The following is a 142,965-nucleotide window of genomic DNA, read 5'->3' as shown; positions in this document are numbered from 1 at the left end:
GTTGGGCCGAATGGCCCGTTTCTGTGTTGCAAATACTATTAACATTTCAAGTTAGATTGCATGGTACAAGTTGAATATAAAACAGCATGACGGAATCCAACTGGTAACATCGTTTACCCTTCGGGTTTGCGGGGCAATGACCCTGCATTCTTTAACTTTGTCTCCCCAGTTAAATACTACTTGGGGAAAAATCCCAAGATGTAGACGCCCAGTGTGAAGATGAGGAGCCCAGCCCAGAATGGGAAGGTCCCGGCACGTTAGCCAATCGCAGCTGAGGTGCAAGTCGATATACTGCAGTTAACTTCAGCCTCCCTTGAGCAAAGACGAGCCAGGGATCCGGACCACTATCTTGTGACCCTGCTGTAAAGCACGTGTGTGCGCGATGTGCTGAGGACATGATCGGGCTCTACTGTGATGCGATGCCTCCCACATTTAAATAGCCTGTACACACTCATCGCATTAACACACAAAGGAAGGTCGTTTGAGCGAGGGAGCAGGAGACGGTCAGTGCCTGCAGAACAGCGTGCAATATGGATAATGCTGGCTGAGCCGGGGGTGGCGGGTAGGAGGAACTGATTTATTGCTCATTGGATCTGGTGGGAGGGGCTCTTTACAGCGTATTTACAGCACAGAAACAAGCCGTTTGGCACAACGGGTCCATGCTGTGTTTGTACTCCGCAACAGTCTCCTCCCATCCCTCTCATCTCACCCCAGCAACATATCATAGAAACATAGAAAATAGGTGTAGGAGTAGGTCATTCGGCCCTTCTAGCCTGCACTGCCATTCAGTGAGTTCATGGCTGAACATGCAACTTCAGTCCTGCTCCATTCCTGCTTTCTCGCCATACCCCTTGATCCCACTCGTAACTCCTTTTTGAATATATTTAGTGAATTGGCCTCAACAACTTTCTGTGGTAGAGAATTCCACAGGTTCACCACTCTCTGGGTGAAGAAGTTTCTCCTCATCTCGGTCCTAAATGGCTTACCCCTTACCCTTAGACTGTGACCCCTGGTTCTGGACTTCCCCAACATTGGGAACATTCTTCCTGCATCTAACCTGTCTAAACCCGTCAGAATTTTAAACGTTTCTATGCGATCCCCTCTCATTCTTCTGAACTCCAGTGAATACAAGCCCAGTTGATCCAGTCTTTCTTGATAGGTCAGTCCCGCCATCCCGGGAATCAGTCTGGTGAACCTTCGCTGCACTCCCTCAATAGCAAGAATGTCCTTCCTCAAGTTAGGAGACCAAAACTGTACACAATATTCAAGGTGTGGCCTCACCAAGGCCCTGTACAACTGTAGTAACACATCCCTGCCCCTGTACTCAAATCCCCTCGCTATGAAGGCCAACACGCCATTTTCTTTCTTAACCGCCTGCTGTACCTGCATGCCAACCTTCAATGATTGATGTACCATGACACCCAGGTCTCGTTGCACCTCCCTTTTTCCTAATCTGTCACCATTCAGATAATAGTCTGTCTCTCTGTTTTTACCACCAAAGTGGATAACCTCACATTTATCCACATTATACTTCATCTGCCATGCATTTGCCCACTCACCTAACCTATCCAAGTCACTCTGCAGCCTCATAGCATTCTCCTCGCAGCTCACACTGCCACCCAACTTGGTGTCATCCGCAAATTTGGGGATACTACATTTAGTCCCCTCGTCTAAATCATTAATGTACAGTGTAAACAGCTGGGGCCCCAGCGCAGAACCTTGCGGTACCCCACTAGTCACTGCCTGCCATTCTGAAAAGTACCCATTTACTCCTACTCGTTGCTTCCTGTCTGCCAACCAGTTCTCAATCCACGTCAGCACACTACCCCCAATCCCATGTGCTTTAACTTTGCACATTAATCTCTTGTGTGGGACCTTGTCGAAAGCCTTCTGAAAGTCCAAATACACCACATCAACTGGTTCTCCCTTGTCCACTCTACTGGAAACATCCTCAAAAAATTCCAGAAGATTTGTCAAGCATGGTTTCCCTTTCACAAATCCATGCTGACTTGGACCTATCCTGTCACCTCTTTCCAAATGCGCTGCTATGACATCCTTAATAATTGATTCCATCATTTTACCCACTACCGATGTCAGGCTGACCGGTCTATAATTCCCTGTTTTCTCTCTCCCTCCTTTTTTAAAAAGTGGGGTTACATTGGCTACCCTCCACTCCATAGGAACTGATCCAGAGTCAATGGAATGTTGGAAAATGACTGTCAATGCATCCGCTATTTCCAAGGCCACCTCTTTAAGTACTCTGGGATGCAGTCCATCAGGCCCTGGGGATTTATCGGCCTTCAATCCCATCAATTTCCCCAACACAATTTCCCAACTAATAAGGATTTCCCTCAGTTCCTCCTTCTTACTAGACCCTCTGACCCCTTTTATATCCGGAAGGTTGTTTGTGTCCTCCTCAGTGAATACCGAACCAAAGTACTTGTTCAATTGGTCTGCCATTTCTTTGTTCCCAGTTATGACTTCCCCTGATTCTGACTGCAGGGGACCTACGTTTGTCTTTACTAACCTTTTTCTCTTTACATATCTATAGAGGATGTAGTTCATCCATGTGGTCTCTAAATGTCTGCCATTGCCCATCCACTGTCAACCCCTTAAGCATCATTCGGCAATCTATCCTAGCCAATTCACGCCTCACACCTTCAAAGTTACCCTTCTTTAAGTTCTGGACCATGGTCTCTGAATTAACTGTTTCATTCTCCATCCTAATGTAGAATTCCACCATATTATGGTCACTCTTCCCCAAAGGGCCTTGCACAACGAGATTCCTAATTAATCCTCTCTCATTACACAACACTCAGTCTAAGATGGCTCCCCCCCCCCCCCCCTCCCCCCAGTTGGTTCCTCAACATATTGGTCTAGAAAACCATCCCTTATGCACTCCAGGAAATCCTCCTCCACCGTATTGTTTCCAGTTTGGTTAGCTATATCCTTCTATTCCTTTCTTCCTCACACGCTTATCTAGCTTTAATTCATCTTAAATGCATCGATACTATTCACCTCAACCACTCCCTGTGGCAGTGAGTTCCACATTCTCGCCACTCTCTGGGTAGAGAAGTTTCTCCTGAATTCCCCATCGCATTTATTGGTGACTATCATATTTTTGGCCCCTCGTTCTGGTCTCTCCCCACCCCCCGTGAGTGGAAATACCGTTGTAACAATGGGGGTGAGTTGTTGGGGTTAACGAGCCCAGGCAGATTTACAGCCGTCTCCCCCTTGTGCTCCGGCAGGAAATCGAACGTCGGCGCGCCATGATGAGGCAGCGGGCTCAGGAAAGAGAGAACGAGGAGATGGAGCTACTGGAACTGGAGGACGAAGGCAGGTCTGGGGAGGAGTCGGAGGAGGAGTCGGAGTACGAGGAATATACGGACAGCGAGGACGAGACTGAACCCAGGCTAAAGCCTGTCTTCATCAGAAGGTATGATTCATCTGTAAAGCTGGCTCACCCACAGCCTTTCTCGTGAGTGACTTGCAAAGTCGGGAGAGTGGAAACAATCTGCAGTGTCTGAACACGCAGCACAACACCACCCTAACATTACCAGCACTCGGGATAAAATTGGCAATCTCGCTCACCCACAGGCTGGCTGGTGCCAAAATAGAAACCTTGTCAATCGAGTGTAGTGAGAGACGCTCTTCTGGGAATGAAGCGAAGACATTTTGAGTAGCGTAGAGGGAGATTGACTCTATTCAGCTGTGCTGTACCTGCCCTGGGAGTGTTTGATGGGACAGTGTAGAGAGGGAGCTTTACGCTGTATCTAACCCGTGCTGTACCCGCCCTGGGAGTGTTTGATGGGACAGTGTAGAGAAGGAGCTTTACGCTGTATCTAACCCGTGCTGTACCCGCCCTGGGAGTGTTTGATGGGACAGTGTAGAGAGGGAGCTTTACGCTGTATCTAACCCGTGCTGTACCCGCCCTGGGAGTGTTTGATGCTGACACCGGGAGTCTAAAGTGGAAAATTTTCCATTCCTAACCCAACATACTTCATCTTGATGAGCACATAGGATCTTTTTTTTAAACTAGCCTCTGAGCTGTGCCGTACCGCGTGCTCGGTATATTCAGTGCAGACCTGTAAGCTGCGGGCCCAGGGACATTGGCAGGCAATTTCCCAAGAGTTGTAATTGGAAGTTATTGAATCTGTTTGATGTCATTTGAGGTGTTTGCTGTTGTTTTCCCCTAGGCAACACAGCAGCTGTGCGCTGGGACTGGCTCCCAGACATCTCCGAGCAGTGCTCCGAGCTGACAGATCCTGCAGTGACCAGCTGCCGCAGGTCTTATCTTTACCTCTGACCCCCTGCTCGCTAGTTTGTGCAGGGAGGTGCTGTTGATTGGGAGCTCAGCAGTTGTGGGGAGACTGAAAGGGAGGGGTTGTCATCTGTGCCCTGCTGTGTTTTTTGTACTCGTTCATGGCCAGCATTTATTGCCCATCCCTAATTGCCCCTTGAGAATCGCTGCAGTCCGTGTGGCGAAGGTGCTCCCACAGTGCTGTCAGGGAGGGGGTTCCAGGATTGTGACCCAGTGACGATAAAGGAACGGCCGATATATTTCCCAGTCAGGTTGGTGTGTAACTTGGACGGGAACGTGGAGGTGTTGGTGTTCCTTTGCGCCTTCTGCCCTTGTCCTTCTAGGCGGTAGAGGTCGCGGGTTTGGGAGGCGCCGTAGAAGAAGCCTTGGCAAGTTGCTGCAGTGCATCTTGTCGATGAGCTAGCCTGTTGGCCAGCTGATAATTAAATGCATTAGAGGCTTTTTAATTGGACGGATGGCTCCTCTCGAGGCCCAGCTGGTCACGGCAATGGGATCCGACCAAGGCGACCTTGGGTTCGGTACCTGACCTGTGTTGGATTAGCTGGTCACAGTTGGAAGCAGTAAGAGCACCAGTGGTTGTAGTTCCTGTTGTCAGCGGTAGCTCAGTGTGTAGCACTCTCTCACCTCTGAGACACAAGGTCGTGGGTTCAAGTCCCACCCCAAAGGCTTGAGCCCATGATCCAGGTTGACACTCCAGTGTAGTGCTGAGGGAGTGCTGCACTGTTGGAGATGGCGTGTTTCGGATCAGATGTTAAACCGAGGCCCCATCTGCCCTCTCAGACGATAAAGATGCCATGGCCAATATTTCGAAGAAGATGAAAGGAGTTCTCCCTGGGGCCAATATTTATCCCTCAGCCAACATCCCTAAAACAGATTATCTTGTCATTATCACATTGCTGTTTGTGGGAGCTTGCTGTGTGCAATTGGCTGTTACGTTTACCACATTACAACAATGACTGCACTGCAAAAGTACTTAATTGGCTGTAAAGTGCTTTGAGGCATCCTGAAGTCATGATGGGAGCTATATTCCTTTCATCTGATGTTTGTACCATGAGCCCGTGTGCAGGTCCCTTGACTAACTCCAGCGTCTGACTTTCCCCAGGAAGGACCGAGTTACTGTGCAGGAACGTGAGGCTGAGGCTGTCAAGCAGAAGGAGCTGGACCAAGAGGCAAAGCGCTTGAGCGAGGAGCAGCGCAAGTACACATTGAAGGTAGCGATTGCAGTCTGCAGGGCGCAGCGCTTCACTGCTGTGTGTGTGGGACCCAGTCCTCCTGCACCCATTCCAGCACAGGTCCCTGGATAGGGATCAGGAGTGGGCGCACTGGCTGCTTTCACCCACTCTCCCAGCTCGGGGGCACTGCAGGGATTTTTTTTTTGAACAGGCAGTGGGGTGATTTGTGGGGAATGGGAGGGGAAGTTCGATAGTTCGATTTTGGTGGGGGTGTGGGTTGAGCAGACTGGGGGATGGGGAACAGACTGGGGGATGGGGCTGGGGCGGTGGGGGAGAAAAGAGTAGGCCTGGGGGTGGGGGGAAGAGTAGGGGTGGGGGAGGGCAGTTGGGGGGGGGGGGAGATGAGGGGGTGGGTGTGGGAGAGGGCAGGGGGGGGGGGGGGGAGATGAGTAGGGGTGGGTGTGGGGGAGTGCAGGGGTACGGGGTTGGATAGAGCAGTATGCGGGACGGGGCAGTGGGGTGGGGGGGGGATGGATAGAGCAGTATGCGGGACGGGGCAGTGGGGTGGGGGGGGGGGGGATGGATAGAGCAGTATGCGGGACGGGGCAGTGGGGTGGGGGGGGGGGGGGGGATGGATAGAGCAGTATGCGGGACGGGGCAGTGGGGTGGGGGGGGGGGGGGGGAATGGATAGAGCAGTATGCGGGACGGGGCAGTGGGGTGGGGGGGGGGGGGATGGATAGAGCAGTATGCGGGACGGGGCAGTGGGGTGGGGGGGATGGATAGAGCAGTATGCGGGACGGGGCAGTGGGGTGGGGGGGGATGGATAGAGCAGTATGCGGGACGGGGCAGTGGGTGTGGGGGATGGATAGAGCAGTATGCAGGACGGGGCAGTGGGGTGGGGGGGGGGGCGATGGATAGAGCAGTATGCAGGACGGGGCTGTGGGGTGGGGTGGGGATGGATAGAGCAGTATGCGGGACGGGGCAGTGGGGTGGGGGGGGATGGATAGAGCAGAATGCGGGACGGGGCTGTGGGTGTGGGGGGTGGATAGAGCAGTATGCAGGACGGGGCAGTGGGGTGGGGGGGGGGAGATGAGGGGGAGGGCAGTGGGGGGGGCGGGAGATGAGTAGGGGTGGGTGTGGGGGAGTGCAGGGGTGCGGGGTTGGATAGAGCAGTATGCGGGACGGGGCAGTGGGGTGGGGGGGGGGATGGATAGAGCAGTATGCGGGACGGGGCTGTGGGGTGTGGGGGGATGGATAGAGCAGTATGCGGGACGGGGCAGTGGGGTGGGGGGGGATGGATAGAGCAGAATGCGGGACGGGGCTGTGGGTGTGGGGGGTGGATAGAGCAGTATGCAGGACGGGGCAGTGGGGTGGGGGGGGGGAGATGAGGGGGAGGGCAGTGGGGGGGTCGGGAGATGAGTAGGGGTGGGTGTGGGGGAGTGCAGGGGTGCGGGGTTGGATAGAGCAGTATGCGGGACGGGGCAGTGGGGTGGGGGGGGGGATGGATAGAGCAGTATGCGGGACGGGGCAGTGAGGTGGGGGGGGGGATGGATAGAGCAGTATGCGGGACGGGGCAGTGGGGTGGGGGGGGATGGATAGAGCAGTATGCGGGACGGGGCGGCGAGAGCAGTACCGGTGGTTCCATGGTACATGAGCAGTATTTTTCAGATTGTGGAGGAGGAGGCCAGACGGGAGATCGAGGAGTCGAGGAGAACACTGTCCGCTCTCGACGCACTGAACACCGATGACGAGAACGATGAAGAGGAGTACGAGTCGTGGAAAGTGCGGGAACTTAAACGCATCAAACGGGACCGAGAGGAGCGGGAGTCGTGAGTACTTGTGCTATCTGTGTTTCATCTGTCCCTACTGTATTTAATCACAAGTATACCAGTTCTTCATAAAGGCTGCACCCCCACGCCCCGCAGAAAAATAATCAGTTGGCATATAAGCCACATACCCAACTCATTTTTTTGCTGAAAGGCTACCCTATTTACAAGTTAGAGCATTTCTGAGTAGTGTACGTCTACATGAGTCAGTATGGTACTCTGCTCAGTGTGCGACCTATATACGAGTCAATACAGTAATTCGGACTCTGAGTAAACTTAATCTCGCTTTCCCTCTCTCTATCTGACTGCGTGGATGAGGTGATTATTTATCATTGTGAAAGTTCTTGTCTTGTTTGATGGTCTCCCCGTTTTGCAGCATGGAGAAAGAAAAGGCTGAGATTGACCGGATGCATAATCTGACGGAGGAGGAGAGGCGAGCGGAGCTTCGAGCCAACAGCAAAGCCATCACCAACAAGGCCAACAAAGGAAAATACAAGTTCCTGCAGAAATACTACCACAGAGGCGCCTTCTTCATGGTGAGTGAGGCCGACACAAAACACAAACTCCAATATTTTGGGGTTCCCTGGTGGCTCAGTTGGCAGATGCACCAGCCCATGTTCACACTCCTGGTCACGATAGGTACGTGGGGTCAGGATTGGGCATCCGCTGTGATGCCTTCCACAGTGGGATAGTCCGCTGCCTGGTATCACCCAAAAGTAATGGTCACTCGGACGAGTTACAGAAAGGCTACCAATGCCTGTGGAAGCAGGCCCCAGTGAGAGGCAACACCTTTGGGAGATGGAGAGGACAGCCCTGATCTCCTGAGGGGTGCTCGAGCAAGGGCTGATTCCTGCATACACTGGGCCATCGAGGGAGTTTGATGTGCTTTTTGTTATAAAACTATGTTTAGTCTGTCCTGAGAATACACTACTCGTTAATCGGTGTGAACCCCGCCATGTAGTGTGTCAGACTGAGTGACCCTCTTGTTTCCCGTTTAACAGGATGAAGAAGAGGATCTGTACAAACGGGACTTCAGTTCTCCGACGCTGGAGGACCATTTCAACAAGACCATCCTGCCCAAAGTCATGCAGGTACTGTGCCCCGGGGTCACCAGAGGTCATGTGCCCAACAGGTGCTGCTCAACAAACATCTGCCTAGCAGTGGCACGGATAAACGGGCGCCTCCGAGCACTCGGCAGGGTGGAATAAAGGCTGCGTGCTCCTCGCAGAGGAAAGGGATAATGCAAAAGGTGGGGTGGGGGAGCCTGTGGCAATAGAAAGTTAAGACTTTCATTTCTACAGTGTCTTTCACGACCTCCGAACACCCCAAAGCCTTACAGCCAGTGAAGTATTTTTGAAGTGTTGTCAAACTCCCACAAAGAGCATTGTGATAATGACCAGATAATTTGTTTTACTGATGTTGATTGAGGGATAAATAATGGCCGAGGACACACAGGATAACACCCCTGCTCTACTTTGAAATAGTGCCATGAGATCTTTGATGTTCACCTGAGAGAGCAGACGGGGCCTCCAACAGTGCAGTGCTCCCTCAGCGCTGAAAATTTACACAGCGAGTTGTTGTGATCTGGAACACTCTGCCTGAAATGGCGGTGGAAGCAGATTCAATAGTAACTTTCAAAAGAGAATTGGATAAATACTTGAAAAGGAAAATGTGCCGGGCTATGGGGAAAGAGATGGGGAAGTGGGACTAATTGGATAACTTTTTCACAGAGTCGGCACAGGCACGATGGGCCGAATGGCGGCCTCCTCTGCTGTGAGATTCTATGACCAATGTGCTGCATATTCCCAGCACTTTCCTTTTGCCTAAAATTAGCCTTGCTGCTGTTTGAACGGAAGTGGTTACCTGTTTAAACTGAATGTGGGTTTTATTTCATTCTCCACCAGGTCAAAAACTTTGGCCGTTCAGGCCGGACCAAATACACTCACTTGGTCGACCAAGATACCACCTCATTCGACTCGGCCTGGGCACAGGAATCGGCCCAGAACAGCAAGTTCTTCAAGCAGCGAGCGGCCGGCGTTCGCGATGTCTTCGAGCGGCCCTCGGCCAAGAAGAGGAAGACCACGTAATGGCGAGGGCGAGTTCCAGCCGCACAGACTGCGTGCTTCACGGCCAGCGTCGGAGCTCTCGCACCATGAACCTTACCGCCTCCGTTTCCAGCTGCGCGCGGAGTTTAAAGACTTTGTAAAACTCTTTATGTTTTCCCCCGATGAAAATGCTGTTCATCTGTAATTTAAACCTGTTTTCTAAAGAAAAACATATTTTCTGAAGTGTTTACATCTGTGTAATTGTGTATCCTCTTCCCTTCTGGTTATTGCCGAGTAAGATAAAAACCACAAGTTAGCAAATTTATAATCTCCTGCCTTCATTATCAGGGAATGGGCTGCAGACACTCTCCTGAGGAAGGGACATTATGTTCTGGGAGCAACATGGTGTAACCCTGCACATTGTACAGTGAATTAGTACCTGGGATTCGATCCACCCCTCCCTTCAACAATGCATAGAAATTATAACACAAAAACATCAAAGAATCAAGAAAGTTTATCAGAGTGAGTTGTTGTGATCTGGAATGCGGTGCCTGAAAGGGCGATGGACTTTCAAAAGGAAATTGGGTCAGATGCAATTAAGGGGAAGGTAGATAAACAAATGAGGGAGAAAGGAATAGGACATTTTGATGGGGTTAGATGAAGAGGGGTGGGAGGAGACTTATGTGGGGCAGAAACACCGGCATGGACCAGATGGTCCGAATGGCCTGCTTCTCTACTGTAAATATTTGAAAAGGAAAAATTTGCAGGGCTGTGGGGGACAGAGCATAGGACTCTGGGACTAATTGGATAGCTCTTTCAAAGCTGGTGCAGGTACGATGGGCCGAATGGCCTCCTGTGCTGTACAGTGCTGTTATTGTTATAGGCCTGATATTTCAATAGTTCTGATGTTGCCAGCACCTGGCCAGATTTGTGCTGTTGTGTGGCTGAGATGAAAGGCATGCCATCTCCTGCAGGTGTAGGGAGCTTGGGTGTAACTTATGATGGGGAAGGCAATCTAGACATTGCATCAGCATTACTGTGATCAGCTAATCGTCTGTATTCAATATCATATGTATATGCTGACAAAATAAAAGCCCATCTCTGCAGCTAATGTTGGAACTGGGGACTTTGGATGGAGGATTGCTGTCGGGCTTATGGTCCGTAACGAGAGTAAACTTAGGACCATACAAGTGTTTGTGGAACTTCTTGACCCCAAAAATTAATGCCAAAGCTTCCCTTTCGATTTGCACATAATTATGCTCACTGGCAGTGAGAGTGCGTGAAGCAAAAGCAATTGGTCTCTCCTCTCCACTACGTAATACATGAGACTCCATACGGAGAGGCATCACATGCTAGCTTGATCTCCTGAGATACTTCATAGTTAACTAACATAGTGCTCTCTACCAAGTTGCTTTTACACTCCTTGAATGCTGTATCGCATTCTTTTGACCATTTCCAATGGACCTGTTTTTACAATAGTTCATTCAGTGTATGTAATACTGTAGCCAAATTTGGTCGGAATTTCCCATAATAGTTCAAAAGACCCAAAAATGATCGAAGTTCAGTGACATTCTTGGGAGTGGGTGCATTTCTGATTGTATCCAGTTTTTCCTTGGTTGGATGTAAACCATCTTTGTCTACTCTGTACCCTAAGTACTCCACGGAGTTTTGAAATAACTCACACTTGCGAGCAGCCACTCTTACTTTGTGCTTCCCCAGCAGTTTGAGGACTTAATTCAATATATTAGGAATTTGCCTATTTGGTGCTGAAATTAGTATGTCATCTAAATAACATACTACCCCTTCAATACCTTGCAAAATCTGGATCATTACTCCTTGGACTATGGCAGGGGCGGAAGACACTCCAAATGGTAGCCTATTAAATTGACAAAGGCCCAGATGAGTATAGGCAACCATGACTTGGACTCGTCATCTAGTTCAAGCTGTAAATAGGCATTCATAAGATTCAACTTTGAAAAAATCTGTCAGTGTTGTGAACAAATCATCTATATTTGGCAATGTATTGGGGACATTACCCTCTCGAACTTGGTTTACGGTTACTTTATAATCACCACACAATCTTACCTTACCATCGGATTTAGGTACAACAACAATGGGTGTAGTCCAATTACATCGATCTATTTTAGAAATAATGTTCTCAGTCTCTAGTCTTTTGAGTTCTTGCTCAACTATCTCCTTGAGTGCATATGGTACGGAACATGGCTTGCAGTAAACTGATCTAGCATCCTTCTATACCCTGACACTTGAAGCCTTGGATCGGACTGCCCGTTTCGCAGAACACCGTCGGATAATTCTTGGTGAATCATTCTTTGATGCAAATCTTGTTTCAACACGAAAAATCTTACTCCAATCCAGTTTTAGTGATCCTAACCAATTTCTTCCTACTATGGCAGGCTTGTCTCCTGCCACTACTATTAGAGGCAAGCTCTGAACTTGATCCTTGTATTTCACCAGTACGGTGAAACAACCTACCACCGGAATGTTCTCTCCCGAGTAGCCTAGCAGCTCTATCTTGGCTTTCTCCAATGGGAAATCCCGCAATTTGTCGAGGTATAGCGACTCCGGTACTACACTCACGGATGCACCAGTATCGATTTCCATGGGTATCTTGAATCCCGCAACATCTATGTGGATTATGATACTTTTTGAATCGCTGTCCATTGACCTCGTGCTCCTGATGACGTTTAGCTCTAACATCTCCTCGTCCTGTTGTTCTTCCATGCTATGTAGTCTCTGGGGATTTCTACTCATAGCTTTGAAAGCTAGTTTACCCTTCAGTCGGCATGACTTCGCAAGATTACAGTTTTCCTGCAGAATAAACACTCTGCCTTCACATATGGACAAATATGAGCAATGTGTTGTCCCAGGCACCGATAGCAGGATGTCAATGCTCTGTTCCCATTTCCAGTTTCTGAGACTTTGGGGCCCCACCGCCTTTTACTTTGAACCTGCAGATGATTCACCTTGGCTGTCTGATAACGAAAATTAGTATGAAATTCTTGGGAATATTGGTCAGCCATGCTCATCGGCCTAGCTGTCTGACAAGCTAAATCAAAAGTCAAGTTAGGCGTTGTCAATAACTTCTGATTGCATCATTTTTCATCCCACAAACAAAGCGGTCTCGCAATGCTCGGTTCCGAAAGTCTCCGAAATGACATTGAATAGATAGCTTTTTTAATGCTACAATGTACTCTGATATTTTCTTCGGCTTTCTGATTTCGTATTCCGAAACAATAATTTTTAGCAATTTCGAACGGAACGGGGCTCTAATGTTGTTCTAACTTAGTTAGAATCTGTTTTAGTATTGTATTCTTTGGCTTGTCGGGCACAAGCAAATTTATCAGCGTTTCATACAATTCTGGCCCGGCCTCAGTTAAGAATATAGCTCTTTTTCGTTCCAACTTCGCCCGGTTATTGTCTTCATTACCGGGGATTTCGATTATATTATTTGCAGTGAAAAACATTTCTAGCCGATCCACATACGCTCTGAAACTTTCTCGGTCGCATTGCAATTCCCCCAAATACCCTATAACTCCCATAGGGGCAGCCATTTTGACTCTGGCAGTTTAACAAAGTGTGCTCGTAATTTACCTCGGATTTGTAGCTGTTTTCAAAAACAGAGAAGCTCTCAAAGTCTCTCTGTCGGCTGGCTGAATCCTTCACCCACAAAAATTTCAGCTTTGTATTATCCAATTACATCCCATTCTCGCCGCCAAATGTGATAGTTTCAGCGAGCACACTAACACATAACCTGTAAGATGGCTGCAGGTTTCGGAGGTGGTCAGGTGACCTGCTCTTTATTAAACAGCACTAGCTGCAGTAACACAGGCGTCCACAGTGTGGAGCTACAGACATTACAATAAGTCAAACCCTTTCATCTCAGGAATCAACCTAGTGAACCTTCTCTGAACAGCCTCCAATGCAAGTGTATCCCTCCTTAAATACAGAGACCAAAACTGTACGCATTACTCCAGATGTGGCCTCACCCTGTACAGTTGTAGCAGGACTTCTCTGTTTTTATACTCTATCCCCCTTGCAATAAAGGCTAACATTCCATTTGCCTTCCTGATTACCTGCTGTACCTGCATACTAACGCTTTGTGTTTCATGCATAAGGACCCCTAGGTCCCTGTGTACTGCAGCATTTTGTAATTTTTCTCCATTTAAATAATAATTTGCTTTTTTATTTTTTCTGCAAAGTGGATAACCTTTTTCCCACATTATACTCCATTTTCCACATTTTTGCCCATTCACTTAGCCTGTCTATATCCTTTTGCAGATTTTGTGTGTCCTCCTCACAACTTGCTTTCCCACCCATCTTTGTATCATCAGCAAACTTGGCTACGTTACACTCTGTCCCTTCATCCAAATCATTAATATAGATTGTAAATAGTTGAGGCCCCAGCACCGATCCTTGCGGCACCCCACTAGTTACTGTTTGCCAACTGGAAAACGACCCATTTATCCCGACTCTCTGTTTTCTGTTAGTTAGCCAATCCTCTGTGCATGCCAATATATTACCCCCAGTCTCGTGAGCTTTTATCTTGTGCAGTAACCTTTTATATGGCACCTTATTGAATGCCTTCTGGAAATCCAAGTACATCACATCCACTCTGCCCACCCACTTAATCCCCTCCCACAGCCCGTGTACACTCTCCCCTATCATGGACTCTCCCCACACATTTAATCTCCTCTCACAGCCCACGTATACCCTAACCCTCCAATCTCTTTCCCATTTACCCTGCTCCTTTTGAGCGAATCAATGCAGCCTCATTTAACGATCTTTTCTCCCCACATCCTCATTGTGTTGCGATCAAGGCACATTACGCTGTCTCCTACTCTAACTTTTTCTTTCTTAGGAACTCCTCACTTCCCTCAGTCCTCCATCCTCCACCCCCGCCCCCCCTCCACAATCCACATCCTTATCAATCGCGTGCTGTAACCACCGGTTCGATGCATCTTGTCTTTCTGGTCTTTTCAACTTTAGTGGTGTTCTCACTGGGATTTTCCTCAGATTTTTCATCTGAGTCTCTCAGTAAAAATATTGGTTTAGTTTCTCCAGAATGGCGGTTTTGCTTCCTGTTGTGGAATCATGTGTTTGAAGTGTGTCCTGTGATTTACAGAACACCCAGAGCGAGATTGAGAAAATGAAGTCAAATTATCGGCAGCAAGCCAAGGAAATGAGCTCAGCAAAGCGAATGTTTCAGGAGGCCAGTAAAGGTGAGTGTGACAGGCAGAGGTGGAGGAAAGATCACAGAGAGCCAAGCAGGTAAACACTGCACGGGGAACACACAGGTAGATCATTCACATCTTGGGACTCTGCACAGGGAACTCACAATTAAACACCATGGGACCTCATCATAGTCAGTCCCTCGTATCGAGGATGACTTGCTTCCACGCCAAAAAAGGATGAGTTCACAGGTGTTTCAATGAAGGACCCAATATTCCAGGTCCTGAACTACATCCTGAAGGATGGAAGATGCCTGTGCATGGATTTTTTTAATGTGTGGTGGCCGTTGCACACCAGCCACCACATGGGTTTGACAGAGCTAGGGCTTGGTCCAGTGGCAAGGGTTAACCAAGACGACTGGAGACCAGCTCTGCTGCACGGACCCAGTGCACACACACATCACAGTGTGGGCTGGCCCGTGCTGCCCCTGGGCCCCGGCCCCGAACTCACGCCTCCCCTGGGCCGCGATCACATCCCTCTACAGTCTCTCACCGCTCCTTCGCCCCAACCTCGCCGCTCCTGCTGTATCTGCCCATGCTCCAATCACTGACCTAGACCTTGATGACGCCACTTTTCGCTGATGTCGCCCTGCTGGATCACTGCACTGGGAACTGACCAGTAGGTGTTCAAGGTCTGGAAGGACAATACCCAGGAACATTTTACACTAGGGTCATGAAACTAGTGTTAAAGCACAGTAGCTTAAAATGTCCATTTTGTCAGTGATCAAAATTTGGATCCATTTGTTTTTATTTTAATCTGTCTGGTGCAGCCATGCTTATTAGTTCATGAAATATTGGGGATTTCTAATGGGGAAGATGCTTGGATCCTCACAAGAAATAGGAGCAGGTGTAGGTCATATGGCCCCTCAAGCCTGCTCCGCCATTCAATAAAAGATCATTGTTTATCTTCGACTTCAACTCCTTTCCTGCACTATCCCCATATCCTTTGGTTCTCTTAGTATCCAAAATCTATCGATCTCTGCCTTGAGTATACTCAATGACTCAGCATCCACAGCCCTCCAGGGTAGAGAATTCCAAAGATTCACAACTCTCTGAATGAAGAAATTCCTCCTCATCTCCAGTCTTAAGTGGCCGACCCTTTATCCTGAGGCTGTGATGCCTAGTTCTAGACTCTCCAGCCAGGGGGACACATCCAGATGAGGAAAGCCAATTGGCCAATCTCATTCATTCAGGAAAAACTCTCTACCCTTTCACATCTCAGCATCCAATTGCTTCAGAAATGTTTCCAGAGTTTTTTGTTTTCACTCAATCTGGAAAACTGTCATTTGCTGGTCACTCTCGAAAGAACTTTCTGAAACCAGTCTTGATAATAATTATTGTCTCCTTGTCCTAGTCCCACAATTTAATTTAAATCTTGCAGATAAACCTTTTCCATCACATTTGCCTGGGTGGAAATAACATAAGAAATAGGAGCAGGAATTGGCCATTCGGCCCCTCGAGCCTGCTCCACCATTCAATGGCTGATCTGATCTTGGGCTCAGCTCCACTTCCTCGCCCGATCCCATAACCCTTACATAAAAACATAGAAAATAGGTGCAGGAGTAGGCCATTCGGCCCTTCGAGTCTGCACCACCATTCAATGAGTTCATGGCTGATCATTCACCTCAGTACCCCTTTCTTGCTTTCTCTCCATACCCCTTGACTCCCTAACCCAGCCTCCTGACACTATGGTCCAATTGGCTTTGCTCCCCTGGCTGGGACCAGGAGCCAGTCTCAATCAAGGAATGGCCAATTGAGACTCGAGTTCCTTGGCTCCTCTGGGTCAGCCGATGTACGTGGTGACGTACGTCCCGCCGCAGCGGGGTGTATGCGGTGACGCAGTTTCCGGCGGGTGGGTGTACGCGCAGGCGTGAGTTCCGGCAGCGCGGCGCGGCGCGGCGCGGCGATGGCAGAGGCTGATGGCGACCTGGATCTGGAGAGCGAGGAGGCGGAACGGCCGGCCGAGAAACCCCGCAAACACGACAGCGGCGCGGCGGACCTGGAGCGGGTGACCGACTATGCGGAGGAGAAGGAGATCCTGAGCTCGGACCTGGAGACGGTGCGGCCCCAGGGGTGGCAGTGTGGGGGAGGCCCGAAGGGGCAGGAGCATGGTGGCCTTGATTGTGAAGGAAGAGAATAATGAGGGTGTTGTAGAAGGCTGAGGAAGGCTCACTGCCATTGTGCAGGGTTTGTGCAGGGGGGAATGGGGGTGAAGGGAAGGGGAGAATAAGGGGGAGGTTGTGGAAGGAGGAGGAAAAGGGATGGGGGATTTTGGCTTTTATTGCAAAGTGGGGGCTGGAGTACAAGGCTGAGTACAATTGTACACATGATTGTAGAGGGGAAGGGGGAGGATGGTGAAGGAGGGTATCAAGGGAGAGGTTGGAGGGTGTGGATGGGGATGGTGGGGAGAAGGAGAATGAGGGATCAGCAATGATCTAATTGAATGGTGGAACAGGCTCGAGGGGCCGAATGGCCATCTCCTGTAAAGGTCTGAGCGGTGTTGGGATAGAGAATGAGGTAAGAGGGTCTGATGGCAGAGGGGAGATGTCCAGGAGGAATGAGAGAGGGGAGATGTAGAATGAAGGGGGGAAGGTGGGAGAGTATGGAGGGAGGGGATGGGGAAAGGGAGAGGGGAATGTGGAGTGGGGGTGGGGAGAGAGATAAAGGGGAAGGGATAGTGACGGGCAGGGAGCTAAATGGTGATGAGTGGGTAAAGGAGGGTATATTGGGAGACAGAGGAGGAGAGGGGAAAGTGGGATGGTATGGAAGGAATAGAATTGGATAAAGAAAGACTTGCATTTATATAGTGCCTTTCATAACCTCAACATGTCTCAAAGTGCTTTATAGCCAATGAAGTACTTTTGAAGTATAGTCACTTGTAATGTAGGAAAGGGGTGTTGGGATGAAGGGTGAGTGGGAAGGTGGGAGAGTATGATAACGGTGGGGATAGGGTGGTGGGGAGATGGATGCAAGGGTGGCGAATGACGGGGGAGGGTATGGTGGTGATGAGGGGAGGTGGGATTATTTTGCGGCAGTGAGCGTGGATTGAGATCTCTGTGTTTTTGTCCCCAGGCAATGTCCGTTATTGGAGACAGGCGATCCCGGGAACAGAAAGCCAAACAAGAAAGGTCTGAATCTCCAGCTGACTCTGTGCAGGTTGTGCTGCGCCGCAAATAACTTGTGCTGAGGTCACCGGGGAGCGCAGCACTTTCACCTTTCAGTCCGGCTCCTGCCACAAACCTCAGCCCTTGGTTCCACCTCCCTCCACAGCCGCTCGCTCGGGCTGAAGCTGATCGGCTCAGCCTCAGCGCAGTTGATTTCCACCCCAAACACCGACTGCCTCCAACCTCCCCCCCCCCCCCCAGCTCAATCCCACCACCGTCGCGTTTTCGTGATCTCCCTGTCCCTCGCATTCCGAGCTCTCTCCTACCCTCGGCTCCTTCACCGCCTGCTTCCTGTTCCCTAACAGCCCCCGGCCCCTGCTGACTCCCAAAGCTTCAGAGCATCGATTTCAATAGCCTCATCGTTGTTTACAGATCTCTCCAAGGCCTTGCCCCAACCAACCTCTGAACCCCTGTAGTTTTACCTCCTAGATCGTGTTTGAATCTGGCCTCCATCTCACCGTCAATGGTAGAACTTCAGCCATTATGGTCTTGCACTCAGGAACTCCTTGCCACACTAACATGCCCACCCACCCACCCCTCCCCCCCCCCCCCCCCTCATTGGAGTATTGTGTACAGTTTTGGTCTCCTTACCTAAGGAAGAATATACTTGCCATTGAGGGAGTGCAATGAAGGTTCACCAGATTGATTCCTGTGATGGGGGGATTGTCCTGTGAGTTTGTTCATTTAGGACTGAGATGAGAAAGTTCTTCACTTAGAGGCTGATGAATCTTTGGAATTCTCTGCCCCAGAGGGCTGTGGAGGCTCAGTCACCTGAGTATATTCAAGACAGGTCGATACATTTTTGGATATTAAGGGAATCCAGGGATATGAGGACAGTGCAGGTATGTGAGTTGAACTGGAAGATCAGCCATGATCTTATTAAATGGCAGAGCAGGCACGAGGGGCCGAATGGTCAACTCCTGCTCCTAATTCTTATGTTCTTATGCCCCACATGATCAAAAGCGCCCTCAAAACTCATCCACTTCCCCTGACTGAATTTCCTGACCCAGCCCTTGGGATATCTCGCTGTTACAAGTATTTAAAACCTTTTTTCCCATCACTTGGGATATGATCCCAGAGGTGAAAGCACATCATTGCGGTAAACTGTGCCTTGCATAACTGAGCCTGGTAAAGAACTGGGAATGATTTATTTTCCTCTGATCTGCAGGGAGAAGGAGCTGGCAAAAGTGATCATCAAGAAGGAAGATGTCGAACTCATTGTAAGTCATGTTTGCAACCATACGAAGCATTTCTTTGCGAATCAAGGCAGCTTTAACTCTTAGCTCCCCAACATGCTACCGAGCCATATCAAACATAGGAGATTCCTGCTCTCTGAGGTCCCTTTGGGTTGGGCAAAAAAATAATCCTCTGTCAGCGCTGTCCATTCATAATAAAAATAGCTGAGGTTCCTGCTCAGTACTCACTCTCTGGGCACACAAAGGCTCCTGCAAGAGTCAGAGCTTTCAACAGAGCAAATGCATTTAAGGGGAAGCTGGATAAACATGAGTGAAAAAGGAATAGAAGGATATGCTGATGGGGTGAGATGAAGAGGGGTGGGAAGAGGCTTGTGTGGAGCATAAACACCGGCATGGACCCGTTAGTCCGAATAGCCTGTTTCTGTGCTGTACATTCTACGTAAATGTATAAAGCATTTTTTGCAGTTGGGCGTGTACTCAGTTCGTTGCGTATCCCAGGGTTTGGGGTGTTGGCTGTGTTACCCAGGGATCGTGCATTCACACCCAGTCCTAATGATTCACATTGATAGCTGGGGATCAGAACAAAATCGCTCATCTGTTCTTGTGTGCACTCGCGCGTCAGGAGGTCGTGGGTTCATGCACCACTCCAGGACTTGAGCCCATGTCTAGACTAACCTTTTCACTGCAGTACTGAGGGACTGATGATTTCTTAGAGATGCTGACTTTCGTGTACAACATTAAACTGCCGATTCAGGTGGATGTTAAGAATCCATGACACGCAGGGAGATTCCACTCTTTCAGCCAGTACCTGCTAAACAACTTAACTGGTCATTCATCCCATTGCTGTTTCTGGAGCAGAGTGGCTGCAGGGTTTGCCTAAATAGCAATCTGTGCATGCCAATATTCAGTTAATTAAAAAGGTGTGCACTGTTTTGAGGTGTTAAAAGCATTAGATAAACACAGGGATTTCTTAGCTTTATAGAATCCAATAAAACAGGAGTCCATTCAGCCCATCGTGCCTGTGCCGTCTCTTTGAAAGAGTTATCTAGCTGGGCCCACTCCCCCCTGCTCTTTCCTCACAGCCCTGCAAATTTTTTCCAATTCCCTTTTGAAAGTTGTTATTGAATCTGTTATGTATGTAAACATTGTAACTGTGTAAGACTTGTCACCAGAGGGCGCAACTGTTGGAGGCCCAAGGGTCACCTGCACACCTCGTGCAAGAGAGTATAAAAGGTTGTCTGCCATGCTGCTTAGGCACTCTGGAGTTGTATTAAAGATACTAAGGTCACATCAGTTTTATCTCACAGTACTCAGTCTTGTGGAGTTCTTCCATACTTAACAGAATCTGCTTCAATCACCTGATCGTAACAACTCACTGCGTTTTTAAAAAAATGTCTCCGCGTAACATGTCAAGGTCAAGCCTCTGATGGTGAGGGGCACCCAGATGGAAATCACCTTCACAAAGATTTATTTTCAACTTTTATTTTTCTATCACAGATGAATGAGATGGAGATTCCTCGAAGTGCAGCAGAGCGTGGTCTCCGGGAGCATCTGGGAAATGTCGTCGAAGCCTTGATTGCTCTTACTGACTGAAGCCATCGAGTGTTCCTTGGGACTGTCTCGGAGATGTTCGGGGGGAGCAGGGGGGTGGGGGCGGGAGAAGGAAAGCAGGAAAGCTAAGAGACTGGGGGCAAGACGTGAGTAGGATGGGACCTGGGCAGGCGTGTCTGTTTAACGCTGCCTGCTGTTTGGGGGTAGGATTGGGGCGGTCTCCGTGAAACGAATGCTTTGCTTGTGCAAGAGTTTCTCGTTGTGCCCCAGCGATGAATCCTGAAGATGGGCACAGCCTTCCAAACGGAAAAGATTGAAAGGACTCAGAACTTGAAACAATAAAATCCAAGCTCACTGACTCAAACCTGGCCTCGCTGTGTAACTTTGGGGTGTTTGCAGTGTGGGGAGGAAGGTTTCCATGGCGATGTTGAGTGTAACGCAGACCTGCCTGCGGTGACCGCTCCACACCAGTCTTTCCTTGTACACAAAATCACTGGGGATGGGGACAGTCGTTTTGCTCATCTAAAACCAGCCTCCGATCACCATTCCATCACCCAACCATTTGATTCCAGCGTTCCCCCTCCCCTACCCTCAGTCCAGTCCGTGTATTATAAGAAATAGGAGCAGGAGTCGGCCCTACAGCCCATCGAGCCTGCTCCGCCATTCAATAAGACCATGGCTGATCTTTGACCTCATCTCCACTTTCCCGCCCGATCTTCAAATCCCTCGATTCTCCTAGACTCCAAAAATCTATCTTTCTCAGCCTTGAATATACTCAGAGACTCAGCATCCACAGCCCTCTGGGGCAGAGAATTCCAAAGATTCACCACCCTCTGAGTGAAGAAATTCTTCCTTATCTCAGTCCTAAATGGCCGACCCCTTATCCTGAGACTATGCCCCCTGGTTCTAGACTCCCCAGCCAGGGGAAGCAATCTCAGCATCTACCCTGTCAATCCTCTTCAGAATATTTTATGTTTCAATGAGATCACCTCTCATTCTTCTAAACTCCAGAGAGTATAGGCCCATTCTACACAGTCTCTCATCACAAGACAACCCTCTCATTCCAGGAATCAATCTTGTGAACCTCCATTGCACCGCCTCCAAGGCAAGTATATCCTTCCTTAGATAAGGAGACAAAAACTGCACAGTACTCCAGGTGTGGTCTCACCAAAGCCCTGTAGAATAGTAGCAAGACTTCCTTAGTCTTATACTCCAACCCCCTTGCAATAAAGGACAACGTGCCATTTGCCTTATTATTTGCTGTACCTGCATGCGAGCTTTCTGTTTCTTGAACAAATACACCCAAATCTCTGAACACCAATATTTAAAAGTTTCTCACCATTTAAAAAATATTCAGTTTTTCTATTCTTTCTGCCAAAGTGAATAACCTCACATTTCCCCACATTATACTCCATTTGACACTTTACTGCCCACTCCCTTAGTCTAACTATATCCTTTGCAGATGCTTTGTGTTCTCACACCTCTCTGTGAAGGATTCCCTGATATCAGTTCTAAATTTGCCTATTAGCAGTTTGAAACCGTGACTCCTGGTTAATCTCTTAACAATTTAATGTAAGATTCTGGGTTCTCCTTTTCCACTTCACTGTTTATTTTATACATTTATTAAAGTCGCCTCCTATTCAGGCTGGTTTCTCTGGTTTTCGAACATTCTACCCTATGTAAATTTTGAGATGATCTAAAACTTGGCTGCTCGTGTCCTAACTCGCACCGAGTCCCGTTCACCCATCACCCCTGTGCTCACTGCCCCGTGTCCTAACTCGCACCGAGTCCCGCTCACCCATCACCCCTGTGCTCGCTGACCTACATTGGCTCCTGGTTAAGCAACGCCTCAATTTCAAAATTCTCATCCTGGTTTACAAATCCCTCCATGGCCCCGACCCTATCTCTGTAATCTCCTCCAGGCCCAGACCCCCCTGAGATGTCTGTGTCCTCTAATTCTGCCCTCTTGAGCATCCCTGATAATAATCGCTCAACCATCAGTGGCCATGCCTTGAGCTGCCTGGGCCCCAAGCTCTGGAATTCCCTCCCAAAACCTCTCCGCCTCTCTACCTCTCTTTCCTCTTTCAAGACGTTCCTTAAAACCTACCTCATTGACCAAGCTTTCGGTTATCTGCCATAATTTCTTTTCTGGCTCGGTGTCAAATTTATTTTTTGTCTTGTAACACTCCTGTGAAGCGCTTTCAGACGTTTTACTACGTTAAAGGTGCTATATTAATACAAGTTTTTGTGACTTGGTCTGTCAAATACTAAGGATCAGTCCCATGGCTCCTCTCGACACTGCGTCTAGAGCTTGAATATTTTCCTTGTCAGAAGTGGGCGCCTCAAGTGGATAAGGCCATAAAAAAGCTGATGGAACACTGGGTTTTGTGGCGAGAGGTAGAGTACAAAAGTCGGGCTGTCATGAGGAATCTATATATTAAAAAAACTTGCATTTCTGTAGCACCTTTCATGACCACTGGACGTCCCAAAGCGCTTTACAGCCAATGAAGTACTTTTGAAGTGTAGTCACTTGTAATTTAGGAAACGCGGCAGTCAATTTGCGCACAGCAAGCTCCCACAAACAGCAATGTGATAATGACCTGATAATGTTTTTTTCAGTGATGTTGATTAAGGGATAAATATTAATAATATAAAACCTCAGTAAGGCCACAACTGGAGTATTGTGCATTAGAGAGGGTACGATGCAGGGTCGGTGGGCTGAGGAATTTTCCAATTATGATGAAAGAAAATTAGAACAGAGGGAAGTGATTTGATCGAAGTGTTTAAAATTAGGAGATGGAAATACACTGTTTCTAGTGATCAAGGGTTCTAGGACAAGGGGAGCGAGGTACAAGATGAAAGGTAAAGACCGAGGACAGAGAGCAGGAAAAACATCCTTCACAGAAGTTCGAGAGGCTGTGGCATGCATTACTGGAGTTAGTGATTGAAGCAGAGCCTGTCAACATTTAAGAGATGTCCACTGGTTGTGAAAGGTGCTATATAAATGCAAGTCTTTCAATCATAGATATGTGTGCATATCCATTTGCAATTCCTCAGATAATAAAGTAGTCCATGCCTGCATGCAGCAAGACCTGGACAACATCCAGAATTGTACTGATAATTGGCCATTAACATTTGTGCCACACAAGTGCCAAGCAATGACTATCTACAACAAGTGAGAGTCTAACCACCTCCCCATGACATTCAATAACATTACCATTGCTAAATCTCCCACCATTAACATCCTGGGGGTCACCATTGACCAGAAACCCAACTGGACCATAAATGCCTACAAGAGCAAGTCAGAGACTGGGTATTCTGCAGCAAGAGACTCAACTACTGACTCCCCACAACTTCTCCACCAGCTACAAGGCACAAGTCAGGAATGTGATGGTATACTCTCCACTTGCCTGGATGAGTGCAGCTCCAACAACACTCAAGAAGCTTGATACCATCCAGGACAAAGCAGCCCGCTTGATTGGTAGCCCATCCACCACCTTCAACTTTCACTCCCTCCACCACTGGCGCACCGTGGCTGCAGTGTGCACCAACTACAAGATGCACTGCAGCAACTCGCCAAGGCTTCTTCTGCAGCACCTCCCAAACCCCCGACCTCTACGGCCTAGAAGGAGAAGGCGCATGGGACGTTCCTTCATTGTCGCTCGGTCAAAATGCTGGAACTCCCTCCCTAACAGCACTGTGGGAGCACCTTCACCACACAGACTGCAGTGGTTCAAGAAGGCGGCTCACCACCACCTTCTCAAAGGCAGTGAGGGATGAGCAATAAATGCCGGCCTTACCAATGACCCCAGAGATACTGAGAATGAATTTTAAAAAGATAGATTGCCTTGTCTAAGTCATAGATGGGACCCCTTGTGCATGCGGTTTTAAAATGGAGTTGTCCAGAAAATTTCCTGTCCAGGCGTGAGACAGACTGGGGGAGGAGGGGCCAGACAGACTGGGGGAGGAGGGGCCCAGACAGACGGGGGGGGAGGGGCAAGTAAGACCAGGGGCAGAACGACGTGATTTGAGGATCGATTCCTCCCATGTGTTGTCTATTAATCAGCCTCCAGGTCACGGCTGCAGTGAGGGTTTTAAGGTGTTTGTTCCAAGGTCTATTTCCATCCGTTAATCGGGTTTAAAGAGCCTCAAAGGATTTGCAGATAATCACTTTTTAATGCTGGTTTGGCATAGTTTGACATTCCAGCTGAAAGATCAGGATGTGTCCACATCACATCTTCACTGACCACAAACGCGTCCAGCCAGAAAACCTTTCCATCGAAAGTTGCGTCTCGTTAACCGGAGTTTGAAGTCTAATTTGAAAAGATTGTGGATTTTGCGGTGCTTCACTGCAGCATGCTGTTGGCATTCCCGCGACTGCATGTCCCGTTACCGAGGAGTCAGGGGCTTGTTCGAGGTGCGTTCGACCTGTGGGTGCCCTGATCTCGGGCCGCTCCAGCCTGTGGAGGAATGTGTGAGCGCAGTGTCCGAGCGCAGGTGAGGACCTCGGGCTGGATGGTGCGCTCGGAGGGGAGCAGCTTCATGGAGCAGTTGGGTGAAATGACCCATAGTGCGGGTCAGCACCGAGATTGGAGAGAGGAGGGAGGAGGAGATCGGGTACAAAGGGTTAGGAGGAACAAGGGTCAGAGGATGGTGACGAGACCATAATCTTGGAAAACAATGGGCTAGAGTCAGAGACGCTGAGAAGTGTAGAGGATCATCATAGGCAGTCCCTCGGAGACTTGCTTCCACTCTAAAAACGAGTTTTTAGGTGACTGTACAGTCCAATATGGGAATTACGGTCTGTCACAGGTGGGGCAGACTGTAGTTGAAGGAAAGGGTGGGTGGGACTGGTTTGCCGCACGCTCCTACCACAGCCTGTGCTTGTTTTCTGCATGCTCTTGGCGACGAGACTCGAGGTGCTCAGCGCCCTCCCGGATGCGCTTTCTCCACTTAGGGCGGTCTTTGGCCAGGGACTCCCAGGTGTCGGTGGGGATGTTGCATTTTTTTACAAGAAACAGAGGGACCTCGGAGTGCATGTCCACAGATCCCTGAAGGTAGCAGGACAGGTAGATAAGGTGGTTAAGAGGGCATTCGGGATACTTTCCTTTATTAGCTGAGGCATAGAATACAAGAGCAGGGAGGTCATGCTTGAACTGTATAAAACACTTAGTTAGGCCACAGCTGGGGTACTGCGTGCAGTTCTGGTCACCACGTTACAGGAAAGATATGATTGTACTAGAGAGGGTACAAAGAAGATTTACGAGGGTGTTGCCAGGACTGGAGAATTTTAGCTACGAGGAAAGATTGGATAGGCTGGGGTTGTTTTCTTTGGAACAGAGGAGGCTGAGGGGAGATTTAATAGAGGTGTATAAAATTATGAGGTGCCTAGAGTGGATAGGAAGGACCTATTTCCTTTAGCAGAGGGATCAATAACCAGGGGGCATAGATTTAAAGTCATTGGTAGAAGGATTAGAGGGAAGTTGAGGAGAACCTTTTTCACCCAGAGGGCGGTGGGGGTCTGGAACTCACTGCCTGAAAGGGTGGTAGAGGCAGAAACCTTCATCACATTTAAAAAGTACTTGGATGTGCACTTGAAGTGCCGTAACCTACAGGGCTACGGACCGAGAGCTGGAAAGTGGGATTAAGCTGGATAGCTCCTTGCCGGCCGGTGCGGACATGATGGGCCAAAATGGCCTCCTTCTGTGCTGTAAATTTCTATGATTTTATGGTGCGATGAGTCTGGATTTCAATACAGTGAGGGAGAAGGGAGTGTAAGTAGGATGAGGGATTTGGAGCTTAGGGGGAACAAGTGAGGAATGTTCCAGAGGAGCTAATAATGGAATTGACAAATGGTCAAAATGAGAGTTACCATGGAGAGAGGGTGTGTACTGGTGCACAGCTCCCCCAGCACCAGCCACTCCCTAATATCTCATCTAAATAAGTGTCAGAGAGACACCTATAATAGCTGGCATCCCAGATAAACCCAATCCCGTTGCCAGGCAACCATGCATGCAAGCCTTTTCCAGCTGCGGTCACTGGACACTGACCATGAGTGGAAATCCTGTCCCTAACATCCGTGGAGAGTGACCGTATGTACTGCTCGGGGCTGTGTCCTGGTCTCTGAGGTTCAGGGTCACACTGAGTTCTGCTGTCACCCATAACATTTTTAGCTTTCTCTGTGTTTAGCCCATAATCCAAGCTGACACTCACAGTGCAGTACTGAGGGAGCGCCACATTTTCAGAGGGGCAGTACTGAGGGAGCTCTGCACTGTCGGAGGGACAGTACTGAGGGAGAGCCGCACTGTCGGAGGGGTAGTACTGAGGGAACGCCGCACTGTCGGAGGGGCAGTACTGAGGGAGCGCTGCACTGTCGGAGGGGCAGTACTGAGGGAGCGCCGCAGTGTCGGAGGGGCAGTACTGAGGGAGTGCCACATTGTCAGAGGGGCAGTACTGAGGGAGCGCTGCATTGTCGGAGGTGCCATCTTTCGGATGAGACATTAAACCGAGGCCCTATCTAACCTCCCAGGTGGACGTAAAAGATTCTATGGCACTATTTCGAAGAAGAGCAGGGGAGTTCTCCTCGGTGTCCTGGCCAATATTTGTCCTTCAATCATCATCACTAAAAACAAATTATTTGGTCATTATTATATTACTGTTTGTGGGAGCTTGCTGTGCGCAAGTTGACTGCCGCGTTTCCCACATTACAACAGAGACTGCACTCCAAAAGTACTTCATTGGCTGTAAAGCACTTTGGGACGTCCAGTGGTTCTGGTCTCCATGCTACAAAAAGTGGCACTGGAGAAGGTGCAAAAAAAAAAGATTTACAAGGATGATACCAGAACTGAGAGGTTATAACTGTCAAGAAAGATTGAACAGGCTGAGGCTCTTTTTTCTAGAGGAGAAAGCTGAGGACCTGATGGAGTCTTTAAAATGATGAAGGGGTATGCTGTGGTAGGCGTAGAGAAGATATTTCCACTTGTTTCCCCAGAACAAGGGGCCATCAATATAAGATAGTCACTAATAAACCCAATAGGGAATTCAGGAAAAGCTTCTTTACCCAGAGAGTGGTGAGAATGTGGAACTCACTCCCACAGGGAGGGGTTGAGGCGAATAGCAATAACATTTAAGGGGAAACTGGATAAACACATGAGGGAGAAAGGAATAGAAGGTTATGCTGATAGGGTGAGATAAAGAGGGGTGGGAGGAGGATTGTGTGGAGCATAAACACCGGCACAGACCCGTTGGGCTGAATGGCCTGTTTCTGTGCTGTAAATACTGTGTACTTCTGTGTAACTTCTTAATTTCTTTGTAGAGTCTCTAGTTTATGACAGTGACAATTCTTTCGTTAACGTCGGCTGGTTCACTCCATCTGGTGGCTGAATGGGATAGTGTGTCTTCCAGCGCAGGCAGACAGACTGAAAGGCCCAGCTTCAATCACTGAGTGAGCTGGTCCCAGCCAATGCAGCATTAGGGCGCTGCGGTGTTAGGGGCAGCGCCCCAGGGCGAGGGAGGGGCGTTTGCTGTGGTTCTCGCTCCAGCATGTGGGGTGAGGTAGGAACACACCACACCGGGGTCCATCGATGCTCAAATAGTCTTTCCAGCATTTGCTGTCTCATCCCACAGAGGAAGGTACACAACTCGAGTTATCAGTGGCCACGGAAACTGTGCCCCAGTGAGAGTCAGCACCTTCAGGAACTGTACACCAGGGAGAGTCAGCACCTTCAGGAACTGTACCCTGGGGAGAGTCAGCACCTTCAGGAACTGTACTCCAGGGAGAGTCAGCACCTTCAGGAACTGTACCCTGGGGAGAGTCAGCACCTTCAGGAACTGTACCCCAGTGAGAGTCAGCACCTTCAGGAACTGTACCCCAGTGAGTCAGCACCTTCAGGAACTGTATCCCAAGGAGAGTCAGCACCTTCAGGAACTGTACTCCAGGGAGAGTCAGCACCTTCAGGGACTGTACCCCAGGGAGAGTCAGCACCTTCAGGGACTGTACCCCAGGGAGAGTCAGCACCTTCAGGAACTGTACCTCGGGGAGAGTCAGCACCTTCAGGGACTGTACCCCAGGGCGAGTCATTGTCTTTAGGAACTGTATCCCAGTGAGAGTCAGCACCTTCAGGAACTATACCTCGGGGAGAGTCAGCACCTTCAGGGACTGTACCTCAGAGAGTCAGCACCTTCAGGAACTGTACCCTAGAGAGAGTCAGCACCTTCAGGAACTGTACCCCAGGGAGAGTCAGCACCTTCTGGGACTGTACCTCAGGGAGAGTCAGCACCTTCAGGAACTGTACCCCAATGAGAGTCAGCACCTTCAGGGACTGTACCCCAGGGAGAGTCAGCACCTTCAGGAACTTTACCCCAGGGAGAGTCAGCACCTTCAGGAACTGTACCCCAGGGAGTGTCAGCACCTTCAGCAACTGTACCCCAGGGAGAGTCAGCACCTTCAGGGACTGTACCCCATTGAGAGGCAACACCTTCAGGAGAGAAGAAAATAAGTGATTGAGCTAGCTGAATTCATTGTAGATGTAAAAACATCCCTCACAGTGCAGAATGAAATTGGATTAACATTAATCCACTCTAATCTATGCATTTACTGCCCTGGTGTGTGAGAAACAGATGGCTGGTTCCAAGTCGGAGCAGGCTCTAATCTCACTGCGTTTACAGACTCGGATTAACATTACTACAATATCTAAATGCTTTGTAACCCCATTTCCTCCCCAGCTCTCCCGAAGGAAAAAGACTTGCACTTCTTTAGCGCCTTTCACAACCACCGAATGTCTCAAAGCGCTTTACATCAATGAAGTACTTTTGAAGTGTAATGTCTGTTGTAATGTAGGAAATGCAGCAGCCAATTTGCACACAGCAAGCTTCCAGAAACAGCACTGTGATAATGACCAGATAATCTGTTTTTGTAATGTTGATTGAGGGATAAATATTGGCCAGGACACCAGGGATACCTTCCCTGCTCTTGTCATGTGATTTTTATGTCCACCTGAGAGACCAGACAGGGTCTCCATTTAACCTCTCATCCAGAAGATGGCACCTCCAACAGTGCAGCACTCCCTCAGTACTGCACTGGAGTGTCAGCCTCAATTTTTTTTTGTACTCAAGTCCCTGGAGTGGGACTTGAATCCATAACTTTCAGACTCAGAGTCGAGAGTGCTACCCACTGAGCCATAGCTCAAACTCTTTGTTAGTTGTCTCTCTCTATGGGGTTCAATTCCACAGGCCCCGACCGACACCCCTCTTTCCTCATAGTTAAAATAAAATGCTTGAACTGTATAAACCATTAGTTCGACCACAGCTGGAGTACTGCATGCAGTTCTGGTCACCACATTACAGAAAAGATGTGTTTGCACTAGAGAGGGTACAGAGGAGACTTACGAGGATATTGCTTGGACTGGAGAATTTTAGCTTTGAGGAAAGATTGGATAGGCTGGGGTTGTTTTCTTTGGAACAGAGGAGGCAGAGGGGAGATTTAATAGAGGTCTATAAAATTATGAGGGGCCCAGATAGAGTGGATAGGAAGGACCTATTTCCCTTAGCAGAGAGGTCAATAACCAGGGGGCATAGATTGAAAGTAATTGGTAAAAGGATTAGAGAGGAGTTGAGGAGAAACCCTCATCAGCCAGTACAGACACGATGAGCCACATGGCTTCATCCTGTGCCGTAAGTTTCTATCATTCTATGATTCTAAGATCTTGAGCTCATTTCAGCACAAAATGAGCAAACTCACTCAGTGAGCCCAGGGGAGACTTGGATATGGAAAGTATTGCACTGGTCATGTTAGAGAAACTTTCCTGAGGTAGAGGCTGAGGCACAATGTTAGGACAGTGTAGAGGGAGCTTTACTCTGTATCTAACCCGTGCTGTACCTGCCCTGGGAGTGTTTGATGGGACAGTGTAGAGGGGGCTTTACTCTGTATCTAACCCCCTGTACCTGCCCTGGGAGTGTTTGATGGGACAGTGTAGGGGGAGCTTTACTCTGTATCTAACCCGTGCTGTACCTGCCCTGGGAGTGTTTGATGGGACAGTGTAGAGGGGGCTTTACTCTGTATCTAACCCGTGCTGTACCTGCCCTGGGAGTGTTTGATGGGACAGTGTAGAGGGGGCTTTACTCTGTATCTAACCCCCTGTACCTGCCCTGGGAGTGTTTGATGGGACAGTGTAGAGGGAGCTTTACTCTGTATCTAACCCCATGCTGTACCTGCACTGGGAGTGTTTGATGGGACAGTGTAGAGGGAGCTTTATTCTGTATCTAACCCCCTGTACCTGCACTGGGAGTGTTTGATGGGACAGTGTAGAGGGAGCTTTATTCTGTATCTAACCCCATGCTGTACCTGCCCTGGGAGTGTTTGGTGCTGACTGGCAACAACATTACTGTGAAAGAGTGTAGAGTGCAGTGATAGGCTGTACATTTGAGGGAGCGTTTCCTGGCTGACCATTGCATGGTGTATCCTGTAACCTGCTGTCCCGTTCGTTTCTGCCCCAGATCTGCTGCTGCTGCGGCCCGTCTCCCTGCTCACTGTGCTGCTCCTTTATCCCGGGTATTAAGGTGTCGTCGGGGACCCGGCTGATGTACACGCTGTATCACATCGTCAGCTCCACAGGCTGCTGCTTGATGCTGTCCAGAACCGTGGCAGAATCAGTGAGGGAGAGCGTAAGTACAAAACCAGAGCTCACAGTGAACTAAAACCTCCGTGTACCGTATCTATCAGCGTGTCTCCACTAACATCCTTCCATGGCCTCGCCCCACTGTAATGTATGCATCTGTGAGTATGCTCACAGGTTTGTAGCTGGGAATGCAACTTCCGTTCGATAGCTCAGTTGGTAGAGCGGAGGATTGTAATGGAATACGAAGAAAAATCATCCTTAGGTCGCTGGTTCAATTCTCGTGGCCTTCCGTGAGAGGTGGGTGCCGGATGGACTGGAGCGCATTGTCACCCCCAGCAACCTAATTTGATTTGATATGTTTTAAAGTTTAATTTGTTTTAATTGCCGGGTTTTTAGTGTCCCCCTCCCCTTTTATAGGGGGCACTTGTAAATTACGGTTTTAGAGCCCAAAAAAAAACACCAAAAAAATCTACAAAAATATTTTAAAAAACAAAAAAAAAGGGCCTTACAAAATGTTTGGAGTGTCCCCCAGATCGGGGGGCACGATTTAATGTTTAAGATTTAATGTTTATTGTTTTCTCCAAAGAGTTGTGCAGCTGTTCACTTGAAAAAAATATGATTTTAGTGCCCAAAAACCCCCCAAAAAAACAAAAAAAATACAAAAAAAACAAAAAAAAAACACAAAAAAGGGCCTTGAAAAATGTTTGGAGTGTCCCCCAGATCAGGGGGCACTTGATTTAATGTTTACTTTTTCTCCCAAAAAGAGTTGTAGCTGGGAGTGGCTTAGCCAGTCACATGATGTTCACAAGACTCAATAAAACCCTAGCCAGTTAGGTTTGGGGGATCCATGATGAGGCAGGTGGTTGTGAGTGTTGTGTATCTGTAAAGCATGCACTCCCATGTTCCGCCACCAGGGAGCGCATCCCCTGAAATCCCAAGGGACCCCAGCATCCCTTGGGAGCACTGTATATAAACCGGCCCTTAAGGCCTGTTCCTCACTCTGGAGTGTCTCAATAAAGACTGAGGTCACTGTTACTTTAACCTCCCTGTGTGCAGTCTCATCTGTGTTGGGAACACAATAAATGGCGACGAGTATACGAATCCAACGCAAAGATGCAGCAAACTGTGGGCATCCTGGAGAAGTTCTCGGAGAGTGAGGACTGGGAAGCCTATGTCGAACGGCTAGACCAGTACTTTGTAGCCAACGAGCTGGACGGAGAAGGAAACGCTGCAAAAAAGAGAGTGGTCCTCCTCACGATCTGCGGGGCACCGGCCTACAGCCTCATGAAGAATCTTCTGGCTCCGGTGAAACCCACAGATTAGTCGTATGAAGAGCTGTGTACACTGGTTCGGGAGCATCTTAACGCGAGAGTGTGCTGATGGCGAGGCATCGGTTCTACACGTGCCAGTGATCTGAAGGTCAGAAAGTGGTGAGCTACGTCGCCGATCTAAGGCGACTTGCAGGACAATGTGAGTTTGATGGCTACCTGGAGCAGATGCTCAGAGACTTTTTTGTACTGGGCATTGGCCACAAGACCATCCTACAAAAACTTTTGACTGTAGAGACACCGACCCTCAGTAAGGCCATTGCGATAGCACAGGCGTTTATGTCCACCAGTGATAACACCAAACAAATCTCTCAGCACAAAGTGCTGGCAATGTTCATAAATTAACTGGAACTGTGTTTGCGAGCAGAAATGTCCAGGGCAGAAACCACGAGTCTGCAACTGCCAGCAGGCCTCAGGTGACCCAGATGACTGAGTCCGCAACAAAGGATGAATGCAAGGCAATTCACACCTTGTTGGCGTTGTGGAGGCTTCCATTCAGCCTATCCATGCCGCTTCAAAGGGTATGTTTGCAAGAGCTGTGGAACAATGGGGCACCTCCAACGAGCTTGCAGACGAGCTGTAAGCTCTGCAAAACCTGCTAACCACCACGTGGCAGAGGAAGATCAGTCCATGGTGGATCAAAGCAATTTCGAGCCTCAGAGAGAGGAGGCAGATGCTGAAGTACACGGGGTGCACACATTTTCGACGAAATGTCCACCTATAATGCCAAATGTAAAATTGAATGGCTTACCCGTAGCCATGGAACTGGACACTGGCGCTAGCCAATCCATCATGAGTAAAAAGATGTTTGAGAGACTGTGGTGCAACAAGGCATTCAGACCAGCCCTGAACCCCATCCACACGAAACTGAGAACGTACACCAAAGAGCTCTTCACTATCCTGGGCAGCGCCATGGTCAAGGTCACCTACGAGGGCACGGTGCACGAACTGCCACTCTAGATTGTCCCGGGCGATGGCCCCACACTTCTTGGAAGGAGCCGGCTGGGCAAAATCCGCTGGAACTAGGAAGACATCCGAGCGCTATCACATGTCGATGAGGCCTCATGTACCCAGGTTCTGAACAAATTTCCTTCCCTTTTTGAGCCAGGCATTGGAAACTTTTCCGGGGTGAAGGTGCGGATCCACTTGGTCCCAGAGGCACGACCCATTCACCACAAGGCGCGAGCAGTATCTCACATGATGAGGGAGAGAGTGGAAATCGAGCTGGACAGGCTGCAATGCGAGGGCATCATCTCCCCAGTGGAATTCATCGAGTGGGCCAGCCCGATTGTTCCAGTACTCAAAAGTGATGGCATGGTCAGGATTTGCAGCGATTATAAAGTAACTATTAATCGTTTCTCGCTACAGAAGCAATACCCGCTACCTAAGGCAGACGATCTATTTGCGATGCTGTCAACAGGCAAGACGTTCACCAAGCTCGACCTGACTTCGGCCTACATGCCGCAGGAGCTGGAGGAGTCTTCGAAGGGCCTCACCTACATCAACACGCATAAGGGCCTGATCATCTACAACAAATGCCCGTTTGGAATTCGGTCGGCTGCTGCCATCTTCCAGAGAAACATGGAGAGCCTACTCAACTCGGTACCACGCACGGTGGTTTTTCAGGATGACATATTGGTCACGGGTCGGGACACCGTTGAGCACCTACAAAACCTGGAGGAGGTCCTCCAGCGACTGGATCGCTTAGGGCTGCGGCTGAAGAGGTTGAAATGACAACAGAAGTGGAGTTTTTCGGGAGAAAGATCGCGGCGAATTGCATTCGGCCCACAGACGCCAAGACAGAGGCTATCAGGAACGCGCCCAGGCCACAGATGGTCATGGAGCTGTGGTCGTTCCTGGGACTCCTCAACTATTTTGGTAACTTCCTACCGGGGTTAAGCACCCTCTTAGAGCTCCTATGTGTGTTATTGCGTAAAGGTGAGAACTGGGTATGGGGAAAAAAAACATGTAATTGCTTTTGAGAAAGCCAGAAACATTTTATGCTCCAACAAGCTGCTTGTATTGTATAACCCGTGTAAAAGACTTGTGCTAGCATGTGATGCGTCGTCTTACGGAGTCGCATATTACAACAAGCTAACATTGCGGGGAAGTTGCAACCTGCCGCCTATGCTTCCAGGAGCTTGTCTAAGGCCGAGAGGGCCTACAGCATGATTGAGAAAGAGGCATTAGTGTGTGTGTTCGGGGTAAAGAAAATGCATCAGTACCTGTTTGGCCTCAAATTTGAGCTGGAAACCGATCGCTAGTCCCTCATATCCCTGTTCGCTGAAAACAAGGGGATAAATACTAATGCCTCAGCCCGCATACAAAGGTGGGCACTCGCTCTATCAGCGTATAACTATACCATCCGCCACAGGCCAGGCACCGAGAACTGTGCGGATGCTCTCAGTTGGCTACAATTGCCCACCACAGGAGTGGAAATGGCGCAGCCTGCAAACTTGTTGATGGTGGCGCAGTCCGCAGACTTGTTGATGGTCATGGAAGTTTGAAAATGATAAATCACCTGTCACAGCCCGCCAGATTAGGACTTGGACCAGCCAAGATCCTCTGCTGTCCCAAGTAAAAAACTGTGTACTGCATGGGAACTGGGCCAGCATCCCCGTTGAAATGCAAGAGCTAATCAAGCCGTTCCAGCGACGAAAGGACGAGCTGTCCATTCAAGCAGACGGCCTGTTGTGGGGTAACCGCGTAGTGCTACCCAAAAAGTGCAGGGAGACATTAATCTCGGATCTCCACAGCACACACCCGGGTGTAGTAATGATGAAAGCGATAGCCAGATCCCACAGGTGGTGGCCCGGTATCAACTGACTTAAGAGTCCTGTGTACGGCAATGCAGCGTGTGTGCTCAGTTGAGCAACACGCCCAGAGAGGCACCACTAAGTTTGTGGTCCTGGCCCTCCAGACCATGGTCGAGGATCCATGTCGACTATGTGGGCCCGTTTCTCGGTAAAATATTCCTGGTGGTGGTGGTGGATGCTTTTTCAAAATGGATTGAATGTGAAATAATGTCGGGAAGCACCGCCACCACCACCATTGAAAGCCTGAGGGCCATGTTTGTCACCCACGGCCTGCCTGACATACTGATCAGTGACAACGGGCCATGTTTCACCAGTGACGAATTTAAAGAATTCATGACCCGCAATGGGATCAAACATGTCACCTCGGCCCCGTTTAAACCAGTCTCCAATGGACAGGCAAAGCGGGCAGTACAAATAATCAAACAGAGCCTTAAACGAGTCATAGAAGGTTCACTCCAAACCCGCCTGGCCCAAGTACTGCTCAGCTACCGCACGAGACCCCACGTGCTCACAGGTATGCCCCCGGCTGAGCTACTCATGAAAAGGACACTTAAAACCAGACTCTCACTGGTTCACCCCAACCTGCATGATCAGGTAGAGAGCAGGCGGCAGCAACAAAATGTAAACGATGGTCGCGCCACTGTGTCACGGGAAATTGATCTGAATGACCCTTTGTATGTGCTAAACTATGGACATGGTCCCAAGTGGATCGCGGGCACGGTGATAGCTAAAGAAGGGAGTAGGGTGTTTGTAGTCAAACTAGACAATGGACAAATTTGCAGAAAGCACCTGGACCAAACGAGGCTACGGTTCACAGACTGCCCTGAACAACCCACAGCAGATACCACCTTTTTCGAGCCCACAACACACACCTAAAGGATCAACCAGGAAATTGAACCCATCACGCCCAACAACCCAGCAAGGCCAGGCTCACCCAGCAGCCCTGCAGGGCCAACAACACCCAGCCCAGCGAGGGCACAGCCAACACACCAGAACACATTTGTACCAAGGCAGTCCACCAGGGAAAGAAAGGCTCCTGACCGCCTCACCTTATAAATAGCTTTCACTTTGACTTTGGGGGGCGGGGGGAGTGATGTTGTGTATCTGTAAAGCATGCAGTCCCATGTTCCGCCACTAGGGAGCGCATCCCCTGAAGTCCCTATATAAGCCGGCCCCTAAGGCCTGTTCCTCACTCTGGAGTGTCTTAATAAAGACTGAGGTCACTGTTACTTTAACCTCCCTGTGTGCAGTCTCAGCTGTGTTAGGAACACAGCAGTGAGCCTAGTGGATGAACTGGTAATGTGTAGTGTGATTGTTAAACATTTGCTAATAAACCAACTAGTTCTTAATAGCAATGTGTTGCTATGAATTCATAAGCAAAGAACCCATGAAGCAAATACATGACACACTCTCTATCTCTGTAATCTCCTCCAGCCCCACAACCCTCCGAGATCTCTGCACTCCTCCAATTCTACCTTCTTGAGCATCCCCGATTTCCAAAGCTCCACCATTCAGCTGCCTGGGCCCCAAGCTCTGGAATTCCCTCCTAAACCTCTCCACCTCTCTCCTCCTTTAAGACGCTCCTTAAAATCCACCTCTTTGACCAAGTCACCTGCCTTAATGTCTCACATGATGACAAGTTCCTGTGGAGCCTATGTGTTTGTGATGTTGTAAAGAATGTATCACAGTTTTACTATGTTAAAGGTGCTATATAAATACAAGTTGTTGTTTAAGGGCCACAATTCCAGTCCATGTCTTGGTCAAGTTCCACTCTGGGAACAATCCACTGTTGAGGGGGAGCTGCCCCCACCTTTCCCCCACATGGTGAGCTCCTGGTCTTGCTCAGGCCGCTGTGGTCAGCTACCATGTGGGGGTCGAGCCCTGATCACAGGGACTGAAAACTACAGGCCCCAATGGTTCCCTTTAGATAATGCCTCTCACTGGGAATAATATCCCTCCAGTAACAGTCCTTCACCTCCTTGTGCTGAAGAACAAGAAAAGGAGCGTGTACACGGGCTGTGGGAGGAGATTCAATGGGTGGGGAGAGTCCATGATAGGGGAGAGAGTCTAAGCTGCAGTGAGAGCCTTTCCAAATGGAGTTGTTTGCTGGGGATACAGTAACAGGGTGAACCGCTGGATGTCTATCATGGCCGGGTTTGCTTCGGCTGAGTTCCTGGTCTCTACTCAAAGCATTTGACTATTTTCCCTTCTGTTTTAGGTGCCTTTCTTTGGAATGTTCTGTGAGCAGCTGCAGCCTGGCTCCGACTGTGACATGTTGATCGGATACTCAGCCGTTTACAGGGTCTGCTTCGGAACGGCCTGCTTCTACCTGTTGCTGTGTGTGTTCCTGCTCAACGTCAAGTCCAGCCGAGATTCCAGGGCTCTGATTCACAACGGGTAACTGGAGTACGAGAAGCCTAAACTTGGTGCAAAGTCACATGACCAATCAACGCACTGACCAATCACCGCACACACACTGACCAATCACTGCACCGACCAATCAACGCACTGACCAATCAATGCATAAACACTGACCAATTAACTCACTGACCAATCAATGCACAAACACTGACCAATCAACTCACTAACTAATCAACTCACTGACCAATCAGCACATTGACATGGACCAATCAATGCACACTGACCAATCAACACACTGACCATTCAATGCACCCATGCTGATTCCTATTGGTTGTGAGTCCACAGCATTAAATTGAACCTAATTCGCCTGTGTCCCACTGAAAGGGCCAGAGATCGACAGGGACCAACACCAAGAACCTGAACTGTCAGCCAGGGGTTGAGGCACAAGTTTGGGGATTTCCACTTCCTCAGATGTTCCTCGTGCCCTCAGGGGGCGGGTACATGGAATGCTGCTACTGTGCTCTTTCCCAGTGTTTCTCGCTCACTGTGTTCTGTCCGTTTCTCATTCACTGTGCTCTGTCCCAGTGTTTCTCGCTCACTGTGTTCTGTCTCAGTGTTTCTCGCAGATTTCACTCTGTCCGTTTCTCAGTCACTGTGTTGCTCTCTTTCCCCAGGTTCTGGTTTCTGAAGTTCCTGATCCTAGTCGGGATTTCTGCTGCAGCCTTTTTCATTCCGGATGAATCATTCCTTCATGGTGAGTGCAGTTTAAAAAAAAGGATTCCCTCAATTTTCTCCCCTGCACCGCCCCATGTTGGGGAAGGGATTCGAGAGGCTGCAGCCTCCAGTACCTCAGCCTAGTGGCTCCGCTGCACATGAGACAGTGAGTGGAAACAGGATATTCGACCATGGGGTGCTTTACAGGTCAATCTGATCCATTCTACGCCTGATATCCACACACACACAGCAAGTGTCGCTGGATAGTGATCAGGAGCAGGAATTCCGGCTGATCTCCCTCTCCCTAAGCTCAGGGACATTGTCCTCACCTGTGAACATGTGATTCAGCACAGACCCCGGCTGGAAACCAGGACCTTCCTGGGCTTCCCGACCACCCCAAACGGTGGGACTTCCATTTCCCCAATTTAAATGTTGCTTGGATTCGAACCCCCCGGTTTCTTGTTTCATTTCACCCATCAGAATTCCAGAACATTCTTCCAGACTTGATTATATCCCAGTCATCATTGAATCATACAATACAAAAGGAGGCCGTTCGGCCCATCGAGTCTGCACTGGCTCTTTTGGAGAGTAATAGCCCACCCGAAAGCCCCCTCGCCAAACATAGAAATTTACAACGCAGAAGGAGGCCATTTCGGCCCATCGTGTCACCGGAACAAAGAGCCTTATTCAGCAGCCCTGAAGGTTACATATAAATCTACGAACAATGAAGGAAAGGCAAAGAGCACCCAGCCCAAACAGTCCGCCTCACACAACTGCAACACCCCTTATACTGAAACATTCACCCCAACCAGAGCCAAGGCAAAAAACAAAAAGGGCCACTGAATATAAAGGGGCTGCAGGAGGGGTCAAAACTAAAAATCATGGTTTAAAAACTAGGATTAAAACACTCTACCTAAATGCACGCAGCATTCGAAATAAAGTAAATGAGTTGTCGGCACAAATCATTACAAGTGGCCATTACAGAAACGTGTGGCCAAGACTGGGAATTAAACATACAGGGGTATCTGACAATTCAGAAAGATAGACAAGAAGGGAAAGGAAGTGGGGTAGCTCTGTTAATAAAGGATGATATCAGGGCAGTTGTGAGAGACGATATTGGCTCTAATGAACAAAATGTTGAATCATTGTGGGTGCAGATTAGAGATAGTAAGGGGAAAAAGTCACTTGTGGGCGTAGTTTATAGGCCCCCAAATAATAACTTCACGGTGGGGCTGGCAATAATCAAGGGAATAATGGAGGCATGTGAAAAAGGAACGGCAGTAGTCATGGGGGATCTTAACCTACATATCGATTGGTCAAATCAAATCGCACGGGGTAGCCTGGAGGAGGAATTCATAGAATGCATATGGGATTGTTTCTTAGAACAGTATGTTACAGAACCTACAAGGGAGCAAGCTATCTTAGATCTGGTCTTGTGTAATGAGACAAGAAAAATAAACGATCTCCTAGTAAAAGATCCTCTCGGAATGAGTGATCACAGTATGGTTGAATTTGTAATACAGATTGAGGGTGAGGAAGTTGTGTCAGAAACGAGCGTACTATGCTTAAACAAAGGGGACTACAATGGGATGAGAGCAGAGTTGGCTAAAGTAGACTGGAAACACAGACTAAACGGTGGCACAATTGAGGAACAGTGGAGGACTTTTAAGGAGCTCTTTCATAGTGCACAACAAAAATATATTCCAGTGAAAAAGGGCGGTAAGAGAAGGGATAACCAGCCGTGGCTAATCAAGGAAATAAAGGAGAGTATCAAATTAAAGACCAATGCGTATAAGGTGGCCAAGGTTAGTGGGAAACTAGAAGATTGGGAAAATTTTAAACCACAGCAAAGAATGACTAAAAAAGCAATAAAGAAAGGAAAGATAGATTACGAAGTAAACTTGCGCAAAACATAAAAACAGATAGTAAAAGCTTTTACCGATTATATAAAACGGAAAAGAGTGACTAAAGTAAATGTTGGTCCCTTAGAAGATGAGAAGGGGGATTTAATAATGGGAAATGTGGAAATGGCTGAGACCTTAAACAATTATTTTGCTTCGGTCTTCACAGTGGAAGACACAAAAGCCATGCCAAAAATTGCTGGTCACAGGAATGTGGGAAGGGAGGACCTTGAGACAATCACTATCACTAGGGGGGTAGTGCTGGACAGGCTAATGGGACTCAAGGTAGACAAGTCCCCTGGTCCTGATGAAATGCATCCCAGGGTATTAAAAGAGATGGCGGAAGTTATAGCAGATGCATTCGTTATAATCTACCAAAATTCTCTGGACTCTGGGGAGGTACCAGTGGATTGGAAAGCAGCTAATGTAACGCCTCTGTTTAAAAATGGGGGCAGACAAAAGGCAGGTAACTATAGGCCGGTTAGTTTAACATCTGTAGTGGGGAAAATGCTTGAAACTATCATTAAGGAAGAAATAGCGGGACATCTAGATAGGAATAGTGCAATCAAGCAGACCCAGTATGGATTCCTGAAGGGGAAATCATGTTTAACTAATTTACTGGAATTCTTTGAGGATATAACGAGCATGGTGGATAGAGGTGTACCGATGGATGTGGTGTATTTAGATTTCCAAAAGGCATTCAACAAGGTGCCACACAAAAGGTTACTGCAGAAGATAAAGGTACGCGGAGTCAGAGGAAATGTATTAGCATGGATAGAGAATTGGCTGGCGAACAGAAAGCAGAGAGTCGGGATAAATGGGTCCTTTTCGGGTTGGAAATCGGTGGTTCGTGGTGTGCCACAGGGATCGGTGCTGGGACCGCAACTGTTTACAATATACATAGATGACCTGGAAGAGGGGACAGAGTGTAGTGTAACAAAATTTGCAGATAACACAAAGATTAGTGGGAAAGCGGGTTGTGTAGAGGACACAGAGAGGCTGCAAAGAGATTTGGATAGGTTAAGCGAATGGGCTAAGGTTTGGCAGATGGAATACAATGTCGGAAAGTGTGAGGTCATCCACCTTGGGGAAAAAAAACAGTAAAAGGGAATATTATTTGAATGGGGAGAAATTACAACATGCTGAGTTGCAGAGGGACCTGGGGGTCCTTGTGCATGAAACTCTTTTTGGAGTTTATCTGCAAAACAAAAAAACATTAAACCGTGCCACCCGACCTGGGTGACACACCAGACATTTACAAGGCCCTTTTTTCCTTTTTTTGGTTTTTTTGTGTTTTTCTTTTTTTTTGGGCACTAAAATCACAATTTTTCCAGTGCCCCCTATAAAAGGGGAGGGGGACACTAAAAGCACCGGCAATTAAAACAAATTAAACTTTAAAACGTAAAATCAAATTAAAATTTGGTTGCCGGGCGTGATGATGCACTCCAGTCCCTCCGGTGCCCACCTCTCGCGGAAGGCCGCGAGCGTACCGGTGGACACCGCGTGCTCCATCTCCAAGGACACCCTGGACCGGATGTAAGAGCGGAAGAGAGACAGGCAGTCAGGTTGAACGACCCCCTCGACCGCCTGCTGCCTGGACCGGCTGATGGCACCCTTGGCCGTGCCCAGGAGCAGTCCTAGGAGGAGGCCTTCGGACCTACCCGCTCCCCTCCGCACAGGGTGCCCAAAGATCAGGAGAGTGGGACTGAAGTGCAGCCAGAATTTCAGGAGCAGCCCCTTCAAATAATAAAACAGGGGCTGCAACCTCGTGCATTCCATAAAAACATGGAACACGGACTCTTCCAGACTGCAGAAATTGCAGGCGGCCTGGGAGTCCGTGAACCGGCTTAAAAATTTGTTGCACGGCACTGCTCCGTGCACCACCCTCCAGGCCAAGTCCCCGATGAATAGTGGGAGGACCCCTGCGTAGAGTGCCCTCCATCGGGGACCCCCGCCTCCTCCGGACGGCAAGATGGTACGCCATGGCGTGTCCGGACGGCCGGCGAGGATGGCAAAGTTGAGAGTGTGCAGGAGCAGCCCGTACAGGAAACCCCTCCGCGCGGAACTGAAAGGCACGGAGGGGATTTCCCCGAGGCGGCTCAAGTTGTGAGGCGCCGGCCCCCGAGGGAGGTTCCGGGGTTTGGCGCCGATGAGGAATTCCGTCCGGACGGAGGTCAGTTCGGACGGGATCTCCCCACGTGCTTGAGCCTCCTCGATGCACCTAACGGGGTCAGGGCCCAGAGCTGATTTTAGCGACTCGATGGCATCGGCGTGGCGGACGTTGGCAGAATTTAGGCGCCGCGCCAGCGTGTCTGGCGCCATCCAGCCCGCTCCTCCGCCATCGAGCAGGTCCCTGACCCTGGTCACCTCACCAGCCACAGCCCTCTCTTCCGACCGCCACATAAAACCTCGGTCGTGGAGGTACGGATTCCCGAGCAGCGGCTCCTGCAGGACGGCCGCCACTCCAGCCGGCGGAGAGCTGCGCTTGGTGGAGACTTTGTTCCAGACCCTGATGAGTTCCTTGTAAAAGACAGGCAGCTCCCGGAGGGCGGTCCTGACACCCCCCCAAGTTCACAAACAGGAGCTGCGTGTCATAATTGAGGTCGCGCTGCTGGCGGAAGAAATACGTCGCCAGAGCACACCACCTAGGAGGGGGCTCGACGTAAAAGTATCTCTGCAGGGTCTGAAGACGGAAAGTCGCGAGCTGGGCGCTGACGCACACCAACGACTGACCGCCCTCCTCAAGCGGGAGACTCAAGACCGCAGCAGAGACCCAGTGCTTCCTGTTGTTCCAGAAGAAGTCCACCAGCTTCTTCTGTATCTTGGCGACAAACGCAGGGGGAGGGGTCAAAGTGACCAGCCGGTACCACAACATTGCGGCCACCAGCTGGTTTATGACTAGCGCTCGACCCCTGTAGGACAGCACTCGGAGCAGTCCTGTCCAGCGCCCTAGGCGAGCGGCGACCTTGGCCTCCAGCTCCTGCCAGTTCGCCGGCCAGGCTCCCTCGTCGGGGCTAAGGTAGACTCCCAGATAGAGGAGATGGGTCGTGCTCCAGGCAAAAGGCCTGAGCTCCTCCGGCAGGGAGTCCACCCGCCACTGACCCACCAGGAGTCCGGAACATTTCTCCCAGTTGATCCTGGCGGAGGACGCGGCCGAGTAAATCTCCTGGCACTCACGCATCCTCCGCAGGTCAGCGGGATCCTCTACCGCGTGGAGCACGTCATCGGCGTAAGCCGAGAGGACGACCTCCACGCCCGGCCCTTGCAGAGCCAGTCCCGTCAACCTCGTCTGCAAGAGGCGCAGGAAAGGCTCCACGCAAACGGCGTATAACTGGCCGGACATGGGGCATCCCTGGCGCACCCCTCTCCTAAAGCGAAGGGGCGCCGTCAAGGACCCGTTAACCTTAATCAGACACTCCGCGGCGGCGTACAAAAGTCGGATCCGGGCGACGAAATGCGTCCCGAACCCGAAAGCGCGCAGAGTTCCGAGCAGATAGTCGTGATCCACCCTGTCGAACGCCTTCTCTTGGTCAAGGGATAGGAAGGCGACCGACAGACCAGCCTCCTGGGAACAATGGATGAGGTCCCGGACCAGATGGATGTTATCGTGGATTGTCCGGCCCGGGACCGTGTAGGACTGGTCGGGGTGGATCATGTGGTCCAGCACGGCACCAAGGCGAGCAGACATCGCCCTGGCGAAGATTTTGTAGTCCGTGCTGAGGAGGGAGACCGGGCGCCAGTTCTTAAGGAGGCGGAGATCGCCCTTCTTAGGCAGCAGGACGATGACTGCCCTGCGCCAAGAGAGGGGCATCTCCCCGGTCGCCAGACTTTCCCCCAGGACCCGCGCGTAGTCGCTCCCCAGGACGTCCCAGAACGCCCTGTGGAACTCCACGGTCAGGCCGTCCAGCCCCGGGGATTTTCCCCTCGAGAGCCGGTCGAGGGCACCGGTCAGCTCCGCCAGGCTTAGCGGAGCTTCCAGATTTTCGGCGCCCTCCGGGCTGACCTTCGGCAGGTCCTCCCACAAAACTCTACGCGCTTCCTCGCTGGACGGATCCGGAGAGAACAGAGCCCCGTAATATTCACAGGCCCTGTTGTTGACGCCCTCCGGATCCGAGACGAGAGAGCCGTCGTCGGCCAGCAGCGTCAAGAGCTGCTTACGGACACTCTGCCTTTTTTCCAGCGAGTAGAAGAAGGGGGAGCCGTGGTCCAGATCCCGCAGGAACCGGATCCGCGACCTCACGAACGCGCCTCGGGACCCGACGAGCTGCAGGTCCTTCAGCGCGGCCTTCTTCGCTTCGTACACCGTCCGCGGGGCCGGGTCCTGGACGACTTGACCGAGACGGGCTTCCAGGTCGAGCACCTCTTTTTCTAGGCGCCCGACTCTGGCCGCCCGCCTCTTGGTCGACCCCCTCGCGTACTCTTGACAGAAGACGCGGACGTGAGCCTTGCCCACGTCCCACCATAGCCTCAAGGAGGGGAAGCCCCCCTGCTTCCTTCTCCAGTCGGACCAGAATCGACGGAACGAGTCCTGGAACCGCACGTCCTCCAGCAGCCGGTTGTTAAAGTGCCAGTACGCGGACCCCGTCCTCGCGCGGAGCGAAGCGAGCTCCGCCCACACCAGGTGGTGGTCCGAACATGGCACCGGCCGCATGGAGGCCGCTGGGACGCAGGAAACGTACGCCCGAGACACGTAAAGGCGGTCGACTCTGGACCATCCTACTCCAGGCCTCACCCAAGTAAAGGCGCTGGAGTCGGGGTGGAGATTTCGCCAGACGTCCACCAAGTCGAAGGACCCGACCAGGTCCCTCAACTTCTCCATCGCCGTCATGCACTGCGGGGCACCGGAGCGGTCCCTCGCCTCGAGGGTGCAGTTAAAATCCCCCCCGAGGACAATGCAGTCGCCGACGTCGACGGAGCCAAGAAGAGCGGACACCTCTTCAAAAAAGCGCGTTTGCTGCGGGCCGGGCTGAGGGGCGTACACGTTCACGAGATGGAGCGGCACGTCCCCCAGGCGAACCGTTACGTGCAGCAAGCGGCCTGGCACGGGCTCCTCGACCCCCAAGATCTCCGGCTGAAAATGCGGGCCCAGCAAGATGGCCACCCCACTAGAAATGGCGGTGAGGTGGCTCATGCGGACCTCTCCTTGCCATTCCAGGAGCCACGTGGCTTCGTCTCCCGGAACGGTGTGGGTTTCTTGCAGGAAGCACACCGCATATTTCCCCTCCCGCAGGAGCGAAAAATTGTCAAATCTACGGCGTGCCCCTCTGCCGCCGTTGATGTTGAGGCTGGCTATGGTTATCTTCATGGCAAAAGCATAGTGCAACCTCTACCTTAACCTATTGTGGGGGGGGGAGGGGAGTATTTTGTTGAACTCCACTCCCTCCGCAGCCCAGCGAGGAGTCCCTCGAGCTCGCGCAGCTCAAGGTGTTGCGCCTTTGTCAAGGGCCCGCCCGCGGCCAAGGTTTTAATGGCGGCGCGGACGGACCCCTTGATCAGCTCTGGCTCGGACCATTTTTCCAGGGCCAGTCGGGCTTGGTTGCAGCGACCCCGGCTCTGGGCCAAAAAGTCCCGGAGTTCCTTTGCAGGAATGAGGATGGTCTCGGCGGCGGCCGCGAGCAGATCCACCACCTCGCTGGCGGTGGTCTCTAGATTTTCACCCGCGTCCCCCACCGAGTCCCCGTCCTCCTCCGGGAGGTGGCCGCCAGCAGCCGGCCCATCGACCGCACAAGGTACGGCAAATGACCCGGCCGCTCCAACCGGCCCTGGCTCTGCCCCGATCCCACCCCCAGGATCGTCGGCAGAGGAGTCCCCACTGGGCTCTTTTAAAAATGGTGCTGGGTCAGGAAATGACAGCGGAAGGGGTTCCCCCTCCGCCCGAGGAACCGGGGAACAAGGAGAGACCCGGCCATAGGAAATCCCCAGGCTCCCCAAGTGCTCCAGCTCCAAAGCAAGGGGCGAGGGTGGGTGTTCCTCCCCCTCCCCGCTGCCACCCCCCGGCCCAGCATCTGCAGTGTCATAAAAATCATTCGTTTCATTTTCTGCCAGGTCGAGCGACTCCCGGGGGAAGTTGGGTATTGGCTGGGCGGGCTCAGGTTCGGCCTTTTCGGCCACGCCCGCCTCAGTCCCCGGGACGCCCGGCCCGGCGGCAATGCATTCCTCCGCGGTCCCCACGCCCCCCACGACAGGCAGATCTTCCACGCCATCCCCGGGAGGCAGAGGCTGGGCAGCCTCGACTGTCTCACCCTCCCCGGGGACAGACTCCTCCCGCCTACGGCGCTGCTTGGGGGCGCTGGTGGGGGACGCGGGACACGCGGCGGGCACCGACTCCTCCGCGGAGGGATGTTGTTCCCCCTCCGCCTCAACGGAGCGGCGCCTCCTTTTGTTGCTGGAGGTGTGCTGAGGCAGGGAGACCTCCATGTCTGCCGAGGCCTCCCGCTCCGCCCCCCCCCTTTTCCTTTTCTTGCCCGCGCCCGGGCCCCTCTGCGGTGTTGTTCAAGGGCTCAGGCACGGGCTCAGGGCACCCCGCGCTCGCCGGTGGCTGGGTTGGGCCGAGCGTGGTGGTCAATCTTTCTGGCGCACTGAGGGGACCCGCCTCTAGATGTTTCTCCTTGTTCCGCGCCTTCTTTCCGTTCGGACGCTCTCCCTCCCCCCCGCCGGAGGCCCTGAAAACAAAGGCCTCCGACGATGCCATCGCACCTTTGGCACGCGGACGCAACTAGGGGGAGGGGTGGCGGCGGCGCCAGCCTTGGCCGCCTTCGGTGGTTTGGCGGCCTTGGAGGCGGGGCAGTTCTTACGAACATGCTCCACCTCCCTACAGGCATGGCACCGCACGCCGTCCGACGTCCAGAAGACGCGGTAGGCAGTCCCCTCGTGCACCACATTAAAACTACCCTCCGTCGTGTCCTCCCGCGCCAGCCGGACAAAGAGCTGGCGGCGGAAGGAGAACACGTGGCGCAGGCTGTTCTCCCTGAGGCCGAGCGGTATGGGGTTGATCCCCGACCTTACCTCCCCCAGTTGGTGTAGGTGAGGGAGGAGGAGCTCAGCGGGAACAAAGGGCGGGACGTTCGACACAATGACCCTCTGCGCGGTGGCCTCGAGAGGATCCACCGGCATGAACGTCCCGCCCACCGTGAGCCCCTTTTCGAGGGCCAGGGACACCGCTCGCTCCGACCCCAGGAAGAACACAGCCTTCCCAGTCATCTTGGAGGCTGCGACAATGGCCGAGGGGCCGACTACCCCAGCCATCGCCCGCACGCACTCCTCGATGCTCATTGTGGGGTGAGTGTAGCTCTTGACCCCGTGTTTTTTTGTAATAAGTCTGAATGGTGGCAGGGCAGCGGGTGGCGCAGGAGGTGCCGTGGAAGCGGTTGCCACCTGCGCATATGTCTTCGCTGGCCCTGCCGCCGGCGTGGATGGGGTCGCCATCACGGGGTCCCTTTAAGGGCTACACCCACCCCAAAGTCACAGGCCTTAATGGTCTTAATTGGCCTCTTATAGTAAGACTGAGCAGAGGAGCTCTTAACGAGGCACACCTCTCCCCTAGTTGGCAATTGGGGAGGGGCCTTGCTCCCTCTGCTCAGTTGTCTCAATTGTTCTGTTTTTTTTTTAAATTAGGAGGAAGGGGTCTCAGAGAGAGAGGGGAGAGACAGAGAGAGAGAGATAGAGAGAGGGGGGTGGGAAGGGGGGGGAACTGCGAGGGCAGGTCTCCCCTCGCAGCTGTGGGTGGATGCAATCCCCAGATGGCAAAAATCAAATAGTCTTTGGGGTGGTCTTCGGGTGAGGGGAGAAGACGTCTTCACCTGGGCAGCTAGAGCCACCAGGCACACACTCCTAACGATGTTAATAGGGTGATTAAGAAAAATCTTCAGCCTGGTAGCTCCAGCTATCCCAGGCTAGGCAAATGTGGGGGGGGGTTCAATTGTGTGTGGGGCCTAGCTGTAAGCAAGGCCTCCACACACACACACCCCCCGCGATGTTCCGGCCCTCAGTGGTCTTCTTTCCTCCCCCCACCGATATAACAAAGTCTTTTTGGGAAATGCACCCACACCCACCTGTAGAAGATGTAGAGTCTCCCTCCTTCCACACTGGATGCTGTTGGTCTTTCCCCCTCTCTCCAACTCTTTGTAGAATGTTAAGGTGGTGAAAGTTTTCTGCTTTTTCCTCCTCTCCCTCTGGGTGAAAGTTGGTGGTGAAGCCCCTTCCTTCCTTCTCTTCCTGGGCTGGTCTCAGGGCTCACTCCAGGCCTTCCAGGCAGGAGCTAAAGTTGGTAGCTCCTCTCCTCACTGCAGCACAGCTCCAACTGTGCAGGACACGCCTCCACTGCTCTACGATTGGTTCCTTGTGCATGAAACTCTTTTTGGATCCTTACAGAAGGATAGTTTGCAGGTGAAGCAGGTAATCAGGAAGGCAAATGGAATGTTGGCCTTCATTGCGAGAGTACAAAAGCAGGGAGGTCCTACTGCAACTGTATAGGATATTGGTGAGGCCACACCTTGAGTACTGTGTGCAGTTTTGGTCACCTTACTTAAGGAAGGATATACTGGCTTTGGAGGGGGTACAGAGACGATTCACTAGGCTGATTCCGGAGATGAGGGGGTTACCTTATGATGATAGATTGAGTAGACTGGGTCTTTACTCGTTGGAGTTCAGAAGGATGAGGGGTGATCTTATAGAAACATTTAAAATAATGAAAGGGATAGACAAGATAGAGGCAGAGAGGTTGTTTCCACTGGTCGGGGAGACTAGAACTAGGGGGCACAGCCTCAAAATACGGGGGAGCCAATTTAAAACCGAGTTGAGAAGGAATTTCTTCTCCCAGAGGGTTGTGAATCTGTGGAATTCTCTGCCCAAGGAAGCAGTTGAGGCTAGCTCATTGAATGTATTCAAGTCACAGATAGATAGATTTTTAACCAATAAGGGAATTAAGGGTTACGGGGAGCGGGCGGGTAAGTGGAGCTTAGTCCACGGCCAGATCAGCCATGATCTTGTTGAATGGCGGAGCAGGCTCGAGGGGCTAGATGGCCTACTCCTGTTCCTAATTCTTATGTTCTTATGTTACATAGAAACATAGAAAATAGGTGCAGGAGCAGGCCATTCAGCCCTTCTAGCCTGCACCGCCATTCAATGAGTTCATGGCTGAACATGAAACTTCAGTACCCCCTTCCTGCTTTCTCGCCATAACCCTTGATCCCCCGAGTAGTAAGGACTTCATCTAACTCCCTTTTGAATATATTTAGTGAATTGGCCTGAACTACTTTCTGTGGTAGAGAATTCCACAGGTTCACCACTCTCTGGGTGAAGAAGTTTCTCCTCATCTCAGTCCTAAATGGCTTACCCCTTATCCTCAGACTGTGACCCCTGGTTCTGGACTTCCCCAACATTGGGAACATTCTTCCTGCATCTAACCTGTCTAAACCCGTCAGAATTTCAAACGTTTCCATGAGGTCCCCTCATTCTTCTGAACTCCAGTGAATACAAGCCCAGTTGATCCAGTCTTTCTTGATAGGTCAGTCCCACCATCCCGGGAATCAGTCTGGTGAATCTTCGCTGCACTCCCTCAATAGCAAGAACGTCCTTCCTCAAGTTAGGAGACCAAAACTGTACACAATACTCCAGGTGTGGCCTCACCAAGGCCCTGTACAACTGTAGCAACACCTCCCTGCCCCTGTACTCAAATCCCCTCGCTATGAAGGCCAACATGCCATTTGCTTTCTTAACCGCCTGCTGTACCTGCATGCCAACCTTCAATGACTGATGTACCATGACACCCAGGTCTCGTTGCACCTTCCCTTTTCCTAATCTGTCACCATTCAGATAATAGTCTGTCTCTCTGTTTTTACCACCAAAGTGGATAACCTCACATTTATCCACATTATACTTCATCTGCCATGCATTTGCCCACTCACTTAACCTATCCAAGTCACTCTGCAGCCTAATAGCATCCTCCTCGCAGCTCACACTGCCACCCAACTTAGTGTCATCCGCAAATTTGGAGATACTGCATTTAATCCCCTCGTCTAAATCATTAATGTACAATGTTGAAGTGATCTCCTGGGAGAGGCAAAAACCAAATAAAAACCCAGGCCTCGTCGAAGCTCCATTTATTTCCCTACCTCCCTGCCAGGCTATGGATCTCCTCCTCTGCTGTTCTAACCCTCCTTATTTCACAGTGAGAACTGGTGGTATTAATTTGCCCCTTTCTTTTTGGACAAGATTGAGCAGGGATAAAAAAGAATTGATTAAATGGTGTGGTTTCTTATTGTGTGGTAACTATCTGCAGTTTAAATGGTCGTGTGTTTTTAATATGCATTGGAGGAGGCTCGTGTGGAACATAAACACCAGCATGGACCTGTTGGGCCAATTGGTTAGTTTCTGTGCTGTAAATTCTGCATTATATTGGATTTTAAACCTGCAAGTCGCTGTCATGGCAGCTGACAACCACCAGATGGCAGGAAAGTGCCACAAACTCAACCAGTTTGTCTCCAAACTCCTTTCACCTGAAGCTGCTGACCTGCTCCCTGGGGTACAGTACCATAGCTCAGACCAGAGGAATCAATACCTCACCCGCCCACCTGCCCTCACCTATAATGATTTCTGTAACGAGGGCACTGGGCTGGAGAAAGTAACTGGCCAAAACTAATCTGCACCAGCAACATCACAGTGAGCGAGTGGTCAATCTGTGGATCAGGATCCCTAGGGAGAAGGTGGAAGCGGTTCGTTTTGATTCATTACTATGTAAATTAATGAGATTTCTTTCAAAAAATAACATTTGGGGACGCAGTATGTGAGACGTGACGTGTCAGGAGTGTAGTGAGCCCGGGAGGAACAGGGGACTTTGGCCCTCTGGTTCCCAAAGCTCTCCCCAATGGGGGTTTTTCTCACCTCGTATCTGGGTCTGTTGTAGACTCATTGATAGAGACTGATTGCTCTGATTGGTCAACATCTCCAATAGCAAGAAAAAGAAAGTGCATTGCTATAGCGCCTTTCACGACCACAGAATGTCCCGAAGTGCTTAGTCGCCAAGTATCGCTGGATCATGTGAACTCGACGGACCTCGGTCTTTTTCTCATGTAACAATTCCTGCAGGCTTCTTGCTTTGTTCTTTTCCAACTAATATTTTTCTTTTTCCTTCTGTCTCCCCTCCCGTGTCTCGTGCGGTTGCCATGGGATACACAGTTTGGCGGTATGTTGGTCTGACGGGGGCGATCCTCTTCATCTTGATGCAGCTCTCCCTCATCTCTGTCTTTGCCCACTTCTGGAACAAGAACTGGTGAGTTTTCCTCTCAGCTTAGCGACTAAAGTCCTTTCAGCCAATCGGTCTTTTAGGGTACTGAGCCCCACGGACCAGTAAGATCCCTGATTCAGCTCCAGGTTTGTGCTGAGTTTGCTGATCTTAGTTGGGCTCAGTGCTCCCGGGGTTAGGCCAGCTCAAGGTCACCAGGCAGTAACCCCGGCAGGAAGGGCTGGTGTGTAGAGGTCATCGACAACAACAACTTGTATTTATATAGCGCCTTTAACATAGTAAAACTTCCAAAGGCGCTTCACAGGAGCAATTGTCAAACAAAATTTGACACTGAGCCACATAAGAAGTTATCACAGGTGACCAAAAGCTTGGCCAAAGAGGTAGGTTTTAAGGAGCGTCTTAAATGAGCGAGAGGCAGAGAGGTTTAGGGAGGGAATTCCAGAGCTTAGGGCCCAGGCAGCTGAAGGCACGGCCGCCAATGGTGGAGCGATTATAATCAGGGATCCTTAAGGGGCCAGAATTGGAGAAGTGCAGACATCTCGGGGAGGGGGGGATTGACAGTATCTGACTTGGTTGTGATGCTCTCTGGGAGCTTTACTCTGTATCTAACCCGTGCTGTACATGCCCTGGGAGTGTTTGATGGAACAATGTAGGGGGAGCTTTACTCTGTATCTAACCTGTGCTGTACCTGCCCTGGGAGTGTTTGATGGGACAGTGTAGAGGGAGCTTTACTCTGTATCTAACCCCGTGCTGTACCTGCCTTGGGAGTGTTTGATGGGACAATGTAGGGGGAGCTTTACTCTGTATCAAACCCCATGCTGTACCTGCCCTGGGAGTGTTTGATGGGACAGTGTAGATGGAGCTTTACTCTGTATCTAACCCCGTGCTGTACCTGTCCTGGGAGTGTTTGATGGGATAGTGTAGAGGGAGCTTTACTCTGTATCTAACCCCGTGCTGTACCCGCCCTGGGAGTGTTTGATGGGACAGTGTAGAGGGAGCTTTACTCTGCATCTAACCCCTTGCTGTACATGCCCTGGGAGAGTGTAATGGGACAGTGTAGAGGGAGCTTTACTCTGTATCTAACCCCCTGTACCTGCTCTGGGAGTGGGATAATTCTGGATGAATGACTGAGATAGCCGCATGACTTTTCACATCCGTGTCAATCTCAGGTTAGGAGAGGAGAAAACTGGAAGCAAGAATGAGCTGGGGTTGAGCCGTGAGTTGTGGTAGTTTGAGATGTTGTTGGCCACTCGTGGCTCCCATTGTGTTTCTCCGACAGGATGACGGGAGCGGCGGATGGGAAGTGCTGGAATCTTGCTGTGCTGGCTGCTACCCTGGTCTTCTACATCGTCGCCGTGACCGCGTTCTCTCTGATGTACAAGTTCTACACCCACCCAGCCGGCTGTCTCATCAACAAAGCTCTCCTGATCCTGAACGTCAGCCTCTGCTTCTTGGTCTCCTTCTTATCTGGCACTCCATGTGTGCAGCAGAGTAAGCAACACAACAACTTGTATTTCTATCGCGCCTTTAATGTAGTAAAACGTCCCAAGATGCTTCGCAGGAGTGTAATCAGACAAAATAAGACACCAAACTATGTAAGGACATATTAGCACACCTTGGTCAAAGACGTAGGTTTTAAAGAACATCTTAAAGGAGGAAAGTGAAGTATAGAGGTTTAAGGAGGGAATTCCAGAGATAAGGGCCCAGGCAGCTGAAGGCATGGCCACCAATGGTGAAGTGAAGAGGAGGAAAGCAGAATGATCCCTGCTGGAAAGTGGCACGCATGTGTGCACCTTGTGCGAATGTTCATGTGTGTATGCACCCGTGAGTCTGCTCACAGGTCTGTAGAGCTGTTGAGTTGGGAGTGGCTTAGCCAGTCACGTGATGTTCACAAGACTCAGTAAAACCCCAGCTAGTTGGGTTCGGGAGATCCACGATGGGGCAGGTGGTTGTGAGCCTGGTGTATGAACTGGTGATGTGTAGTGTGATTGTTAAACCTTTGCTAATAAACCAACTAGTTTTTAATTGCAATGTGTTGCTATGAATTCTTAAGCAAAGAATCCATGAAGCAAATATATTAGTGTCTGTGTATACACACGTGTGCGTAGAGCGGACGAAGGGTGTATTCAGGACTGCGCTCAGCTATGATGCCGACCCCAGCGGGAATATCCTGCTGACACTCGCCGTGCAGGCTTGTGAAGAATAGAGATGATGTGGGTTTATGGATTAGAAACTGGACTGAAATAACTTCGGTCGAGCTGCTGTGCGCAGTTTTAAGATGTTCTTTGCACTATGCGTAGGTGTAGGATTTTAATCCCCATGATGATGTGTTTTAATTTACTGATTTACTGTTTTATGATTACACTTGACTTTCAGGCACTAGAATCTGATTAAATAATAATCTCTGTCCATTGTTCAAATAACAGCACACTAGATCAGAGGGGCCAGTGTCTGTGGTACTCATCTCCGAATGAGATTTCGCACCTTAGGGTGACAATAGAGGAAAACTGGGATGTTAATAATATTAAACGGGCTGAGTGTAATTTCCCCAGAGTCTGGTTCTCCTCGCGAGACATGCTGAATCTTTTCCCTTTGATTTCAGGGCAGCCACACAGCAGTTTGCTTCAAGCCTCCATCATCAGCTGTTATGTCATGTACCTGACGTTCTCCGCACTGTCCAGCCGCCCCCCCGAGACAGGTCAGTACATAGCAAGATCCCGCATGGCCGAAGGACAGGCAGGCTCGGGAATGTCCAGTCCCGACTGTCGACGATACGCCCAGTCCTAGCGCTCCTCGAGGGTCTCGATCATAGAAACATAGAAAATAGGTGCAGGAGTAGGCCATTCGGCCCTTCGAGCCTGCACCGCCATTCAATAAGATCATGGCTGATCATTCCTTCAGTACCCCTTTCCTGCTTTCTCTCTATACCCCTTGATCCCCTTAACCGTAAGGACCATATCTAACTCTTGAATATATCCAATGAACTGGCATCAACAACTCTCTGTGGCAGGGAATTCCACAGGTCAACAACTCTCAGTGAAGAAGTTTCTCTTCATCTCAGTCCTAAATGGCCTACTCTTTCTGGACTTCCCCAACATCGAGAACATTCTTCCCGCATCTAACCTGTCCAGTCCCGTCAGGATCTCATATGTTTCTATGAGATCCACTCTCATCCTTCTAAATGCCAGTGAATAAAGGCCCAGTTGATCCAGTCTCTCCTCATATGACAGCCCAGCCATCCCTGGAATCAGTCTGGTGAACCTTCGCTGCACTCCCTCAATAGCAAGAATGTCCTTCCTCAGACTAGGAGACCAAAACTGAATACAATATTCCAGGTGAGGCCTCACTAAGGCCCGTTACAACTGCAGTAAGACCTCCCTGCTCCTATATTCAAATCCCCTAGCTATGAAGGCCAACATACCATTTGCCTTCTTTACCGCCTGCTGTACCTGTATGCCCACTTTCAGTGACTGATGAACCATGACACCCAGGTATCGTTGCACCTCCCCTTTTTCTAGTCTGCCGCCATTCAGATAATATTCTGCCTTCGTGTTTTTGCCCCCAAAATGGATAACCTCACATTTATCCACATTATACTGCATCTGCCATGTATTTGTCCAAGTCACCCTGCAGCCTCTTAGCATCCTCCTCACAGCTCACACCGCCACCCAGTTTCGTGTCATCCGCAAACTTGGACATATTACACTCTATTCCTTCATCTAAATCGTTAATGTGTATTGTAAAGAGCTGGGGTCCCAGCACTGAGCCCTGCGGCACCCCACTAGTAACTGCCTGCCATTCTGAAAAGGACCCGTTTAGCCCAACTCTCTGCTTCCTGTCTGCCAACCAGTTCTCTATCCATGTCAGTACATTACCCCCAATACCATGCGCTTTGATTTTGTACACCAATCTCTTGTGCGGGACCTTGTCAAAAGCCTTTTGAAAGTCCAAATACACCACATCCACTGGTTTCCCTTGTCCACTCTACTAGTTACATCCTCAAAAAATTCCAGAAGATTCGTCAAGCATGATTTCCCTTTCATAAATCCTGACTCGGTCTGATCCTGTCACTGCTTTCCAAATGCGCTGCTATTTCATCCTTAATGATTGATTCCAACATTTTCCCCACTACTGATGTCAGGCTAACCGGTCTATAATTACCCGCTTTCTCTCTCCCTCCTTTTTTAAAAAGTGGCGTTACATTAGCTACCCTCCAGTCCATAGAAACTGATCCAGAGTCGATAGATTGTTGGAAAATGATCACTAATGCATCCACTATTTCTAGGGCCACTTCCTTAAGTACTCTGGGTTGCAGACTATCATGACCCGGGAATTTATCGGCATTTAATCCCATCAATTTCCCGAACACAGTTTCCCGCCTAATAAGGATATCTTTCAGTTCCTCATTCTCACTAGACCCACTGTCCCCTAGTACATTTGGAAGGTTATTTGTATCTTCCTTTGTGAAGACAGAACCAAAATATTGGTTCAATTAGTCTGCCATTTCTTTGTTCCCCATTATAAATGCACCTGAATCCGACTGCAAGGGACCTACGTTTGTCTTTCCTAATCTTTTTCTCTTCACATATTTATAGAAGCTTTTGCAGTCAGTTTTTATGTTCCCTGCAAGCATCCTCTCATACTCTATTTTCCCTTTCTTAATTAAACTCTTAGTCCTCCTCTGTTGAATTCTAAATTTCTCCCAGTCCTCAGGTTTGTTGCTTTTTCTAGCCAATTTATATGCCTCTTCCTTGGTTTTAACACTATCCTTAATTTCCCTTGTTAGCCATGGTTGAGCCACCTTCCCAGTTTTATTTTTACTCCAGACAGGGATGTACAATTGCTGAAGTTCATCCATGTGATCTTTAAATGTTTGCCATTGCTTTTCCACCGTCAACCCTTTAAGTATCCTCTGCCATTCTATTCTAGCCAATTCACACCTCATACCGTCGAAGTTACCTTTCCTTAAGTTCAGGATCCTAGTTTCCGAATTAACTTTGTCACTCTCCATCTTAATAAGGAATTCTACCATATTATGGTCACTTTTCCCCAAAGGGCCTCGCACAACAAGATTGCTAATTAGTCCCTTCTTATTACACATCACCCAGTCTAGGATGGCCAGCTCCTTGGTTGGTTCCTCGACATATTGGTCTAGAAAACCATCCCTAATACACTCCAGGAAATCCTCCTCCCACCGCATTGCTACCAGTTATGTTAGCCCAATCTATATGTAGATTAAAGTTGCCCATGATCAGAGTCCAGTCCGAATGACTTGTGTTTCTGTAGCAACTTTTACGACCACCGCATGTTCCAAAGTGCTACACAGCCAATGAAGCACTTATTGAAGTGTAGTCATTGTTGTAATGTAGAAAATGTGGCAGCCAATTTGCACACAAGCTCCCACAAACAGCAATGTGATAATGACCAGATTATCTGTTTTAGCGATGTTGATCAAGGGATATTGGCCAAGACACCGGGGATAACTCCCGTGCTCTCCTTCGAACTACTGCCATTCAATCTTTTACATCCACCTGAGAGAGCAGACAGGGCTTCGGTTTAATGTCTCATCTGAAAGACCGCACCTCCGACAGTACAGCGCCCCCTCAGTACTGCTCCTCCGACAGTGCGGCACTCCCTCAGTACTGCCCCTCCAACAGTGCGGCACTCCCTCAGCACTACACTGGTGTGTCAGTCTAGATTATGTGCTCGAGTCTCTGGAGTGGGTCTTGAATCTTCTGACAATATGGGTAAGAAACAGACTGAGTCACTTGTAAGATGGTTTCGGACGGGACAAAATCTAACTGTTCTTCCGTTCTCTCAGTGGAATACCAGGGTCAGAACATCAGCATCTGTTTCCCGAGCGTGGGTGAGGATGGAGTGCAGGCTGAGGGGAACATAGTTGCGATCATTGGAGCCGCCATCATGTACTGCTGTGTGTTGTTTGCTTGGTAAGTCAAATGGACTAATCTGTCAATTTCCACACTCCCTCTTAAACATCCACTCCCTCCACCACTGGTGCACTGTGGCTACAGTATGTGCACCATCTACAAGAAACTACAGAAACTCTTCGGCAGCACCTCCCAAACCTGTGACCTCTTCCACCTAGAAGGACAAGGGCAGTGGCTGCATGGGAACACCACCACCTGCAAGTTCCCCCCCAAGTTCACACCATCCTGAATTGGACATATTTCGCCATTCCTTCATCGTCGCTGGGTCAAAATCCTGCAACTGCCTCCCTGACAGCACTGTGGGAGCACTTTCACCACATGGACTGCAGCGGTTCAAGAAGGCAGCTCACCATCACCTTCTCAAAGGATGACTAGGGAACTTGTGACGGCTGTCACTGGGCTGGAAGCTTAGCCTGCCCGAGGTCACAACAAAATGGCGGGTGGGGGGCACAACTGTTGCCATTTGGTGGAGCTGGAACTTGGTGTCCAGGACGGGTTAGTCACTTGCCACATGTGGATGATTGGGAATCCCGTTTGTGACTAATTGCATTGCTGATACCACTAAATAAAAAAAGATAAGTAGCAGACATTGCTGTGACCACAATCCTCAGGCCATGTGAACTTTAATCCTTTGTGCTTTTGTTGGTAAAATGGTGAGAGAAGCAGAGAATGCGAGTGTTTTGTGATGGATGTGAGTGCTGGAGGGGACAGAGAGAGATTTCTTGCTGTGGGTTGCGAGTGTTCGGCATTAATTGTCCAATCTGTAGCATCCTTTGCAACAACCTGATTGGGTGTCTCTCCTTCTCCCTATGCCTTCTGGGCAGTAACGAAGCCTCTTACCTGGCCAAGGTGTTTGGGCCCTCGTGGATGCTGTGGGTCTACAGATACGAGTTCAAGGTCAGTGAGTGTCCTGTCATCGCTAATCCAGCCTCATCCTCACGGAGCTTCATTCATGTTCGTTCCATTCCCCAGGCCTTCTCTGGTTCCTCTTCCACTTTTACATAGCAACAGGAGGAGGTCCATGCAGACCCTCGAGCCTGTTACATTAGGAACAAGAGGAGGCCATTCAGCCCCTCGAGCCTGTTACATTAGGAACAGGAGGAGGCTATTCAGCCCCTTGAGCCTGTTACACAGGAACAGGAGGTCATTCAGCCCCTCGAGCCTATTCCGCCATTCAGTTAGATCACAGTTGATCTTTATCTTAGCTTCATATACCCACCTCGGATCCATAACCCTCAATACCCTTATCCAACAAAACTCTATAGTCATCTCAGTTTGGACATTTTCACTTTTGATAGATCTGGATGTTTTCACATTTTTCTTCTGTTATTTTTGATTTCTCCCCAAAATATTCTTCGCTCCTCCTTTCTGCTATTATTAGGGTTTATCTCCAAAGTACCCACAGCAATTCCCATTCCCGATCCTTTCCCCTCCGCCTCGCTCAGTTACATCCCATGATGATTTCTCTCTTTTCCATTACAGAAAGCTTCCTGCTGTTTCTGCTGGCTGGACGAGGAAGGTGAGAGACAGCATTTCATCTAAACTCTCCTCAAACCTGCTGATTCTCCCCGGGCTACAGTTCCTGAAGGTGCTGCCACTCTCTGGGCTACAGTTCCTGAAGGTGCTGACTCTCCCTGGGCTACAGTCCCTGAAGGTGCTGACTCTCCCTGGGGTACAGTCCCTGAAGGTGCCGACTCTCCCTGGGGTACAGTCCCTGAAGGTGCCGACCCTCCCTGGGGTACAGTCCCTGAAGGTGCCGACACTCCCTGGGGTACAGTCCCTGAAGGTGCCGACCCTCCCTGGGGTACAGTCCCTGAAGGTGTCGACCCTCCCAGGGCTACAGTCCCTGAAGGTGCCGACTCTCCCTGGGCTACAGTCCCTGAAGGTGCCGACTCTCCCTGGGCTACAGTCCCTGAAGGTGTCGGCTCTCCCTGGGCTACAGTCCCTGAAGGTGCCGACTCTCCCTGGGGTACAGTCCCTGAAGGTGCCGACTCTCCCTGGGGTACAGTCCCTGAAGGTGCCGACTCTCCCTGGGGTACAGTCCCTGAAGGTGCCGACTCTCCCTGGGGTACAGTCCCTGAAGGTGCCGACTCTCCCTGGGGTACAGTCCCTGAAGGTGCCGACTCTCCCTGGGGTACAGTCCCTGAAGGTGCCGACCCTCCCTGGGCTACAGTCCCTGAAGGTGTCGACCCTCCCTGGGCTACAGTCCCTGAAGGTGCCGACCCTCCCTGGGCTACAGTCCCTGAAGGTGCCGACCCTCCCTGGGCTACAGTCCCTGAAGGTGCCGACTCTCCCTGGGCTACAGTCCCTGAAGGTGCCGACTCTCCCTGGGGGAAGGTGCCGACTCTCCCTGGGGTACAGTCCCTGAAGGTGCCGACTCTTCCTGGGGTACAGTCCCTGAAGGTGCCGACTCTCCCTAGGGTACAGTCCCTGAAGGTGCCGACTCTCCCTGGGGTACAGTCCCTGAAGGTGCCGACTCTCCCTGGGGTACAGTCCCTGAAGGTGCCGACTCTCTCTGGTGTACAGTCCCTGAAGGTGCCGACTCTCCCTGGGGTACAGTCCCTGAAGGTGCCGACTCTCCCTGAGGTACAGTCCCTGAAGGTGCCGACTCTCCCTGGGGTACAGTCCCTGAAGGTGCCGACTCTCCCTTGGGTACAGTCCCTGAAGGTGCCGACTCTCCCTGGGGTACAGGCCCTAAAGGTGCCGACTCTCCCTGGGGTACAGTCCCTGAAGGTGCCGACTCTCCCTGGGGTACAGTCCCTGAAGGTGCCGACTCTCCCTGGGGTACAGTCCCTGAAGGTGCCGACCCTCCCTGGGGTACAGTCCCTGAAGGTGTCGACCCTCCCAGGGCTACAGTCCCTGAAGGTGCCGACTCTCCCTGGGCTACAGTCCCTGAAGGTGCCGACTCTCCCTGGGCTACAGTCCCTGAAGGTGCCGACTCTCCCTGGGCTACAGTCCCTGAAGGTGCCGACTCTCCCTGGGGTACAGTCCCTGAAGGTGCCGACTCTCCCTGGGGTACAGTCCCTGAAGGTGCCGACTCTCCCTGGGGTACAGTCCCTGAAGGTGCCGACTCTCCCTGGGGTACAGTCCCTGAAGGTGCCGACTCTCCCTGGGGTACAGTCCCTGAAGGTGCCGACTCTCCCTGGGGTACAGTCCCTGAAGGTGCCGACTCTCCCTGGGGTACAGTCCCTGAAGGTGCCGACCCTCCCTGGGCTACAGTCCCTGAAGGTGCCGACGCTCCCTGGGCTACAGTCCCTGAAGGTGCCGACTCTCCCTGGGCTACAGTCCCTGAAGGTGCCGACTCTCCCTGGGGGAAGGTGCCGACTCTCCCTGGGGTACAGTCCTTGAAGGTGCCGACTCTTCCTGATGTACAGTCCCTGAAGGTGCCGACTCTCCCTGGGGTACAGTCCCTGAAGGTGCCGACTCTCCCTGGGCTACAGTCCCTGAAGGTGCCGACTCTCCCTGGGGGAAGGTGCCGACTCTCCCTGGGGTACAGTCCCTGAAGGTGCCGACTCTTCCTGGGGTACAGTCCCTGAAGGTGCCGACTCTCCCTGGGGTACAGTCCCTGAAGGTGCCGACTCTCCCTTGGGTACAGTCCCTGAAGGTGCCGACTCTCCCTAGGGTACAGTCCCTGAAGGTGCCGACTCTCCCTGGGGTACAGTCCCTGAAGGTGCCGACTCTCCCTGGGGTACAGTCCCTGAAGGTGCCGACTCTCTCTGGTGTACAGTCCCTGAAGGTGCCGACTCTCCCTGGGGTACAGTCCCTGAAGGTGCCGACTTTCCCTGGGGTACAGTCCCTGAAGGTGCCGACTCTCCCTGGGGTACAGTCCCTGAAGGTGCCGACTCTCCCTTGGGTACAGTCCCTGAAGGTGCCGACCCTCCCTGGGGTACAGTCCCTGAAGGTGCCGACTCTCCCTGGGGTACAGTCCCTGAAGGTGCCGACCCTCCCTGGGGTACAGTCCCTGAAGGTGTCGACCCTCCCAGGGCTACAGTCCCTGAAGGTGCCGACTCTCCCTGGGCTACAGTCCCTGAAGGTGCCGACTCTCCCTGGGCTACAGTCCCTGAAGGTGCCGACTCTCCCTGGGCTACAGTCCCTGAAGGTGCCGACTCTCCCTGGGGTACAGTCCCTGAAGGTGCCGACTCTCCCTGGGGTACAGTCCCTGAAGGTGCCGACTCTCCCTGGGGTACAGTCCCTGAAGGTGCCGACTCTCCCTGGGGTACAGTCCCTGAAGGTGCCGACTCTCCCTGGGGTACAGTCCCTGAATGTGCCGACTCTCCCTGGGGTACAGTCCCTGAAGGTGCCGACTCTCCCTGGGGTACAGTCCCTGAAGGTGCCGACTCTCCCTGGGGTACAGTCCCTGAAGGTGCCGACTCTCCCTGGGGTACAGTCCCTGAAGTTGCCGACTCTCCCTGGGGTACAGTCCCTGAAGGTGCCGACTCTCCCTGGGCTACAGTCCCTGAAGGTGCCGACTCTCCCTGGGGTACAGTCCCTGAAGGTGCCGACTCTCCCTGGGGTACAGTCCCTGAAGGTGCCGACTCTCCCTGGGGTACAGTCCCTGAAGGTGCCGACTCTCCCTGGGGTACAGTCCCTGAAGGTGCCGACTCTCCCTTGGGTACAGTCCCTGAAGGTGCCGACCCTCCCTGGGGTACAGTCCCTGAAGGTGCCGACTCTCCCTGGGGTACAGTCCCTGAAGGTGCCGACCCTCCCTGGGGTACAGTCCCTGAAGGTGTCGACCCTCCCAGGGCTACAGTCCCTGAAGGTGCCGACTCTCCCTGGGCTACAGTCCCTGAAGGTGCCGACTCTCCCTGGGCTACAGTCCCTGAAGGTGCCGACTCTCCCTGGGCTACAGTCCCTGAAGGTGCCGACTCTCCCTGGGGTACAGTCCCTGAAGGTGCCGACTCTCCCTGGGGTACAGTCCCTGAAGGTGCCGACTCTCCCTGGGGTACAGTCCCTGAAGGTGCCGACTCTCCCTGGGGTACAGTCCCTGAAGGTGCCGACTCTCCCTGGGGTACAGTCCCTGAAGGTGCCGACTCTCCCTGGGGTACAGTCCCTGAATGTGCCGACTCTCCCTGGGGTACAGTCCCTGAAGGTGCCGACTCTCCCTGGGGTACAGTCCCTGAAGGTGCCGACTCTCCCTGGGGTACAGTCCCTGAAGGTGCCGACTCTCCCTGGGGTACAGTCCCTGAAGTTGCCGACTCTCCCTGGGGTACAGTCCCTGAAGGTGCCGACTCTCCCTGGGCTACAGTCCCTGAAGGTGCCGACTCTCCCTGGGGTACAGTCCCTGAAGGTGCCGACTCTCCCTGGGGTACAGTCCCTGAAGGTGCCGACTCTCCCTGGGGTACAGTCCCTGAAGGTGCCGACTCTCCCTGGGCTACAGTCCCTGAAGGTGCCGACTCTCCCTGGGGTACAGTCCCTGAAGGTGCCGACTCTCCCTGGGGTACAGTCCCTGAAGGTGCCGACTCTCCCTGGGGTACAGTCCCTGAAGGTGCCGACTCTCCCTGGGGTACAGTCCCTGAAGGTGCCGACTCTCCCTTGGGTACAGTCCCTGAAGGTGCCGACCCTCCCTGGGGTACAGTCCCTGAAGGTGCCGACTCTCCCTGGGGTACAGTCCCTGAAGGTGCCGACCCTGCCTGGGGTACAGTCCCTGAAGGTGTCGACCCTCCCAGGGCTACAGTCCCTGAAGGTGCCGACTCTCCCTGGGCTACAGTCCCTGAAGGTGCCGACTCTCCCTGGGCTACAGTCCCTGAAGGTGCCGACTCTCCCTGGGCTACAGTCCCTGAAGGTGCCGACTCTCCCTGGGGTACAGTCCCTGAAGGTGCCGACTCTCCCTGGGGTACAGTCCCTGAAGGTGCCGACTCTCCCTGGGGTACAGTCCCTGAAGGTGCCGACTCTCCCTGGGGTACAGTCCCTGAAGGTGCCGACTCTCCCTGGGGTACAGTCCCTGAAGGTGCCGACTCTCCCTGGGGTACAGTCCCTGAATGTGCCGACTCTCCCTGGGGTACAGTCCCTGAAGGTGCCGACTCTCCCTGGGGTACAGTCCCTGAAGGTGCCGACTCTCCCTGGGGTACAGTCCCTGAAGGTGCCGACTCTCCCTGGGGTACAGTCCCTGAAGTTGCCGACTCTCCCTGGGGTACAGTCCCTGAAGGTGCCGACTCTCCCTGGGCTACAGTCCCTGAAGGTGCCGACTCTCCCTGGGGTACAGTCCCTGAAGGTGCCGACTCTCCCTGGGGTACAGTCCCTGAAGGTGCCGACTCTCCCTGGGGTACAGTCCCTGAAGGTGCCGACTCTCCCTGGGGTACAGTCCCTGAAGGTGCCGACCCTCCCTGGGGTACAGTCCCTGAAGGTGCCGACTCTCCCTGGGGTACAGTCCCTGAAGGTGCCGAATCTCCCTGGGGTACAGTCCCTGAAGGCGCCGACTCTCCCTGTGAATTACGCATTGGATCAACATTAAATCTTTTTATTTAAAAGATTGTGTTTAGTTTTAAAAGCTGTGTGAAATGAATAAGCTTGCCCTGAGGTTTGAAGGGGATTTATTATTGTATTGTGAGCTAGAATTGTTTGTCCCAGATCGTCTGATTATCTCGACAAATTGTATTTAATGTGTTTGTTCCCTTACCTAAATGTTTGGAATGATTTTGTTTTGTCGTGATCTGTTGCCGCAGAGCCCATTTATGAAGTGGAGAGCACCGGGGGGCAGAAGGTGATTCACAATGAACTGGAGCAAGTAACGTACAGCTACTCCTCCTTCCATTTTGTCTTCTTCTTGGCCTCATTGTACGTCATGATGACCCTGACCAACTGGTTCAAGTGAGTCGCGTCTCGGGAACAGTTCAGTCGAATTGTTTAAGAGGTGGCTCACGCCTCGCCTGCTGGGGGCACTGAGCCCTACAGAGTTACAGATCTCAGCCGTCATTGGGGGGGGGGGGGGGGGTGGGGGTGCGTCTCACTTGACCTCAGCGCCTCTCGGCCTTGGGCTAAGGACACAGTCCCTGACCACTGTCCAGTGACTCCTGGTGGAAAGTGTGTGAGAATATCGTGTGGGTATTAGGTCGAGGAAGTCTGTTGCTCCTCCTTGCCTGTGTCCCGACAGTCTGGGCATTTGCGGGAGGTACTGGGCGGTGGGGACGGGCAGACAGTAGAACTGCACCCCTGCGAGAGTCAATGCCTGAAGGAGAAAGTGGGTAAGTTACAGCAGAAAGAAGGACAGCTCAGTCTTAATGCTCAGTCCCCAGGACTAGGGTTATGGGGAGCGGGCAGGGAAGTGGAGCTGAGCCCATGATCAGATCAGCCATGATCGTATTAAATGACTGAGCAGGCTCAAGGGGCCACATGATCGACTCCTGCTCCTATTTCTTATATTTCCATCGCCAAAGAAAAACTTGCATTTATACTGCGCCTTTCACGACCACCGGACGTCTCAAAGCGCTTTACCGCCAATGAAATACTTTTGAAGTGTAGTCACTGTGGGAAATGCGGCAGCCAACTTGCGCACAGCAAGCTCCCACAAAAAGCAATGTGATAATGACCAGATCATCTGTTTTTGTTATGGGAGTTGGGCCAAATGGCCTGTTTCTGTGCTGTGTGGGATGGACTAGTGGGAATATTAACTGTTCATCATTTTTCGTATGTAATCTCGACACTGAAAGCCCCGATCCATACTTGACTTGAAACATTTCTAAACATTTGGATATTTCTAAACAAGGGCATCAAGGGATATGGGGACAGCGCAGTAAAGTGGAGTTGAGGTAGAAGATCAGCCGTGATCTCATTGAATGGCGGAGCAGGCTCGAGGGGCCGAATGGCCTACTCCTTCTCCCAATTCTTATGTTCTTAACAGTTTATAGAGTATTTCTGATTCCTCTATACCTGGTGTGTCTCACCGGCACTGATAATGCTCTCTGTCTGTCTCTCTCTCCCTCTCTCTCTATTCTCGGTTGACGCTCCAGCTACGAGACAGCTACGCTGGAGACGGTGTTCTCACAGGGCAGCTGGTCGACCTTCTGGGTGAAGAGCTGGTCGTGCTGGCTGTGCCTGCTGCTGTACCTGGTCATCCTCGTGGGCCCTCCGTGCTGCGTGGACAGTGAACGGCGCCACACGGTCCACGCCAAATAGCCGCTCCACCCGCCAAGTTCGGGACTGCGGGGGCTTCAGCCGTGAGCACGAGACGGTGGAATCGTTTAGCGGCCGAGGGCCCTCAACTTGCTGATTCCTTTTTGCAAATCCGGGGGCTGCAACACTCGACCCGCAGTCGGTTTGGAAATATTGCTTCAAGCTTCAAATGGCAGCTGAAACGCCACATAAAGGGCACAACGCCACATAAAGAGCACGGTGGTGGCCCATCGGACTAGAAACTCCGCGAGTTCGAATCCCACCGGGAGCAAATTGCGAAATCAAATTGAATACATTCCAGTGGCTGGCACCCAGGAAAATGACCATGAAAATCCGTCGGATTGTCGTAAAGACCCAATGAGTGAAGGGAACCTCTTCCCCCCCCCCCCCCCCCCCCGCCACCTGGCCATAGCACTCCACGTGACTCCAGTCCCACACTGTGTGTGTGTGTGTCGACTCTTCATCGCCGCCGAGGTGACCGGAGCAGACCGTTTCATGGAGAAGGAAACGAGGAGGGGGTTTCGATGGAGTAAATCAGGCGAAACTGTTCCCAGTGGCGGGAGGGTCGGTAACCAGAGGATGCAGATTGACTGTGATTGGTAAAAGAACCAGAGGCGACATGAGGAAAATATTGTGATTTTTATGCAGCAAGCAGATTCAATAGTAACTTTCAAAAGGGAAATTGGATAAATACTTGATGGGGAAACATTTGTTGGGCTGTGGGGGGGGAGTGGGACTAATTGCACAGGCACGATGGACTCCTGCTGTACTGTGAGATTCTATGAAGGGTGAGCGGTCCCTCCTCAGGGTGACAAGTGAAGACAGCGATGGTCAGTTCTGACGCTGAGTCTCGGGGCCGGGACTTTGTGGCCGCAGAGTCGGACACTCGGTGCATCACCAGCTTCAGCTGTCGGGGCTCCAACCTGCATTGCACAGCAGCCCGCTGCGCTCGGGAATCCGTGGAGAGGCAAGGGGAGAGTGGTCAGCTGAATGGTTCCGCGGCACCGATCCAGCGAGCATAGGACGCGACATCTGAGGCCCGAGCCTGGCTCTGTGCGACATCTCTCCATCCCACTCGATGTCCGTGAAGGGGCGGGCGGGGGAAGAGTCCACGTCGGGGACGCGCGAGATTTGTGAGGTGAACAAGGTTGTAATGTTCAATAAAGCTGCTGCACCGCCTGCATTTGGGTCCGCTCGGCCCCTGGGCGGGTTATTGCGCTGCGGAGGCGCCGAGTGTTCGCGGGCTCGAGCCGCCCGCTGCCTTCCCGCCCTTCACCGGCACGCGTCTTCAGCATGACGTGCCATCGTCCCGCGCTCGGCCAGCGGCTGTCCGCCTCACGCCGCGCACGGGCAGCGTCACGTCATCAACGCGCTTCTCGTCATCCAATCAGTACCGAGATACACCCGCGCCAACCGCGCGCACTGGCAGTGGGCCCCGCTCCAGAGACTTGAACACAAAATGTCATCCGACCATCCCAGGTCAGTGCTGAGGGAGCGCCGCCCTGTCGGAGGGTCAGTGCTGAGGGAGCGCCGCCCTGTCGGAGGGGCAGTGCTGAGGGAGCGCCGCCCTGTCGGAGGGGCAGTGCTGAGGGAGCGCCGCACTGTCGGAGGGTCAGTGCTGAGGGAGCGCCGCACTGTCGGAGGGGCAGTGCTGAGGGAGCGCCGCCCTGTCGGAGGGTCAGTGCTGAGGGAGTGCCGCACTGTCGGAGGGTCAGTGCTGAGGGAGCGCCGCACTGTCGGAGGGGCAGTACTGAGGGGGCCCCGCACTGTCGGAGGGGCAGTACTGAGGGAGCGCCGCCCTGTCGGAGGGGCAGTGCTGAGGGAGCGCCGCCCTGTCGGAGGGTCAGTGCTGAGGGAGTGCCGCACTGTCGGAGGGTCAGTGCTGAGGGAGCGCCGCACTGTCGGAGGGGCAGTACTGAGGGGGCCCCGCACTGTCGGAGGGGCAGTACTGAGGGAGCGCCGCCCTGTCGGAGGGGCAGTGCTGAGGGAGCGCCGTCCTGTCGGAGGGTCAGTGCTGAGGGAGCGCCGCACTGTCGGAGGGGCAGTACTGAGGGGGCCCCGCACTGTCGGAGGGTCAGTACTGAGGGGGCGCCGCACTGTCGGAGGGGCAGTACTGAGGGGGCGCCGCACTGTCGGAGGGGCAGTGCTGAGGGAGTGCCACACTGTCGGGAAATGGCAGAGACGTTGAACAAATATTTTGTATCAGTCTTCACGGTAGAAGACACCAAAAACATCCCACTAGTGGATAATCAAGGGGCTATAGGGAGGGAGGAACTTAATACAATCACTATTACTAAAGAAGTAGTACTTGGTAAAATAATGGGACTAAAGGTAGACAAGTCCCCTGGACCTGATGACTTACATTCTAGGTCTTAAAAGAAGTGGCTGCAGAGATAGTGGATGGTTGTAACCTACCAAAATTCCCTGGATTCTGGGGCGGTCCCAACAGATTGGAAAACCGCAAATGTAACATCCCTATTTTAAAAAGGAAGCAGACAGAAAGCAGAAAACTATAGACCAGTTAGCCTAACATCTGCCGTTGGGAAAATGCTTGACTCCATTACTAAGGAAGCAGCAGCGGGACATTTGGAAAAGCATAATTCAATCAAGCAGAGCCAGCATGATTTTATGAAAGGGAAATCATGTTTCACAAACGAGAGTCGGGATAAATGGGTCATTTTTCGGTTGGCAAACAGTAACTAGTGGGGTGCCGCAGGGATCGGTGCTGGGTCCTCAAATATTTACAATCTATATTAATGACTATGATGAAGGGACCGAGTGTAATGTAGCCAAGTTTGCTGATGATACAAAGATGGGTGGGAAAGCAAATTGTCAAGAGGACACAAAAAATCTGCAAAGGGATTTAGACAGGCTGAGTGAGTGGGCAAAAATTTGGCAGATGTTGGAGTATAATGTGGGAAAATGTGAGGTTATCCACTTTGGCAGTAAAAATAGAAACACAAATTATAATTTAAATGGAGAAAGATTGCAAAGTGCTGTAGTACAGCGGGACCTGGGGGTCCTTGTGCATGAAACACAAAAAGTTAGTATGCAGGTACAGCAAGTAATCAGGAAGGCAAATGGAATGTTGCAAGGGGGATGGAGTATAAAAGCAGAGAAGTCCTGCTACAACTGTACAGGGTATTGGTGAGGCCACACCTGGAGTACTGCGTCCAGTTTTGGTCTCTGTATTTAAGGAAGGATATACTTGCATTGGAGGCTGTTCAGAGAAGGTTCACTAGGTTGAATCCGGAGATGAAGGGGTTGACTTATGAAGATAGGTTGAGTAGGTTGGGCCTATACTTATTGGAGTTCAGAAGAATGAGAAGTGATCGTATCAAAATATATAAGATAATGAGGGGGCTCGACAAGGTGCATGCAGAGGATATTTCCACTCATAGGGGAAACTAAAACTCGGGGACATAGTCTCAGAACAAGGGGCTGCCCATTTAAAACTGAGATGAGGAGAAATTTCTTCTCAGAGGGTTGTAAATCTATGGAATTCTCTGCCCCAGAGAGCTGTGGAAACTGGGACATTGAATATATTTAAAGTGGAGATTAGACAGATTTTTGAGCAATAAGGAAATAAAGGGTTATGGGGAGTGGGCAGGGAAATGGAGTTGAGTCCATGATCAGATCAGCCATGATCTTATTGAATGGTGGAGCAGGCTCGAGGGGCCGTATGGCCTACTCCTGCTCCTATTTCTTAAGTTCCTCCATCAAACCGCCGTGTCACGCCTCAACAACACAAGTACAAAGAAACACAGGAAGCCGTTTCAAACAGGAGACAGAATGTCTGTGACCTTCGAGTGACCTTACTAATCACACAAAAATAGAGATTGTAGGAGAACAGCTCAAGGGGCTGAATGGCCTCCTTCTGGCCTTTTATCTTCCTTGAGTTTATGGTAGTTTCTCTCCTCCCGTCCCCTCCCCACTACCCTCTCTTTTTTTCTCCTCTTCCTTCTCTTCCCGTCTTTCCTCTCCCCCGCCTCACTTTCATTTTCTCCTCTGATTTCTCCTCCTGTCCTCCTCTCCAATCCTATTCCATCTCTTCCCCTCTCCCCTCCCCGTGCCCCACTTCCTCTCTATTCGCCTTCTGCACTCCCTCCCTCTCCTGAAGGCACTGACTAACTGGGGTCCCACACTCTCTATACCCTACCCAAATTCCAATTCGTTAGCAGGAGTCTCGGCACTCCATCAGGACGGGACCATGTGATTGATTGGACCTGTGACCTTCTGTCATGTAACACTGATCCGCATCAGATAATAAATATTTACAATTAGCCAGTAAAAGACTCCGCTGGTTACTTGTTAAACTGCTCGAATATTCGATTATCTGTGCTGCACATTCCCGAAGTGTTTAGGTATCGGGTTCACTTGAAGCAAACCAAGGCTGAAGTATCAGAGGACACCTGCAGCCTATTCCTCCTGCATTGTTGCCTCTCAGAATAAAACAGCAACAGGGTCATTTTAAAGTGCATTGTACACCAGCATGGCTCACTGAGCCCGGGGCTGGGGTTGGGGCGGCAATGCTCAGTCTGGGGACCAGAGCCTGCCGATTGTCGGGGAATCCCCAGAGTCCAAGGGTTTACACGCTTCAAGATGACGAACCAGTCATGGGGGAATTCTGAACACTCCTCTCCGCATTGTGTACGTGATAGACGTGGTCACTCAGACTCAGAAAGGCACACACACTGACACACGGACACAACTCGTTCATTTTGGCAAAAAAGTGTTAATTTTCAATTTGGTAAACTCACTGTCACTAAAATCATCGTTTTTGTCAAGCGGATGGTGCAGAATGTGATATTGCTGGTATTTTAAATGTTACTGTTCCTTTTGACAGGAACTTGAGCATTCAGGAAAGAATCGAAGTGTTTATTGGTCTATGGGATTATTTATTGCATTCTTTCTCGCTGATTACCGCAGACACGTCATTAAAATCAGATAGGCTAAAAAAACACAGTACATTTCAAGAGACCCTTTCCCCGCCTCCCCCCATCAACCCGCCTCCGCCTCCACCTCCCTCCTCCAGCCCTTCCCCATCAACCCGCCTCTCCCCCCTCTGCCCCTCTTCCGAGCCCCCTGACTCCTCCCTCCCCCGCTCTTCTCCATCAGCCCACCTCCCCCCGCCCCCCTCCTGACCCACCCCTCCTCCTCTGGCCCCCCTCCGCAGCCCCCAACCCCTCCCTCTCCCTCCCCATCAACCCATATGCCCCCCTCCAGCCTCTCCCCAACAACCTGCTTTCCCCCCCTCCCCATTAACCCCCACCAACTCACCTCCTCCCCCACCCTCAGCTCCCCGCCCTTTCCCATCAACACACCTCCTCTGCAATCCCCCTCCCCAGCCCCCCCATCAACCCACCTCTGTGCCCCCTCCCCCTTCTCCAGTCCCTCCCCGTCAACCCACCGCACCCCCGTCCCCGCCCCTGCCTTCCGCTCCCTCCCCCGCCCTCCCATCAACCCCCTCCGACCCTGCTTCTCTCCCCCAGTGGCCCATTAAAAACACACCATCATTCAATTCAATTGCTCAAATAAAATGTGCTCTCCAATAAATACTTTGATATAATATGAACTATGCACAGATATTTATACATAGATTTATACATTTAGTGTCTAATTCAGAAAAATCCGACCCCTAAAGAGTCTTTGTTTAAAATCTCGGGATACTCCCACACTCAACATTTCGCAGAATTAATCGTCGGGACAGAATAAAGTTCTTCCATCCTGAGATTGTTTGAGCTGCACTGGTGCAGGGGACGGACTCACTCCAACCCTCCTTCGCTCGCTCACTCCCTCACTCACCCTCACTCCCTCCCTCACCCCCTTGCTCCTTGTACTCACTCGATCACTCATTCCCTCCATTGCTCATTTGCTCCCTTACTCCCCACTCACTCTCTCCTCATTCAGACTCCCTCACTCAGACTCCCTTGCTCTCTCTCACTCCCTTCCACCCTCACTGACTGACTCACCCACTCAACCAGATTCATTCTCTCCCTCACGCCTAGCACGATGATCTATTTGGATATTTATTCTGCTGTCACTACGTGTTCTGAAACACCCATGCACAGTCAGTGTATGTGGATACAGTACTCTATAGTCCAAAGTCTACATTAAATGATGAAAAGGCCTTGAACAGCTATGTGCCCAACTCATCTCATTGTTTGCTGTTCCTGTGTGGTTAAAGGATTCTCCTACAAGAGTAAACCTCCGATTCCGACCTTGCCCTCCCGATGTGTAAACGAGTGGTCTGGATTAGATCAGGGTGATTTACCAGTGAGCAACTTTCACAACCTCAGGATGTCCCAAAGAGCTTTACAGCCAATAAAGTACTTTTGGACTGTAGTTACTGTTATAATGTAGGTAACGCGGCAGCCAATTTGTGCACAACAAGCTCCCACAAACAGCAATGTCACAATGACCAGATAATCTGTTTTTGTTATGTTGATTGACGGATAAATATTGGCCAGGACACCGGGAAGAACTCCCCTGCTCTTCAAAATAGTGCAATGGGATCTTTTAAGCCTACATGAGAAGGCAGGCAGGACCTCGGTTTAACATCTCATCCAAAAGACAGCACCTTCGACAGTGTAGCTCTCTCTCAGTATTGCACTGGAGTGTCAGCCTGGATTTTTGTGCTCAAGTCCCTGGAGTGGGACTTGAATCCACAACCTTCTGACTCCGAGGCAAGAGTGCTACCCACTGAACCACAGCTGAACTAAACCAGCATTTATTACAGTATTGGTAGACAGAGAGAGGTCCGACACCGAGTTATCAGGTGATGGCCATTCTCTTATCGAGCAACAGCTGCAGCTTGTGACCCTGTGGGTAATCTTATTTTGCAAACCTACAGGTGGGTTTATGTCAGTGAAGGGATTCGCTGCTGTCTACATTCCCTGATGAGGAATGGTTCGATTGAGGGGAGGGGGAGGGGTTTGGGCAGCAATTCTCTGACTTTGTTCTGAAGCTCAAAAGATCTGATATCCGTTCATCCCGCAGCCGGTTCCTGTAATGTCAATAATTTCAGGCCGACACTCGCTCAGCATTTGCTGCACCCTCCATTTCTTGCAGTCTGATCCCATTATGCGATTGGCCGCTGTCATCAATCTCAACCCAACGTGTCGAGTGCGGCCTCGACTGGTGTGAGCCAGGCGGGGTTCAAAAGACCAACACTCGTCTCACAACGGTCCTGTGAAAGGGAAAATTCAAATGTCTTCATCACACAACTTGGAGCGAGCTGTTGGCTTTGCGAGAATGTTACCGCCTCAGAGTTAGGAGATGCAGGGCACGGGAGATGTGCAGAACCATTGGCTCGCAGTGTCTCAGAAAGGTCTGTCTGTTGTGCAGAGATCAGGAAGCACTTTCTGCGTGTAGAATGGCCCCAGGTTAAGCTACCAACTGGCCCGTGGAACCATCCGGCCCATGGTTGGATGACCAATGGCCAACCGACTAAAGAGCCAGAGCGAAAGGAGGTCCTACCGAAATCCCAATCAATCTCTGGTCAAGTCACACTCAGTCAGCACAAGGTGACCGCTAATTTCTGCGGACGGTCATGACACTGGCTTGATACCTATCCAGGAGCGGTGGTCTTGAGCTGGTACCCCCGCTTCTCACACTCCTTGTCCAGGCCCCGCATGAGTTTGTCTTCCTGTGACCGGTAGGCTCGGACGAAGCTGTCCGTCTCCAGCAAAATCCTGTTCAGCGTCCGCTCGTAGTTCACGTGTCTCCGCGCCATCACCACGTACTCCCTCGCCTCTTGGAGTCTAGGGCAGTCACAGGCGTTTGGGACCCACAGGAATTCCCGCCTCAAGACGGCAAAATGCTTCTTGTAGGTCGTCATCACCTGAACGTCGTAGCGTGTCTCCATCCCGATGATTCTCTTACTAATAATCTTCACATGGATCACTGAGCGGGATGAGAGAGAGAAAAGCTTCAGCAACATTGAAAAGAAAACAAAGACTTGCACTTATATAGCTCCTTTCACGACCTCAGGACGCCATTCACAGCCAATGGAGTACTTTTGAAGTGCACAACAAGATCCCAGGAACAGCATTGTGATAATGCCCCAGATAATCTGTTTGGGCCAATTTAAGCTGAGCCGCCCATTGGGAAACTGACGGGATGGAGAGCAATGTTGGTCTCACACCAATGTCCCCATTAATGTTCCCTGGAGCTCCCGCTCACCCGCTTTGGAAAAAACGCGCATGCGGGAATTCTGAATGGGCCGCGCCGCCCATTAAAGAGGCCAAAAAAATAACTAAAGGGAATATTCTTTGACCTTTCCCCACCTGATTCTACTCCCCATTGAAGTCAACGGAGACAAATATTGGGTGGGATGTAAAACTGGCATTCCACCCAATCCCATGGGATTAACGCCCAATGAGCTCGGTTAAAATCACCCCCATTGAGTATGTAAATGTATCCAACGTTTTCTCCCTTTGCTTACTTCCCGTCTCTCCTGAAGGCACTGACTCCTCACGGGGACACAGGTTCCATTTGCACTGAGCACCCTTCCACATCTTGCCATTCTTTTTGTGCGAGCATCAACACCGCAGACAAAATCCATCCCGCCCTCACCTCGTGCCTGCCCAAACACGGGCCCCTTCCATCGGGTGGGGGCGGCGGTTAGTGACCAGAAGCACGGAACCTTCATTACCCGAGGGATGGCCACTTTGATGAGTGTGTCTCTGGCTCTTCACCCCACAATCTGTCCAACCATCGGGAGATAGAGCAAGGAGCACTGCTCCCTCTTTCTCTGTATCCAGTGATGGAAACCAACAAATGTTATAAAGGAGTGGAGCCATCCCAGCTGGCCAATGAGTTCCATTGAAATGATTGGACCTTTTAATAGGCCTGCGGGTCTGTAGGAGGGAGTAGCCAAGGAGATGTCACGCCTCTCCATCACAATGCAATGAAGGTTCACTCAGACTGATCTCTGGGATGGGAGGATTGTCCTATGAGGAGAGATTGAGTAGACTAGGCCTATATTCTCTACTGTTTAGAAGAATGAGAGATGATCTCATTGAAACATAAAAATTTCTTAGAGCTTGACAGGGTAGATGCAGGGAAGATGTTTCCTCTGACTGGGGAGTCTAGCGCCAGGGGTCACAGTTTCAGAATATGGGGTCGGCCATTTTGGACTGAGATGAGGAGAAACCTCTTCACTGAGAGGGTGGTGGAGGCTCAATCGTTGAGTATATTCAAGACCAAGATCGCTAGATTTTTGGATATTAAGGGAATCAAGGGATATGGGGATAGTGCAGGAAAGTGGAGTCGAGGTCGAAGATCAACCATGATCTGATTGAATGGCGGAGCAGGCTCGATGGGGCTGAATGGCCTACTGCTCCTAATTCTTATGCTCATGTGTTCTTTCCCATCACTCTACGGATCTTCATTGCTCAGGGTGGGCCTTGAGAAATATCTGGCTTGCAATCCGATTGAGGAGCAGGACGCCTCATCCCTTGGTTTAACATCTCATCTGAAAGACTCGTGAGGACAGGAGTAAGAGGCTGAGCCGAGGGAATGGCACTCAGTTTGATTGAAGAGAACGACAATAGGAAGGGCTACTCACCGAGATCTTTCTCGCAGTACTGCTTCATGCGATTTGATTTGCCACGAACCCTTCGACACTTGCCGCAGTTGTCTAGGACACCAGGAGTGAAAGAGATCACAATCAGACTTCATGCCTAATGGGAAATGGGTCATGACTGGTAAACTCATGACACAAAGGAGCAGCAAAAAGAAAACACAAACTCACAGTTATGTACCTTTCGTGAACTTGGGACATCCCAAAGGGCTTCACTGAAGTACTTTTGGAGTGTAGTCACTGTGTAGGAAATGCAACAACCAATTTGCACACAGCAAGCTCCCACCAAGAAATAGTGCCATGGAATCTTTTACACCCACCTGAGAGAGCAGACGGGGCCTCGATTTAACATCTCATCTGAAAGACAGCCCCTTGGTCAATGCAGCATTTCCTCAGCACTGCACTGGTGTGTCAGCCTGGATTTCATACTCAAGTCTCTGGAGCGGGACTTGAACCCACAATCTTATGACTCAGAGGCGAGAGTGCTACCCACTGAGCCACGGCACTTTCAAAGAAAAGCAGGGGAGTTTTCCATGGTGTCCTGGGGCCAATATTTAGGCCTCAACCAACATCACTAAAACAGATTATCTGGCCACGATCACATTGCTGTTTGTGGGAGCTTGCTGTGCGCAAATTGGCTGCTGTGTTTGCCTACATTACAACAGTGACTTCACTTCAAAAAGTGCCTCAATGGCTGTAAAGCGCTTTGAGTCGTCGGTGGTCATGAAAGGCGCTATATAAATGCAACTCTATTTCTTTTGGTTGTGGCATTGCATTACCATTGGAGACAAAGATTGCAGCTCCATTTTTAGCCGTGCGCTGTTTACATTGCTGGGTTGCCATTGACTTCAGAGTTGATGTTGGCAGGTACCCAGTGCAATGTTAAACTATCGGACACCATGTGGATGCAGTTGGCACATGCTCCCCTCTCACAGCTTGCCCCTTCTGTTACTAATTATAAAAAGTGTTTGGAAATAGCCAGAGGGCAGCTGCTGTTCATTGAGAGCCTGCGGGAATTCATGATTCTTTTTATGAAGTGTTTATTTCGGAGGCATCGATTGACGTGAATGAAACGACACGAGGCAGTGACAGAACAAATCCCTGCGCCCGCCCCTCACTGCTTACACCCCTGCCACTGACCCCTGGACAGGTCACCACCCCGTGCCTAGATGTGAGGACCCTCCGATATTGCTAACCTCTCGTGCTGAATAAGTTCCCAACAAGATTGTTACTTTTCATCAATAACACATTGTTTTTGGAGCAAAAAGGTCTGAGTTTTCAAAATCACTGAAATCTTTGGCATCAATAACTAGCACCAGTTAACCAGGGGATCATATTGGTGTATCAAGGTTAAATCATCTACTGAACACTTGGCTAAAACCTTCCTGACAGCATAAACATCAAGAATCTGAAAATAGGGAGATTCTGGAACATTCTCTCAGGCTTGCACACACCACCATATTAGGAGAAGGTATGACAGCAAAATGGGGCCAAATATTTACTGCCATGTCAGTCAGAAGCACATTCACCCTCGTCCGTGGGACATCAATCTCCCCATTCTCAGCCTCATAAACCCCAAGCTTGCTATAACTCTACAGCCCCAACCTCCCTCCTCCTCTCTCCCACTCTTTCCACCTTGCTGCTTATCTGCAGTCCAGGTATTGCTTCTTAACCTGGAGTTCCTGATACAGAACACTTTATAAATGAACATTTAACAATCCAGTTTTACAAACGGAATGATATTTGTTTGTTAGACCAGGTACAGCCCCTGCCTCTTCCCAGGTGAATTGATGAATGTAAGTTCTATACAGGATGGTGAACTATTTTCCTATTGGTGGCTGAAGGTCCAAGTAAAGTTGGGTAATATAATAATTCGAGACATGTTTTCATATGATACATGTTAAACTGGGGCCCCGTCTGCCCTCTCAGGTGGATGTAAAAGATCCCAGGGCATTATATGAAGGAGAGTAGAGGAGTTCTTCCCGATGTCCTGAGGCCAATATTTATCCCTCAATCAACATTGATAAAACAGATTATCTGGTTATTTATCACACTGCTGTTTGTGGGAGTTTGCTGTGCGCAAATTGACTGCTGCGATTCCCTAATTACAACAGTGACTACACTTCAAAAAGGACTTCATAAGAATTAGGAGCAGGAGTAGACCCTACGGCCCATCTAGCCTGCTCCGCCATTCAATAAGATCATGGCTGATCATCGACCTCAACTCCACTTTCCCACCCGATCCCCATATCCCTCGATTCCCCTTGAGTACAAAAATCTATCGATCTTCATTGGCTGTGAAGTGCTTGGGGACGTTTTGAGGTTGTGAAATGAGCAAGTCTTTCTGTTCTCAGAGTTAAAGGTACGATGTAGATTCTTGGGATGTAACTAGGGCTGTGTGTCCCTCACAGCAGGGAGATAGCACTTCACACTAACTAAAGCTGACATGTTTAATCCTCTTTAGTCAGCTTCTCGTGGCCCAGCTCCTCGCCTCCAGCTTTACTATAAAAAGGTCAACACACTGGGAGTTTCTAAACTTCGGAGCTAGATTATAAAAGATTACAGTCCGGTCAGGAGCTAGGGGTGAACCAACAATTTGTATTTATATATCACCTTTAACGTAGTGAAACGTCCTGAGGCTCTTCACAGGAGTATCATAAGAGAAAAAATTTGACACTAAGCTGCATAAGGAGTAATTAGGGCAGGTGACCAAAAGCGTCGTCAAAGAGGTAGGTTTTAAGGAGCGTCTTAAAGAAGAGATGGAGAGGTTTAGGGAAGGAGTTCCAGAGCTTGGGGCCCAGGCAATAGAAGGCACGGCCACCGATGGTTGAGCGATTATAATCAGGGATGTTCAAGAGGCCAGAATTAGAGGAGCGCAGACATCTCGGAGGGTTGTGGGACTGGAGAAGATTACAGAGATAGGGAGGGGCGAGGCCATGGAGAGATTTGAAAACGAGGATGAGAAAACCGGTCTGACCTCCAGCCCGCAGCTGTGCGCAATGTCTGTGTCAGCAGAGGCTGCGGGTTTAGCAACAGGAGCTTCCTCTCCAGCACCTCCCTATTAATACTGGGACACGGGGTCACGAGACTGGCTGAGCCTCCCGTTACCGACAGCATCTGATGGAGGGTCTGGAGCTCCCTCCACAGTGACTCGTGCCTCACCTGGTCACATACTGACCCCTACAGACCAGAAAAACACTAGCTCCAATTGCTGGACCTTGCCGAGATAGCTGAGACTGCGGACATGGTGCTACAACTGGTCTCAGTGCCCAGTCTAAAGAGAAAGAAACATCAAGATTCCCGCTGCCAATTAATATTCAGTGCCTTCTGCTGGTAACAATGTGCGTGTGTGTGTGTGCGTGGTGGAGGGGTGGGGGAGAATGTGCTGTGCACGTGTCAGTGTTTGCGTGAGTGTCTTTCACTCTGTTAACCTGGAACATCAGGACCCTCATGGACAACCCCAACAGCGACAGGCCAGAACGCCGCACCACCATAGTTGCCCGGGAACTTAGGCGCTTTGATATCGACATCGCCGCCCTTAGTGAGACCCGGTGGGAAGGGGAAGGCCTGCTCAAGGAACATGGTGGAGGGTACACCTTCTTCTGGAAAGGGAAACCAGAAGAAGAACGCAGCCTCCATGGATTGGCTTCGCCATCAAAAATGAGCTGGTGACCGCCTCAAAGACTCCCCCTGCGGGGCTAACGAACGCCTCATGACTCTTCGACTCACCCTATCCCGGAACCAGTGCACCACAGTCATCAGTGCGTACACCCCGACACTTGATGCAACTGATGAGGCCAAAGAGGGTTTTTACACCAACCTCGAAAAATCCCTGTCCTGCATCCCTGCGGATCCTCCTCAGTGACTTCAACGCCAGGGTTGGCAAGGACACAGACCTCTTGGGGGGACGTGATTGGCAGAGAGGGGGTAGTGAAAGCCAACTCCAGTGGTACCCTACTCCTGACAAAATGTCTAGAGCACGAACTTGTCATCACCAACACCTTGTTCCGTCAGAGGCATCGTGGCAACACCCTCGCTCCAAGCACTGGCACCTGCTTGACTATGTCATCGTCCGAGCCAGGGATCGCAAGGATGTGCGCATCACCTACACCATGACAGGAGCCGATGTCTGCTGGACGAACCACCACCTAATTCGATCCATCATCGACATCAACATAGCCCCAAAGTGGAGGGGGCAGCAGAAGCAGTGCCGCAAAAAAGTCAATGCTGGAGCACTTACGGACCCAGCTAAGAGAGCCCTATACAGCCAGCGCCTCACAGCTAACCTGGCGTGCCTTGACAACCCCGAGACGCAGAATGCCCACAGCGCTTGGTCTGCCCTCCAAGCCTCCATAACCAGTGCCTGCAAAGAGACCCTCGGTTACCCAACCAGGAAACACCAGGGCTGGTTTGATGAGAATGATCAAGAGATCCAAGAGCTAATAGATCGCAAGTGCAGAGCATTTCTGAGCCTTAAGCAACAACCCAATGCGGGAGCAGCAAAACAGCATTGCAGGCGGCTCAAGGCTGAGGTCCAACAAAAAACCCAGGACCTAAAGAACAGGTGGTGGATGAAGAAAGCACAGGAGATACAGCAGCTGGCCAACAACCATGATGTGTGAGGATTCTTCATCGCAGTCAAGGCCACCTACGGGCCAAACACCCAAGGCTCCACCCCACTGCTGGTCAAGAACGGGGAAACACTCATCAAGGACACCGAGGCAGTCAGGGCCCGCTGGAAGGAGCACTTCGAAGATCTCAATCGAGACTCTGCCTTTGACTCGAGTGTTCTCGACTCCATCCCGCAGCATGCTACCCGTCACCACCTCAGTGAGACCCCAGCACTACACAAGGTAGAAAAAGCCATAAGACAGCTTAAAAACAACAAGGCTATGGGTGCGGACGGAATCCCTGCTGAGGCATTGAAGTATGGCGTAGAGGCACTGCTGGCACGAATACACGACCTCATCTCTCATCTGGAGGGAGGAGAGCATGCCGAGGGATCTCAAAGATGCAGTAATCGTGACCATCTTTAAAAAAGGGACAAGTCTGACTGCGGCAACTACAGAGGAATCTCCCTGCTATCAGCCACTGGGAAAGTCGTCACTAGAGTCCTCCTCAACCGTCTTCTTCCCGTGGCCGAGGAACTGCTCCCGGAGTCACAGTGCGGATTTCGTCCCCTACGGGGCACAACGGACATAATCTTTGCAGCGTGACAGCTGCAGGAAAAATGCAGGGAACAGCGCCAGCCCTTATACATGGCCGCCTTCGACCTTACAAAGGCCTTTGACTCTGTCAACCCTGAGGGTCTATGGAGCGTCCTCCTCCGTTTTGGATGCCCCCAAAAGTTCATTACCATCCTCCGCCTGCTCCACGACGACATGCAGGCTGTGATCCTTACCAACGGATCCATCACAAACCCAATCCACGTCCGGACCGGGGTCAAACAGGGCTGCATCATCGCCCCAACCCTCTTCTCAATCTTTCTCGCCGCCATGCTCCACGTCACAATCAACAAGCTCCCCGCTGGAGTGGAACTAAACTACAGAACCAATGGGAACCTGTTGAACCTGCGCCGTCTCCAGGCCAGATCCAAGACCATCCCCAACCTCTGTCGTCGAGCTGCAGTACGCGGACGACACCTGCGTGTGTGCACATACAGAGACTGCACTCCAGGACATAGTCGACGTATTTACTGAGGCGTACGGAAGCATGGGACTTATGCTAAACACCCGTAAGACAAAGGTCCTCCACCAACCTGTCCTCACCGCACAGCACTGCGCCCCAGTCATCAAGATCCACGGCGCGGCCCTGGACAACGTGGACCATTTCCCATAGCTCGGGAGCCTCCTATCAACAAGAGCAGGCATCAACGACAAGATCCAACACCGACTCCAGTGTGCCAGTGCAGCCTTCGGCCGCCTGAGGAAAAGAGTGTTTGAAGACCAGGCCCTCAAAACTGCCACCAAACTCATGGTCTACAGGGCTGTAGTAATATCTGCCCTCCTGTATGGCTCAGAGACATGGACCATGTACAATAGACACCTCAAGTTGCTGGAGAAATATCACCAACGATGTCTCCGCAAGATCCTACAAATCCCCTGGAAAGACAGGCGCACCAACATCAGCATCCTCACTCAGGCTAACATCCCCAGCATTGAAGCACTGACCACACTCGATCAGCTCCGCTGGGCAGGCCACATGTTCCGCATGCCAGACACGAGACTCGCAAAGCAAGTGCTCTACTCGGAGCTCCTTCATGGCAAACGAGCCAAAGGTGGGCAGCGGAAACGCTACAAGGTCACCCTCAAAGCCTCCCTGATAAAGTGCAACATCCCCACTGACACCTGGGAGTCCCTGGCCCAAGACCGCCCTAAGTGGAGAAAGTGCACCCGGGAGGGCGCTGAGCACCTCAAGTCTCAATGCCGAGAACATGCAGAAACCAAGCACAGACAGCAGAAAGAGTGTTCGGTAAACCAGTCCCACCCACCCCTTCCCTCAACGACTATCTGTGGCAGAGTCTGTGGCTCTTGTAAAGGACTGTTCACCCACCAAAGAACTCACTTCAGGAGTGGAAGCAAGTCTTCCTCGATTCCGAGGGACTGCCTATGATGATGATGATGAGTATCTGGCTAAACATACCTTCCATGCTTTTTAATTCTATTCCTCTAAAAATTAACCCAAGTGCTTTGTTTGTATTTTTATGGCTGTGTTAACCAGCGTCGCCACTTGTAATGACTTGTGAATCTGTACCCCTGGATCCCCGCTCCTCCACCCCATTCAGGCGCTTATTTTCCAAGGAGCAGGTGGCCTCCTTATTCCTGCAACCAAAACACACCGCCTCACACATGTTTAAATTGAAATTAATTTGACAATTACAGAAATGTAGTTTGGTTCCCGAGCGTCAGGCCCTGGAGAAGCACTAACCTGGTCTAGGCGGCGGAGGCAGGCGGTTTCTCTGTGACCATCCGTGTCTGTGTGGAGCTGTGTCAGAGCGGGAGTGTGCTGGGGGCCTCCGTACTGACAATCGAGAAATAACAACAAATAAGAAAGAAAGACTTGGATTTATACAGCGCCTATCACAATCTTGGGACATCCCAAAGTCTTTATAGCCAATGAAGTAATTTTTTGAAGTGTGGTCACTGTTGTAATGTGGGAAACGCGGCAGCCAATTTACGCACAACAAGCTCCCACAAACAGCAATGTGATAATGACCAGATAATCTGTTTTAGTGATGTTGGTCGAGGGATAAAGATGGGCCAGAACACCCCTGCACTTCTTTATCTCCCTATTTTTACACTCTGTTCCTCTAGAAATGACTCCCAGTACTTTGTCTGCACTCTTTATCAACTTGTGTTGCTGCTTTCAGTGATTCATGTATCTACATTCGCAGATTTCTTTGCGGTTCTTCATTTAGTTTCCTACCTTCCAAAGAATAAGTGGCCTCCTTATTCCTCCTACCAAAATTAATCACCTCACAATTTGTGATATTGAATTTAATTTGCCATTTATCTGCTCACTCTGCAAGCCTGTTCATCTGGTATTTTGGTGCAGTCCTCCACGTTATTAACACTATCCCCAGTTTGGTAGTGTTATGTATGCACCTGTGAGTATGCTCACAGGTTTTCAGAACTGTTGAATTGTGAATGGCTTAGCCAGTCACATGATGTTCACAAGATTCAATAAAGATCCAGTTAGTTGGGTCTAGGTCATCCACGATGAGGTATGCAGATGTGAGCCTAGTGGATGAACTGGTAACGTGCAATGCGATTGTTAAACCTTTGTTAATAAACCAACTAGTTCCTAATAGCAATGTGTTGCTATGAATTCTTAAGCAAAGAACCCATGAAGCAAATACATTTCAAGTACCATTTACAAATATCGACACCATACCTCCAAATTATTTCTGTGTATGGAGAACACCAGTGGTCTTCGCATGGGACACCATCTCCCACTTTCTGCCAGTAAGAGAAACTTCACTCAACACCCACTCTCTGTTTCCCATTTTATAGAAGTGGGATTAGATTTTGCACTCCTTTAATTCTGGCCTCTTGAGCATCCCTGATTTTAATCTCTCCATCATTGGCGGCCGTGCCTTCAGCTGCCTAGGCCGTAAGTTCTGGAATTCCCTCCCTAAACATCTCTACCTCTCTTTCCTCTTTCAAGATGCTCATTAAAAACAACCTCTTTGACCAAGCTTGTGGTCACCTGTCCTAATATCTCCTTATTGTTTGATAATTGCTCCTGTGAAGCGCCTTGGGACATTTTACTACGTTAAAGGTGCTATATTGTTGCTATTATTGTTGGCGATGAAATGGCTTGTGGAGAAAAACACCAAGGCAGATTTCATGGTCCGAGGGGACCATTTCTCTGCTGGGAAAGTTTTATTGGTCCAAATGTTCCCTCAATCGATTTATGACAATTCTTTTTGCACTTGTGCAAGACAACTGAGGCAGGGAATGTGCCCGAGTGCTGTTACCCGGTACAATAGGGGGTTTCCAGCCCTCCAGGATTGCCCAGCAATTGAAGATTAATCTCCAGGACACGGCTGCGAACAACACCTGGGAGAAACATCATGGCAAAAAGTTATGCTTTTTGCATTTTCTTTGAAAATTTTCATTTATTAGTTATAAAAATATTGTGACAAGAATGGCTGTTTTACTGGCAGTCAAGATTAGTCCAATCGGGTAACAAAGAGTCGCTTCCCTTTCCAATTGGCCGTGGGAAACCTGGCGGATGGACCAATGGTGGGAGTGAGGGCGGGGCATGTGAGGATGGACACATCAGGCGACCAATGGGGAGTTTGGGGGCAGGGCAGTGTGAGGATGGACATGTTGGGTGACCAATGGGGAGTTTGGGGGCGGGGCAGTGTGAGGGTGGACATGTTGGGCGGCCAATGGGGGGGTGGGGCATGTCAGGATGGACATGTTGAGCGGCCGATGTCGGGGCGGAGCGGTTCGAGGCAGTAGGTCATGTGATGAAACCTTCAAGAATACACCAGTCAGAGCTGCGACCTCTGGCGGTGCAGAAACCCACCTCTGGCGGGTGTGTGTGTCACCGGGACGACAGAGGTCTGTACTTTTGATGCGTGTGTGAACGAGCGAGCCCCGTCTGCGTGCTGGGCCTCTCGCAGCGCACTCCGGTCTCCGTGGTAACGTCGATATCGGTCGTTCGGAAGCCAGTATTCATAATCAATCCCAGAGTTTTGCTCCATGAATAGAACCTGCGGAAAGGATTAAAGAAAGACATGCATTTCTATAGCGCCTTTCACGTCCTCAGGAATTTACAGCCAATGAAGCACTTATTGAAGTGTAGTCACTGTTGTATTGTAGGAAATGTGGCCAACAATTTGCGCACAGCAAGCTCCCACAAACAGCAATGTGATAATGACCAGAGAATCTGCTTTAGTGATTTTGGTTGAGGGATAAATATAGGCCCCAGCACACCGGGGAGAACTCCTGAGGACACAGATTTAAGGTAATAGGATAAAGAACCAAAGGGGAGAGGAGGAGAATTCATTTTATGCAGAGAGTTGTTGTGATCTGGAATGAGCTGCCTGAAAGTGTGGTAGATGCAGATTCAATAGTAACTTTCAAAAGGCAATTGGATAAATACTTGATAGGGAAAAATTTGCAGGGCTGTGAGGAAAGAGCGCAGGGAGTGGGACTAATCGGATCGCTCTTTCATAGAGTCGACACAGGCATGATGGATCGAATGGCCTCCTCCTATGCTGCAAAATTCTCATCATCGTAGCCGGTCCCTTGAACGAGGATGACAAGCTTCCACACCAAAAGGGATAAGTTCACAGATGTTTCAATGAAGGACCCGATGTTCCAGTCCTGAACTCCAATTGAAGGAGTGGAAGATGCCAGTGCATGGATTTTTTTTACATGTGGTGGCCATTGCACCTCAGCCATCACGCGGGCTTGACAGCCTTTATCCAGTGGCAAGGGTTAACCAGGATGGTTGGAAACTTGCTCTGCTGCACGGACCTAGTGCGCACACATATCGCAGTGTGGGCTAGCCCGTGCTGCCCCTGGGCCCTTGCCTCTTCTGGCTCCCTTACACTTGCCGCACCTCCACCACGAGTGATTAAGGCGGAGGAGCGATGAGAGATCGTGGCTGAGATTCGGCGAATGATCGTAGCGGATTTTCGGTGAATGTTTGGTGCGGAGGTGCGGTCAGAGATCGTGACGGAGATGCGGCAAATGTTTGTGGCGGAGGAGCGGTGAGAGATCGTGGTGGAGGTGTAAAATTCTATGGTTGCACTGACTCTCTGATGGAAGCATGGAGGGACTGTGGGCGAGGACAGGACTGGGGCTCGGCTGCCGTGCTTGCCCTATGCGCCCACCCTCAGTGCCCGAACTCACAGAAGAGGGATCGGTGAGGAACTAGGGGTGGTTGTTGGTGCCCTTGGAGAGTTGGCACCTTCAGGACAGAAACTGGAAGAGAAACGGGCGCGAGTTTTCCGACTCCATCTGTCCGTAACACGACAGACAGATGGTTTAATTTAAACCGCATCAGTATAAACATTTCAAAGGAATGCCTCGAACCTTGGCACCCAGCCTCGATTCCTCTCTTACATCAGTTTAAAGCTGGACCTTTCACTCAATTGAACACATCTGTTGTAAGATATTTTCATTCCAATCGTGGGGATGGTTTACAGCCAAATATCCAACTCTCAGCACGGGAGGCACGGGAAGGACAACTTTAGGGCAGTGCGATTATGCCCAGCTTGTAGGTTGTGGGAAGGAGGGAAGACTGAGGGAGGTGAGGGGTTCCACAGGCTTGAGGCCCTAGGAGAGAATGAATCGGAGACAGAGCGAAAAATGAAACACAAAAGGTTAGCATGCAGGTACAGCAAGTAATCAGGAAGGCAAATGGAATGTTGGCCTTTAATGCAAAAGGGGATGGAGTATAAAAGTAAGGAAGTCCTGCTACAACTGTAGTACAATGTACAGTTTTGGTCTCCTTATTTAAGGAGGGTATATACTTGCTTTGGAGGCAGTTCAGAGAAGGTTCACGAGGTTGATTCCTGGGATGAAGGGGTTGTCTTATGAAGAAAGGTTGAGCAGGTTGAGCCTATACTCATTGGAGTTTAGAAGAATGAGGTGATCCTAAAGATTCTGCATCCTGGAGTACTTAAGTAAGTGGCCCTAGAAATAGTTGATGCATTGGTGATCATTTTCCACCATTCCATGGACTCAGGATTAGTTGGAGAGTAGCTAATGTAACCCCACTTTTTAAAAAAGGAGGGAGAGAGAAAACAGGGAATTATAGACCGGTTAGCCTGTCATCGGTGGTGGGGAAAATGCTGGAATCAATTATTAAAGATGTAATAGCAGTGCATTTGGAAAGCAGTGACCGGATCGGTCCAAGTTAGCATGGATTTATGAAAGGAAAATCATGCTTGACAAATTTTCTGGAATTTTTTGAGGATGTAATTAATAGAGTGGATAAGGGAGAACCAGTGGTTGAGCTGTATTTGGACTTTCAAAAGGCTTTTGACAAGGTCCCACACAAGAGATTAATGTGCAAAATTAAAGCACATGGTATTGGGGGTAATGTATTGACATGTTTAGAAAAATGGTTGGCAGACAGGAAGCAAAGAGTGAGGTTATCCACTTTGGTGGCAAAAACAGGAAGGCAGATTATTATCTGAATGGTGACAGATTAGTAAAAGGGGAGGTGCAACGAGACCTGGGTGCCATGGTACATCAGTCATTGAAGGTTGGCATACAGGTACAGCAGGCAGTAAAGAAAGCAAATGCTGGCCTTCATAGCGAGGGGATTAGAGTTAAGGAGCAGGGAGATCTTGCTGCAGTTGTACAAGGCGTTGGTGAGTCCACAACTTGAGTATTGTGTGCAGTCTGAGGAAGGACGTGCTTGCTATTGAGGAAGTGCAGCGAAGGTTCACCAGACTGATTCCCGGGATGGCAGGACTGACATATGAGGAAGACTGGATCGGCTAGACTTATACTCACTGAAATTTAGAAGAATGAGCGGGGATCTCATAGAAACGTATAAAATTATGACGGGACTGAACAGGTTAGATGCAGGAAGAATGTTCCCGATGTTGGGGAAGTCCCGAACCAGGGGACACAGTCTAAGGATAAGGGATAAGCCATATAGGACTGAGATGAGGAGAAACTTTTTCACGCAGAGACTTGTGAACCTGTGGAATTCTCTGCCACAGAAAGATGTGGAGTCCAGTTCATTGGATATATTCAAAAGGGAGTTAGATGTGGCCCTTACGGCTAAAGGGATCAGGGGATATGGAGAGAAGGCAGGGGTGGGGTACATAGAAACATAGAAAATAGGTACAGGAGTAGGCCATTCGGTCCTTCGAGCCTGCACCACCATTCAATAAGATCATGGCTGATCATTCCCTCAGTACCCCTTTCCTGCTTTCTCTCATTACCCCTTGATAGCTTTAGCTATAAGGGCCATATCAAACTCCCTCTTGAATATATCCAATGAACTGGCATCAACAACTCTTTGCGGTAGGGAATTCCACAGGTTAACAACTCTGCGTGAAGAAGTTTCTCCTCATCTCGGTCCTAAATGGCCTACCCCTTATCCTAAGACTGTGGTCCCCTGGTTCTGGACTTCCCCAACATCAGGAACATTCTTCCCGTATCTAACCTGTCCAGTCCCGTCAGAATCTTATATGTTTTATGAGATCCCATATCATCCTTCTAAATTCCAGTGTATAAAGGCCCAGTTGATCCAGTCTCTCCTCATATGTCAGTCCAGCCATCCCTGGAATCAGTCTGGTGAACCTTCGCTGCACTCCCTCAATAGCAAGAACTTCCTTCCTCAGATTAGGAGACCAAAACTGCACACAATATTCCAGGTGAGGCCTCATCAAGGCCCTGTACAACTGCAGTAAGACCTCCCTGTTCCTATACTCAAATCCCCTAGCTATGAAGGCCAACATACCATTTGCCTTCTTCACCACCTGCTATACATGCACGCCAACTTTCAATGACTGATGAACCATGACACCCAGGTCTCGTTGCATCTCCCCTTTTCCTAATCTGCCGCAATTCAGATAACTGAGATTGCATGGTCAGCCATGATCATATTGAATGGCGGTGCAGGCTCGAAGGGCCAAATGGCCTGCTCCTGCACCTATTTTCTATCTTTCTATGTTTCTGTTCTGAGGGGGCTTTGACAGGGTAGATGCAGAGAGGATATTTCCCCTCGTGGTGAAATCCAGAACTATGGGGCATAGTTTCAGAATAAGGGGTCACCCATTGAAAACGGAGCTGAGGAGGAATTCCTTCTCTCAGTGGGTCGTGAATCTGTGGAATTCTCTGCCCGAGAGCTGTGGAGACTGGGTCATTGAATATATTTAAGGTGGAGATAGACAGATTTTTGAAAATAAGGGAGTCAAGAGTTATGGGGAGCGGGCAGGGAAATGGAGTTGAGGCCAAGATCAGATCAACCATGATCTTATTGAATGGCGGAGCAGGCTCGAGGGGCCAAATGGCCGACTCCTGCTCCTATTTCTTGTGTTCTTACATCCTTATGAGTCTCCATTTCAACACAGTGAAGGGGCAAACTTTACCACAAACAATACATTTTGTGCAACGTTTGTTCCGATTGTTCACGATTATTAATTTTACCATCAGGTGCAGATCCTCTTTGGTGGGCCCCATCGCCTCCAAACTTTCTCCATGATCTGCTGAGCGTCTGTAATGGACTTTGGTCCCGGCCACAGCATATGTCCCCGGCCAGTTAATGACCCAGTTCCCGTTGATGATGTAGCTGTAGTTTCTGTTCTGTAACACTGTGCGGGGTGCAACAGGAGAGGCAAAGATTCACCAGTGCGAAGTGGGCTCAACTAAAGTACTTGTGAAGCACGACACCGATCCTCAGGCTAAAGACCGACTCTTGTAATGTATGCACCTGTGAGTATACTCACAGGTCTGTAGTGCCCAAAAAAAAACACAACCCTCCCCCCCCCCCCCCCCCCGCCAAGGCACTTGAAAAGTGTTTAGAGTGTGTGTGTGTGTCCCGCCCCTTTTAATAAGGGGGCACTTTGATTTACTGTTTATTTTGTCTTCAACCCAAAAAAGTTGTAGAGTTGTTGACTGCGCAGAGGGGATTCCTGTACGGGTTGCTCTTGCACACTCTCCACTTTGCCATCCTTGTCTGCCGTCCGGACACACCATGGCGTACCATCTTGCCGTCCGGAGGAGGCGGGGGTCCCCGATGGAGTGCACTCTATGCGGGAGTCCTCCCTGTATTTATTGGGGACTTGACCTGGAGGGTGGTGCACGCAGCAGTCCCATGCAATAAATTTTTAAGGCGGTTCACGGGCTCCCAGGCCGCCTGCAAATTCTGTGGTCTAGAGGAGTCCGTGTTCCACGTTTTTATTGAATGTACGAGGTTGCAGCCCCTGTTCTATTATTTAAAGGGGCTGCTCCTCAATTTCTGGTTGCACTTCAGTCCCACACTCCTGATCTTTGGGCACCCTGTGCAGAGGGGAGCGGGTAGGTCCGAAGGCCTCCTCGTAGGACTGCTCCTGGGCACGGCCAAGGGTGCCATCAGCCGGTCCAGGCAGCGGGCAGTCGAGGGGGTCGTCAGCTTGACTGCCTGCCTCTCTTCCGCGTCTACATCCGGGCCAGGGTGTCCCTGGAGATAGAGCATGCGGTATCCACCGGTACGCTCGCGGCCTTCCGCGAGAGGTGGGCGCCGGAGGGACTGGAGTGCATCGTTACCCCCGGCAACCAAATTTTAATTTGATTTTATATGTTTTAAAGTTTAATTTGTTTTAATTGCCGGTTTTAGTGTCCCCCTCCCCTTTTATAGGGGGCACTTGTAAAATATATGGTTTTAATGCCCCCCCAAAAATAACGAAAAACAAAAAAAAACATTTAAAAAAAAAGTGGCAGCTGAAAAGTGTCTGGAGTGTCCCCTAGATTGGGGGGTACTTGAACTAATGTTTATTTTGGTTACTCCAAAAGAGTTGTAGTGCCCAAAAAACCCACAAAAAAAAACACAAGCCCCCCCCAAAAAAAACAAAAAAAGGCACTTGAAAAGTGTTTAGAGTGTGTGCCCCCCCCGCCCCTTTTAATAAGGGGGCACTTTGATTTACTGTTTATTTTGTCTTCAACCCAAAAGAGTTGTAGAGTTGTTGACTGTGCAGAGGGGGTTCCTGTATGGGCTGCTCTTGCACACTCTCCACTTTGCCATCCTTGTCTGCCGTCCGGACACACCATGACGTACCATCTTGCCGTCCGGAGGAGGCGGGGGTCCCTATTAGAGTGCTCTCTATGCGGGAGTCCTCCCTTTATTTATTGGGGACTTGGCCTGGAGGGTGTTGCACGGAGCAGTCCCGTGCAATAAGTTTTTAAGTCGGTTCACAGGCTCCCAAGCCGCCTGTAACTTCTGCGGTCTGGAGGAGTACGCGTTCCACGTTTTTATTGAATGTGCGAGGTTGCAGCCTCTCTTCCAATATTTGAAGGGGCTTCTCCTCAAATTCTGGTTGAACTTCAGTCCCACACTCCTGATCTTTAGACACCCTGTGCAGAGGGGAGCGGGCAGGTCGGAAGGCCTCCTCGGAGGACTGCTCCTGGGCACGGCCAAGGTGGCCATCAGCCAGTCCAGGTAGCGGGCGGTCGAGGGGGTCGTTCAGCCCGACTTCCTGGCTCTCTTCCACGGTTACATCCAAGCCAGTGTGTCCCTGGAGATGGAGCACACGGTGTCCACCGGTACGCTCGCGGCCTTCCGCGAGAGGTGGGCGCCGGAGGGACTGGAGTGCATCATCACCCCCGGCAACCAAATTTTAATTAAGTTTAATTTGTTTAAATTGTTGGTTTTAGTGCCCCCTCCCTCTTTTAGCCAGGGGGCACTTGATTTAATGATTTAATTGTTCACAACAAAATAGTTGTCGTGCTGTTGAGGTGGGAGGAGCTTAGCCAGTCATGTGATGTTCACAAGACTCAATAAAACACCAGCCAGTTGGGTTCGGGGGATCCACAATGGGGCAGGTGGTTGTGAGCCTGGTGGATGAACTAGTAATGTGTAGTGTGATTGTTAAACCTTTGCTGATAAACCAACTAGTTCTTAATAGCAATGTGTTGCTATGAACCCATGAAGCAAATACGTTTCAATCTTTTAGATCACCCCATTATACACGAGAGAATATAAGCCCAGTCTACACGACCTGTCCTCGTAATTGTTATGTATTTAACCCTTTGTAACCTGCATCACACCTGGCCACCAAAGAGCCCATCTGTTGGAGTCCCAAGGGATCCCAACATCCCTTGGGAGCACAGTATATAAGCAGACCACCCACGAGGTACCTGCACTCTGGAATTGCAATAAAGGAGCTAAGGTCACACTTGCTCATTACACACAGTACTTGGTCTGACCATTTATTATGAGTGTAACAGTAATTTAACCCTCTAATCCGTGGTACCATTGTGGTGACTCTGCGCTGCACGTTTACCCACTCGCACACAGATCCTGCCCCTGTGACGTTCCACAATCACACGGCGCTCACACAAGCCCTGCCGGTAGGAAGGCTCGTCACAAACTGTTTCTCCAATGTTCACCTCGCTCCTAACCTGGAGGTGGGGTCAGGGGTCAGGAGTAAGTTGCAGACTTTAAAATTTAAATTTTAGCAGTAGATCATTGCTCACCCAGATAATTGCTGCTGTTCTCCGTCACTTTGATGTACGTGGCACCGGCGGGGATCGTGGTGACCTCATTATATCCAAATGGACCTGAGGGGAGAAGGAGACACATCAGCATCAGAAATACAGCGACAGGGGTATCGGCCCATACACACCGAGACACAGACACACACACAAACATATACACTCAAACATACACACACACAGACTCTCTCACATACACACACATACTTTCACACATACACACACACGGGTTAAGGAGCTGTCCGTGGGATGGAGATGAACCATTCACTAGGGGAATGTCAGGCAATCACCAGGAGTGAGGTGCGGGGTGGTGAAAACGCTGCGATATCTCTGGCACGTGTTGTTCCGGCCGCCACACACACGACACGCATCCTCCTTCTCCTCCGAGCCCAGAATCTGACCACAGCCCACCGTCTGAGGGAGAAAAGATCAGATATAATATCAGCAAGTAGCGGAAACACACTGGCAGTCCCGACATCACCAGAACGGGAGAGGGACGGGTTCGGAGATCAGAATGCACCTGTACTGAGAGCGGTGGGTGGGGTCCATGGGGTAGAATTGCTGCGACATGGGTTAACCTGCAGAGATGCCATGTTTCTGTTGGGCTGTGCCTAGTGCAGAAGGAGCCGGTAACATTCCCTGACGTGGGGAGAGGGGCACAAGGTGAGGGGTAAGGGTCGGTGACTGTGTGAGATCATCCTGTACTGGCAGAGACCTGCTTCAGGATGTAGACTGGAAATGTTGTTCACACATCACAAAAAGCTAGTGGACATGGTGTAATGTATTTGCTTCATGGGCTCTTTGCTATTAAAAACTAGCTGGTTTATTAACAAAGGTTTAACAATCACACTACACAAGGTTACTGTACAAGATAAAAGTTCACGGGGTTGGGGGTAATATATTAACATGGATAGAGGATTGGCTAACGAACAGAAAACAGAGAGTAGGGATAAATGGTTCATTCTCGGGTTGGCAATCAGTAACCATTGGGGTGCCGCAGGGATCAGTGCTGGGACCCCAACTATTTACAATCTATATTAACGACTTGGAGGAAGGGAACGGAGCCAAGTTTGCTGACGATACAAAGCTGGGAGGAAAAGCAATGTGTGAGGAGGACACAAAAAATCTGCAAAAGGACATAGACAGGCTAAGTGAGTGGGCAAAAATTTGGCAGATGGAGTTATTGTGTTCCTAACACAGATGAGGCTGCACACAGGGAGGTTAAAGTAACAGTGACCTCAGTCTTTAATAAGACATTCCAGAGTGAGGAACAGGCCTTAGGGGCTGGCTTCTATACAGTGCTCCCAAGGGATGCTGGGATCCCTTGGTACTTCAGGGGATGAGCTCCCTGGTGGTGGAACGTGGGAGTGCATGCTTTACAGATACACAACATCACTCCCCACCCCCCCAAAGTCAAAGTGAAAACTATTTACAAGGTGAGACGGTCGGGAGCCTTTCTTTCCCTGGTGGACTGCCTCGGTACAAATGTGTTCTGGTGTGTTGGCTGTGCCCTCGCTGGGCTGGCGTGTTGTTGGCCCTGCAGGGCTGCTAGGTGAGCCTGGCTTTGCTGGGCTGTTGGGCGTGATGGGTTCGATTTCCTGGTCCGGCGTGGTGTCGTTGATCCTTTGGGTGTGTGTTGTGGGCTCGAAAAAGGTGGTGTCTGCTGTGGGTTGTTCAGGGCAGTCTGTGAACCGCAGCCTCGTTTGGTCCAGGTGCTTTCTGCAAATTTGTCCATTGTCTAGTTTGACTACAAACACCCTACTCCCTTCTTTAGCTATCACCGTGCCCGCGATCCACTTGGGACCATGTCCATAGTTTAGCACATACACAGGGTCATTCAGATCAATTTCCCGTGACACAGTGGCGCGACCATCGTTTACATTTTGTTGCTGCCACCTGCTCTCTACCTGATCATGCAGGTTAGGGTGAACCAGCGAGAGTCTGGTTTTAAGTGTCCTTTTCATGAGTAGCTCAGCCGGGGGCACACCTGTGAGCGAGTGGGGTCTCGTGCGGTAGCTGAGCAGTACTCGGGACATGCAGGTTTGGAGTGAGCCTTCTGTGACTCGTTTAAGGCTCTGTTTGATGGTTTGCACTGCCCACTCTGCCTGCCCATTGGAGGCTGGTTTAAACGGGGCAGAGGTGACATGTTTGATCCCATTGCGGGTCATGAATTCTTTAAATTCGTTGTCACTGACCAGTATGTCAGGCAGGCCGTGGGTGGCAAACATGGCCCTCAGGCTTTCAATGGTGGCGGTGGCAGTGCTTCCTGACATTATTTCACATTCAATCCACCACCACCAGGAACATTTTACTGAGAAACGGGCCCGCATAGTCAACATGGATCCTAGACCATGGTCTGGAGAGCCAGGACCACAAACTTAGTGGTGCCTCTCTGCATTGCCACACACAGGACTCTTAAGTCAGAGTCGATACCGGGCCACCACACGTGGGATCTGGCTATCGCTTTCATCATTACTATACCCGGGCGTGTGCTGTGGAGATCCAAGATGAACGTCTTCCTGTCCTTTTTTGGTCGCACTACGCGGTTACCCCACAACAGGCAGTGTGCCTGAATGGACAGCTCGTCCTTTCGCCGCTGGAACGGCTTGATTGGCTCTTGCATTTCAACGGGGATGCTGGCCCAGCTCCCATGCAGTACACAGTTTTTTTATTAGGGACAGCAGAGGATCTTGGCTGATCCAAGTCCTAATCTGGCGGGCCGTGACAGGTGATTTATCATTTTCAAACGCTTCCATGACCATCAACAAGTCTGCAGGCTGCGCCACCATCAACAAGTTTGCAGGCTGCGCCATTTCCACCCCCATGGTGGGCAATGGTAGCCGAGTGAGAGCATCCGCACAGTTCTCGGTGCCTGGCCTGTGGCGGATGGTATAGTTATACGCTGATAGCGCGAGTGCCCACCTTTGTATGCGGGCTGAGGCATTAGTATTTATCCCCTTGTTTTCAGCGAACAGGGATATGAGGGGCTTGTGATCGGTTTCCAGCTCAAATTTGAGGCCAAACAGGTACTGATGCATTTTCTTTACCCTGAACACACACGCTAATGCCTCTTTCTCAATCATGCTGTAGGCCCTCTCGGCCTTAGACAAGCTCCTGGAAGCATAGGCGACAGGTTGCAACTTCCCCGCAACGTTAGCTTGTTGTAATACACACCCGACTCCGTACAACAACGCATCACATGCTAGCACAAGTTTTTTACACGGGTTATACAGTACAGGCAGCTTGTTGGAGCATTAAATGTTTCTAGCTTTCTCAAAAGCAATTACTTGTTTTTTTTTCCCATACCCAGTTCTCACCTTTGCGCAATAACACATGTAGGGGCTCTAAAAGGGTGCTTAACCCCAGTAGGAAGTTACCAAAATAATTGAGGAGTCCCAGGAACGACCGCAGCTCCGTGACATTCTGTGGCCTGGGCGTGTTCCTGATAGCCTCTGTCTTGGTGTCTGTGGGTCGAATGCCGTCCGCCGCGATCTTTCTCCCCAAAAACTCCACTTCTGTTGCCATGAAGACGCATTTCGACCTCTTCAGCCGCAGCCCTACGCGATCCAGTCGCTGGAGGACCTCCTCCAGGTTTTGTAGGTGCTCGGCGGTGTTCCGACTCGTGACCAGTGTCGTCCTGAAAGACCACCGTGTGTGGTACCGACTTGAGTAGGCTCTCCATGTTTCTCTGGAAGATTGCAGCAGCCGACCGAATTCCAAACGGGCATCTGTTGTAGATGAACAGTCCCTTGTGCGTGTTGATGCAGGTGAGGCCCTTCGAAGACTCCTCCAGCTCCTGCGTCACGTAGGCCGAAGTGAGGTCGAGCTTGGGAAACATCTTGCCTCCTGCCAGCGTCACAAATAGGTCGTCTGCCTTAGGTAGCGGGTATTGGTCCTGCAGCGAGAAACGATTAATAGTTACTTTATAATCGCCGCAAATCCTGACTGTGCCATCACTTTTGAGTACTGGAACAATCGGGCTGGCCCACTCGCTGAATTCCACTGGGGAGATGATGCCCTCGCGTTGCAGCCTGTCCAGCTCGATTTCCACTCTCTCCCTCATCATGTGAGGTACCGCTCGCGCCTTGTGGTGAATGGGTCGTACCTCTGGGACCAAGTGGATCCGCACCTTCACCCCGGAAAATTTTCCAATGCCTGGCTCAAAAAGGGAAGGAAATTTGTTAAGAACCTGGGTACATGAGGCCTCATCGACATGTGATAGCGCTCGGATGTCATCCCAGTTCCAACGGATTTTGCCCAGCCGGCTCCTTCCAAGCAGTGTGGGGCCATTGCCCGGGACAATCCAGAGTGTCAGTTCGTGCACCGTGCCCTCATAGGTGACCTTGACCATGCGCTGCCCAGGACAGTGATAAGCTCTTTGGTGTACGTTCTCAGTTTTGTGTGATTGGGGTTCAGGGCTGGTCTGAATGCCTTGTTGCACCACAGTCTCTCAAACATCTTTTTACTCATGATGGATTGGCTAGTGCCAGTGTCCAGTTCCATGGCTACGGGTAAGCCATTCAATTTTACGTTTAGCATTATAGATGGACATTTCGTCGAAAATGTGTGCACCCCGTGTACTTCAGCATCTGCCTCCGCTCTCTGAGGCTCGAAATTGCTTTGATCCACCATGGACCGATCTTCCTCTGCCACGTGGTGGTTAGCAGGTTTTTCAGAGCATGCACCTCGTTTGCAAGCTCGTTGGAGGTCCCCATTGATCCACAGCTCTTGCAAACATACCCTTTGAAGCAGCATGAATAGGTTGAATGGAAGCCTCCACAATGCCAACAAGATGTGAATTGCCTTGCATTCATTCTTTGTTGGGGACTCTGAGTCATCTGGCAGTTGCAGACTCGTGGATTTTGCCCTGTACATTTCTGCTCGCAAACACAGTTCCAGTTAATTTATGAACATTGCTAGCACTTGTGTGCTGAGAGCTTTGTTTGGTGTTATCACTGGTAGACATAAACACCTGTGCTATCGCCTTACTGAGGGTCGGTATCTCTGCAGTCAAAAGTTTTCGTAGGATGGTCTCGTGGCCAATGCCCAGTACAAAAAAGTCACTGAGCATTTGCTCCAGGTAGTCATCAAATTCACATTGTCCTGCAAGTTGCCTTAGTTCGGCGACGTAGCTCGCCACTTCCTGACCTTCAGATCGCTGGCACGTGTAGAACCGATACCTCGCCATCAGCACGCTCTCCCTCGGGTTAAGATGCTCCTGAACCAGTGTACACAGCTCCTCATACGACTTATCTGTGGATTTCACCGGCGCCAGAAGATTCTTCATGAGGCTGTAGGTCGGTGCCCTGCAGACCGTGAGGAGGACCGCTCTCCTTTTTGCAGCACTTCCTTCTCCGTCCAGCTCGTTGGCCACAGAGTACTGGTCTAGCCATAGGCTTCCCAGTCCTCACCCTCCGAGAACTTCTCCAGGATGCCCACAGTTTGCTGCATCTTTGCGTTGGATTCATATTCTCGTCGCCAGTTATTGTGTTCCTAACACAGATGAGGCTGCACACAGGGAGGTTAAAGTAACAGTGACCTCAGTCTTTAATAAGACACACCAAAGTGAGGAACAGGCCTTAGGGGCCGGCTTATATAGATGCTGGGATACCTTGGGACTTCAGGGGATGAGCTCCCTGGTGGTGGAACGTGATGGTGCATGCTTTACAGATACACAACAGGAGTATAATGTAGGAAAGTGTGAGGTCATGCACTTTGGCAGAAAAAAAATCAAAGAGCAAGTTATTATTTAAATGGAGAAAGGTTGCAAAGTGCTGCAGTACAGCGGGACCTGGGGGTACTTTGTGCATGAAACACAAAAGGTTAATATGCAGGTACAGCAAGTGATCAGGAAAGCCAATGGTATCTTGGCCTTAATTGCAAAGGGGATGGAGTATAAAAGCAGGGAAGTCTTGCTACTGTTGTACAGGGTATTGGTGAGGCCACACCTGGAATACTGCGTGCAGTTTTGGTTTCCATATTTATGAAAGGATATACTTGCTTCGGAGGCAGTTCAGAGAAGGTTCATAAGGTTAATTCTAGAGATGAGGGGGTTGACTTATGAGAAAAGGTTGAGTAGGTTGGTCCTCTATCCATTGGAATTCAGAAGAATGAGAGGTGATCTTATCGCAACGTATAAGATTATGAGGGGGCTTGACAAGGTGGATGCGGAGAGGATGTTTCCACTGATAGGGGAGACTAGAACTAGAGGGCATAATATTAGAATAAGGAGCCACCCATTTAAAACTGAGATTAGGAGAAATGTCTTCTCTCAGAGGGTTGTGGATCTGTGGAATTCGCTGCCTCAGAGATGTTGTGGAAGCTGCGACATTGAATAAATTTGCGACAGAAGTAGACAATTTCTTAAACGATAAGGGAATAAGGGGTTATGGAGAGTAGCAGGGAAGTGGAGCGGAGTCTATGATCGGATCAGCCATGATCGTATTAAATGGCGGAGCAGGCTCGAGGGGCTGTATGGCCGACTCCTGCTCCTATTTCTTATGGTGTTATGTACCAGTTCATCCACCAGACTCACAACTGCATACCTCATCGTGGATCCCCCGAACCCAACTGGCTTGGGGTTTTATTGAGTTTTGTGCACATCATATGACTGGCTAAGCCACTCCCAACTCAACAGCTCTACAAACCTGTGAGCATACATTACAACAGGTACAAACAGTAATGAAAAATGCAAATGGAGTGTTGGTCTTTATCTCAAAGAGGACTGGAATTCAAATGGGAGGAAGTGATGCTTCAGTTGTACAGAACCCTGGTCAGACCCTGTCTGGACTAACTGCGTTCAGTTCTGGGCACCGCAGCTCAGAAGGATATTTTACTTGGATGTGCACTTGCAGTGCCATAACCTACATGGCTACGGACCAAGAGCTGGAAAGTGGGATTAGTCTGGATAGCCCTTTGTTGGCCGGTGGGGACACGATGAACTGAAGTGGCCTCCTATGCTGTAAATGTTTCTGATTCTATGGAGGGGGTGCAGCGCAGATTCAACAGAATGATAATGGGGGATTAGAGGGCTAATGATGACAGGCTGCACAGACTGAGCTTACATTCCAGGCAGAGTCACCGTGACCTTGTATCGAAAAACCTGTGTCTTTCTCAGTTAGTCTGTGGCTAGTGAGCTGCCCCTGACCCCAGCCCTGACCTTTTGTACTAACTGTTTCTCAGTGATAATATCTTTCTAGAATTAACTCACTTATTTGATAAAAAATAGAACAGAAATTAAAGATGTGGAACAGGTCCCAGAATGTAAATTTAAAAAAAACTTTTATTGCTACAGCGCCTTTCACCACCTCAGTGCGAGCCAGAGCACTTTACAGCCAATGAAGTACTTTTGAAGTGCAGTCACCGTTGTAATGTGGGAAACACGGCAGCCAATTTACGCACAGCAAGCTCCCACAAACAGCAATGTGATAATCATAGTATCATAGAATGATGACAGTACAGAACAAGGCCATTTGGCCCATCGAGCTCGTGCCGGCTCTCTGCAAGAGCACCTCAGCTCATCCCACTCCCTCTCGCCCTTTCCCCGTAGCCCTGCAATTTTTTTTCCTTCAGGTACTTATCCAACTCCCTTTTGAAAGCCGTGATTGAGTCTGCCTCCACCACCCTTTCAGGCAGCGCATTCCAGATCCTAACCACTCGCTGTGTAAAAAAGTTTTTTCTTTTGTCGCCTTTGGTTCTTCTGCCAATCACCTTAAATCTGTGTCCTCTGGCTCTCAACCCTCTGTCAAGACCCATCATGATTTTGAACACCTCCATTAAATCTCCTCTCAATCTTTTCTGCTGTAAGGAGAACAACCCCAGTTTGTCCCGTCTATCCATATAACTGAAGTTCCTCATCCCTGGAATCATTCTCGTAAATCTTTACTGCACCTTCTCTAAGGTCTTCACATCCTTCCTAAATGACCAGATAGTCATTTTTGTGTTGTTGGTTGAGGGCTAAATATTGGCCCTGAACACCGGGGATAATCCCCCTGCTCGTCTTCAGCATAGTGCCACGGGATCTTTTACGCCCACCTGAGAGCAGACGGGGCCTCGGTTTAACGTCTCATCTGAAAGACGGCACCTCCGACAGTGCAGCAGTCCCTCAGTACTGCACTGGGAAATGTCGGCCTGGATTTTGTGCTCAAGTGTCTGGAGCGGAGCTTGAACCCACGACCTTCTGACTCAAAAGGCACAGCTGATACCTGACATGAGAGATTTAATCTCAGGCCTACACCCCTCCAACCATCCCACATTTATTAAGGGGTTCCTTGTTGTTTCACAGATCCTCCTTCCTCCCCCTGGACAGTGTTGACTCGCTGGGGCATAGGTTCCATGAGCGGTGACAGGCCTCTAGCAGTGGGCTTAGACAGTGAGCGTCAGCAGGCTATTGGACTGTGGGAGGCATTGAGCTGTGCCGGACACTTTTCTCGCCGGGCATGCTCTGCAGATCGGGAGCTGGAACCCTCATTTTTTGGTTTTTCCCCATTCCGCGCCCAGGCAGAGGCCCCACTACAGGCCCAGCTCACAACAGCTCGGCCCGAAGACGCACTGCGGGATCATTCTGTGCTCTAGTTGGCTCAGTAGCAGGCTAGTACGTGCAGGACCCAGTGAACTGCAGATTGGAGGTCTGTGGTGTCCATTAGAGAGGATAGACAGGGCCTCAATTTAATTGAGAATCCAGCTGTTGCAGTTCTGATCAGTGAATAAAAAAATAAGTAATAGATGCCATGGTTGATCATATGATCTTGATACTCATATTGGCACGGTCTGTGCGTGTGAACTTTAACCTTTCTGCATGTTTATAAAATGGTGAGATGAAATAGTGAGTGTGCAAGAGTTGTTTAATCATTGTGGCTCGTTTACTTTCTTGGTTACTGAATGGTAAATGTTTAATCAGTATATATACATGTCTGAAGTACATTTACCTGTATTGTGCGAGATGTATTCCCTACTAATATGAGTGCATGTGGTTAAACAGTCTCACAGTAGCTTCACCTGTAGCTACTCAGCGATTTCAAACACTGGTGAGAACTCTGCCTCGGCATAGAGTACCACACTAGGTGGAACCTCCCCTGGCCTCCCACATTCTATCCTCCGTAAACTAGAGGTGATCCAAAACTCGGCTACCCCTTGTCCTAACTCGCACCAATTCCTGCTCACCCATTACCCCCTGCTTGCCCAGGGTGCACAGGTGACCCTTAGGTCTCCTACAGGTGTGCCCCCTAGTGGCAAATCTTACATATTGGCGAGGTTTATATACATACATAACATCACTCCCCCCCCCCCCCCCAATGACTTATGTACAAGTTATTTGCAAGTTGAGGCGATCTGGTGCCCTGTGTCCCCGGGTCGATTGCCTGAGTTGAAGTCCTGGCATGGGTGAGTTGGTCTGATCGTTGCTGCATGGCCGCGCAGCTAGTCTGATCGGACTGACGGGCATGGTGGGTTTATCCTCATGGTTGACAGCGAGGTTGCTTGTGTCATGTATTCAACTATCATTGTAACCCATGTATAAGCTGACCTAAGTTGTACACCTTGAGAACATTGACCACAAGGGGGTGAACTTGTGGGAGACACTCCTAACCTGGACTTTCAGCTATAAAAGGGGAAGCTCCACCCACCTTCATCACTTGAGGTCTTGGTAATAAAGGTAACTAGTCACAGTGTGACCTTCTCTCAAGTATCGGTCTCGTGTGCATTTATACTGTACAGTAAGGACATATCATTGGCGACGAGAAACAGGGATTTAAAATGCGCGAGCATGGCCACTAGCAGCACAGAAGAGAGGTACTGTGTTGGTGATGATTGGGACGACTTTATTGAGAGACTACAGCAAAGTTTTGTCACTAAGGAATGGTTGGGACAGGATTCGGCCGACAAATGCAGGGCTCATCTCCTGACGGTTTGTGGATCCAGAAGGTATTCCCTGAGGAAGGACCTTCTAGCGCCAGAGAAGCCGGCGGACTTGACATTCGAAGAGCTCAGTAAGTTGATCGGGGAACACCTTAAACCGGCGAGCAGCATGCACATGGCGAGACACCGGCTTTACACACACCGGCGGCGAGAAAGGCAAAGCGTTCCTGACTTCGTGTCAGATCTCCGGCGACTGGCGAGCCTATGTAAGTTCACAGATGCATGCAGAGCGGAGATGCTGCGAGACTTTTTTATTGAGGGCATCGGGCATGCTGGGGTTTTCAGGAAACTGATTGAGACCAAAGACTTGACCTTGGAAGCGGCGACTCTGATAGCCCAGACATTTATCTCAGGGGAGGAAGAGACCAGAATGATGTATGACAAAAATCTTGGCTCAAATGCGGCAAATGACCAGGGAGTCAATATTGTTAACACGGCACACAGTTCTCTAGGCAGACAAGGGCAATCGGACATGCCCCAGCATGTAGTCAAACCCAAAGAGGGAATTCAACAGAGACAATGGCTAGCTGAACGGCGATTCATGCCATTGCAATGGACAATGCGGCCAGTAATGGGGCCATCAACACATAGAAACATAGAAAATAGGTCCAGGAGTAGGCCATTCGGCCCTTCGAGCCTGCACCGCCATTCAATGAGTTCATGGCTGAACATGCAACTCCACTACCCCCATTGCTGCTTTCTCGCCATTCCTCTTGATCCCGCTAGTAGTAAGGACTACATCTAACTCCTTTTTGAATATATTTAGTGAATTGGCCTCAACCACTTTCTGTGGTAGAGAATTCCACAGGTTCACCACTCTCTGGGTGAAGAAGGTTCTCCTCATCTTGGTCCTAAATGGCTTACCCCTTATCCTTAGACTGTGACCCCTGGTTCTGGACTTCCCCAACATTGGGAACATTCTTCCTGCATCTAACCTGTCTAAACCCGTCAGAATTTTAAACGTTTCTATGAGATCCCCTCTCATTCTTCTGAACTCCAGTGAATACAAGCCCAGTTGATCCAGTCTTTCTTGATGTGTCAGTCCCGTGAATCAGTCTGGTGAACCTTCGCTGCACTCCCTCAATAGCAAGAATGTCCTTCCTCAAGTTAGGAGATCAAAACTGTACACAATACTCCAGGTGTGGCCTCACCAAGGCCCTGTACAACTGTAGTAACACCTCCTTGCCCCTGTACTCAAATCCCCTCGCTATGAAGGCCAACATGCCATTTGCTTTCTTAACCACCTGCTGTACCTGCATGCCAACCTTCAATGACTGATGTACCATGACACCCAGGTCTCGTTGCACCTCCCCTTTTCCTAATCTGTCACCATGCAGATAATAGTTTTGTCTCTCTGTTCTTACCACCAAAATGGATAACCTCACATTTATCCACATTATACTTCATCTGCCATGCATTTGCCCACTCACCTAACCTATCCAAGTCACTCTGCAGCCTCATAGCATCCTCCTCGCAGCTCACACTGCCACCCAACTTAGTGTCATCCGCAAATTTGTAGATACTACATTTAATCCCCTCGTCTAAATCATTAATGTACAATGTAAACAGCTGGGGCCCCAGCACAGAACCTTGCAGTACCCCACTGGTCACTGCCTGCCATTCTGAAAAGTACCCATTTACTCCTACTCTTTGCTTCCTGTCTGCCAACCAGTTCTCAATCCAAGTCAGCACACTAACCCCAATCCCACCCTGCTTTAACTTTGCACATTAATCTCTTGTGTGGGATCTTGTCGAAAGCCTTCTGAAAGTCCAAATATACCACATCAACTGGTTCTCCCTTGTCCACTCTACTGGAAACATCCTCAAAAAATTCCAGAAGATTTGTCAAGCATGATTTCCCTTTCACAATTCCATGCTGACTTGGTCTGATCCTGTCACTGCTTTCCAAATGCGCTGCTATGACATCCTTAATAATTGATTCCATCATTTTACCCACTACCGATGTCAGGCTGACCGGTCTATAATTCCGTGTTTTCTCTCTCCCTCCTTTTTTAAAAAGTGGGGTTACATTGGCTACCCTCCACTCCATAGGAACTGATCCAGAGTCTATGGAATGTTGGAAAATAACTGTCAATGCATCCGCTATTTCCAAGGCCACCTCCTTAAGTACTCTGGGGTGCAGACCATCAGGCCCTGGGGATTTATCGGCCTTCAATCACATTGTAAATGTAGATTATTTTCTCTCAATCTGGTTCAGTGAAATTACTGAGTCGAATACCGATTGTGGTTTCAACAAAGCAGTCTTTATTCACCGGCCGGCGAGACTTATCAGACAGAAAGTATACTCTCTCGTTAGAGCGTACACACTTCCAACGGATAAGCGAAGTTACATCGTAAAGCGACAACAGTTATACATTTTTGAAAATAGATAACAAGATACAATTAGATTGACATTCTAATTCAGCTTATCCCTTCTGATTCTTCCTTTTCTTTGTCCACTCATTAGTCAATATCTATATGGGCTGTTTCTACGAAAGCTCAGGCATTGCCTCGAAATGTTATAACTTTACTGGCGTGACTTACTAACTGAAACCTTGCAATTCTGCTAATTGTGCTGATGTTGTATTTCCATATATCCATTTCATGTTACAATTTATATTGGCAGGATTAGTAGCTTAAAACCTTGAGAAAGCCTGTTAATTGTGCTGATGTTGTATTATTTGCAATCTGACATTCTCTTAGTTATTTTTCCATGGCTTATACATTTTCATATATCTAGTTCATTTTACTATCTTTAATTCCATATATCCCGTTCACATATCCACAACATCAATTTCCCCAACACAATTTCCCGACTAATAAAGATTTCCCTCAGTTCCTCCTTCTTACTAGACCCTCTGACCCCTTTTATATCCGGAAGGTTGTTTGTGTCCTCCTTAGTGAATACTGAACCAAAGTACTTGTTCAATTGGTCTGCCATTTCTTTGTTCCCAGTTATGACTTCCCCTGATTCTGACTGCAGGGGACCTACGTTTGTCTTTACTAACCTTTTTCTCTTTATATATCTATAGAAGCTTCTGCAGTCCGTCTTAATGTTCCCTGCAAGCGTCCTCTCGTACTCTATTTTCCCTGCCCTAATCAAACCCTTTGTCCTCCTCTGCTGAGTTCTAAATTTCTCCCAGTCCCCGGGTTCGCTGCTATTTCTGGCCAATTTGTATGCCACTTCCTTGGCTTTAATACTATCCCTGATTTCCCTTGATAGCCACGGTTGAGCCACCTTCCCTTTTTTATTTTTACACCAGACAGGGATGTACGATTGTTGTAGTTCATCCATGCGGTCTAAATGTGTGCCATTGCCCATCCGCTGTCAATCCCTTAAGTATCATTCACCAATCTATCCTAGCCAATTCACGCCTCATACCTTCAAAGTTACTCTTCTTTAAGTTCTGGACCATGGTCTCTGAATTAACTGTTTCATTCTCCATCCTAATGCAGAATTCCACCATATTATGGTCACTCTTCCCCAAGGGCCTCGCACAACGAGATTGCTAATTAATCCTCTCTCATTACACAACACCCAGTCTAAGATGGCCTCCCCCCTAGTTGGTTCCTCGACATATTGGTCTAGAAAACCATCCCTTATGCACTCCAGGAAATCTTCCTCCACCGTATTGCTTCCAGTTTGGTCAGCCCAATCTATATGCATATTAAAGTCACCCATGATAACTGCTGCACCTTTATTGTATGCACCCCTAATTTCCTGTTTGATGCCCTCCTCAACATCACCACTACTGTTTGGAGGTCTGTACACAACTCCCACTAACGTTTTTTGCCCTTTGGTGTTCTGCATCTCTACCCATATAGATTCCACATCATCCAAGCTAATGTCCTTCCTAACTATTGCATTAATCTCCTCTTTAACCAGCAATGCTACCCCACCTCCTTTTCCTTTTATTCTATCCTTCCTGAATGTTGAATACCCTTGGATGTTGAGTTCCCAGCCCTAATCATCCTGGAGCCACGTCTCTGTAATCCCAATCACATCATATCTGTTAACATCTATTTGCACAGTTAATTCATCCACCTTATTACGGATACTCCTTGCATTAAGACACAAAGCCTTCAGGCTTGTTTTTTTAACACCCTTTGTCCTTTTAGAATTATGATGTAGTGTGGCCCTTTTTGTTTCTTGCCTTTGTTTACTCGGCCTTCCACTATTGCTTTTTACCTTTCTACCATCTGTTTATGGTGCATTTAAGGACAGTTACAGAGACAGTCAGAGACGATCGACTGGTAATGGACCTTTTGTTTCCAACAACGGGGCCTCCAGGTCATGCTGGAGGTGTGGAGGCAAACACCCAGCCAGAGCCTGCAGGTATCAGCAATATACCTGCAGAAACTGCAACGTCAGCGGTCACTTGGCGCGTATGTGCAGGAAGCCTGCAGCCAGGTTGATGTACGAGGAGGACGGGCCCGATGTAAGCCCTACGAGGCCAAATGAATACTAGGGGAAATCGCTGGAAGCTGAAGTTCAGCGAGTTCATGTGGAGCACATATATACAGTTCATATACCAAGGCGCCACCGATAATGATGGAAGTGCTCCTCAATGGCATCCCAGTATTAATGGAGCTAAGACACGGGGGCCAGCCAGTCCCTGATGAGTATCAAACAGTTCGAAAGGTTGTGGGTGTCCAATGCCAGGAGGCCAAAATTATTGCCGATTGACGTACAGCTACGGACATATACAAAGGAGATCATTCCAGTGCTAGGCAGCGCCACGGTAGTCGTGACCCACAAAGATTCGGAGAACAGGTTGCCACTCTGGATTGTCCCGGGGGACTGTCCCGCACTACTGGGGAGGAGTTGGCTTGCTGTCATGAACTGGAAATGGGGCGATGTCAATGAAATTTCTTCTGTGGAGCGAGTATCATGCTCACAGGTCCTGGACAAATTTGACTCATTATTTCAACCCGGCATCGGCACTTTCATGGGGGCCAAGGTAGTGATTCACATAAACCCGGACACCAGGCCAGTACACCACAAGGCCAGAGCGGTGCCGTACATGATGCGGGAAAAGATAGAATGCGAATTGGACCGCCTGCTGAGGGAAGGCATCATCTCGCCAGTCAAATTCAGTGACTGGGCGAGCCCGATCGATTCGGTGCTCAAGGCGGATGGGTCGGTCAGGATATGTGGCGATTACAAGGCCACCATCAATCGGGTGTCACTCCAAGACCAGTACCCGTGGCTACCGAGAGCGGAGGACCTCTTTGTGACGCTATCCGGTGGCAAACTTTTTTCAAAATTGGACCTGACCTCAGCTTACATGACCCAGGAGCTGGCGAGTGAGTCGAAGAAGATGACCACCATCATGACACACAAGGGGTTGTTTGAGTACAACAGATGTCCGTTCGGGATTCGTTCGTCCACCGCGATCTTTCAGCGAAATATGGAAAACCTCCCCAAGTCGATTCCAAGGATGGTAGTTTTTCAAGACGACATCCTCGTCACGGGTCGCGATACTGAAGATCACCTCCACAACCTGGAGGAGGTGCTACATAGCCCTACCCGGTCCAGTCTACGACTGAAAAAGGCGAAGTGTGTCTACTTAGCTCCAGAGGTAGAATTCCTGGGGAGGAGGGTAGCAGCAGACGGGATCAGACCTACTGCGTCCAAAACGGAAGCGATCCAGAGAGGACCCAGACCCCGTAACACGACAGAGCTGCGTTCGTTCCTGGGGCTCCTGAACTATTTTGGTAACTTTCTTCCCAAATTGAGCATGCTGCTAGAGCCGCTACACGTGCTCCTAGGCAAAGGTCGCGATTGGGTCTGGGGGGACAGCCAGGAAAAGGCTTTTGATAGAGCACCCACAAACTGTTAACATTATATGACCCGTGTAAGAAACTTGTTCTAACGTGCGATGCGTCGTCCAATGGGGTTGGGTGTGTGTTGCAGCATATGAATGCCAATGGTCAGTTACAGCCGGTAGCTTATGCCTCCAGAAGTCTGTCCTAGGCAGAAAGGGGCTACGGGATAGTAGAAAAAGAAGCGCTAGCATGTGTATATGCAGTAAAAAAAAATGCACCAGTACCTGTTTGGCAGGAAATTTGAGCTGGAGACAGATCACAAACCCCTAATGTCCCTTTTGGCCGACAACAAGGCCATAAATGCGAATGCATCGGCCCGCATACAGAGGTGGGCACTTACGTTAGCCGCCTATGACTACACAATTCGGCACAGACCGGGCACTGAAAACTGCGCCGATGCACTCAGCAGGCTCCCACTAGCCACCACTGAGGGGGCAACTGAGCATGATGCTGAGATGATCATGGCTGTTGAAGCTTTCGAAAGTGAAGGCTCATCTGTGACAGCCCGTCAGATTAAAGTCTGGATAAATAAAGACCCGCTGCTGTCTTTAGTTAAGAATGTGTCCTGAATGGGGACTGGGCAGCCATGTACCGGGCATGCCCTGAGGAATTTAAACCGTTTCATAGGCGCAAGGATGAACTCCCGATTCAGGCCGATTGCCTACTGTGGGGAAACCGAGTAGTCATGCCTCAGAGAGGCAGAGAGGTGTTTATCAGAGAACTTCTCAATGAGCACCCGGCAGTGTCATGATGAAGGCAATTGCCAGGTCACACGTTTGGTGGCCAGGGATAGATGCAGACCTGGAACTTTGTGTTCGCAGGTGCAACACATGTGCTCAGCTGGGCAACGTACCCAGGGAAGCCCCCCTTAGCCCCTGGCCATGGCCCGCCAAGCCATGGTCACACATCCATGTGAGCTACGCAGGTCCTTTCATGGGAAAAATATTTTTGGTTGTAGTAGACGCCTACTCCAAATGGATTGAGTGTGCCATTTTAAATTCAAGCACATCCTCTGCCAGAAAGTCTACGGGCAATATTTGCCGCCCATGGTCTACCGGGCGTCTTGGTCAGCGACAATGGCCCGTGCTTCACAAGCACTGAATTCCAGGACTTCATGGCAGGCAATGGAATCAACCATGTCAGAACGGCACCGTTCAAGCCGGCCTCAAACGGCCAGGCGGAACGAGCAGTGCAGATAATCAAACAGGGGATGCTCAGAATCCAAGGGGGTTCCCGACAAAGCCGCTTATCACGCCTCCTGTTGGCCAATAGATCCCGACCACACTTGCTCACAGGGGTTCCACCAGCAGAGCTGCTGATGAAAAGGATGCTCAAAACCAGGTTATCCCTTACACACCCTACTATGAAAGAAATTGTTGAGAACGGGCGTCAGTCACAATGTGACTACCATGACAGGAATGCGAGGGCGCGATGTATTGATGTCAATTACCCTGTTTTTGTCCTTAATTACGCTGCAGGGCCCAAATGCCTTGTAGGCACTGTGATTGACAAAGAAGGGAATAGGGTTTTGGTAGTTAAACTTACCAATGGACAAATCTGCCGCAAACACGTGGATCAAACTAAAAGGAGGTTCAGCAACCCAATAGAAGAAGCAGAGGAAGAACACGATGTAGAGTTCACTCCACCACAGGTGACCGAACACAGGAACCAAGTGGAGGAGAGCCCAGTCACTTGGGCAGTCCGGACAAGCCTGAGGCACCGCAAACAGCACTCAGGCTAGCGCCCAACAACCGGAGCTCCAACTCAGGTGCTCTACAAGGGAGCATAAACCACCAGAGAGACTTAACCTATGATCCCAATAAGACTTTGGGGGGGAAGGTGATGTCATGTATTCAACTATCATTGTAACCCATGTATAATCTGACCTAAGTTGTACACCTTGAGGACATTTACCACAAGGGGGTGAACTTGTGGGAGACACTCCTAACCTGGACTTTCAGGTATAAAAGGGGAAGCTCCACCCACCTTCATCACGAGGTCTTGGTAATAAAGGTAACTGGTCACAGAGTGACCTTCTCTCAAGTATGGGCCTCGTGTGCATTTATACTGTATAGTAAGGACATATCAGCTTGTGTTAGTGGGTCGCTGGGGGCCAGGTCCTTTCACAGTGGTTCCTGGTTATCTGTAGTTCGCAGTTTGTCCTGGTCCCAATGCTCTGTAGGTTTGTCCAGTACATGGTTTCACAACAAACGTTCCATTTTCATCACAAACAGTCCATTCCCCTCTGGCTAATACAGTGTTAGCAGCCCATCTGGGGCCCTGAATATGGTCTACATCCTTTATTCTGATGTCGCGTGGAAGAGCCGTGCGATCATGGTGCATTCTCTGTTGATAGCATATGAAAAGCTCGGTTCTGAGTGATTCTGTCTAGTGACTGCGTAGCACCCGGGATAGCCGGGTCTGTAAGGAGTCTACCGTGACATGTGTGGTGCTTAGCTTTATGATTTGGGCTGCCCGCTCCGGACTATTGTCGCTGACCCTCAGGTCTGGCAAGCCAAGGATGGCCGATATGGCCTTGAGACTTTCAGTGGTGGCGGGAGGCCACGTGATCCTCGTGGATCCTGGACCATGGTATGGAGGCTCCGGACCACTGACCGTATGTAGTCTCCCTGCCTTTCTTTGCAACGTTGCAGGGTTGCCCCATAGGGGTCAATCTGATGGGATGAGCAACTTGTCTTTGCAACGGATAAGCTGCAACATTCCGTCTAGTGGTTCACCGTTAGCAGGCGGTAACGTGGGATCCTGGCTGGTCCAGGTCCTAAACTGGGGAGCTGTTACGGTTGGCCCCTCGCTTTCTAGCACTTCCATGACAACGAGCCGGTCTGCGGACTGTGTCGTTTCCACCCCAGTGGTAGGCAACAGTAGCCAACTGAGGGCATCAGCGCCGTTCTCAGTGCCTGGCCCGTGGCGGATCATATTACAGTGTTAGACATATTCGAGACAAAGCATTGATAATGGTGCTTCTGCCTTCCAAAAACTGTGAGATAAGCAGCTTGTCTGACTCGAGAAAATATTGGGACACTATTTGGTACGTCTCTTTTGTCCCATGAACACAGGCTACTGCTTTGGTTAACTTATTGGCTACATGTACAACCTTTTGGGGCTCGCCTGCTACTTTGGCTTGCTGCACATGCCCGACCCCATGTGATAACACATCACTTGCTACAAGTATTCTGTCAGATGTTCGCCCGCTACTTTGGCTTGTTGTAAGGTGCCCCCGACCCCATACGATAATACATCATTGGCCACGAAAAAGCGTTCACATGGGTTACATAGTGCAAACAACTTATTGGAACGTGGTGGGTTCCTGGGCTTCATAGTGGCCGTCCCTTTACCTTTACCGCAAACCCAGTCGTTTTCCTTTCTGGGTAACACATGCCTCTGTTTCGTTGCAGCGTCATCCCATGGTCTGGACGCTCTCTCGTCCCGTGGTCTGGACATACTTCCGTCCCGTGGTCTGGACGCTCTTTTGTTCCGTGATCTGGACGCACTCTCGTCTGTGTCCGTGATACCGACTGCCGTGATCTTCCACCCCAAGGATTTTGCCTCTGGCGTCAGGAAGATGCGTTCGGATCGTTTCGGCCGGAGTCCCCTTCTGCTTGGTCGACCTAGAGCCTCTTCCATCGTCGCAAAGAGATCGTCGGCTTTGGGTGATGGATACCGCGCCTGTACCGCTGCTCGGTTGAACTTTACCTCCTCATGGTCGTGATGAGCGGCCTGTGCCTCGGGGATCTGCAAATGGATCTGCACTTCGATGCCTGGTTCAGCTGAAGGTGGGGGCTTGCTCAGCCTTTGAGCAAGGGAAACGTCGTTCGCCGGAGAAGATACACACAGGTCTTCCCAGTTCCATCGAATCTTCCCCATCCACCTTCTGCCAAGCAGCGTTGGCCCATCACCTGAAACAATCCACAGAGGTAAATCGTGTACTGCTCTCTCATGGGATACTCTTATGTCTGCACAACCAATAACTGGTATCAGTTCCTTGGTGTAGGTGCGCAGCTTTGCCTGAATTGGGATCAGCTTGGGTTGTTGTGCTCTGTCGCCCCACAGCCTCTCGAATGTCTTCTGGCACATTACTGATTGACTCACCCCCGTGTCCAGTTCCATGGAGACTGGAGTGCCGTTGAGTTTAACTTTTAACATTATTAGAAGGCTTTTAGTGGCGAAGGTGTGTATCCCAAATACTTCCTCTTCACCCTCAGGTTGCGTTGCCTCTCCTGCTCGTTCATTGTGATCCTCGCTGGATCGGTCATCCTCTCCTGACTCTGCCACGTGGTGAGTCAGAGGTCGTTTGCACATTCGCTGGAGGTGCCCTATTGTTCCACAGCCCTTGCACAAATAGTGCTTGAATCGACATTGTTGGGCTCTATGACTGCCCCGCAGCGCCAACAGGATGTTAATGGATATGCATTCACGCCCCACGGCGGACTCTGAGTCACCCTTGGCCTAGGTCTGGCCTCTGTGATCATGTACAGTTCTGCCTGCTGAAAACATTATTTTTTGCACAGTACTTGCCGGTGAGTTTTGATTCTGTGAAGATATCTGTTTCGTGTTGTCGCTCGTGGATATGAAAGCCTGGGCTATCGTGATGGCCTCGCTCAGATCTGGGGATTCGGCAGACAGCAGTTTGCAAAGAATGGCCTCATGGCCGATTCCAAGCACGATAAGGTCCCACAACATTTACCCCAAAGATCCTGCAAATTCGCACTGTCCTGCAAGGCGTCTTGGGTCGGCGACAAAGCTCGCCACGTTCTGACCCTCAGAGCGATGTTGCGTGTAAAAGTGATACCTGGCCATTAAGATGTTCTCCTTCGGCTTGAGGTGTTCCCGAATCAGCGTGCACAGCTCTGTGTAAGTCTTGTCCGTTGGTTTTCCAGTGCCAGCAGATTTTGGAGAGGCCATACATACGGTGAGGAGAATCGCCCTGCGCATGATCGCCGTCTCAGCCTTGTCCAGTTCGTTGGCCACGAAGTACTGGTTGAGATGCTCAACGAAAGCTTCCCAATCATCACCCTCAACAAATCTCTCAAGAATACCAATGGCAGCCATTACCGCGTGAAAGTTCGTGAACCGTTACTCGTTGCCAATTTGTTACGTTCAGAATAACTCCACAAGACTGTATTGTGAGCTCAAACTGTTGTGACCTTGGTCTCTTTATTCAGATACCAGAGTGAGGAGGCAGCATGGTGGATTACCTTTTATTCCTGCTTGCCCAGGGTACACAGGTGACCCTTGGGTCTCCCACAGGTATGCCCTCTAGTGGCAAGTCTTACATATTGGTGAGGTTTACATACATACATAACATCATCCTTATTTTCAAATCCCTCCATGGCTCTCCCCATCTCTGTAATCTCCTCCAGCCCCACAACCCCTCCCGATATGTCTGCGCTCCTCTAATTCTACCCTCTTGAGCATCCTTGATTATAATTGCTCAACCATTGGTGACCGTATCTTCTGTTGCCTGGGCTCTGGAACTCCCACCCTAAACATCTCCACCTCTCAACCTTTCATCCTTCAAATCTACCTCTTTGACCAAGCTTTTGATAACCTGCCCTAATTTCTCCTTATGTAGCTCAGTGTCAAATTTTTTGTCTCATAATACTCCTGTGAAGCTCCTTGGAATGTTTCACTATGTTAAAGGCTCTATATAAATGCAAGTTGTTATTGCTGTTTGACACCTCCCGGCCCCACTAACCCGTGACTGGCACTTACTAGGCACCGCCCATTGATGCAGACACCATCGGAACCCGCCGCGCACTCGGTCCCGTCCAGCACTCGCCCGAAGTTGTAGTAAAAGTTCAGGCCTTTGGCTAAACAGCTGAGCTCACAGGGGCTGGGGGCTGGAACACAAACCGGAACACAAGTCAATCATCGCAACACAACTCCGCCACACAACCCCCTTAACAAACTGCTGCACTCAGCTAATATTCACAATTTCAAAAAAGAAAAAGAAAGATTTGAACTTATACAGCGCCTTTCACAACCTCAGGACGTCCCAAAGCGCTTTACAGCCAATTAAGTACTTTTTGAAGTGCAGTCACTGTTGTAATGTGGGAAACGTGGCTGCCAATTTGTGCACAGCAAGCTCCCACAAACAGCAATGAGATAATGGACTAGATAGTCTGTTTTTTTAGTGATGTTGATTGAAGGATAAATATTGGCCCAGGACACCGGGTAAAACTCCCCTGCTCTTCAAAATAGTGCCATGGGATCTTTTACGCCCACCTGAGAGAACAGACGGGGCCTCGGTTTAATGTCTCATCCGAAAGACGGCACCTCCAACAATGCGGCACTCCCTCAGCACTACCCCTCCGACAGTGCAGCGCTCCCTCAGCACTGCCCTTCCAACAGTGCAGCGCTCCCTCAGCACTGCCCCTCCGACAGTGTGGCGCTCCCTCAGCACTGCCCCTCCGACAGTGCGGCGCTCCCTCAGCACTGCATTGGGAGTGTCGGTGTGGGTTTTTGTGCTCACGTCGCTGGAGTGGGACTCAAACCTACAACCTTCTGATTCAGAGGCGAGAGTGCTATTGGTGACGCACAACAGGGATGTGAATGAGAAAAATGGGACTATTTCCTATAGTTTGAGTGGGAGTGTATTGAGGGGTAGAGATAATGGAGATGGATCATAAATCTGCTTATGTGTTTCTCAGTCCAAACGAATCGCCTTTGGCAGATCTGGTTTCTAATAAAAATGGCAGCTTGAAAATACCGACAATGCTGATTGTGAGGGAGTCGATATTCCTCCTGAGAGTGAAGTTTGATCAAAGTGAACAATTTTCTATTTGTAGAATCAGTCTGGGGCCAAATGTCAAAAGGCAAGCAATATCAGCAAAATCAGAAAATGCCAGAAATACACATCATTTGAAAGAGAAAATATAAAAGGTTCACATTTCAGGAGTGACTCCTCGTTAGAAATGTTCCATTCACGGGGAGAGCCTTCCTCACAGGACCGCCTGAAACCAGTCAAAGGTCAACCTAAATCGGCAGCTTAATGCAGCCAAACATCGAAGAATTCTCGAGGTAACTTCTGTTATGAGAAGTAACTGAAGAGAGCAAAGCAGGCAGATAGAGAGAGGAAAAAGAGAGAGTTATAGACAGATACAGAGAGAAAACTGACAGCAGTGAGAGCAACCCACAGGGACAGAGAGAGGCAACAGAGAAAAGGACAAAGGGAACGAGGGAGTCAGATACAGAGTAAAAGGGACAGAGAGAGACAGAGAGAGAAATAGAGGCAAAGATAAGAGGGCTAGAATGTGGGAGATAGTCACAGTGACAAGTAGAGGGATAGACAGAGAAAGAGAGATTTTGCAAAACTAAAAGAGAGACACAAAGAGAGAAACAGTGAATGAGACACATTCACACACAGAGTTTTATGCAATGAAATAAATCTCATTTTGTTGCCAGTCTGATCCCCAGTCCCAGTGCTGATAATATTGACCTTGGCATCGGAGCCGTGACATTTTCTTCCCATTCCGCCTTGGCGGGATTCAAGCACTCTGCGTTCCTAGATCCCTGTGGCTGCTCTCCACCCACCCACTGCCCATCCCCTGGCTCCAGCACAGAGCACACAGATCTCTCAATACGGCAGGTCCTGGGCGTAAGATTTTCGGTCACTATGTATTTCGATGGAGTTCCCCAGGAATGGACCCCTGGTATGAAGCTGGGTCTGTCACAGGTGCGAGTGTTTCAATAGAGTCAGTTCAGTATTGCTCGGGGATGCAGAAAAGTTAGATACTTGCAAATCCCAGAGCCAGCAAGAAAGATGCTGCACCTCATCACATTCCAATGTGTCTCACATCAAATTAATTACATTTTTTGAATTGCAGTCTCTGTTATCTAGAAAAACTCTGCTGCCAATTTAATGCACAGAAAGACTCCTCAAACATCAAATGAAGTGGTGAATCGGATAATCTGTTTTAGTGATGTTGATTGAGGGAGGAATATTAGCAAGGACACCGGGTATAACTCTCCTGCTCTCCTTCAAAAAATTACACCCACCTGAGAGAGCAGACGGGGCCTCGGTTTAATGTCTCAGCCGGAAGACGACATTTCTGACAAATCAGCACTCCACTAGAGTGTCAGCCTAGATTATGTGCTCTCTATAGGTGGGACTTGAACCCACGACCTTCTGAGTCAGAGGCAAGAGTGCTGCCCACTGAGCTACAGCTGACACCTAAAGGGAACAATCGAGCAGTGTAACACTAACCTAAACATCATAGCCAAGCTCAAGGGACTTAAGCACAGACTCTAGGCTGGCACTCCAGTGTAGTACTGAGGGAGTGCTGCACTGTTGGAGGGGCAGAACTGAGGGAGCGATGCATTGTCAGAGGGGCAGTACTGAGGGAATGCCGCACTGTCGGAGGGGCAGTACTGACGGAGTGCTGCACTGTCGGAGGGGCAGTACTGAGGTAGCGCCGCACTGTCGGAGGTGCCATCTTTCAGATGAGACGCTAAACCGAGGCCCTGTCTGCTCTCTCAGGTGGATGTAAAAGATCCCATGGCACTATGTCGAAGAAGAGCAGGGGAGTTATCCCCGTTGTCCTGGAGCCAATATTTATCCCTCAACCAACATCTATAAAACCGATTATCTGGTCATTATCACATTGCTGTTTGTGGGAGCTTGCTGTGCGCAAATTGGCTGCCGCGTTTCTCACATTACAACAGTGACTACACTCCAGAAGTACTTCATTGGCTGTAAAGTGCTGTATGTCGTCCTGAGATTGTGAAAGGCGCTGTAAAAATGCAAGTCTTTCTTTCTTTAAGTTTCATTTTTACACACGGTCTAGTGGGCAGGAATAAATCGTTCCAATACAATAAGCAGTCAGTTAATCAATATTTTCAGCAATCAGTGGATTGCTTTATGTGAATAAATAGATCATCCAGTGAGGTACTGAGTGAATGTGGCTGATCATTATCCAGCTGTGTGGCTTTCCAAAGTCGAGCAGCCTGCTGTCTAGTGAGGAATGATCACTTGGACAACTTGGGGGGTGGGATCACATGGCAAATACGGAAATCATCTCACCTCCGTAGAAAGGAACCCACTCAAAGGTGGCTCCGCGGGTCTGTGGGATTGGATGGCCATCGTAGGCAGAGCACTGAAGCTGCCTGAAGTCCACTGTGCCCGGGGGGCAATCCTGTGGAGAGACAGAGACCAGATATTACTCTTGAAATAGCACCAATATTTAGAAAGACTTGCATTCATATATAGAGTCTGTTCACAACCACTGCATGTCTCAAAGCGCTTTACAGGTAATGATGTACTTTTTGAAATATAGTCACTGTTATAATGTAGGAAACGCAGCAGCCAATTTGCACACAGCAAGCTCCCACAATATGATAATGACCAGATAGGCTTAGTGGTTGGCTGAGGGATAAATATTGGCCAGGACACCGGAGATAACTCCCCTGCTCTTCTTCGAAATAGTGCCATGGGATCTTTTACATCCACCTGAGGGGGCAGACAGGGCCTCGGTTTAACGTCTCATCCGAAAGACGGCACCTCTGACAGTGCGGCGCTCCCTCAGTACTGCCCCTCCAACAGTGCGGCGCTCCCTCAGTACTGCCCCTCCCTCCGACAGTGCAGCGCTTCCTCAGCACTGCCCCTCCGACAGTGCGGCGCTCCCTCAGCACCGCCCCTCCGACAGTGCGGCGCTCCCTCAGCACCGCCCCTCCGACAGTGCGGCGTTCCCTCAGTACTGCCCCTCCAACAGTGCAGCACTCCCTCAGTACTGTCCCTCCGACAGTGCAGCACTCCCTCAGTACTGTGCCTCCGACAGTGCAGTGCTCCCTCAGTACTGCCCGTCCAACAGTGCAGCGCTCCCTCAGTACTGTCCCTCTGACAGTGCAGTGCTCCCTCAGTAATGTTCCTCCGAAGGTGCAGTGCTCCCTCAGAACTGCCCATCCAACAGTGCAGTGCTACCCTCAGCACTGTTCCTCCGACAGTGCAGTGCTCCCTCAGTACTTCCCTTCCGACAGTGCGGTGCTCCCTCAGTACTGCCCCTCAGACAGTGCAGCGCTCAATCAGCACTGCCCCTCCGACAGTGCAGCGCTCCCTCAGTACTGCCCGTCCGACAGTGCAGTGCTCCCTCAGTACTGTCCCTCCGACAGTGAGCAGCGCTCCCTCAGCACTGCAATGGAGAATCAACCTGGATTTTTGTGCTCAGTCCCTGCAATGAGACTTGAACCCACAATCTTCTGACTCAGAGGCGAGGGTGCTGCCCCCTGAGCCACGACTGACACCATATATTCCAGGAACAGGCCCAGATATCACTTAGACAGACTTGTTTTGAGATCGATGCAGGTAATCTGTGTTGTTTTAGCACGGCACCATGAGCAGTCATGGAGTGACTCAGGATCTTGGGAGTTTGAAGGCCCACAGCCTCGGCTATTATAACCCATTAGGGCCGCTACCCTGCATTCAGGTGTTACACTCCCTTAGGGCATCGTACCCAATTTGGGCATCGCTGGCAAGGCAGGCATTTATTGCACATCCCTAGTTGCCGTGAGAAAATGGTGCCGTTTTCATACAACTGAACAGCCACTTTAGGGGGACTGGAGTCACATGTAGGCTCAGACCAGGTAATTTGTGAACCAATTGGATTTCCGACAACTGATTCCTGCATTTTATTTCCAGATTTTTTTGTTAAACTGAAATCATGGTGGGATTTGAACTCATGTTCTGTGGATTGTTGCTCCAGACCTCTCATTTGCTAGCTAGTAACACAATTACTGCACATTTCTGTCCCCAAATATACTGGATAACCCTCGTGGCATTTGTATCATTAGAAAAAGGATCTTTGAATTGGAATGAAGAATGGTGCTGTTGGAAGGTTCCAGAAGTTGTTGGACAATCCTACCTCAGCCGCACACAGCCTGTACTGCCTCTGGTCCCTCGCGCAGGGCTCCGCAATGGGATACCTGGGAATAAGGAACAGACAACAATCAGTGATAAACCCACGCCTCACCCACACTCCCCGATACTCCGGGATTTATTGCCCTCGTCCCATTGAGAGGCTCAGGGGCAAAGACCGATGAGCTCTGTAATGTATTTGCTTCATGGGTTCTTTGCTTAAGAATTCATAGCAACACATTGCTATTAAGAACGAGTTGGTTTATTAACAAAGGTTTAACAATCACACTACACGTTACCAGTTCATCCACCAGGCTCACAACTGCCTCCCTCATCGTGGATGACCGAGACCCAACTGACTGGCATTTTATTGAGTCTTGTGAACATCATGTGACTGGCTAAGCCACTCACAATGTAGCAGCTCTACAACTATTACAAACCTGTGAGCATATTCACAGGTGCATACATAACAGGTACTGACATTATCGGACTGAGACGGTGAGCAGACAAGGTCCATGACGAAGTTGCGATGCAGCGAGGATACCATCAGTCTCCTGGAACTTGCTCGATTGCCTAGGGGCAATCAGGGCGGGATTTCCCAGAGTTTTTCCTGGAATTGGACACAGGTCTCTTGCTGTGTTGCCCCTCCCCTCCGAGTGAGCATTCACTAGGGATCAGGAAGGGTGGTGCACAAGGTTACAAGGAGAGGGTGGGAGCAAGGAAGAGCAAAGGGATCGAGGGATGGAGGTGAACAAATCATTAAAAGCAGCATTACAGCTCAGCAAAGCAATTGCCTTGCGAACAAAGCTCTGGGATTTTTTCCAGGGGTGTACAATTCAAAAGTAAGGAAGTTATATTAAACTTGTATCGGACCCAGTCAGGCTACATGGAGCGCTGGGCACAGTTCTGGTCTCCATACTGTACAAAGGACACAGCACTGGAGAAACTGCAAAAGAGATTTACAAGGATGGTACCAGAATTGAGAGATTACAGCTATCGGGAAAGATTGAACAGGTTGGGCTTTAGTCTTCAGAAAAGAGAAGACTTGGAGGAGACCCAATAGAGGTCTTTAAAATTATGAATGGGTTGGACAGAGTAGATATGGAGAGAATGTTTCCACCGATGGGAGAATCTAAGACTAGGGGCCATGAATACATGATTACTGATAAACCCAATAGGGAAATAAGGAGAGATTTCTTTACTCAGAGAGTGGTTAGAATGTAGAACTCGCTACTACAGGAAGTGTTTGAGGCAAATAACACAGATGCTTTCAAAAGGAAACTAGACGAGTAATGAGAAAAGGGAATAGAAAGATGGGCTGAGAGGCTGAGATGAGGCATGGGAGGAGACTCGAGTGGAGCATAAACACCAGCACAGGTTGGTTGGGCCCAATGACCTGTTCCTGTGCTGTATATTCTGTGTTATTCAATGTAAAGTCTTTTCCAGACTTTCTTCTTGTCTTTGTGAGTTTTTAAAACTCGAGCTGCGTGCCAGCTGTTTGTGAATAGACGCCATGCTTTGAATTTTTTTTTAACTTGTAAACTCCCTTAGCACTGCACTGGAGTGACAATCTAGATTTTTGTGCTCAAGTTCCTGGAATGGGACTTGAACCCACAACCGTCTAACTCAGAGGCAAGAGTGCGGCCCACTGAGCCACCGCTGACAACAGCCATACAGATTGAGGGGGCACAGCCCATGGACACACTCAGAATGACAGCCAGCTGAAGTGAAGCTCACACTGGCACATTCCTGCCAAAGGTAGCCGGTGATTTCACCAACAGCACCTACACGTGGGGGTCAATTTAACTCCGGCCAATGGTGTCAAATGGTGAATACCGAAATAGGAGCAGAGTAGGCCACTCAGCTGCCCCCATCCTGATTTGCCATTAGCTTCCCGTTATACACCTGCCCAGAGGTCAAGTATCGTGGGGTCATGGGTTGTGAATCGTGGGGTCATGGGGTCGGGGATCATGAATTGTGGGGTCGGGGGTCGGGAATGATGGGGGACGGACTCTGTACCTGATCGAGCATCTCCGGACCCTGGTGGCTGCGCCCCCTCCGCACGTCCTGGAGCACGAGGACCAGCTGCTCCATGGGCTCCACTCAATACCCGATCCCGGCTCCTTCCATCCGGCGCCCTGCCACAGGAACACGGCGAGAGTGAGAGGGAGAAAGCACACACACTGATCCAAATGGCAGCAGCACACGCTACAAACACACAGCCGCCAACCGCTTCTCATAGGTCCCTTCCTCACAACTGGCATGGGGGGGAGGGGGTAATAACCAACTATTCTCTTTCAAATCCTGACTAACATGTTGTGGATTTAAAGCAATTTCAATTCTTATTACAGAGAAATGTTGAGTTTTGAAGGGTTTCAAGTAAATAAGGAGCAACTGTTTCCAGTGGCAGGAGGGTCGGTAACTAGAGGACATGGATTTAAGGTAATTGGCAAAAGTACCAGAGGCGACATGAGGAAAAACATTTTTACGCAGCGAGTTGTTGTGATCGGGAACGCGCTGCATGAAAGGGCGGTGGAAGCAGATTCAATAGTAACTTTCAAAAGGGAATTGCATAAATACTTGCAAAGGAAAAATTTGCAGGGCTTTGGGGAAAGAGCAGAGGGAGTGGGACTAATTGGATCGCTCTTTCACAGAGCCGGCACAGGCACGATGGACCGAATGGCCTCCTCTTGTGCTGTAAGATTCTATGATTCTATTCTACACGTTGACAGAACTATTTCGACTCTTGGTCGCTTTCCAGTGACTTTGGCTGGAAAATGTGCATCCGTCGCAGGATCTGGGCTGGATGTGAAGCCTCCTGTAGCCGAATATCCCTACTGAGACTCAAAATAAGGAAGTGCGGTCGGTGACTCTGGGGTTTCAGACTGTTCAAAACCCACTCAGAACAACCACCAAGCTTGAGGACTCGGAGTTTCAGAAATAATGAGCAGAAATAAATCAGTTGAAGGCGACAGGGTGCAGAAAGGGGGATTAATGGCCGACTCAACACTAACCCGCGGGGAGGGGAACGATGCGACAGGTGGAAACTCTTGCAGGTGAGCGAGTACTGTCTGGGCTTGTTTCCTCGACTGCCTGACTCCCTGCAGGCCCCCAAGGGCGAGTCGGTTGCCAGGGAAACAGAGGAGGACGTTCGATTGCACACAACGCCACTGTAGTATTTTCTCCATTTTCCCCGCACTTCTCCAGAAGCCAGTTGCTGGTTGATGCCACAGAACTATTCCCTGACCAGTGACCCCGCCCCCCGCCATTGCTGGAAAACGTGCGTCTGTGGCCATCGCCCGCACGTAGGTAGGAGCAGTATGGACTGTGAAACCTCCTGTAGCTGAATTGCCGATTGATACTCACTTAGGATCACAAACCCTCCAGGATTAAAGATTGATCTTTAATTACCGGTGTAAACCCGGGTGAGAAATCACAGGGCGTAAAAACATTTTGTGTTCTTTCTATTCTCTGCGAAGACTTTGGTTTACCAATTATAAAAATATTGGAGACGGGGAACAGAGGCTATTTGACCAGGTGGGGCGGTTGGAGGCGGGAGATCATCGCAGTCAAGCCTAGATGAGAACGAGCTCAGGTTTGACCGCGATGCCTACCATGGTCAAATAGCCTGCCATGCTCCCCGGTTAGGCATGCCCTAGAGGAAAGGCCACTTGGGTGTAGCAGTGGGAGGACGGACTGATGGTGAATATAGGGTGGCCACCTCTGGTTGAACTTATTCCTGGAAGTTTCATCACATGACCTCCCTCCGCTGTCTGCCCCACCCGGTCAAACATCTTATTTTCCCGAGTGTGTGCGCACATGCTGACGCCTTGGCTAACTCACCAACCCCCAGGGGTTAGACTTGGGGTCTTGCTGGTCAGCAGGGAGAAGTTCCACACCCAGACTGTGCATCTTTAAGGTGACAGAGTACGACCCCTCCACCCGCACGCTCGCTATGTCCAGACGTTTCTCGATTTATAAGGATTTGTTCTTGTCGGCTCGAGGCTTGGCATGGGACTGAGACACTCCAGGTTCCATCCCGGAGCTGTGCCGAGTTACCAGATCTCGGCTGAGGTTAATGTAAGAGGGTCATAATTCACCTGGTCGTCCTTGCACCTTGGGGAGCATCATAGACGAGCTTAATCTGGCCCTCACCTGATGCCCAGGTGTGAGGGCAAGCATTGGGCTCAGCTGCAACGCCTTCCACAGTTCAACAGTCCGCTGACCCTCACTGCCCAGACTCACCCATTAAGAATGGCCGCCCATTGAGATATCCCAGAATGTGTCAGCACCTTCAAGGGAAGGAGGGAGGGAATTCGGGGGCGGGGGTGGGGAGGGAGGAGGATTCCTTTTTTTACACAATCATTTGTCACACTGTGGGGAAATGAAATGAACTGAGGGAACCGCCCCGGAGACAACACTCACCCCCGCTGGTAACTGGGTGAAGGCGACTAATCCAAGCACTGCGTGAATCAGAAGTAGAAATCGAGGCCAAGGTCTGAAACAACAACCAGAACACATCAGAGCGACTGCCAACCCGCACCCCGCCGTCCCGCTCACACGCCCTACCCCCTCCTCGCTCCCCCCCTCCTCGTACTCCTCCCCATCACTGTATAACGCTGGGGTTCAGTGCTGTGGCAGTCTTTTATGGATTGTTCTGAAATGTCAACCCCAAAGTCAATGCTTTTTTAAAGATTGCGTTGTGCATGCATTTAATTCGGATAGATTCTGAATTAATAAAATATTCTGGATTACCCAAAACTAAATTCAAATCTCAGTTCAAAATGCATTTCTCTGTCAGATAATCTCACTCCATAGCTCTCTCTACACTGACCCATCAAACACTCCCAGGACAGGTACAGCACAAGTTACAGAGTAAAGCTCCTTCTACACTGTCCCATCAAACACTCCCAGGGCAGGTACAGGGGGTTAGTTACAGAGTAAAGCTCCCTCTACACTGTCCCATCAAACACTCCCAGGGCAAGTACAGCATGCGGTTAGATACACAGAGTAAAGCTCCCTCTACACTGTCCCATCAAACAGTCCCAGTCAGGTACAGCACGGGGTTAGATACAGAGTAAAGCTCCCTTTACACCGTCCCATCAAACACTCCCAGAGCAGGTACAGCACGGGGTTAGATACAGAGTAAAGTTCCCTCTACACTGTCCATCAAACACTCCCAGGGCAGGTACAGCACGGGTTAGATACAGAGTAAAGCGCCCTCTACATTGTCCCACCAATAAGCTTCAGTCCCAAATCAAGTTAAGCATATGCATCAGTGGGGCATTTTTCCATTACTTCGACCTCTGAATGAAATTACCAATTTAGAGGCAGTTTTGCAGTGTGTTTCTGCACCCAGTAGGAACTGGATTTGAAACTGTATCAAATTAATTTCACATGCGGCTCTTTCCCACATTACAACAGTGACTACACTCCAAAAGTACTTCATTGGCTATAAAGCAGTTTGAGACGTCTGGTGGTTGTGAAAGGCGCTATAGAAATGCAATCTGTCTTTTACAGACAATAGGCGGTTTCACCCCATCAGTAAGGGCTAGGCTGAACAAGGCTCCTTGAGGTGAGCGGCTCACATCAAAGCCAGTGCACACCCATCACAGGAAAACCACAGTATTTCCCAATCAGAGCATTGGCACTGGAACAAGCAGTAAAGGAGTTTCAAAGGCACCGCACTGCTTAACTATCTAAAGACTGCACATGCACAGGGCACTTAGAAAATCATAAAATGATTGTCAGAGTCAATGTGGTTTTATGAAAGGGAAATTGTGTTTGTGCAAGATAGATAAAGGGGAACCGGTGGATGTAGTATATTTGGATTTCCAAAAGGTATTCGATAAGGTGCCACATAAAAGTTCTTTTGTGGGATTGGAGGTAATGTATTAGAATGGATAGAGGATTGGTTAATGGACAGAAAATAAAGAGTAGGGATAAACGGGTCTTTTTCAGGTTGGCAGGCTGCAACCAGTGGGGTTCCGCAAGGATCAGTGCTGGGGCCTCAGCTATTTACAATCTATATTAATGACCTAGATGAAGGGACCGAGTGTAATGTATCCAGGTTTGCTGATAATACAAAGTTGGGTGGAACAGTAAGCTGTGAGGAGAACACAAAGCATCTGCAAAGGGATATAGATAGACTAAGTGAATGGGCAGTAAGATGGCAGATGGAGTGTAATGTAGGGAAATGTGAGGTTACTCACTTTGGGAAGACGAATAGAAAAACTATTTTTTAAATGGTGAGAAATTGGAGGCGGTGCAATGAAGGTTCACTACATTGATTCCTGGGATGAGAGGGCTGTCTTATGATGAGAGATTGTGTATAATGGGCCGATACTCTCTGGAGTTTAGAAAACTAAGAGGTGATCTCATTGAAACGTACAAGATTCTGACAGGGATTGACAGGGTAGATGCTGAGAGGTTGTTACCTCTGGCTGGAGTGTCTGGAACTAGGAGACACAGTCTCAGAATAAGGGGTCGACCATTTAAGACGGAGATGAGGAGGAATTTCTTCACTCAGAGGGTTGTGAATCTTTGGAATTCTCTGCCCCAGAGGGTTGTAGATGCTGGGTCTCTGAATATATTCAAGGCCAAGACAGATAGATTTTTGGAATCTAGGGGAATCAAGGGATATGGGGATTGGGCAGGAAAGTGGAGTTGAGGTCGATGATCAGACATGATCTTATTGAATGGCAGAGCAGGCTTGAGGGGCCGAATGGCCTACTCCTATGTTCTTATATCAAGCCTACAGGCTCCCAATCAACCCAAACAACGACTGACATTGTGTGAAAGAGGGAGATAAGGCAGCAGAATGAGTTAATGGTTAACCATCGCAGGCTCACTACCTCCGGCGCACTCTGTGTTGAACAGTGGAGAGTAAAAGGGACCCAGCACAGCACACAGCAGGTGCCACACACACACCCGAGGCTCCTCATTCACTGCAGAACGTATACTATCAAAATGCTAGCCCACTTAAGCCTCCTCAATGCTACTATATTAGACTTTTCTATCATTCCTGGCCTGATTAAGCCAATTTACGCACAGCAAGCTCCCACAAACAGCAATGTGATAACGACCAGATAATCTGTTTTTAATGCTGACAGTTGAAGGATAAATACTGGCCAGGACACTGAGTATAACTCCCCTGATCTTCTTCGAAAAGTACCATGGGATGTTTTGCATCCACCTGAGGCGCAGACAGGGCCTCGGTTTAACGCCTCATCCAAAAGACGGCACTTCCACAGTACTGCCCCTCCGACAGCGTAGCGCTCCATCAATACTGCCTCTCCAACAGTACAGCACTCCCTCAGTACTGTCCCTCCGACAACGTAGCGCTCTCTCAATACTGTCTCTGCAACAGTGCAGCACTCCCTCAGTACTGCCCCTCTAACAGTGCAGCACTCCCTCAGTACTGCACTAGGAGTGTCAGCCTAGATTTTTGTGCTCAAGTCTCTGGAGTGGGACTTGAACCTGCAACCTTCTGACTCTGAGACGTGAGTGCTACTCACTGAGCCACGGATGAGACTCCTAGTGCAGGACAGCACCAAGGGTGAAAGGAGGAGAGAAGCGTAAATCAGAAATAGTGATTCAGTGACGTCAAGCCTGGGTTTTAAAACGCTATCGTGTCCGGGAGAAAGGGAAGGCCGAGGGGGCCAATTCAGGTCATTCTGGTATTCTGTGGCGAGTGTCTCACCTCCTGACTCCCCAAAGCCTTTCCACCATCTACAAGGCACAAGTCAAGATGGAATACTCTCCACTTGCCTGGCTGAGTGCAGCTCCAACAACACTCGAGAAGCTCGACACCATCCAGGACAAAGCAGCCCGCTTGATTGGCACCCCATCCCCCACCTTCAACATTCACTCCCTCCACCACCGGCGCACCGTGGCTGCAGTGTGTACCATCTACAAGATGCACTGCAGCAACTCGCCAAGGCTTCTTCGGCAGCACCTCCCAAACCAGTGACCTCCACCACCTAGAAGGACAAGGGCAGCAAGTGCATGGGAACACCACCACCTCCACGTTCCCCTCCAAGTCACACACCATCCTGACTTGGAAATATATTGGCCGTTCCTTCGTCGTCGCGGGGTCACAATCCTGGAACTCCCTCCCTAACAGCACTGTGGGAGCACCTTCACCACACGGACTGCAGCGGTTCAAGAAGGCGGCTCACCACCACCTTCTCAAGGGGCATTTAGGGATGGGCAATAAATGCCGGCCTTGCCAGCGACGCTCACATCTCGTGAATTAACAAAACGTGAACTGATAGGGGTGGCACTGAGTTGCCCCAGATCCACCTAAGCTTAAAACAAAACTAAATCAGGATATTGTCAAAATCAAGTTCCACAGTTTTCAGATCCTGGAAATAATGAGGTAGAGTAGGAGACAGAGCATCGAGCATTGATGAAGCACAGTGAGTCATAAGAATATAAGAAACAGGAGCAGGAGTCTGCCATACGGCTGCTCGAGCCTGCTCCGCCATTTAATACGATCATGGCTGATCCGATCATGGACTCAGCTCCACTTCCCTGTCCGCTCCCCATAACCCCTTATCCCCTTATCGTTTAAGAAACTGTCTATTTCTGTCTTAAATTTATTTAATGTCCCAGCTTCCACAGTTCTCTGAGGCAGCGAATTCCACAGATTTACAACCTTCTGAGAGAAGAAATTTCTCCTCATCTCAGTTTTAAATGGGCGGCCCCTTATTCTAAGATCATGCCCTCTAGTTCTAGTCTCCCCATCAGTGGAAACATCCTCTCTGCATCCACCTTGTCAAGCCCCCTCATAATCTTATACATTTCGATAAGATCACCTCTCATTCTTCTGAATTCCAATGAGTAGAGGCCCAAGAGTCACGGGGAGAGTGTGTGGGACAAGATAGTTGGAGTTTAGGAGGGAAGACGGAAAATTTCAGAGTACAGTCCATATTGATGGAAACCTGAGAGAATGAATGCAGCCAATCAGCTTCACCGATCTACCCTGCTGATTGCACGAGACTGGTGCCTGCAGCACTGGGTGAAGTCGAGTGCTGGAATCAGCCCCCGGCAAGCTCCAACCCCCCTGCTGTAAAAGCTCCTTTTGCTTTGATTATTCCTGTTGGATCGCAGGCTGTAATAAACGAGCTGTTTCTTGTTGAACTCTTCAGTTTTATTGGCCTAAATCTAGGAGTGTGCCGTGTGAGAGGTTCAAAGTTTAACAAAAAGTCACTGAACATCTGCAATTGTCAGAGGAGGGGCTGGTGTGAGCTAGGGAGAGGTTAGCATTGAATCTCTGTGTTACAGTGCACAGGGCAACATCAGGGCAACAACTGGGGCAGTCCCCTCCTCCCCCACCCCACAGACTGGGGCAATCCCCCTCCCCACAGACTGGGGCAATTCCCCCCCACACACACACAGACTGGGGCAGTCCCCCTCCTCCCACCCCACAGACTGGGGCAATACCCCCCCCCCCACCCCACAGACTGGGGCAATCCTCCACCCCACAGACTGGGGCAGTCCCCCCCCCCACCCCACAGACTGGGGCAATAACCCCCCCCCCCACACACACACACACATGCACAGACTGGGGCAATTCCCCCCTCACAGACTGGGACAATCCCCCACCCCACAGACTGGGACAGTCCCCCCCCCCCCCACAGACTGGGACAGTCCCCCCCCCAACCCACAGACTGGGGCAATAACACCTCCCCCCTCCGCCACACACACACACAGACTGGGGCAATTCCCCCCTCACAGACTGGGACAATTCCCCCCTCCCCACAGACTGGGGCAATTCCTTCCCCCCCCCACAGACTGGGACAATTCCCCCCCTCCCCACAGACTGGGGCAATTCCTCCCCCCCCACAGACTGGGGCAATTCCCCCCACCCCCACAGACTGGGGCAATTCCTCCCCCCCCCACAGACTGGGGCAATTCCCCCCACCCCCACAGACTGGGGCAATTCCCCCACACACACACAGACTGGGGCAATTCCCCCCTCACAGACTGGGACAATTCCCCCCCTCCCCACAGACTGGGGCAATTCCTTCCCCCCCCACAGACTGGGGCAATTCCCCCCCCCACAGACTGGGGCAATTGCCCCCCACACACACACACAGACTGGGGCAATTCCCCCCCCCCACAGACTGGGGCAATTGCCCCCCACACACACACACAGACTGGGGCAATTCCCCCCCACACGCACAGACTGGGGCAATTCCCCCCCACACGCACAGACTGGGGCAATTCCCCCCTCCCACAGACTGGGGCAATTCCTTCCCCCCCCCTCCTATAGACTGTGGCAACTCCCCCCCCTCCCTACAGACTGGGGCAATTGCCCCCCCCCCCCCCACACACACACACACAGACTGGGGCAATTGCCCCCCCCCCCCACACACACACACACACACAGACTGGGGCAATTGCCCCCCCCCCCCCCACACACACACAGACTGGGGCAATTCCCCCCAGACTAGGACAGTTTCCCCCGGGATTCTGCAGACTGTATGTGGTGAGCTGGACGTGGGATCAGAGCCCAGCACAAAACCAGCCGGAAATGGCAGGTCAATAAAACACAAACCATTCCGCCAGAATAACCCCAGCCTCAGACGCGGGGCAGTCAGTAAGTGGAGAGAAGGGTTCATGGAGGAGATGGGTCAGCACATGTCCATCAAACCCCCTCATCATCTGATAGAGTCCGGGGTTGAAACATTTCTCTTCCAGACACTGACACACCTGCTCTTCCCTGCAGATTCCAGGTGAGAAGGGGAGAAACACATTTTAAGCGATGATCAATAATAATACAGCAGCTCCTTATGTCCGCACTTTGCCTCTCTACAGTCAGAAATCTCAGTCTCAGCTGTTCGCCACCCTGTTCTGGGACACACACTGAAAGCAGAAATCTAAAGATCACACACTGGTAACCAGGTAGACAGACAGAGACACTCACACACACAGAGACAGAGACACACACACAGACAGTACCTGTGTCTGGGGAGAGACATGGTCCCGCAGTGTCCAGCTCCAGCCTCTCTCCCTGGGCTGTGGATGGCAGTCAGTCGGGGTGTGGGGTAGAGGGGTTAAACCCCAAACTTGACAACAGGAATGTCACTGCAAAATCCCCGCTGATGACCCAGCGCTGGCCGCTCACACGATGCTGGCACACTTTGCATTGTAATCAATCAGTATTTGCCCAGCAAGCCCGTGTTCCGCAGCAGGCTAAATATCGCTGCTCTGGTCTTTCACTCCAGAAAGCGCTGGTTCCGCGGTCACACTTTCCCCGTCTGCAACCAACAAACACATGGAGAGCAGTTAGTGCAAAACCACCCGGGACATCAACACCCGTCCTGGGACAGACACACAGACCCAGGACAGGGAAACCGCCATACAGACATCCCAACAGTTCATCCTGTGCGCGGCAGCTTTTAGAAACTTTGCCCCCAAAATCTTCACATTATCTGAGTTTTAGAGATGATAGAAATCTCTCCCTCCTGGTGGATGTCAACTGTTCTCTATGGCAAACCTTTTCTCTCCTTCCCTCTCCCTCTGTTTCTCTCCTTCCCTCCCTCTCTTCCTCCTCACTCACTCTCCTTCCCTCTCACCGGTGCTCTTCCTGACTGATGGTGAATCAGATTCGAAGCTCCGCCCATACCTCCTTTCTCAGGTTCGAGATGATCTGGGCAAAATAAATCATAAAACTTCTGCACACAATCCGGTGAGGCTTCGAGCTCCGGCCTCTCTCTCTCCCCTCTCTCGATCTATCTGTCTCTCTCTCTCTATCTGTTTTCCCATGTTTCTCATTCTCTTGGTGTGCCTGTTTCCTCCTAGTTACCTCTATTTCTCACTCTGGTTTGAAGTCTGTGAGACGGGCTGTAGCCTCACTGAGATATAAACCCTTCAGTCAGACCCCAGCATCTATCTCTGTGGGCAGTGTGAGATATCTGGGAATTAAGGGGGCACATTGCCTGCAAAACAGGAAGTGCTTTGGGACCCTGTGAAAGGCAAACTGGCCACTTTGCACTTGGGACATTTACATTCCGGGTGCCCTGTCAGTTCCCGGTGTGAGTTTTCCAATCCAAGGCCAAATTAGGGCCAGTTTGGTGCCCACTGGAGCCGCAATTGAGATTGCGCAAAACTCATTTCATGCCGAGACCCTCAGAGCACTCAGTTTGATATCACACGACTAAGGGAAGGGGATTGAAACAGATCACTCACACATACACATTAGCAAAATACTGCGGATGCTGGAATCTGAAATAAAAACATAAAATGCTGGCAATACTCAGCGGGTCAGGCAGCATCTGCGGAGAGAGAAACAGAGTTAACGTTTCAGGTCGATGACCCTTTGTCAGAACTGGAGAATGTTCGAAATGAACAGATTCTTAAGGGGCACTGAAAGGGGGAGGGGAAGGAAGAACAGAAGGGAAGGTCTGTGATGTGGGGAAGACAGGAGAGATTAGAGAGACAAAAGGAATGATGGGCGGACTTGAGATGGTAATGGCAGCTTAGAAAAAGATTAGTCTGGATAGGGTGTGAATACAGCCTGGCCACAGAAGGACAGAGTGGGTAGGATGGACCTATTTCCCTTAGCAGAGGGGCCAACAACCAGGGGACATAGATTTAAAGTTATTGGTAGGAGGTTTAGAGGGGATTTAAGGAGAAATAAGGAGGATGGTGGGGGTCTGGAACTCACTGCCTGAAAGGGTGGTAGAGGCAGAAACCCTCATTGCATTTAAAAAGTACTTGGATGTGCACCTGAAGCGTCGTAACCTACAGGGCTACGGACCGAAAGCTGGAAAGTGGAATTAGGCTGGATAGCTTTGTTGGCAGGCGCGGACACGATGGGCCGAATGGTCTCCTTCTGTGCTGTAAATTTCTATGATTCCATGACAAGATTCCCTGGCAGGGTACCAGCTTTCGAATTTATCTCAAAAGAACTTCTTCAAAGGAACAGCAGTGGATACTTGGCCCAGAGTGGAATGTGACAGGCGTGACTCATCACCTCCCACTCACCCTGTGCGATAAGTCCCTGTTTGAGCCCAGCCCATGTCCTTTACTCAAGAACATCCGTCGTATTAAAAGATAGCAGTAAAATAAAGAATGGTATTTGAGTCACTGGAGGTGGTTATTTATATAGCTGGGTGTGTACAACAGCTGATGGCTCTTTCTAAACTACATGGCCATTCTTTGGATCAATCCTGGGAATGTAGCATGATCTAGAGGTTTTATAAAAACATTTTAAATATTTAATCTCCCGCCCACCCCAACTCATTTTTCTCCCCTCTCTGGAAGGTGCAGACATGGTTTTGCAGGAAATGACACCCAACTTAAAGTGGCTCTTCCTCATGCGTCAGGCTGGGCGGTGTCAGTGGGTGAGATGACTGGGTGTGCATCACACGTATGGCAGATCCTGTTCTCTCCAACACACAGACACACTCCTATACCTTTTAATATCCCACCCAGTCTAATCCCACTCTCCTGCTCACTCCCTATATCCTTTAAAATCCCACTGCACTGTCAGAGGGGCAGTACTGAGGGAGCGCTGCACTGTCAGAGGGGCAGTACTGAGGGAGTGCCACACTGTCAGAGCGGCAGTACTGAAAAGCTCTCCACTGTCGGAGGGGCAGTACTGAGGGAGCGCTGCACTGTCAAAGGGGCAGTACTGAGGGAGTGCCACACTGTCAGGGGGGCAGTACTGAAAAGCTCTGCACTGTCGGAGGGGCAGTACTGAGGGAGCGCTGCACTGTCAGAGGGGCAGTACTGAGGGAGTGCCACACTGTCAGAGCGGCAGTACTGAAAAGCTCTCCACTGTCGGAGGGGCAGTACTGAGGGAGCGCTGCACTGTCAAAGGGGCAGTACTGAGGGAGTGCCACACTGTCAGGGGGGCAGTACTGAAAAGCTCTGCACTGTCGGAGGGGCAGTACTGAGGGAGCGCTGCACTGTCAGAGGGGCAGTACTGAGGGAGTGCCACACTGTCAGAGGGGCAGTACTGAAAAGCTCTGCACTGTCGGAGGGGCAGTACTGAGGGAGTGCCATACTGTCAGAGGGGCAGTACTGCACTGTCTTTCGGATGAGACCTTAAACTGAGGCCCTTGTCTGCTCCAAGTGAATGTAAGAGATCCCACGGCACTATTTCGAGGAAGAGCAGGGGAGTTCTCCCCGGTGTCCTGGGGGTAATATTTATCCCTCAACATCACAACCAGATTAATTGATCACATCACTCCAGTTTGTGGAACCTTATGAAAAGTTGGCTCTGATTTTGTCTAAAGCAGTGACTGTGCTTCAAATTAATTCACTTGATGTGAAACACTTTGGGCTGTTTCTGACAAAGTGCTAACTAAAGGCAAGGCATTCTGTTGAGTGAGAGCGCTCCTCGCCTCCCCTGTGCCCTACAATCGATGGCTTTTTGAAAACCCAGGCTTGGCGTCTAATCACCGCGGCCTGATCTCCATCAGCCTCCCTGCTCCAGGAGTTGTCCTGTGCTGCGGATCTCGGCCCCTCACCTGTCTTCCCACAAACTGACCCAAGCCTAAAGTTGTAAATGTTTAGAGTCTCGGTGAATTGTTGTGGTTACTGTAACCAGTGCATTAAAACAGAGAGACATTAATGGCACCATTAGCAACGTATGAGAGCAGCAGGGCCTTGACTGGATATAAACCCATTTAATGTGACTCCATTCAACATCAAAATGTTACTGTACTGGGCATCCTGCTCCGAAAATACACTCGATATTTGAATTTTACATTTTTTCCAGTGGGCTACAGTAATTCTTTCAGATTTCAATTTGGCCTCCTTCCGTGCTGTACATTTCTATGATTTTTCTCCAGGCACTGACCCCTCCTGGGATACAATTCCACGGATAACCTCTGGTTCCTCGTACAATGGGCCCACTTTCACATGATGAACAACAAGTCAGGCAGCTATTTGATTGCAGACTTCATCACAGCTCCAGTTGATCCCTCCCTCGCCCAATGTCCACACACACATGCACAGGATCGCATTCTAGGGTGGGGGCCCCGGTTAACTTCCCCCAACCCCTCCTTAATTCAGGGACCTGGACAATTGTAGCCTCCTTTAGATGGGACAGTAAACCTGAGGTGGAATATATCAGCCTCGGAGGGGGATCAGCGCAGATTCACCAGATACTGGGCGAAAAGGGTTAAATTACGAGGACAGGTTCCATAGACCAAGCTTGTGTTCCCTCGAGTTGAGAAGATGAAGGGGTGATCAAATCGAGGTGTTCAAGATGATTATAGAATTTGATAGAGTAGATAGAGAAAAACTATTTCCTCTGGTGGGGGTGGGGGGTGGGCGGAGTCCAGAACAAGTGGGCATAATCTTAAAAATTAAAGCCAGGCCGTGTTGTCAAGAAGCATTTCTTCACACAAAGGGTAGAGGAAATCTGGAACTCTCCCCCAAAAAGCCGGGGATCAATTGAAAATGTCAAAACTGAGATTTTTGTTGGGTAAGGGTATTAAGGGTTATGGAATCAAGGCAGGTAGATGGAGTTAAGATACAGACCAACCATGATCTCTTTGAATGGAGGAACAGGCTCGAGGGGTGAATGGCCTCCTGTTCCCATGAGGCCCTGTCAGCCCATTGAGGCCGCATTAGTTAATAATGAACCAGGGGTAGAGTGAAAACCTTCCAGGTCAGTGCAGCTCGATGTCACTCTGAGAGGTGCACTTACCAACTCCGACACCAGGAGGTGCTGTTACGCACAATCTCACACGTTTCTCACCTCTGCTTAAATCTACAATAGTGAACACATCGCCAATGATGGACTGGGCTTCGCATTATACCTGCAGCTTGTTCCTGTAAACCATTGAATGATTCTTGACCAACCTGCTGCATTTACTTAAAGACTTGCATTTATATAGTGCCTTTCAGGACCACAGGACTTCCCAAAGCGCTTTACAGCCAAAGAAGTACTTTTTTGGAGTGTAGTCACTGTTGTAATGTGGGAAACACAGCAGCCAATTTGCGCACAGCAAACTCCCACACACAGCAATGTGATAATCTGTTTTAGTGATGCTGATTGAGGGATAAATATTTGCCCCAGGACACCGGGGAGAACTCCCCTGCTCTTCTTTGAAGTAGTGCCGTGGGATCTTTTACTTCCAGCTGAGAGAGCAGACGGGACCTCGGTTTAATGTCTCATCCGAAAGGCGGCACCTCCGACAATGCGGCGCTCCCTCAGCACTGCACCGGAGTGTCAGCCTAGATTTATGTGCTCAAGTCCTGGCGTGGGACTTAAATCCACAACCTTCAGACCCAGAGGCGAGTGTGCTACCCACTGAGCCACAGCATGTACAGGACTACAATTGCCAGTATTCACGGAACATCCCACTGACCTGTGACAGCTTCGCCTGGACTCAAGGACAGGACGCTCTCCGAGATCCAACATGGTAACGCCAAACATTGGCTCGCTAGCTCCCTCCGATGGCAGAATGGGTGAAGGTAGGATGGAGTCGCACAGACCAGGAAAGTCTCAGGATGCAACCCTGGTTTGTGTTGAATTATCTTAGTGCTGGGGCCAATATTTATCCCTCAACCAACAGCACCGAAAAAAACAAATTATATGGTCATTTATCTCATTACTGTTTGTGGGATCTTCCTCTGCGCAGAATGGCTGCGGTGTTTCCTACATTACAACAGTGACTACACTTCAAAAAAGTTCTGACGAAGGGTCTTCAACCTGAAACGTCAACTCTCTTTCTCTCTCCACAGATGCTGCCCGACCTGTTAAGTATTTCCACCATTTTCTGTCTTTATTTCAAAAAAGTACTTTATTAGCTGTAAAGCGCTTTGGAACGTCCTGAGGTTGTGAAAGGCTCTATGGAAATGCAAGTCCTTGCTTATCTAACCCAGGGCAGCAGTGGCGGGGAGGCAGTGGGTTTCCGCCCGCTCCCCGGGTCGGAGCGAGAATGAATCGCCTAGCGTTGATTGCCAGCAGAGCCAGTGAGAGTCAGCACCATCAGGAGAAGGTGTGTGTGAGCTGGTGTAGACCCCGGGAGACACCCTTCTAGTTTGAACCTCCGCCCCGTTACTCTCGGGTCGCTGGTTCAGGACCAGGAGCAGCATTCAGCGGGGAGTGTACCCGAGTGTTGCCTGACGCAGTCCCCGCGTCTATTAGCGACATTGATCATTGACTATCACCGGGGTGAGATGGGGCTTGTCCAGGGGGACACTCCCAGCCTGGCACCAGCTCCAGCCTGCTGCAGGAAAGAAAGACTTGCATTTCTGTAGTGCCTTTCACGATCACAGGACGTCCCAAAGCAGTTCACAGCCAAAGGAGACTTTAAATCAGGCAGGAAGTTATTCTGAGTTTAGACATTTCAGATGATTTGTTTTTCCTCTCTCCTCTTCAGATCTTATGGGTTTAAGCCCTGGTTCCCCCTCTCTCTCTCTCTTTCTCTCATAAACTTCAGCTTATCCAGAACTCTGCTGCCTGTATCCTAACTTGCACTAAATCCCGTTCACCCATCACCCCATGCTACATTGGCTCCCAGTCCGGCAACACCTCAATTTAAAAATTCTCAAATCCCTCCATGGCCTCGCCCCTCCCTATCTCTGTAACCTCCTTCAGCCCCACAATCCTCTGAGATCGCTGCGCTCCTCTAATCCTGCCCTCTTGCGCATCCCTGATTATAATCACTCCAGCATCGGTGGCCGTGCCTTCTGTTGCCTAGGCCCTAAGCTCTGGAACTCCGTCCCTAAACCTCTCTGCCTCTCCCTTTAAGACGTTCCTTAAAACCGACCTCTTTGACCAAGCTTTTGGTCACCTGCCCTAATTTCTCCTTTTGTGGCTTGGTGTCAAATTTTCTTTGATAATCACTTCTGTGAAGCACCTTGGGACGTTTTACTACGTCAAAGGTGCTATATAAATACAAGTTGTTGATGGCAATGAAATTGGTGCAATTTTCTGCTCGCGAGCGCTCGGAGATTGGTATCTTCTCCCTCGACTTGTTTTCTTTAATAAACAGATGACCTTCATGCCCTATTAAATAGCTCGTTAACTTTAACGGCCCTCAGCAGATCCCGGCGACCTCCTTGGGCTCCCGCACATCGGCTCCTTTAGACACTTTACTCCAAGACAGGGAGCAGGCACTGGCTAGAGTTACTGACCTTCGTTGGGAATCGCCACCCACCAGATGGGCTGTGTGTTTAGCACCACATTAGAACCTTGTGATCGCCACCCCCCCCCCGCCCCCCAACCACCACCTACGCCGGGAATACAACCGCTACACCAGCAAAAACATGCTGATCCAGGCCATCTCGAACCTACCACCAACCCGTCTCAAATCTAAAATGCCTTTTTCGACTGTCGCTGAAGCCCTTCAGCGATCTCCCCTCAGCCTCGATGACCGATGGTGAAATGCTTGGATGAACTGCGACATACGGAATGGATTCCTTACAGAGGAGCCCACAGTTTGATCCTGAAGGATCAAACCTTCCTCGCAAGCAGTGGGCAACCATCAACCGCCTCAGAACCGGTCACGGTCGATGCTGCCACCTTCTCCATAGGTGGCAGATTAAAGCCTCCCCATCATGTGACTGTGGAGCTCCTAATCAGACCCTGGAGCACATCATCGAGCACTGCTCTCAGACGGAATTCGAAGGCAGCCTACAAGATATCCATGCTGTTACACCGGAAGCTTTGGCCTGGATATCCGACTTGGATATTGACGTCTGATTTGCTGCTACCATACGAAAGAAGAGGAATTAGAACATTTCATCCCAGTCCGCCATCCTCTGACACTGACACTAACCGGGTTAAACCAACATCAAACTTGCACGGGAGACACGTTCACTAGGGCACGTACAAAATTGCAGGGTGGGGGGGGGGGAAGAGAATTCTTCAACTCCCTGTGACGTGGACTCTTACGGTGGGACGCTTTTGAAACGAGGAGAGATAACGAGTGCAGCGAAATCTGAAATTGAACCAGATTGTACAGAAGAATCCCCACAGGTTAATGTGTTAGGTCAGCTCCTCTCGAGGGTTCTGATGGATGGTTATTGACACAGAAATACAGCCCAACTGGTCCATTCCAGCATTGATGCTCCACTTGCGCCTCCTCCCATCCTACCTTGTATCCCTCCATTCCTCTCCAGCCTCCCTTTAAATGCTACAACCACTCCAAAACATGGAGCTCACTTTCACCCGCCTTGCTGACCGAATTTAGAATTTTCAGCTCGATCAGAATTTGATTTGTTGAAGTCGAATTTTAATTTTCTTTCAATTTGTGTTAACTTCAGTTCTGAAGAAAACAGCAGCTCCCCCGGTGGCTGAAGAAGTGAGTGCATTGAACCGTGCGGTACTGAGTCACACAGAAGGTTCTGGTTCCCTCCCCGCTCTGTGCAGAGTGAGCTGATCTCAGCAAGGTGGGTCACAGTCTGGGAGACACAGTCAGCCCATGACCCCCAGGGCTTGGCATCACTCATCCTATAGATGAATGTCCCGTTGGGTGAGGTGCTGGAGGCTCCCTGTGGAACCAACACCCTTGGGGAGGAAAGTGGGAACAAAGGTAATTCGTCACCGTTCCCTTGGAAGCCGAGGCATTTGAGGAGAATTAGTGCCTCTCTCAGTCAGTCAGAGACTTTACTGCGATACCCCATCCAACTAAAAATAACAGCAGCCAATTATAGCCGCTCAGCCCAGCACATGGACACTCCAACTGAGAATCAGGTCCCATCAAACACTCTTAGGGCAGGTACAGCACGGGGTTAGATACAGAGTAAAGCTCCCTCTACACTGTCCCATCAAACACTCCCAGGGCAGGTACAGCACGGGGTTAGATACAGAGTAAAGCTCCCTCTACACTGTCCCATCAAACACTCCCAGGGCAGGTACAGCACGGGATTAGATACAGAGTAAAGCTCCCTCTACACTGTCCCATCAAACACTCCCAGGGCAGGTACAGCATGAGGTTAGATACAGAGTAAAGCTCCCTCTATACTGTCCCATCAAACACTCCCAGGGCAGGTACAGCATGAGGTTAGATACAGAGTAAAGCTTCCTCTATACTGTCCCATCAAACACTCTCAGGACAGGTACAGCACGGGGTTAGATACAGAGTAAAGCTCCCCCCATTTCACAGAGACTTTGACTTTTGTGTTAATTTGATCAGATTAGCCCCCTTCAACCTGACCTAACAGTAGAGGGGGTCCTCCCGATAGACAGTAAGGGCAGCTGTCAGTCAGAGGATGTGTGAAGTATAATCTGCAGCCCACACACGCACTGAACGAAGAGGTTTAATTTACGGGAAAGCTGTCTCGGGCGGTTATCTCAGACCAGCACATTCCTCCCTACTTGGCACTGCCCCAAACTGAGGGAGAATTGTGGAGCTTGTTCATTGAAATGGTTCAAACTCCATCTGTGCTTCAATATTGATGATCTGTGCATTTATATAATTTATAATTAACATAGCAATCCCGTTCACCCATCAACCCTGTGCTCGCTTGACTTACATTGAGGCGGTGCTGGACCGGGAGTCAATTAAAAAATTCTCATGTTTGTTTTCAATTCCTCCCTATCTCTGTAATCTCCTCCAGCTCCACAACCCTCTGAGAAATCTGCACTCTAATTCTGGCCCAATTTCCATCGCTCCTCCATCGGTGGCTGTGCCTTCAGCTGCCTGGGCCCCAAGCTCTGGCACTCCCTCTCTGAACATCTCTGCCTCTCTTTCCTCTTTTAAGAGGCTCCTCAAAACCTACCTCTTTGACCAAATGTTTGGTCACCTGTTCCAATATCTCCTTATGTGGCTCAGTGTGAAACTTAGTCTGATTTACGCTCCTATGAAGCGCCTTGGGACGTTTTACTACAATAAAGGCACTATAAAGATACAAGTTGTTGTAAAATCTGACAAGAAAATAACCTGAGCCATCAGTGAGCTCCAGAAATATTCCTCTGGCAGCACTGGAGATTGGGCTCAGGCTGTGGGCTGTACTTGTGAGTGGGCCCAGGCCAGGCCAACTTTCTGGCCTGTGGATGCGGAAGCCCATGTGCCCCACTGGTGGAGATCTGCCGACTCAGTACAGACGGTGGCTTGGAACCTGGAGGTTCAGGTCCACCCCGAGCACAGAGCAGCACGAGGAGTGTTCTTAGTTAGGAGTGAATCAGTTTGTGGGTTCAGTGGGATACAGAGGGATACAGGGAGGTAAAGGGGGATACCGAGGGGTACAGGGGTATACAGAGGGGTACGGGGGGTTCAGTGGGGTATAGAGAGATACAGGGGGGTACAATGGGATACAGAGGAGGCACAGTGGGGTATAGAGGGATGTAGATGGGTGTAGCGGCAAGGAGCGGGATGGGAGCTGCGGCCTGGCGGGACCCAGAGGCAGTGACAGGATGAATACAATCATCGACAGGGCCCGTAAAGTAGGCCGAAGCCCCCACTCACCACGAGGAGAGCGTGGCTGGAAACTAAATTAGTGCCACAACAAATTACTTCACTTAATCTTCAAAGGAGGTTTTATTTTCCAATTAAATAAAAAGCAGTCATAAAATGAAGCTTGAAATGATTGATTTTAATGGTCTGCCACTTGATGCGAAGCCAAGGCCCAGATTATAGATACTCACTGCCCTGTGACTGAACTAAGGGTGGCCACTGGGACACAGAGACTTGTAACAACAAACTCCACAGAATCTCAAAGCAAAAGAAAGACTTGGATTTATATAGCATCTTTCATGACCACTGGATGCCTCAAAGCGCTTTACAGCCAATGAAGTACTTTGAGTGCAGTCATTGTTGTAATGTGGGAAACGCGGCAGTCAATTTGCGCACAGCAAACTCCCACAAACAGCAATGTGATAATGACCAGATAATCTGTTTTTTTTGTTTATGTTGATTGAGGGATAAATATTGGCCAGGACACCGGGGATAACTCCCCTGCTCTTCGAAATAGTGTCCATGGGATCATTTATATCCAATTGAGAGAGCAGATGGTTTAAAGTCACATCTGAAAGATGGCACCTCCGACAGTGCTGCACTTCCTCAGCATCACACTAGCAGTGCCAGCCTAGTTCTCAAGTCTCTGGAGTGGGGCTTGAACCCACAACCTTCTGACTCAGAGGTGAGAGAGCTACCCACTGAGCCACAGCTGACGCAATGCTGTCTGTAACCGCTGCAACTTCATAGGAGGCCATTCGGCCCATCGTGCCTGTGCTGGCTCTTTGAAAGAGCGATCCAATTGGTCCTATTCCCCCCGCAGCTCTGCAATTTTTCCCCTTCAAGTATTTATCCAGTTCCCTTTCTAAAGTTACTATTGCATCTGCTTTCACCGCCCTTTCAGGCAGTGCGTTCCAGATCACAACAACTGACTGCGTAAATAAACTCTCCTCTTATTAATAATACTTTATTATCTGATCATTTATTGCTGTTGATATAAAATGTGAGCTATTTGAGTGAGCCCACAATGTGACAGGCACACACTTTGCGGAGGAGGGTCCCTGGATACTGGGATAATTCACCATCAGCAAACAGCCCCTTTCTGTAAACCTCCACTCTCTTCCTGTGCTTACCTTGGGGAGCCCGAGGAACCAGTCGAACTCTCGCCTCATCAAGCCAATGTCCACTAGTCAGGTGTTGCTGTGATTAACTATTAATTGGCAGTCAATCATTGACCAGCCAACTTAGGAGACCAGGATTAACCCTTTGAGTTCTGAATGGTCAGCATCTTTCTGAAGTCCTTGATCAGCCCTGATATTTGGCCCATTTATAACTCCAGACACGATACAAGATCAAGCTTTTTGTCCAACAGTTGATGACGCTCTCGCCTCCAGACTTCGCCTCTCACCACTACGCTCTCCACTCAGCAATACCAGTACAGGCAATTGCTCCTCCGACCCGTCCCCTCTTGTTCTGCTTAAGCTCCAGATTATAAGGACATAAGAAATTGGAGCAGGAGTAGGTCATCTGGCCCCTCGAGCCTGCTCCGCCATTCAATAAGATAATGGCTGATCTGATCATGGACTCAGCTCCACTTCCCTGCCCGCTCCCCATAACCCTGGACTCCCTTATCGTTCAAAAATCTGTCTATCTCCACCTTGAATATATTCAATGACCCAGCCTCCACAGCTCTCTGGGACAGAGAATTCCAAAGATTCATGACCCTCAGAGAAGAAATTCCTCCTCATTTCCGTTTTAAATGGGCGACCCCTTATTCTGAAACTATGCCCCCTAGTTCAAGATTCCCCCACGAGGGAAAACATCCTCTCTGCATCTACCCTGTCAAGCCCCCTCAGAATCTTACATGTTTCAATAAGATCACCTCTCATTGTAAAGGCCCAACATGTTCAACCTGCCCTTATCTCCGGAATCAACCTCGTGAGTCTGAACAGCCTCCAATGCAAGTCAATCCCTTCTTAAATACGGAGACCAAAACTGTACACAGTACTCCAGGTGTGGCCTCACTAATACCCTGTACAGTTGCAGCAGGACTTCCCTAGTTTTATACTCCATCCCCCTTGCAATAAAGGCCAACATTCCATTTGCCTTCCTGATTACTTGCTGTACCTGCATACTAACTTTTTGTGTTTCATGTACAAGGACCCCCAGGTCCCTGTGTACCTCAGTATTTTGTAATCTCCCCATGTTGTTTCCCCCCCATCTGACACCACCTTCCTCCTCCCTCATTGAACTCAAGACCCATTGCTCTGACTCCAACTCCACCTCACTCTTCCCCACAACCTCAAACCCTTGGGACTCCTCACCTATCCCACAACCTCAAACCCTTGGGACTCCTCACCTCCACACATTCTTCCCTCCCTCCCACAGGCTTTTAAAAGACAAACTTTCCATCAATTCAATCCCGATTGTTTTGGATTTCCCGTCACTTCCCCTACATTTTCTAATTTGGTGCGGGGACTGCACTCCAGGGCTTCTCAAATTAAAAATGAAAAGTAGCGGAAGAGGCTTGATTCTCTGGTAATCGGTTCTCTGGCTCCCGGAGGCAGTCTGAACGGTCAGCATCAGGTTCGAATTGGATGACTAAAGTTTGAGTCTTGACATCTTTAAATGCATTTACTAGATGTTGTTACCCTGCCTGATTACATCTCTCAAACGTGCTTCACATGCAAAGAATTACTTTGAAATGTCGGGGCTTTTATTAGAAAAAAGCAGCAGCTATTGTGTGCACAGCAAGATCCCACAGGCAGCGGCGAGAGATGAATGACCAGTTGATCTGTTTTAGTTGAGGGAGGAATGCTAGCCGGGGAGAACGTCCCCTTCCACTCTTCCAATAGTGGTTGTGGGATCTTTGACATCCGCCCGCATCATAGGAGCAGAGGCAAGGCCTCGGTTTAATGTCTCATCTGAGCGACGGCACCTCTGACACTGCGGCACCCCCTCAGTACTGCAGTCGTCTCAACCTCAGTCCAAAATCGCTCCGTCATTCCTCATCTGTTTCTGGAGCGACTTCAGACAGAATTTCACAAGGAGTTTCTTGAACTCATTTGTTCAACAACAACAAACACAACTTGTATTTATATGGTGCTTTTAACGTAGTAAAACATCCCAAGGCACTTCACAGGAGCAATTATCAAACA

At 50.2% G+C, this 142,965-nt stretch overlaps 4 protein-coding genes across 6 annotated transcripts in view; 3 read left to right on the top strand and 1 right to left on the bottom strand.

Annotated features, from left to right (window-relative positions):
• Positions 1-10,476, top strand: part of mfap1 (microfibril associated protein 1) — a 15,979-nt gene extending 5,503 nt beyond the window's left edge. Inside the window, exons 4-9 of the mRNA XM_070864915.1 lie at positions 3,249-3,436; positions 5,424-5,532; positions 7,163-7,323; positions 7,697-7,856; positions 8,322-8,411; positions 9,225-10,476. Coding sequence (XP_070721016.1) covers positions 3,249-3,436; positions 5,424-5,532; positions 7,163-7,323; positions 7,697-7,856; positions 8,322-8,411; positions 9,225-9,407 — 891 coding nt within the window. The 3' untranslated portion in view covers positions 9,408-10,476. The remainder of the gene's footprint in view (positions 1-3,248; positions 3,437-5,423; positions 5,533-7,162; positions 7,324-7,696; positions 7,857-8,321; positions 8,412-9,224) is intronic.
• A 5,981-nt stretch (positions 10,477-16,457) lies between these two features.
• On the top strand, positions 16,458-20,889 carry hypk (huntingtin interacting protein K). Its single transcript, XM_070864914.1, has 4 exons — positions 16,458-16,673; positions 17,687-17,742; positions 18,947-18,998; positions 20,472-20,889. The coding sequence occupies exons 1-4, from the start codon at positions 16,521-16,523 to the stop codon at positions 20,565-20,567; spliced, it is 357 nt and encodes a 118-aa protein (XP_070721015.1). The 5' UTR covers positions 16,458-16,520; the 3' UTR covers positions 20,568-20,889.
• A 4,106-nt stretch (positions 20,890-24,995) lies between these two features.
• Positions 24,996-65,590, top strand: serinc4 (serine incorporator 4). The gene is made up of 12 exons (XM_070864913.1): positions 24,996-25,022; positions 31,020-31,187; positions 37,504-37,682; positions 38,321-38,400; positions 51,437-51,530; positions 52,783-52,994; positions 54,106-54,201; positions 57,325-57,451; positions 58,276-58,348; positions 58,934-58,970; positions 64,114-64,258; positions 65,398-65,590. Exons 1-12 carry the CDS (start codon positions 24,996-24,998, stop codon positions 65,561-65,563), a joined length of 1,404 nt encoding a protein of 467 aa, XP_070721014.1. The 3' UTR covers positions 65,564-65,590.
• A 5,802-nt stretch (positions 65,591-71,392) lies between these two features.
• Positions 71,393-131,486, bottom strand: LOC139234044 (ADAMTS-like protein 5). Of its 3 annotated transcripts, XM_070864911.1 has the most exons (14): positions 131,430-131,486; positions 129,402-129,700; positions 122,859-122,931; positions 120,453-120,571; positions 118,441-118,501; positions 116,607-116,718; positions 113,297-113,424; positions 92,110-92,233; positions 91,802-91,885; positions 88,778-88,941; positions 84,183-84,369; positions 82,074-82,166; positions 75,132-75,203; positions 71,393-73,465 (listed from the first exon to the last, which is right to left on the bottom strand). In XM_070864911.1, the coding sequence occupies exons 2-14, from the start codon at positions 129,419-129,421 to the stop codon at positions 73,131-73,133; spliced, it is 1,572 nt and encodes a 523-aa protein (XP_070721012.1). In that variant the 5' UTR covers positions 129,422-129,700; positions 131,430-131,486; the 3' UTR covers positions 71,393-73,130. The 3 variants fall into 3 exon arrangements, with proteins under 3 accessions (XP_070721012.1, XP_070721011.1, XP_070721013.1); XM_070864910.1 differs by lacking the exon at positions 131,430-131,486 and having other exon boundaries at positions 129,402-129,959; XM_070864912.1 differs by lacking the exon at positions 131,430-131,486 and having other exon boundaries at positions 73,351-73,465; positions 75,132-75,246; positions 129,402-129,959.
• Between the last annotated feature and the right edge of the window lie 11,479 nt (positions 131,487-142,965).

Source organism: Pristiophorus japonicus, chromosome 21, assembly GCF_044704955.1.
Source record: "Pristiophorus japonicus isolate sPriJap1 chromosome 21, sPriJap1.hap1, whole genome shotgun sequence".
Taxonomy (NCBI): Eukaryota; Metazoa; Chordata; class Chondrichthyes; family Pristiophoridae; genus Pristiophorus; species Pristiophorus japonicus.
This window is presented reverse-complemented; position numbering and strand designations above follow the sequence as displayed.

Bases quoted from the DNA above. Each gene is read 5' to 3' on its own strand.
- serinc4 (XM_070864913.1), top strand. From the start codon at position 24,996: ATGTGTGAGCGCAGTGTCCGAGCGCAG. The intron at 31,188-37,503 runs GTAAGTACAAAA...CTTCTGTTTTAG, and splicing joins CAGAATCAGTGAGGGAGAGC to GTGCCTTTCTTTGGAATGTT. The intron at 64,259-65,397 runs GTGAGTCGCGTC...TTGACGCTCCAG, and splicing joins ACCCTGACCAACTGGTTCAA to CTACGAGACAGCTACGCTGG.
- LOC139234044 (XM_070864911.1), bottom strand. From the start codon at position 129,421: ATGTCTCTCCCCAGACACAG. The intron at 118,502-120,452 runs GTACAGAGTCCG...CCTTATTCCCAG, and splicing joins GTCCGGAGATGCTCGATCAG to GTATCCCATTGCGGAGCCCT. The intron at 84,370-88,777 runs GTAAAATTAATA...TCCTTTCCGCAG, and splicing joins AAGAGGATCTGCACCTGATG to GTTCTATTCATGGAGCAAAA.
- hypk (XM_070864914.1), top strand. From the start codon at position 16,521: ATGGCAGAGGCTGATGGCGACCTGGATCTGGAGAGCGAGGAGGCGGAA. The intron at 17,743-18,946 runs GTCTGAATCTCC...TCTGATCTGCAG, and splicing joins CAGAAAGCCAAACAAGAAAG to GGAGAAGGAGCTGGCAAAAG. The intron at 18,999-20,471 runs GTAAGTCATGTT...TTTCTATCACAG, and splicing joins AGGAAGATGTCGAACTCATT to ATGAATGAGATGGAGATTCC.